This window comes from Ornithorhynchus anatinus, chromosome 3 (genome assembly GCF_004115215.2).
Source record: "Ornithorhynchus anatinus isolate Pmale09 chromosome 3, mOrnAna1.pri.v4, whole genome shotgun sequence".
Taxonomy (NCBI): Eukaryota; Metazoa; Chordata; class Mammalia; order Monotremata; family Ornithorhynchidae; genus Ornithorhynchus; species Ornithorhynchus anatinus.
The window spans coordinates 6,003,247-6,125,774 of record NC_041730.1 but is presented as its reverse complement, the minus strand read 5'-3'; the positions used below and the strand labels follow the sequence as shown (position 1 = coordinate 6,125,774).

At 60.5% G+C, this 122,528-nt stretch overlaps 2 protein-coding genes across 2 annotated transcripts in view; both read right to left on the bottom strand.

Annotated features, from left to right (window-relative positions):
* Positions 1–8,678: 8,678 nt before the first annotated feature.
* On the bottom strand, positions 8,679–116,081 carry PACS1 (phosphofurin acidic cluster sorting protein 1). The gene is made up of 24 exons (XM_029060132.1): positions 115,702–116,081; positions 42,197–42,284; positions 38,154–38,243; positions 35,613–35,738; positions 34,150–34,294; positions 33,912–34,003; positions 33,605–33,685; positions 31,866–31,925; positions 30,588–30,748; positions 29,792–29,885; positions 29,400–29,480; positions 24,068–24,183; positions 23,379–23,514; positions 21,815–21,919; positions 21,261–21,367; positions 19,399–19,553; positions 19,144–19,254; positions 18,819–18,921; positions 18,364–18,406; positions 14,170–14,212; positions 13,798–13,933; positions 12,606–12,832; positions 10,570–10,689; positions 8,679–10,421 (listed from the first exon to the last, which is right to left on the bottom strand). Exons 1-24 carry the CDS (start codon positions 116,073–116,075, stop codon positions 10,306–10,308), a joined length of 2,910 nt encoding a protein of 969 aa, XP_028915965.1. The 5' UTR covers positions 116,076–116,081; the 3' UTR covers positions 8,679–10,305.
* Positions 116,082–120,486: 4,405 nt separating this feature from the next.
* Positions 120,487–122,528, bottom strand: part of SF3B2 (splicing factor 3b subunit 2) — a 20,170-nt gene continuing 18,128 nt past the window's right edge. The window contains exons 21-22 of the mRNA XM_029060160.2: positions 121,029–121,214; positions 120,487–120,744 (exon numbers count right to left, since the gene is read on the bottom strand). Of these exons, the coding sequence (XP_028915993.1) occupies positions 120,673–120,744; positions 121,029–121,214 (258 nt within the window). The 3' untranslated portion in view covers positions 120,487–120,672. The remainder of the gene's footprint in view (positions 120,745–121,028; positions 121,215–122,528) is intronic.

The following is a 122,528-nucleotide window of genomic DNA, read 5'->3' as shown; positions in this document are numbered from 1 at the left end:
TTATTATTATTATTATTATGTGCTAAGCGCTGGAGAGGAGGCAGTGGAAAGAGCGGGGGCTGGGGAGTCAGAGATCGCGGGTTCAAATCCCGACTCTGCTCCTTGTCATCCATTCACTCGATCGTATCTATTGAGCGCTGACTACGTGCGGAGCAGTGGACTAAGCGCTCGGAATGGACAAGCGGGCCAAGGATAGAGACCGGCCCTGCCCGGTGACGGGCTCACGGTCTGATCGGGGGAGACGGGCGGACGGAAACAAGACGACATCATCGCCATGAATACAATCAAGGGGACGGACGCCTGGTTAACAAAATAAATAGGGGAATACAAATCTATCAGCTGGGTGACTTGGGGCAAGTCGCTTCACTTCTCTGTACCTCAGTGACCTCCTCTGTAAAATGGGGATTAAGACTGGGAGCCCCGGGTGGGACAACCTGGTGACCTGGGATTCCCCCCGGCGCTTAGAACGGTGCTTTGCGCATAGTGAGCGCTTAACAAATGCCATCATTATTATTCTTATTTTTATTTATCCTTTTGCTCTTCCCTAGGCCCATGTGAGCCCATCATGATGGTCTCTATCTGTTGCCCAATCGGCCATTCCATTAGTCCAGTTTTCTGCACATAGTAAGCGCTCAATAAATACGATTGAATGAATGAATGAATATCTTTTTATTTATCCTGCTCCCTTCTCCCCTCCCGGCCCCGAAGCACTTCCGTTCACGTCTTTTTATTTATTTTGCTCTTCCCTCCTCCTAGCCCCAAAACACCTGTAAACATGTCTGTCATTTTATTCATTCATTCGATCGTATTTATCGAGCGCTTACTGTGTGCAGAGCACCGCACTGAGTGCTTGGAAAGTACCGTTCAACGGTAAAGAGAGACGGTCCCTGCCCACACCGGGCTCGCAGTCTAGGGGTGGGAAGACAGATTTATCTCTTTGCTCTCCTCCCTCCCAGCTCCAAAACTCATATATATATATATATATATATATATATGTCATTTTATTTATTCATTCGATCGTATTTATTGAGCGCTTACTGTGTGCAGAGCACTGGACTGAGCGCTTGGAAAGTACAATTCGGCAACAGAAACAAGCCCTGCCCACAGCGAGTTCACAGTCTAGAGGGGGAGAGACGGACACATTTATCGCTTTGTTCTCCCCCCTCTTCCTAGCCCCAAAACACTTATAAACACGTCTGTCATTTTATTCATTTATTCATTCGTATTTATTGAGCGCTGACCGTGTGCAGAGCATTGTACTAAGCGCTTGGGGAAGTACAATACAGCAATAAAGCGAGACAACCCCTGCCCACAACGAGTTCACAGTCTAGAGGCGGGGAGACAGATTTATCCCTTTGCTCTCCTCTTTCCCGGCCCCAAAACTCTTATACATATCAGTCGTTTTATTTATTCATTCGATCGTATTTATTGAACGCTTACTGTGTGCAGAGCACCGTACTAAGCGCTTGGAAAGTACAGTTCAGCAACAAAGAGAGAAAATCCCTGCCCACAATGAGTTCACAGTCTAGAGGGGGAGAGACAGATTTATCCCTTTGCTCTTCCCCCCTCCTAGCCCCAAAACACTTATAAACACGTCTATCATTTTATTCATTCATTCAACCGTATTTATTGAGCGCTTACTGTGTGCAGAGCATTGTACTAAGCGCTTGGGGAAGTACAATAGAGCAATAAAGAGAGACAATCCCTGCCCACAACGAGTTCACAGTCTAGATGGGGGGGAGACAGGCAGATTTATCCCTTTGCCCCCCTCCCCCCCCAGCCCCCGAACTCGTATATATCTGTCATTTTATTTATTCATTCTATTCAGTCATTTATTGAGCGCCTACTGTGTGCAGAGCACTGTGTTAAGCTCTTGGGGAAGTACAATACAGCAATGTAGAGAGACAATTCCTGCCCACAAAGAGCTCCCAGTCTAGAGGGGGGAGACAGATTTATCCCTTTGACCTCCCCCGCTGCCCCGTCTCAAATCACTTATGTCCATATCTGTCGTTTTCTTTGTCCCTTTTCCCCACTCCCAGCCCCCAAACACATATAACGATAATAATAATAATGTTGGTATTTGTTAAGTGCTACCTATGTGCAGAGCACTGTTCTAAGCACCGGGGTAGATGCAGGGTCGTTAGGTTGTCCCAAGATGAGGCTCACAGTTAATCTCCATTTTACAGATGAGGTCACTGAGGCACAGAGAAGTGAAGTGACTTGCCCACGGTCACCCAGCTGACAAGGGGCAGAGCTGGAATTCGAACCCATGACCCCTGACTCCGAAGCCCAGGCTCTTTCCACTGAGCCACGCTGCTTCTCTAATGTTGGTATTTGTTAAGCGCTTACTATGTGCAGAGCACTGTTCTAAGCGCTGGGGGAGAGACAGGGTCATCAGGTTGTCCCACATGAGGCTCACAGTCTTAATCCCCATTTTACAGATGAAGTAACTGAGGGATAGAGAAGTTAGGTGACTTGCCCACGGTCACAACAGCTGTCATTTTATTTATTTGTATCGACGTGCATCTCCCCCAGTCTAGCAGCTTGGCTCAATGGAAAGAGCCCAGGCTTGGGAGTCAGAGGTCCTGGGTTCGAGTTCCTGCTCCGGCGCCTGTCAGCTGTGTGACCTTGGGCAAGTCACTTCACTTCTCTGGGCCTCAGTGACCTCTTTTGTAAAATGGGGATGAAGACTGTGAGCCCCACGTGGGACGACTGGATGACCCTGTATCTACCCCAGCGCTTAGAACAGTACTTGGCACATAGTAAGCGCTTAATAAATACCAACATTATTATTATTGTGGGCAGGGAATGTCGCTGTTTATTGTTGTATTGTACTTTCCCAAGCGCTTAGTACAGTGCTCTGCACACAGTAAGTGCTCAATAAATAGGGTTGAGTGAGTGAATGAATGAATGAGAGGAGGCGCGCCCCTCTTCTCTTCATCTTCTTGATTCTCCCGCTGGACTTCCCCGCTCTTTGATCTCCGAAGCAATCATGGGGACTGATCCAGCACCGATTGTTCTAATGTTCTCCCCCAAGCGCTTAGTACAGTGCTTTACACACGGTTATCTTTATCAGATGCCCAGTCGTTTCCGATTCATAGCGACGCTACGGATATATTTTCTCCAAGTAAGCGCTCAATAAATACGATTGAACGAATGAAACCCCAAGGGAGCGGGACTGGGGATTTATCCCAGCATTTAGAACGGTGCTCGATACTTAATGAGTGCTTACTGTGCGCACAGCGTTGTACTAAGCACTTGGGAGAGTACGATAGAGGGTTAGACACATTCCTTGCCCACAAAGAGCTTAAGGTCTCATTTAAAGCACTTCACGAATTCCATAACAACAATAATAGTAATTATAATAATCACGATATCTAATCCCCACCTGTGTATTTTCCCCAGCACTTGGTACAGTACTTACTAAGAAGCAGCGTGGCTCAGTGGAAAGAGCCTGGGCTTCGGAGTCAGAGGTCATGGGTTCGACTCCCGGCTCTGCCACCTGTCAGCTGTGTGACTGTGGGCGACTCACTTCACTTCTCTGTGCCTCAGTGACCTCATCTGTAAAATGGGGATTAACTGTGAGCCTCACGGTGGGACAACCCGATGACCCTGTCTCTACCCCAGCGCTTAGAACGGTGGTCCGCACCTAGTAAGCGCTTAACAAATACCAACATTATTATTACAGTGTTCTAGACTGTAAGCTTGTTGTGGACAGGGAATGAGACTGTTTCTTCTTCAGTTGTACTCTCCTTAGCACTTGGTACAATGTTCTGTTATTACAGTGTTTTAGACTGTAAGCTTGTTGCGGAGAGGGGATGAGACTGTTTCTTCTTCAGTTGTACTCTCCTTAGCACTTGGTACAGCGTTCTGCACACAGTAAGAGCTCAATTAATATAATCGAATGGATGAACGCTCGGCACCCAGTAAGCGCTTAGACGCCATTATTATTAAGCACCTGGGTGACCACGGCCGAAGCGGGACACAAGGGGCGCGATGTCCAACTTGGTTATTTTGTATCTACCCCAGCGCTTAGTACTGTGTCTGGCACATAGTAAGCGCTTAACAAAAACCATTTAAAAAAAAGAAGAAAAGGCAGGCTGTGATTGCTGGATTCTTGAGCTGCAAGGATCCTAAAACTCTGCTCCTCTAGCTTCAGTGTTGCTCAGTGTCGTTCGGTGTTCATCCTTCGTGTCGTCCACATAATAATACGGCCTCCTTCGCTCTTAAGCTCCAGGTGCGAACGCTGCCGGCGGAAATCGAAACACCAGGCCGAGTTTGTCCGCTTTGTCCTTTCTTGCCTTACTCTGCCCTCTCCTCCTCCCGTCGAAGCTATTTCTCTTCCCTGATCGATACCCGCGCCCCGCACCCTCATCAGCTGTTTTTTCGGACATTCAACTCCCTCCCCAGGCCCCCCCGTTCCTCCCCCATCCCTCACCGCCAACGATCCGGTCACCTACCTCATTAGGATAATTAACACCATCAGGTCTGAGCTCCCCCAAATCACCCCTCCCCGGACCCCCCTCCTCTCGAGCCCCTCTTCTTCTTTCCCATCCTTCCCAGCAGTACCTTCAGAGGAGATCTCCTCCCTCCTCTCAAGTGCCACCCCTTCCACCTGTGCTTCGGGCCCCATTCCCTCTCACCTTATAAAAACTCCTCACTCTTGGCTTGGAAGCCCCCCCGTCCCCTGGCCCCCTCCTCCCTCACCCCCCCTTCTCTCCTTCTCCATCGCAGCCCGCACGCTCCGCTCCTCCTTCTCACCGGGCCCCGTTCTCGTCTGTCCGCCGTCTACCCCCGGCCACGTCCGACCTCTGGCCCGGAAGGCCCTCCCGCCTCAAATCCGCCAAACGATCACACGTCCCCCCCCTTCGAAGCCCTAGTGAAGGTTTACCTCTTCCAGGAGGCCTTCCCAGATTCAACCCTCCTTTTCCTCAGCTCCCCGTCTCCCCCACGTCGTCCTGACTCGCTCCCTTTGCTCTACCCCCCGACTACGTACTTATCTCCCATTCTATTTATATTAGTGTCCGCTCGTTTGGATACGTATCTGTAATTCTATTTATATTGATATTATCGAACGCAGTAAGTGTTCGAGAAATATGACCGAATGAATGAAATGCTTAATAAATACCGCGATTATTATTATCGTTAGCACTGTCATTACTATTCGATGCATCATACTAAGTGCTTGGGAGAGTTCAAGAGAGTCGGTAGACACGATCCCTACCCTGGAGGCGCTTACAGAATAGTTAAGGGCTTAAGCGTTGTGTGGGCGGGGTGGGTAACCAAGTGCTTAGGGAAAGGGGCTGACCGCGTAGTAGGTGACGCGGTAGGAAAGGAGAATCGTGTGGGGAGATGAGGGGTTAGTCGGTCAATCCTATTTACTGAGCGCTTACTGTGTCAGAACACTGTACTAAGCGCCTGGGAGAGTACAGTATAAGGACAAAGAGCCACGTTCCCTGCCCACTACGAGCTTACAGTCTACATGTGGGGAGGCAGACATCAATCGAAGGAAATAAATGACGGATACGGATATGAGGGCGGGGAAGAGGGATGAATAAAGAGAGCAAGTCAGGGCGACGCACAAGGGGTTAGTCGGGGAAGGCGGTCTGGAGGAGAGAGCCACACCCGGTCCCATGGCCCCCACGGGCCCTGGGGAGCCTGGCGAGCTCCCAGAGACAGAGTCTTGAGTTTGTGGGTGTGGCCCGTGTGCCCGGCACCTACGTGCTCAGGAGCAGCTCGGACACGCACGAGGCCGGGAGCCCGCCTGGGCTCGCTCTGCGGAGAAACGGAGCGGTCGGGATCCGGAGACCCCAGGCTTCCCGTAGGCAGAAGTCAGTGTCCCGAAGGCACCCGCTGACACACAGATGATTAGCAATAATAGTAACCACGGTACTTGTTAAGCGCTGACTCCGTGCCAAGCACCGTCCTAAGTGCTGGGGTTAGGACAGTTCATCGGGTCGGACACTGTTCCTGTCCCACATGGGGCTCACGGTCTTCATTTCCAGACATTATGCTCTGCACACAGTAAGAGGTTAATAATGATAATGTTGGTATTTGGAACGCTTACTGTGTGCGGAGCACCGTTCTAAGCGCTGGGGTAGATACAGGGTGATCGGGTTGTCCCGCGTGAGGCTCACAGTTAATCCCCATTTGACAGATGAGGGAACTGAGGCACAGAGAAGTGAAGTGACTTGCCCAGGGTTATAAATACGATTAAATGAATGAACATAAATGACGGTTTAGCTTTGGCCGGCAGTGTCCCCGCCCCCCCCACCCCCCCCCCCCCCCCCCCCCCCCTTACAAGGCCGGCCCGGTCCCAGCAGAGAGCGAAGGCCGAGAGGCCCGGTTCCTCCGTGGCGGCCGGAGCGTCCGGGGCCCAGGCCGGAGCGGCCGATCCCCAGGACAGGCCCGGCGCTGGCTTCCGGCCCAGCCTCCCTCCGGCTTTCCGGCTGCTCACGGTCCCAGCAGCTGGTACATTCCTCCGCCGGCAAGCCCGGGCCTCCGCTGGCCTCCCGGTGGCACCTGTCGCTGGGGCGGGGTGGGGCGGGCACACCCGGGGGAGCGGCCTCCATCCCGCTGCCGAAGGATCCGGCACGGGGTTTTGCGGAGCCGAGCCTGCTCCTTCTCGAACCCCCCGGGTCGTGCCCTCCAACCTCTCCCTGCTCCCGTCGGTTTGACTCTACTCTTCCACCAGGACCATCTTTCTGAACAAGTGTGGTATCTGGGAAGCGCTTCCTCTGTGCAGAGCGCCGTTCTAAGCGCTGGGGGAGATACAGGGTCATCAGGTTGTCCCACGGGAGGCTCACGGTCTTCAGCCCCATTGGGCAGATGAGGGAACTGAGGCCCAGAGAATAATAATAATAATGTTGGTATTTGTTAAGCGCTTACTATGCGCAGAGCACCGTTCTAAGCGCTGGGGGATACAGGGTGATCGGGTTGTCCCACGTGAGGCTCACAGTTTTTAATCCCCATTTTACAGATGAGGTCACCGAGCCACAGACGAGTGAAGTGACTTGCCCACAGTCACCCAGCTGACAAGTGGCCGAGCCGGCATTCGAACCCACGACTTCTGACTTCCGAGCCCGGGCTCTTGCCACTGAGCCACACTGCTTCTCTAAGAGGTGGAGCTGGGATTAGAACTCAGGTCCCAGGCCCAGGCTCTATCCACTTGGTCTCTCTGCTCCTCAAGGATTGGTCGGCCCAAGTCTCTTTCCTTTTACTTTCTTTATAATGGTACTTGTTTAGGATTTACTATGTGCCAGGTACTGTACTAGCCCCGGGGTGAGATAATAATGATGGTATTTGTTAAGCGCTTTCTGTTCTAAGCACCGGATACAAGTTAATCGGGTCAGATACGGTGCGCGTCCCACATGGGGTTCACAGCCCAAGTAGGAGGGAGTAAGCTTTCATCCCCCTTTTACAGAAGAAAGGACTGAGGCACAGAGAAGTAAGAATAATGATGTTGGTATTCGTTGAGCGCCTACTATGTGCAGAGCACTGTTCTAAGCGCTGGGGTAGGTATGGGGTCGTCAGGTTGTCCCACGTGGGGCTCCCAGTCTTCATCCCCATTTTCCAGATGAGGTCACTGAGGCCCAGAGAAGCGAAATGACTTGCCCACGGTCACGCAGCTGACAGGCGGCAGAGCCGGGATTCGAATTCATGACCCCTGACTCCCAAGCCCGGGCTCCTTCCACGGCGCCAGGCTGCTTCTCAAGCACTTCTCAAGGCCAACCGGCAATGAAGTGACTAGCCCAAGTTAAGCACTTACTCCGTGCCAGGCACTGTTCTAAGCACTGGGGTGGATACAGGCAATTTGTGTTAGACACAGTCCCCGTCCCCCGTCCCACACGGGGCTCACAATCCCGATCCCCATATACCGGATGAGGTCACCGAGGTGCCGAGAAGTGACTTGTCCGAAGTCACCCAGCCGACTAGCGGCGGAGCCGGGATCAGAACCCAGCTCCTGCCGACTCCCGGGCCCGTGCTCTATCCACCGGGCCACGCTATGGGCCCCAGGGTCTTGGGGGCCTTGGGGAGCAGCAGGCGGGGCAGAAGGGATCCTGTCTGTCCAGACCTCAACTTGGACTTGGTGGAGGTGTGTGTGTGTGTGTGGGGGGGGGGGGGGGTCTGCTTCTGAGAAGCAGCGTGGCTCAGTGGAAAGAGGGCGGGCTCGGGAGTCAGAAGGTCACGGGTTCGAATCCCGGCCCCGCCACTTGTCGGCTGGGTGACTTTCGGCAAGTCACTTCCCTCCTCTGGGCCTCGGTTCCCTCATCTGGAAAACGGGGACTGAGACCGCGAGCCCCCCGTGGGACAACCGGAGGACCTCGTATCCCCCCCAGCGCTTAGAACGGTGCTTGGCACCTTGTAAGTGCTTAACGGATGCCGTCGTTATTCTCCTCCTCCTCCCGAGGAAAGAAAGCGAGGCCCCCCCCCCGCAACCCCCACCCGTAAGGCCGAGGCCGGGGGGGCCTCTCTCCGGACACGCGGGCCCCAGCCCGCCTCCCAGAACCGTCGTGGTTTGACAGAACCCCATCGACCTTTTCCTGGGATAAGCGTAACCCCGGGTGGGAAGGGGACGAGTTCTCCCTCTCCCTCCCGCCGCCCGCCCGGTCCGTCCGGAGTTCGACGGGGCGGAGACGCCGCGCCTCGGCCAGGGGCACGCAGATCCAGGCGGTCGGTAAGAAATCACCACGGTTTATTGAATGAAAAATCCAACAGCGCTCTCCCTTCCCCGCCCCCCACCCCCAACACCTCCCCCGGGGCCCGAGGAGAGCAGCAGAGTCCGGGCCGAGCACTGGGAGGGGGCCGGGGGTGGCGGGGGTCGGGGAGGGGGAGACGGAGGGATAGGAGGGGAGATCCTTCTTTCCCCAGTGGAGTCGGTTCCGTCCACGGCTGCGGGCTAACGGAATACTGAGGCTCGGGCGGCGCCTCCCCCTCCCCAGCCCCCACCCCGGGTGGTCCTCAGACCCGAAGGGATGAAGTCCCCGGGGCGGGGGGCGGAAGGGGGCCGAGTCGCCCGGCCCGCCGGAGGGGCGCGGATGGAGCGGAGCCGGCCAGGACTCCCGCGGCCCGGGGCGAGGGGCGTCGGAGAAGCGGGCGGAAAGACGGACGGCCGAGGACGCCCCGACGCCGGACCGGCGGCGGAGCGCCGGGGCGAGGAAGACGGACGGACGGACACGGACGCACGTAAACGTTCGGGGTGGCGGGCGGGTGGAACGGCAGGGCCCGGACGCCGCCGCTCACCCGCAGCCCGAGGCCGAGGGAGACGGAGAGCGAGCGGGAGGGGAGGAGGAGCCGAGGGAGCGCGGGACCGACGGGACGCTCTGGGGGAAAAGAGCCGGGAGGAGGCCGGGGGGCGGGGGCACACGGAACAGACCAGCTGTGGGAAGAACCAAACAAGCTCGCTCTCGGACGCACACGACGGGGAGACGTCGGCGGTGAACCCGGCGGCGGCTGGGGGAGGGAGGGCCCGCCGCCGCTCCGGGTCCTCCCAGGCCGGGGGGCGGCCCCCACCCCGAAGAACCCACCCCGCGGCCTCCTCCGCGGGGGATTCGGGCTAGGAGCGGGCGGATCTGGTTGCCCGCCGCTGCGGAGCTCCGTCCCTCCCCTGGCTACGCCCCTCTGGGGGAGCCCCGAGGGGAGGGGGGAAACGGGCCAAACTAGCTCCTGGCCCCCAGCTGCCCCGGGTTCCTCGGGAAAGGGGGGCAGGCCAGTGGGCAGCTGACTGAGGAGGAGGAGGAGGAGGATGGGGCGGGGAATGTAGCTTCTGGCAACGATGGCTTTAAAACCCGGAAGGGGCTTGGCAGCTTGGAGCCCGAGGGCAGGTCCCCGCCCCCCCCCACCCCGACAGCACTGACCCTCTGCGGCCGCACCTCCCTCCAGCCTCCGGGACCCTCGCCCACGGACGGGGGGGCCTCCGGGGCGGCACGGGGAAGGGGGGGGGCCTCCGGGGCGGCACGGGGAAGATCAGCGGGGAGCCGGCCTGCCGGGGGTGGGGGTGGGGGGGGGAGCTTAATTCCAGTAACCAATAGAAAGGTGCCAGAGGGCAGAGCCGAGGAGCCCGGGCTTGGACCGCGGCCCCCTGGTAGGGGGGGCGGGGGGAAGGGAGAAGGGCAGCACGTGCAATCGGGGCACAGAGAGCGAGCGGGCCAGGAGGCGGCCGGGAGGGCGGGGGCGGCACCGGCTTCCCCAGTGGCAGTGTCCCTCGAGACTGGGCCAGGGAAGAGGGCGGACCCCCGAGGAGGGAGGGGACGCTGGGGCCCAGAGCCTCGCTGGCCGCCCCCTCCCCCGCCGGGAGCGTGGGCCTCAGGTGGGCTTGTTCCCGCTGAACAGTCCCACGGGGAAATGCTTGACGTGGGTGGGCCACTGGGCGGCCAGCTGGAAAAACTTGATGTCGCTCCACTCCACCCCGTCGATGGACACTGGAAGGCGACAGGGCGGACGGGGGGACGGCGGTGAGGGAGGGGGGCGGGCCGCTCCCCCGCGGGGAGCCTCCCCCCGCCCCCCCCCCCGAGCCGGGGCGCCCCGCCGCCCCCGCCCCCCAAAGGCCTGGCCTCTCCCCGCCCGCACCTCTGAGCATGGTCTGCTGCTGCTTGGCCGAGCAGATCAGGCGGCTGATGCCTTCGATGACCTGGCTCTTGGAGTCCACCTCCTTCTCGCGGGGTTTCTTGCTCAGGAAGATGGTGGGAACTACAGGAGGGAAAAGGGAGTCAGGGCGGGATCACCGGTGGGAGGGGGGGGCGGCGGAGTTAACGGGGTGGGGGGTGCGGGACGTCCTCCCGGCTGCGACGGATGCTTCTGCCTCTCAGGGGGCCGGTCCCCCGGCTAGCCCGGGGAGGCGAGGGGGGGCCGGGCAAGCTTGGGCTGGCCAGGGGTCACTTGGGGAAGGCTGCAGGGGAACGGCGGTGGGAGTGGGGGGCGCAGGCTGAGCCCCGGCCCCTCGGCTGAGACATCCGTGCCCCGAGGGATCTCCCGGGAGCGGGGGCGGCCCAGGGCCCAGGGTCCCACCCGGTTCCAGAGACCCGGCAGGCTGAGCGGGTGCTTTCTTTCTCCCCCCTCTTCTTAAACGAGGGCCTACTCTGTGCCAGGCTCTGTACCGAAGCTAATCGGGTGGGACACGACCTCTATCCCCCACGGGGGTCACGGTCTTAGTCCCCACTTTGCAGATGGGGTAACCGAGGGACTTGCCCGAGGTCGCACGGCAGACGCGTGGCGGAGCCGGGACGAGAACCCGGATCCTCTGACCTCCGGGCCCACGCCCCGTCTGTGAGGCGGCGCCGCTTCTCCCGGGGCCGGGAAGAGACGCCCGATCCTCCCCACGGGCCGGGCCCACCTCCCCGGCTCCGCGGCGGCCGGTCTCCCCATTGGCTTTGGCCCAGGGCCTGCGTGTGCCGCTCCCCCTGACCCCGCCCGTTGTTCCTCCCCTCCCCGTTGTTCCCCGACTCCCAAGGGACTCGGACTGATTTCGCTGACACGAACAAGCCTGGTTCTCTGTCTCCCCCATCCCGGGGGGAGCCGGTGGAGCCGCCCCGGGAGCCGGGAAGGCGAGAAGGACGACGGGGGGGGGGGGGGGGGAGAAGGGAGAGGGGAAGGAGGAGGTTAGGGATGGCTAGAGAGAGGAGCCGCGTTCCCGACAGGGCCCGGAGGCGGGGCGGGGAGCGCGGAGAGACTCCGGGAAGGATCTCAGCTCTGCTCCGCGGAAGGTCCTGCCTGGGACTAGGGGCCCCGTCAGCCGGGCTCCGCTGCCAGGAAAGGCTCGCCCCTACCGTCGGGTCATCTCGGCCATCCGGCCTCCTCCGTGGGGTCTGGGTCCCCCACTCCATGCTGGGAGGGGGATTCCCCGCTCTCCCGGAGTCGGGTGTGTTGGAGGCGTACGGGTGGGAGGGGAAGGGGGAGTACGCGTCTCTCGCCACCGCCAGTGGGGACCCGGACCCGCTGCACGAGGCAGAGAGTGAGGGTCCCAGTCTCGGCCGTAGGGGTCTGAACCTCCAGGGTGGGTGGGCCCGGCCGCCCGGGGACGAGGAAGCCGGTGGGACCCCGCCCCCTGCCCTCCAAACTCCCACACTGAATAACAGTGATCATTCTGGTATAAATCAATAACAACGATGCCGGTACGAACGTGGGTTCTAATCCCAGCTCCGCCGCTCGCCTGCTGTGTGACCCCGGGCAAGCCGCTTACCATCTCTGTGACTCAGTCTCACCTCATCTATAAAATGGGGATTAAGACTGTGAGCCTCAAGCGGGGCACACCGATCACCCTGGATCTACCCCAGCGCTCAGAACGGCGCTCGACGTACCGTAAGCGCTTGACAAATAAATACCATCATTTGTCGAGCGCTTACCGTGTGCCAGGCGCCGTACTAACGGCCGGCGTGGACGCGGGCGGATCGTGTCGGATGCGGTCCCTGTCCCACGTGGGGCTCACAGTCTCAATCCCCGCTCTACAGCTGAAGAGAAACAGACGCATCGAGAAGCCAGGTGAGTGGCCCGAGGTGGCGGAGCGGACAAGCGGCGCCTTCCCAGGCGGCGGGCCGCGGACCCGGCCGACCCGGCCGACCCGGCCCGGGGCTGACCGTTCCCCTCCCCCGGCCTGGGCTCCTACCCACCTTTCTTGTTTTTCTCTTTAGTGACCACGGTCATGGCCATGGTGCCCGAGAGCTGGGTCTCGCTGCCGTGAGGCAGCCGGGACACCTGCACCGAGCGGAAGACACTCTTCAGGGTGTTCTTGGAGCTGGCGTCCCGCTTCTCCCCCTCCTTCCGCCGCTCGCCGGGGTGGCCCAGCCAGTAGTCCACCTGCAGGCCGATCACGTCCCCGTAGGGGCTGTTGGGACTCCTGGAGGGATCGGACGGCCAAGCGGGCACGGTCACCCACCCCCTGCCCCGGCGGTCGGAACGACCCGGGGTCCCCGGGGCTGAGGGGGGTTGCCCAGAACCGCTTCGGCTCCCTCCCTGACCCCCATCCCGCTCGCGCCATCACCGCTGAACCCATTTCTCGGGGCAGAACAGGAGAGGCTGTTCGGGAGCGGAGCCCGAGGTCGCCCCGCTCCAAGACCGCGGCCCAGAGTGGGGAACGCCGACCTTAAACCGTCCGCAAGGGAACCTCCAAGAGGACGGGGAGAAGGCTCGGGGAACGACCCGGAGGCTAAGAGGGGTTAAGCGGGGTAGGGGGGCTTGCCCCGGAGAAGCGCGTCCCAGGGGGTCTCGGGGGTCCGGGCCGGCGGCGCCTCCGTCACGGCGGCCGGCTGGCGCCGCCCTGCCGCTCTCTTGTTTGCGGCACCTCCCGTTCAGGGACATTTGAGCTCCGGAGGGGAGAAAGATGGCTCGGCCTTTCTTCAAAGGCGTCAGACGTAATAGGGAGAAAGGCATCAGAGCCACCTGACATTTCCTTTCCACGGAGGTTTTTAAATCCACTGCCGCCGGTCGCCGGAGGGAGGACCGAAGCCGGGGCGGGATCGGGGAGGGGGGCACCCACAGATCAGACCCGCCTGAGCAGTCCTAGGATTCCCCCTGATCCATCGATGGTATTTACTGAGCGCTCACTCGGCGCGGGGCACCGTACTAAGCATCGGGGAGAGTCCAGATACGACGAGAGCTGGGAGACGGGATCCCTGCCCACGGCAAGCTTACCGCCAAGGGGAGGAGACGGACACTCAGATCAATCCGAGCCAGGGGAGGAGAGGACGCGGGCGTGAGTGCCGCGGGGCGGGGGTGAGGGCCGACGGAAGCGTCGAGGGGTCCTCTGGGGACGGGGAGGTGGGAGAGGAGGCGTCTCGGGAGGGAGGCGGGGGAGGGCCTTACCCCACCACGGCGAGGGCGCTGCTCATGGACGGGGAGGAGGGGGGTGTGGCCGAGGTGTCCCGGCTCAGCCCGGAGCTGGAGGGCGGTGACGTGGAGGGGACGGTCAGGCTGACCACGGGCGCGTCGTCCCCGTCGCCTGCGAGGGGGACGAGGGTCACCGGCCGGAGGGACCCTCCACCCAATGCCCCGACGCCCTGGACCCCGGCCCCGGCCCCTCCTCGTCCGAACCTCGCGCTCCCCCCTGCCCCTTCTAGTGGGGAGAGCCCGCGCCGGGGACTAAGAAGCCGGGGCCCTGCCCTTCGATCCGGGGACCCCCTCCTCTCCCCCACCGCCCAGGACCGCCGCACCGACCGGGCGGAGTCCGGAACCTACCCGCGGTCGCGGGGGAGTCTTCCACCAGCCCCACCTTCACCACCTGCAGAGAGAGAGCGGAGCGAGTGGGGCCTCCTCTCGGAGACCCGCCGCTCCGTCCGGCGCCCCCGGGAGGGCCGAGAGGGGACGCCCGCCTACTTGGGGCATCTTCTCCAGAGCAAGGAGGCTCTCCATCCTCCCCACCCTAAAAGGAGGAAGACATCCAACCCCTCGAGGGACCGGGAAGCACCCCGGGAGGGAGGCTTGGGGACACGGGTCCGGGGACGGGGGAAGACGGTCGCTTCATAATCAATCCATCAATCGGTGGTATCGGCTGAGTCCTTACCGTGCGCAGAACGCTGCACTAAGCGCTCGGGAGAGTGCATTAAATGGAAATGGTAATGAGTGTTAAGCGCTTACTAGATGCCAGGCATCGAGCTGACCGCTGGGGTGGATCCAAGATCATCAGGCGGGACACCGTCCCCGCCCCGCACGGAGGTCCCGGAATAAGTAGGGGGAGTGGAGGAGCGAGTCCTCAGTCGTATCTCTGTTTCGTCATCATCATCAACGGTATTTATCGAGCGCTTACCGTGTGCAGAACACCACGCTAAGCGCTTGGGAGAGTATACGAGTTGGCCGACACGTTCCCGGCCCACGAGGAGCTTACGGTCCGTCCCCCTCTTCAGGGTCTTGGGTGTGGGGGGAGAACTCTTCTTCTCGTGAGAGAAACTGAGGCCCGGAGGGCGAGCTTTAGTGGAAGAGTCACCTGGTCCGTCGGGGCAGGGTGCGAGCTCTTCCCTACCGTGCCCTCTGCGGAAAGTGCCGGTCGGCGACGACGGTATCCAGACTCAGCCTCTCCTACCGACGGTCTCCTTCCCCGCCTCCATCCTCCCCAGACCCACCGATGCCTTTCTGAGGCCAAGGGCTTGGGCGGAAATGAACGGGAGCGCCGCTCCCCAGCCGGCCCCCCCCCGTCTGGGATGCCCGCCCGGCCGCCGGTCCACTTGCCCACGAGCCCGACTGCTTGCCCACCGCTTCGGGAGCGGCTGACTCCGATTTCTCCCCGGCGAGAATAAAAATCCTCAAGATCCCCTTGGGAAGCGGGACGATTTGGAGGGGAGAGGGTGGTCCCCGGAGGCCGGAAGAAGACAGAGCTGGAGACAAGGGAAAGTCCTCCTCCACAACTCAACTCCCCGCCTCGTCTGCTGGCAGAAAGACCCCCCCCCCCCCCCCCCCCCCGAGCCCCACTCGGGGACGATGAGGTGTTGAGGAAACAGCGTGGCCCCGTGGAAAGAGCCCGGGCTTAGGAGTCAGAAGCTCCGGGCTCCAATCCCGGCTCTGCCGCTTACCTCCTGGGTGACCTCGGACAGGTCACTTCCCTTCTCGGGGCCTCGGTTTCCTCACCTGTTAAATGGGGATTCGGCACCCGTTCTCCCTCCTACTTACACCGGGAGCCCCGTGTGGGAACTGTTTATCTTGGATCTACCCTACGCTTAGCAAGTGCTTAACAAATACTACTGCTATTAGGGAGGGAGGGTGTGTCCGCAGAAATGGGGTCTCCTCCTTAGCTCGGCGGGGAGGCCTGGGGGCAGGGTCGAGGGAGCCGGGATGCTGGGAGAGTCGGGCTCGGAGGAGAGTCCAGGTGCCCGAGACCCGGCCGTGCCCGGTCCAAGCAGAGGATGCCCATCTCTGCGCCCTCTGCCGTGACCCGGACAGCCCCGGGTGGGGATGAACTGCCCCCGGATCGGGGGCGGGGGGGAAGGTTCAGCTGATCCGGCCCTGGGTCCTTCCGGGGAAGGGAGTCGGCGGGGGGGGGGGGGGGGGGGGGGAGGTGAAAAGACGAACCGTATCGGGGGGAGGGAGGGAGGAAGGGCGGGCAAGGGAAATTCTTAATGTGAAAGAAACCCTCGGGCAACCCCCACCCCCTCAGGTCCCTCCGGACTTTCTTCCCCCATGTTCCACGGTCCTGCTAATAATAATAATGTCGGTATTTGTTAAGCGCTTACTATGTGCCGAGCACCGGTCTAAGCGCTGGGGTAGACACAGGGGAATCAGGCTGTCCCACGTGGGGCTCACGGTCTCAATCCCCATTTTACAGATGAGGTAACTGAGGCACCGAGAAGTTAAGTGACTTGCCCGAAGTCACACAGCCGACATATGGCCGAGCCGGGACGTGAACCCACGACCTCTGTCTCCAAAGCCCACGCTCTTGCCACTGAGCCACGCTGCTTCTCCCTGCTGCCATATCAGGATGGATCCAAATGTCAGGGGCGATTGGATGGGAGAACAAGAAAAAAAAAAGACGGCGAGCCGTCCCGGGGAAGAGAAACAGTCTGAGTTTTAGCAAGCTGGCTAAACCACGGGGCCCATACAGGCAGTTAATCGATGGTATTTATTGAGCGCTTACTGGGTGCAGAGCGCTGTGCTAAGTGCTTGAGCAGGTCTTCCGACGAGGATTCCGGGAAAGGGGGTGCCTCGTCCTTCCAGTCCCCTGTCAGCAAAGTTCCCTCTCTGGCCCTCATCCGGCCCCCTCTCAGCTAATTCCCCTCCCCGCCGTCCACCTCGGACGGACCGTTTCCTCTTCCTACCCTGCAGGATGCTGGAGAATCAGCCACGGAGCACAGAGCCCGAGGAATCGCCACGGCCCACGCTCTCCCAGCCTCTCAAGGCTGCCCGGGATTCGGCTCCGGGGACCTACCGACAATCTCAACAAGAATCAACAGCTCTCTCCGTTAAGCTCTTACTACGGGTCAAGCACTGTACCGCTAATAATGACGACGGCATCTGTTAAGCGCCTGCCTTGCGCCCAACGCTATGCTGAGCACTGCAGTGGATCCGAGCGAGCCGAGCTGGACACGGTCCCCGTCCCACGTGGGGCTCACTGCCTCAATCCCCGTTTTACAGCTGAGATAACTGAGGCCCAGAGAAGTGAAGCGACTTGCCCAAGGTCTCACAGCAGACAAGCGGTGGAACCCGTGACCTTCTGATTCCCAGACCCGTGCTCTCGCCCCTACATCGCGCTGCTTCTCTACGCGTGGGGTAGATCCAAGATCATCGGGTCCCACACGCGACTCGGAGTGGAAGCAGGAGGGAGACCGGGGAGCTGTTCCCCATTTTCTGCAACGAGGCCCCCAGGGAAGTGAAGCGACTCGCCCGGGTCGTAGGGCAGGTAAGTGGCAGAGCCCAGATTAGATCCCAAGTCCTTCAAACTCTCAGGCCCGGGCTCTTTCCGCTACGCCACGCTGCTTCTGCGGTCACCTCTGAAGTGGGCTGCTCTGCAGTCCAGGAGGCTTCTAGGGAGGGGATGGTTGGTTCCACGGACCCCCGCATCCTCACTGGGTGCCGATTCGCCGCCAGGGCAATCAGAAGCCCCCAGTCCCAGCCCGTCTGCACGTGAGACCTCCGATCTTCCCCCACCGGCCGGGGGGCAGGCTCGTCGGGGCAGGTCCCTCCCCGATGGCCCCGGCCCAAATCCGCACCCCTCTGAGTGGCCTCCGAGGCCCAGGGAGACCGCTCAGGGACTGGGTCGTATGCCTGGGGTGCCCAGAGGCCTGGCCGTGGTGGTCACCAGAGGCCACCGATTAGACGAGCCTACGGCCAGTTGGCTCTGGGCCTGGATATCGCCTGACTCGGTGCGTATATGCGCGCGAAAGAGAAAGACAGAGAGAGAGAAAGGGGGGTGGAGGGGGAAGGAGAGGTGCTAGGCTACAATGGATCCCAGCAGCCTACCTCCCCCTTGCTTCCATCACTCCCGATTCACCTCATTTCCTTTCCCAGACACCCACTCCTCAAGCAGGGTGCGGGGAGGAGACCGTCCATCCCTCTCCCTCCAACCGCCCTGGCCGAGATGACGGCCCACTCCGGTTCTCCGTCTGACGCCCCCAGAGCAAACGTCCCCTCCGGCTCTGAGATGACTGGCAGGATCTAGGCCCTGCGGAGAGTTTCTGTTTTTGGTTTCTCCTTCCGCCTTCCCCGTCTGACCGTAAGCTCCTTGGGGGCGGGGGCCGGGTCTCCTCCTCGTCTAGCGGGCCCCGCGCGAGAGCTCGGCTCGGGACTCCGGAGGCACCCCACGAGCGGCCGCCCAGCCCCGGCACCGCGTGGCCTCCGCGACTCGGAAGGGAAAAGGACCGGCCCGATCCGCGCCCCGACCGGAAGATCGGGCGCTACGATCGGGGGGGGGGGGGGCGGGAAGAGGGTGGGCCGGAGGGTACTCACGCCGATGAAGGGAACGAACTTCTGACAGGAGTCTTCGTCTGGGCTGCGGTGGGGGGGAGAGAGGGAGGGAGGGAGGGAGGGAGGGAGGCCCGGTGGTTAGCACGACTGCCCGAAGCCCACCGGGCAAGAAGGGGAAGGGGAGGGGCTCGGCGCTTTTGCCTCCCGGGGCTCGGCTCACCATGTCGGACGCGGAGAGGTGGGAGCGAGGGGGCAGGGGATCAGGTGAAGGGTTAACGTCCTGCGGTGTCACCTGTCCCGTCCGGGGCCCTCCTCCCCCCACCCCCGAGACCGGAGACGAGACGCCCACGGGTGCCGGGGGGGGGGGGAGGGGGGGAGGGAGGGAAGGGCCGCGGGTGCGCGTGCGCGGTGTGGCGTGGGAGACGGGGGAAGAGGAGAGGGAGCGGAGCCGTGAGAACGAGGCCGGCTCCTCCGGAATCCCCGCCCTCGCAACTCACAATTTGTGTTTGCAGGTCAACATGGCTTCGGCCACCGGGAGCTGGTGGGTCACGCCGGCCCCGCTGACGTACTGCATCACTCGCCCCACCACGTCGAGTTGGTCTGAGGGGAAGCGGGAAGGAGGCCCTCGATCTTCCCCAGCATTCCCCCCCCGGGAGGTCGGAGAGGGGGCCCTCCCCGCTCGGGGCCCGGCGAGGTGGTCCGGCGGAGGCCCGGGCGGGGAGGGCCCCCCACGTCGCCCAGCCCTCGGCCCCCTCCCTCTCCGGCCGGGGCCGGGCCGCGCCTCGCCGAGGACGGCCGGGTCTCCGTCCGGAGGCCCGTTACCTGACACGGGGGGCTCCGGGCGGCCGAACAGATCCCTCCAGGCCGAATCCAGGAAGCTGCTGCTGTACCTGCTGTCCACCGAGCCTATGTATTTGGCGACCGGATGAGACCCTGACGGAGGGGAGACGGGCGGGAGACGCCGTCAACGACCCCGGCCCCGGCCCCGACGCGGAGCGGGACCGCCGCCGGGAACCCGAGCCCCGGAGCCGTCCCCGCGGGGGGCCGGGATGGGAGGACGGGGGCCGGTCCGCTCACCGAGGGGGACGATGAGGAAGCGCATGTAGCCGAGCCAGTCGGAGGTCTTGTTGGCCAGGGACTTGACGAAGAAGCGGAGGATGGAGCTCAGGTAGCTCTGGCCCCCGACGGCCACCACCTTCACGGGCCGCGGCATGGAAGAGTTGCAGTTGCAGCTGGGGGAGGGGAGAGGCGGCCGGGTCGGAGGAGGGCGGAGGAGGAGGAGAGGGGAAACCGGAGGCTCCTTCCGAGGAGCCCGGGCGGGAGGCCGCGGCCTCCCGAGCGGCCGGGGGAGACTGGGACTCGGGCGAAGGGGCGCCGGGGCTCGGCGGCGGACGCGGGGGGACGGGCGGGGCGCCGAGGCGGGGAAACGCCTCCGCCTCCCGACCCCCCCGGCGCACGGAAATTCACAGATTGCGAGCTCCTCGACGGGGAAAGGGCCCGTGGAGTCTTTCCCGGCACCTGACGGCGCCCTGCACCCAGAAAGCGCTTAATCAACGCGCTTATTATTTCGAGCGGTACTGTTTCCACTCCTAACAATAATGATAATGTTGGTATTTGTTAAGCGCTTACTATGTGCGGAGCACTGTTCTAAGCGCTGGGGTAGACACAGGAGAATCGGGTTGTCCCACGGGGGGCTCGCAGTCTCAACCCCCATTTTACAGATGAGGGAACCGAGGCGCCGAGAAGAGAAGCGACTCGCCCACGGTCGCCCAGCTGACAAGTGGCGGAGCCGGGATTCGAACCCGTGACCTCCGACTCCAACGCCCGGGCTCGTTCCACTGAGCCACGCTGCTACCCCTACTAATGATAACTACGGTATTTGTTAAGTGCTTACTCCGCGCCAAGCGCCGGGGTGGATCCAAATCGGGTCGGACACAGACCCCCCCCCCCCGCCCCACAGAGGGCTCGCACTCTCGACCCCCATTTTCCGGATGAGGTCACCGAGGCCCGGAGAAGTGAAGCGGCTGGCCCAAGATCACCCGGCAGGCGAGTGGCGGGGTCAGGATTGGAACCCACGACCTCCCGGGCCCGTGCTCTAGCCGCCACGCCGGGCCGCTTCTAATTACGACTCTACTGGGGGACGGGGGGGGAAGGTGGGTCAGGACGGCGGCGTGGCTCGGCGGAAAGGGCCCGGGCTTGGGAGTCGGGGGTCGTGGGTTCCGATCCCGGCTCCGCCCCTGGTCGGCTGGGTGACCGTGGGCGAGTCGCTTCACTTCTCCGTGCTTCAGTTCCCTCATCTGGAAAATGGGGATGAGGACGGCGGGCCTCCCGTGGGACAACCCGATGACCCCGTATCTCCCCCGGCGCTCAGGTCGGTGCTCCGCACGTAGCAGGCGCTCGGCAGATACCAACGTCGCTACTACCGGTCCACGGAACACAGGCCCTCCGAGGGCAGACGCAGCGTCTACCAACATCCGCCGCGTCGGACTTTCCTAGGCGTCCAGTACAGCACCCCGCGCGCGGTCAGTGCTCAGTAAATACCCCGGACCGGTGACCGCCCGGCAGAGGAAGGAGAGGGCGAGACGCGGATGGCCGCCGCTCGCCGCCGCGAGGGGGCACCGCGGCGCCGCCGACGGACCGCTCGGTTTCCTTCGTTCGATCCTACTTATTGGGCGCTTACCCGCGCGACCCCATCGGACCTCCCGGAAAGCAGACCGACTCCTGGTCCGGGGGATCGCAGAAAGCTCGACGGGTTTTCCGGACCGGTCGTCCCTCCCTCCTTTCCTCCCGGCCGCCCCGGCCCCGACCCCCGCAGCCGCCGGGGAGCCATTTGGGACGGGGACGGTTGCAGAGGCGAGAGAGGGGGGTGCGGGGGAGTGGGTGGGAGAGAGGGAGAGCGGGGGTGGGGAGGAGGGAGGGAGGGAGCGCCGAGCCCTTACTATCGCTGGATGCGGGTGAGCAGGGCCGACAGGACGGCCTGGACCTCCACGGTGGAGCAGGTGCAGACCACGGGCCTCCGCTGGTCCTGGAGGAGCTCCGCCACATACTGGGGACGGGGAGGGGACGGGGAAGGACACCGACGGGGCTCAGGAGGGGCGGCGGCGGCGCCTCCCCCCGCGCCGGGACGGGCGGGCCGACGCCCCCCTCGCTCACCCGCGCCCGGAGTCGGGCGCTCGACGCCCTCCGGTTTCTCCTCCCCGGTAAATGAGGCCCGGGGAGGGTGAGGTTCGGGGGGCCGGGGGAGGGGAGCGGGAAGGGGGGCGGAGGGCAGCGACCCCTTCCAGGCCACCCGCCGCGGATGCGGGAAAACGGAATCCGGGGCTCGCCGCTCCGGGCGGAAGCCGCGCCGGAGGCCGGGAGCTCGAGGGCGACGGGACTCCGGGTGGAGAGCCCAGAGCCTCGCCGGCCGGCGAGTGTCGGGGGGGGGGGGCTCGGCCCGGGGCGGGGCGGGGGGGTGGCCCTCCTTCCCGGCGCCAGTCTGACCTCTCCTCACCTGCCCCTGCCAGTCCACCGTGTTCACCAGGATGACGTTCTCCGGGAGGGCGGCTTCCGACACCAGGATCTGGTTCAGCTGGTCGTAGACCACCTTCCGGGGGATCTGCGGGGGACGGGAGAGGGATGAGAGGAGCGGAATTCCGCCGAATGACCTTAACCTCCCGGTGCCTCGGAGACCCCGTCTGTAAAATGGGGACGAGGACCGTGCGCCTCCCGCGGGACGGCCCGGTGACCCTGTATCCGTCCCAGCGCTTGGCACGTAGTAAGCCGGCACTGGAGAAGCGGCGCGGCTCAGCGGCAAGAGCCCGGGCTCGGGAGTCGGAGGTCACGGGTTCGAATCCCGGCTCCGCCGCCTGCCAGCTGTGTGACTCCGGGCGAGTCACTTAACCTCTCGGTGCCTCGGTCACCTCGTCTGTCGAAGGGGGATTAATAATAATAACAGTGTTGGTATTTCGTTAAGCGCTTACTATGTGCCGAGCACCGTTCTAAGCGCTGGGGTAGACACAGGGGAATCGGGTCGTCCCACGTGGGGCTCACAGTCTTCATCCCCATTTTACAGATGAGGGAACTGAGGCCCAGAGAAGTGAAGTGACTCGCCCACGGTCACACAGCCGACAAGCGGCAGAGCCGGGATTCGAACTCATGAGCCCTGACTCCGAAGCCCGTGCTCTTTCCACTGAGCCACGCTGCTTCTCCGACTGTGAGCCCCACGTGGGACCACCCGATCACCTCGCATCTCCCCAGCGCTTAGTACGGTGCTTCGCACACAGTAAGCACTTAACAAATACCACGGTTATTCCTACGACTAGCAAATACCAACATGGTGATGATGAGTCCCCATTTCACAGACGTGTCGGTCGAGGAACAGAGAGGTACGGAGAAGTCAAGTGACTCGCCCCCGGTCACCCAGAAGAAAAGCGGGGGAGCTGGGATTAGAACCCAGCTTTCTGACGGCAGGGATCGTGTCCATCACCTCCGTTGGGCCGCTCGCTCCCAACCGTTCGGTACAGCACTCAGCACACGGTAAGCGCTCGGTAAATACCATTCGTCGGCCAAGAGCAGGGAGCGAGTCCACCGAGTCTACTGTGCGGTTCCCTCTCGAGCCCTCGGCGCGGGGCTCTGGCTTAGGCGCTCAGGATGGTGCTCTGCACACAGTAAGCTCTGGATCAATACGACTGAATTCATCCATCCATCCAATCGTATTTACCGAGCGCTTACTCTGTGCAGAGCGCTGTGCTGAGCGCTCGGCGACAAACAGAGACGATCCCTGCCCGCAGAGGGTTCACAGTCTGGGGGTGGGGGGGGGGGCAGACATCAAAACAAGGAAACGGGTCTCAGTAGCATCATTGTGAAGAAAATTAGATATATAGGTCTATATCGTTAATGAAGAGAAATAGAATTATAATTGTGTACATATATACACGAGTGCCGCTGGGCGGGGAAGGGGCGGGTGGAGCACGGGGAGCGGGTCGGGGCGATGGGGAGGGGGAGCGGAGGAGAAGGGGGGGGGGCTCAGTCTGGGAACTGAACGAAGGAAGGGGTGACGGGCGGAGCCCAGTTACCTGAGTGCTGTGGCCCAGGTCGGGCGAGCGCTCGCTGTCGGAACTGTTGGTCCTCTCGCTCAGGGGTTTGGAGAGCTGCCGCTCCTTGAGGGGCGTGCTCCTTTTCTGTCGAGGGGTGTGCACCCCATCCATTTTGCTGCCACGGGGGAGAAGGGGAGTCACGACAAGACCACATCACCTCGGCGGTCTCTCGGGCCTCAGGCCGCGCCGCCCGGACGACGCGTCGGGGGGGGGGATAGGGAGGGGAGCAACTCGGGACTGCTCCATCTACGGCTTTAAGTCCGGGTCTGGGAGTCAAAAGGGTCTGGGTTCTAATCCCGGCCCTGCCCCGTGTCTGCTGGGTGACGAGAAAGCGCATCTGAAGGCCGAAGGCCTTCCCTAAGCCCCCCTTTCCTCTTCTCCCCCTCCCTTCTGTGTCGCTCCCTTTATTCAACCCCCCTCGCGGCCCCACATCACTTAGGTCCGCATCTGTCATTTCTGCCTTTCTATTAACGTCTGCCTCCCCGCCTCCAGACTGTAAGCTCGTCGTGGACGGGGAATGTGTCTGTTTACTGTCCTCTTGTCCTCTCCCAAGCGTTGAGTTCAGTGCACTGCACATAGTAAGCGCTCAATAAACGAGATGGATTGGATGGAAGCACCCCCCCCCCCGCCCCCGCCCCCGCCCCCGTTTCTGAGCGGCTTCTGGGTACCTGGGGGAAGCAGAACCCTGGAGATCGCCCTTGCTGGACTTCATGGGCGTTTTGATTTTCTCTGGCACCGCCAACGTGGCGCTGGCGTCTCCGAACGTGTCCTGATCACTGACGTCCTGCCGCGGAGAGGGGAAAGGAAAGGCCGGGGGCGGGTGAGCGGGCCGCTGCGGGCCCCTCGAGGGCCAGCGGGGCACCGTGATCCCCTGGCCCACGAGGGCAGGGACTGTGCCTGTCGTCTCCAGTGTCCTCTGCCAAACGAGTAGTCCAGTGCTCTGCTTACCGTGAGGGCTCAATAAGTACCACTGACAGAGGGGTAATAGTAATAATTGTGATATTTCTTAAGCCCACGCTATGCGCCAGGGACTGTACTAAGCGCTGGGGTAGATGCAAGACCATCACGTCTTGGGCGGGTCACTTCTCTGGGCCTCAGTTACCTCACCGGCCAAATGGGCACGAAGAGCGTGAACCCCATGTGGGACAGCCGGGCCTGCGTCCAACCTGATCAACTTACATCTACCCCAGTACTTGGCCCACGGTAAGTGCTTAACAAGGGCCATTTCTATTATTAGCTCATTATTATTATTTTTAGGTCCAACATAGGGCTCACAACCTAAGTTGGAGGGAGAACAGGGATCGGATGCCCATTCCGCAGACGAGGAAACTGACAGAGACGCAGAGAAACGAAGTGACTCGCCCTCGGCCCCACGGCACGTACGTGGCGGAGCTGGGATTGGGACCCGGGACCTCTGACTCCCAGGCCCGTACTCTTAGGGAAGCAGCGTGGTTCAGTGGAAAAGAGCCCGGGCTTGGGAGTCAGAGGTCATGGGTTCGAATCCCGGCTCGGCCACTCGTCAGCTGGGTGACCGTGGGCGAGTCATTTCACTTCTCCGGGCCTCAGTTCCCGCATCTGTAAAATGGGGATGAAGACTGGGAGCCTCACGTGGCACAACCTGATTACCCTGCGTCTACTCCAGCGCTCAGAACAGTGCTCTGCGCATAGTAAGCGCTTAACAAATACCAACATTATTATCATTTCCACAAGGCCACGCTGCTTCTCTGGATGGGTCGACAGATCCCCGGCATTTATCTAGGGCTCTGACTACCATCTCTACGCGGATGACACGCGGATCTCCATCCATCTCCGCCCCCGGCCTCTCCCCCTCCCTTCGGGCTCGCGTCTCCTCCCGCCTCCGGGACGTCTCCGCCCGGACGTGGGCCCGCCGCCTCAAACTCGACGTGAGCGAGACCGAGCTCCTCATCTTCCCTCCCGAGCCCGGTCCTCTCCCGGACTTCCCTATCGCCGCCGACGGCACGGCCGTCCTTCCCGTCTCTCGGGCCCGCGATCTCGGTGTCGTCCTCGACTCGTCTCTCTCGTTCGCCCCGCGCGTCCTCTCCGTTACCGAGACCCGCCGGTCTCGCCTCTACGATATCGCCGAGATCCGCCCTCTCCTCTCCACCCGGACGGCTACCTTACCGCTACGGGCTCTCGTCATATCCCGGCTGGACTACCGCGTCGGCCTTCTCTCCGACCTCCCTTCCTCCTCTCTCGCCCCGCTCCGGTCTGTCCTTCGCTCCGCCGCCCGGCTCATCTTCCCGCAGGGACGCCCTGGGCCCGTCACTCCCCTTCTCAAACAACTCCGCCGGCGGCCCATCGACCTCCGCTCCAAACAAAAACTCCTCACTCTGGGCTTCGAGGCTCTCCGTCACCTCGCCCCTTCCCACCTCTCCTCCCTTCTCTCTTTCCACCGCCCACCCCGCACGCTCCGCTCCTCCGCCGCCCGCCTCCTCGCCGTCCCCCGGTCCCGCCCGTCCCGCCGTCGACCCCCGGGCCGCGTCCTCCCGCGGTCCCGGGACGCCCTCCCTCCTCGCCTCCGCCGAACCGATTCTCTTCCCCTCTTCGAAACCCTACTTAAAACTCACCTCCTCCGAGAGGCCTTCCCAGACCGAGCGCCTCTTCTCCCTCTACTCCCTCTGCCGCCCCCCCCTTCGCCTCTCCGCAGCTTAACCCTCTTTTTCCCCTCTTCCCTCCGCTCCTCCCCCTCTCCCTTCCCATCCCCACGGCGCCGTACTCGTCCGCTCGACTGTATATATTTCCGTTACCCCTATTTATTCTGTTAATGAATCGTACATCGCCTCGATTCTATTTAGTCGCCATCGGTTTTTACGAGACGTCCTCCCCCTCGACTCTATCTATCGCCATCGTTCTCGTCTGTCCGTCTCCCCCGATCGGACCGTGAGCCCGTCAGACGGCGGGGACCGTCTCTATCTGTCGCCGACCTGTTCGTCCCGAGCGCTCAGTACAGTGCTCTGCACATAGTAAGCGCTCAATAACTACTACTGAATGAATGAATGAATGAATGAATTTTGTGCAGGGCACCGTACTAAGAGCTTGGGAGAGGGACGGCCGGGATGGACTGATGAGGAGAGTTTGCCGTGAACTCTCCCTCTCCCTCCGGGAGAGGGAAAATCTGATCGCCGCCCCGCCCGGTCTGGAAAACTCAGCGCTGGGGGCTGTGAAATGGGCACGGACAGCGGGAGCGATCCAGGGGGAAACGATCCAGCAGCGGACGGGGAACAGTTTGAGTCCGTGAGGGTCCGAGGAGGAGGGATTAAGACTAGGCCCCCCCTTTTCCTCAGCTCCTCCTCCCCCCGACCTCGCCCCGATCGCTCCCTTTGCTCCCTCCCCACAGCGCTTGTGTATATTTGTACATATCTTTCTATTTAGTTCATTTTTATTTCTTCTGATGTGTGTATATATCTATCTCTAATTTTACTTATTTATATTGATGCAGTGATGCCCGTTTACTTGTTCTGATGCCCGTCTCCCCCCTTTCTGACTGTGAGCCCGTCCGTCGGTGGGCGGGGATCGTCTCTCTTGTACTTTCCGAGGGCTCGGTCCAGGGCTCCGCACACAGTAAGCGCTCAGTAAGTACGACGGAATGCATGAACGAACGAGAGGTCCAACGTTCCCGGCCGGCAGGAGCCCGGCCACGTCGGTAGCGTGCCGGAGGCCGGTCTGCCTCCACAGGCCCTCGCCGCCCAAGAAGCAGCAGCCCAGCTCGCTCACTTCACTCCTCCAGTGCCGGTCCACGCACCTCCATCTCACCTATCTCGCCCCGCTCACCCCTTGCCCTCTGGCCTGGAACCCCCGCAGGACACCAGGCGGCCACCCTTCTCCCCTTCGGAGCCTTATCGGGGTCACTTCTCCTCCAAGAGGACCTCCCCAATTAAGCCCTCTTTTCCCCCCACTCCCTCTCCCTTCTGGCTGCCTATCGACCTCGGCACGAAACAAAAACTCCTCGCTCTTGGCTTCAAAGCCGTCCGTCCCCTCGCCCCCTCCCACCCCACCTCCCTTCTCTCTTTCCACCGCCCACCCCGCACGCTCCGCTCCTCCGCCGTTCGCCTCCCCACCGACCCCGTTCTCGCCCGTCCCGCCGTCGACCCCCGGCCCGCGTCCTCCCGCCGTCCCGGGACGCCCTCCCTCCTCGCCTCCGCCGAACCGACTCTCTTCCCCTCTTCGAAGCCCTACAGGGAGCTCGCCCCCTCCGAGAGGCCTCCCCAACGGAGCCCTCCCTTTCCCTCTGCCCCCCGCCCCCCCCCCCACCTCTGCTCCTCCCCTTTCCCCTCCCCTCAGCACTGTGCTCATTTGGATATATTATTTATTACCCTATTTATTTTGTTAATGAGGTGTACATCCCCTTGATTCTATTTATGGTGATGATGTCTTGTTTCTGTTTCCTTCTGTTTTGCTCTGCTGTCTGTCTCCCCCGTTTAGACCGTGAGCCCGTCAGTGGGCAGCGACGGTCTCTTATCTGTTGCCCAACTGTCCATTCCAAGCGCTTACTACGGTGCTCTGCACGCGGTAAGCGCTCGATAAATACTACTGAACTGAACTGAATTCCACGTCCCCGGATCCGCGACCTCCGGGCGCTCGGGATTCACCCGACCCTCGGCCCCCCCGGCACGTACGTCCCCAGCCGTAATTTCTTCATCTACCTTAACGTCTGTCTCCCTCTCTGTGGGCAGCAGGTGTGCCTACCAAGTCCGTTGCGCCGTCCTCTCCCGAGTGCTTAATCCGGTGCTCTGTACACAGTAAATCCCGCTGACCGAATGAGGGTACGGGATGGGAGGACAATCATTTTGGGGCTTGGAAAGTCGAGGAAGACTTCGGGAGAGGGCAGAGGGCTGGAGGCCGCCTACAATTTCCCACCGGTGGAAAAATAACCGGGCGGCGGGTCCGGGAGGCTCGCGACCCCTGAAGACCGTAAGCTTCCCGGGGGCGGGGATCGCACTCAATAACTCTGCCGTATTGTACTTGCCCAGGCACTGAGTCCGGCGCTCTGCCCCCACGGAGCACTCGATAACGACGGGTTATCTGTCGAGCGTTTTCTACGAGCCAAGCGCTCTGTTAAGCACTGGGGGAGATGAAGATCATCGGGTCCCACGTGGGGCCCGCGGTCTAAAGTAGGAGGGAGGGCGGGGGACCGAATCCCCAGTTGGCAGATGAGGTCACCGAGGCCCCGAGAGGAGAGGTGGCTTGCCCAAGGTCACACAACGGGCCAGCGGCTCCCAGGCCCGGGCTCTCTCCACCAGGCCGAGTTCCTTCCGCTGATTCACCGAGCCGGGCTCTGAGGTGTGCGGCATCCCGAAGAGGAAGCAGCGGGGTCTAGCGGCGTGGCTCAGTGGACAGAGCCCGCGCTTGGGAGTCGGAGGTCACGGGTTCGAGTCCCAGCTCCGCCACTTCTCAGCTGGGTGACTCGGGGCAAGTCACTCCACTTCTCTATGCCTCAGTGACCTCATCTGTAGAAGGGGGACGAAGACCGTGAGCCTCACGTGGGACGACCCGGTCACCCCGCATCTACCCCAGCGCTAGACCGTAAGCCCGTCGGAGGGCGGGGACCGTCTCTGTTGCCCATCTGTCCGTTCCAAGCGCTTAGTCCAGTGCTCTGCACACAGTAAGCGCTCAGTAAATACTACTGAATGAAGGAATGCTCTGCACATAGTAAGCGCTTAACAAATCCCAACATTATTATCATCATCATCATTATTATTATTAGTGGCTACGGCCCGGGCCTGGGAGTCACGGGATCTGGGTTCTAATCCCCGCTCTGCCACCGGCCCCGTCTGCGACCTTGGGTAACTCACTTGCCTTCTCTGGGTCTGTTTTCTCAAGGGCAAAATGGGGATTCAATCCCCGTTCTCCCTCCTTCTCGGGCCGTGAGTCCCGCGGGGGACCCGACGGACTCGTTTCTGCCCCAGTGCTCCGAACGGTGTTTATCGTTACCGGCACTCTCAAGTAGAGGTGAATTAGGAGAGGAGCGGCAGCCCGTACCAGAGTCTCCGTTTCCGTCAGGCTGTCCTCCAGGTTTTTACTCCACGAAGATTTGACTTTGTCCAAGACGGCCAACTCCATCTGCCGAGAGTAAGTGAACGTTACGGACGGACGGAAAGAAAAGCCGACGCCTCCCCACGACCCTTTCACCACGGCGTCTCTGCCGAACCCTTCCCGCGCCCTTCGGCGCAAAACAGCCCGGAGGAGTCGAGAGCCGGGGGGGGGGGGGGGGGGGGGGGGGGCGCCGCGGCCCGGGGCCGCCCTTTGGCCTCCGGGGTCACGTGGGCCGGAATCGGGGACCGATCCCGCAGTCCTCCCGCTCTCTCCCATCCGCGGTGGCCCCCCGGGGCCCGGCTCGGCCCCGCCCCGGGCCCGTCGCCTCTGTCACTCACGGGACTGGGTGTGTCTTTGCCCAGGCTTCCCTTGCTGTTGAGGCTGCCGATCTCCGTCTGGGAGCTGGACTGGGACATCCCTTCGAAGAAGGGCCTGCGGGGGAAGCGGGTTGGGGGTCGTCACGGGGCCACGGGACCCTCGACCGCCTTCCCCCTCCCCCACGACGGCGGGGACGGCAGCCCGGACTCGGCCTTCCCCTCACCGACGCCCGCCACCCTGCCCAGACCCTGGGGCCCGACGGGCCGAAGCGGGGGCGGGGGGGACGGGACGACGACGGAGAGCAGGACGGGGGACAACTGTGATATAACTGTAACAACTGTGATATGTGTTAAGCTTTTACTATGTGCCGGGCACTGTACTAAGCGTTGGGTTCAACGCAAGGTAACTGGGCGCAGTCCCCGTCCCACGCCGGGCTCACGGACTTCATCCCCACTTTACAGACGAGGTAACCGAGGCCCAGAGAAGCCAAGCGACTCGCTCAAGGGCTCACAGCAGGCAAGCGGAGGAACTGGGATCGGAACCCAGGTCCTCCCGACTCCCGGGCCCGGGCCGTGGTCACTCGGCTACGCCGCCTTCCGGTGGGGAGGAGAAACCGGGGGTCCTAAAACCTACCCCGAGCGAGCTCGTCGGGGCGAGGCGGGGGTCCCGCCGTGTTACGGAGGGGAGGACGGGAACGACGTGGCCGGGCGGGGGGCCGGGGTCGGGGCGGGCCGGCCCCCCACCCGCGGCCTCCGGCCCCCGCCGGCAGACCGGAGGAGGAGGAGGCGGCGGCGGCCGCGGGAGGCAGGGCCTTACCTGAGCTTGGGCTTGGGGGTGCTGAGGATACTCTCCGTCTCTTCCATCTCGGGGCCGCTGTCGCTGGGGTTGTACATCTCCAGGCTGTCGTACAACTCGTCCAGGTCCTCTTCCACCTCGCGGATCTGCTCCCGGGAAACGTGCTCCAGCCCAAAGCCCACCTGAGGGGAGGGGGCCTCGCAATTAGGGGGTGGGCCTTCCCGGGGGCCCTGGGGCAGCCCCTCCCGGCGCGGCCCCTGCGTAACTTCTCCGGGCCCCAGCTCCCCCGTCTGTAAAACGGGGGTTAAGACCGTGAGCCCCACGTGGGACAACCGGATCACCCTGCGTCCTCCCCAGCGCCGAGAACGGTGCTCCGCACATAGTAAGCGCCTGACGAATACCGACATCATCCCATCTGTTTATTACCGTTCGTTACGTCCGCGGTGCCCGGAGGTCAGCCCTCCCCCCGGGGCCCACGGTGCCACAGCCGAGGGGGCGGAAAGGGCCCGGCTCCGTCCCGCTCTCGGGCCTCTCTCCCGGCAGCGGACCTGTCACCGGGCCGGAGGGAGACTAAAACGCCCCCGGGGGGCCTTTTCCTGGGGAGTTGGCAGAGAAGCCCGCAGCGGGGAGGCCCGATGATCCCTCCCGCCGACCGCGGCATTCGTTAAGCGCTTACTCCGTGCCAGACGCTGTGCTAAGCGCCGCGGTGGACCCGAGCGAATGGGCTCGGACACAGTCCCTGGGCCACGTGGGGCTCACGGTCTCAATCTCCATTTTCCAGGTGAGGGACCCGAGGCCCAGGGAGGTGAGGGGACTCGCCCAAGGTCACGCGGCAGACAGGTGGCGGAGCCGAGATCAGAACCCAGGACCTCCTGCCTCCCAGACCAGCGTGACCTGGCCGCCTCTCACTTCTTCTGACCGCTCCTCACTACTAACGCTCTCCTCGCCGGGAAGCCGATCAGACGTCCGGGGCTTTAGGGAGTCTCCGCCCGCGCCGAGACCGAGGGGCCGGGGGGGGGGGGGGGGGGGAGGGAGCCGGACCACCCTCGCCCATCCAGCCGGGACGGACACTCGGCCCCGGCGGCCACCTGCCTCCCGGCTCCGGGCCCGCGCCTCTCTCTAGAATCCTAGGGGTTGCCGAAGGTCGTACAGGAGACGAGCGGCGGGGCCGGAATCGGTCCGGGTGGATGAACCGAGGCCTCGTCGTCCGGTGCGGGAATTCTGGCCCGGCCCCCCGCCTCCCGCCTCGGAGCGAAAGCGGGGCTCGCCGCCTTCCGGGAGGGGGGGAGGGAGTCGTACCTCGTCGGAGACCTTAAACCTCTTCAGCAGGGCCACGAACTTCTGTTTGATGTTGGGTTGCTGCAAGAACACGGAGAGAGGTAACTCCGACCGAGCCCCGCCACCGGAAAGGCCGCGGACCCGATCTGGTCCGCCGGGGGACTGAAGCCCGACCGGGGGGGGGGGAGAGACCGGGGACTCGGGGTCGGCTCCGAAATCGGGCCGCCGGAGCGACCGGCGGGACCCGAGAGGCACGGTCCCCCGAGCCCCCGTCGCCCGGGCCGGGGGAGGGGCGATGGGGTGGGATTCTACGGAGGGACGCCGGGGGCCCGGCCCGCAAGACCCCGGAGGGCTCCTCCCTGGTAACTCCGAGGGGAAATCACCTAGGCACTTAGGGGCTGTACCCGCTCAGAACTCGGACACCCCACCCCGACCACACTCGTGATAAGAATCGCGGCATCCGTCGAGCGCTCACCGCGTGCCGGCCGCCCTGCCGGGCGCCGGGGTGGATACGGGCCAGTCGGGGCGGACGCCCTCCCCGTCCCGCGTGGGGCTCGCGGTCTTAATCCTCGTTTTTACGGACGAGGACGCCGGGGCCCGGAGAAGCGACTCGCCCAAGGTCCCGCAGCAGACAAGCGGCGGAGGCGGGATCAGAACCCGCGACCTTCCGGCTCCCGAGCCCGGGCCCCGTCCGCTCCGCCGTGCCGCTTTCTGGAGCCTTATATTCAGGTGCCCCCCCCCCCCCCCCGACCTGACCGATTCGAACGTCTGTCTCTGCCGCGAGTCTGGAAGCTCCTTGAGAGCAGAGGTTTAAAATCACAGAGGAGGATCCGCGCAGGTGAATATAGTGCGGTTTCTCCTCCAGGCTTCCGGGTTATTTTTTTCAAATACTGCTTTTTAAGCCCTCGCTGAGCGCCAGGCGCTGTACTGAGCGCCGGGCTCACCGTCCTATCCCCCATTTAAACGGCTGAGAGAACGGAGGCCCAGAGAAGTCAAATGACTCGCCGGAGGTCACACGGGAGACAGGTGGCGGGGCCCGAATTAGAACCCAGATCCTCGGACTCCCAGGCCCGGGCTCTAACCACTGGCCCGCACAGCCCTTCACTCGGTCCTCGCCAGGCCCGGGGGAAGACGTCTGCCATCGTCCCCAGAGTCTGCGGAGGGGAGCCGAGGCACACGGAGGATAACTCAATCCAAGGCGGCCTGAGCTACCCTGGGTTCGAATCCCGGCCCTGCCGCCCGTCAGCCGTGGGACCGTGGGCAAGTCACTCCGCTTCTCCGGGCCTCAGTTCCCTCATCTGGAAAATGGGGACGAAGACTGGGAGCCTCCCGCGGGACGACCCGATGACCCCGTATCTCCCCCAGCGCTTAGTACGGTGCCCTGCGCATAGGCGGCGCTTAACAAATGCCGACATTACTATCATCACCCAGCTCTCCATCCCGCCAAGCGGCCGCTTGGTGGGATGCCGGAGCACTTGGCCGTGCTGAGTGACCAGAGAGCGGGCACAGAGGATTCGTCCCAGGGGACGGGAGACTCCGGGAGGGTCGGGGACCGCGCTTGATCGAAACCGCGTAAGCCGCGTCCTCGGGGACGGCCCGGGAGGACGCCGCTCGCCGGCGGGCCTGGTCCGATTCCCAGGAGGGAGGGATCCGGGAGGGTGGGGGCGGGGAAGGGAGCCGCCGTGCCCGAGGCCCTCGCTGGCGACGGGGCGGCCTCCCTCCCCGGCCCGCCGCGGGCTCGGGAAGGCCCCGGGACGCACCCGGGTGATGGCCGAGGCGGAGGTCAGTTTCCTTCGGGTCTTCTTCACCTTGCGCAGATCCTCGTCTTCGTAGAACAGGTCCTGAGCGGGGAGAAGGGTCAGCACCACCTCCCGCGATTTCAGCTCGGGGACGGGGGGGGGGGGGGGACTCCGGAGGCCCAGGGCGCGCGGGGTCTCCGCGCGGGGTCGGGCCGGCTCTCCCGCCCTCTCCCCAGCTCCCCGCCTGGCACGTCCCCCCCCGGCGGGACGGAGCGGGGCCTGGCTTGGGTAGGGAGGGGACGGGGGGGGGACGGGACACGACACGCACCTGCCCGTGTAAAGGATCGTCGCTCCCTTCCTGCTCCGACGAGAAGCTCTCCTCCTCCTCTTCGGAATAGTTGTCGATGTCGGGAGAGCGGTCTGGGCGGAGGGGGGGGGGGGGGCGACGGTGAGCGAGGAGCGAGAGGGGACGCGGGGAGGCCGGAACGCCGGGCCACCCGCCTCCTCGCTCCGCCCTCGCCCCGGGAAGGGGTCGGGGCCGGCCAGACCCTCGCCGGGCTTCTCACCGGACAGCTTGGTCTTGATTCCTTCGTGGTCGATGGGCTGGCTGGACAGGGAGTAGATCTTGATCTCCGCCACCGGGACGGCCACATCCTTCACGTTGCTGTGCAGGCCGAGGACGAGGGCCCCCTCGCTGGGATGCTGCATCACCTGGGCGGGGACGGGGTTCGGGGTGGGGGAGGGCGGGTCAGGGCAGGCCCCCGTTCTCAGAGACCCACACGGGGGAAAACTCGAAGGGGTCATCGAGGCCGACCGAGCTTCGACCGCGTGCCCGGCACCGGGCCGAGGGTACCGGCGCGGACACGAGGCGATCGGGCCGGATCCGGTTCTCCGGACCACACGGGGCCCCGCTCTGAGAGGGTGGGAGAACGGGTATTTGATCCCCCCCGGGACAGAGGGGGACTCTGAGGCACCGAGAGTGAACGACCTGCCCTAGGGCCCACGGCGGGCAAGAGCGGGTGTGTGCGCGCGCGAGAAGGCTGGGGGGCGCGGGCCGGGGCTAGAACCCCGATCTCCTGACTCCCAGTTCGGGGTTCCCCCCCCCCCCCCCCGGCCACGGCATTCCCGTGAGCCTCGGCTTCAGGAGCCGCTCACTTCGAATCTCTCATTTTTATCATCGTCGTCGTCCTTTTGAACGGTACTTGTTGAGCGCTTACTCCGCTCCAGGCGCCGTTCCAAGCACCGGGGTGGAGGCGGAGTAATCGGGTCGGACCCAGTCCCCGTGGGGCGCACGCTCTTAATCCCCGTTTTGCAGCCGAGGTGACCTGAGGCCCGGAGAAGTGAAGCGACTCGGCCGAGGTCACCCCGCGGACAAGCGGCAGAGCGGGGATCAGAAGCCAGGACCCCCGGGCCCGTTCTCTCTCCGCTGGGCCACGCCGCCTCTCATCTCTGAACCCCGCCGTCGCCACGGCCGGGCCGGATCCGCTCGGGGAGGGAGCCGTCAAGTCGGGTAGGAGGGGCACCGTCTGACCCGTCCATCTCTTCTCCCGCGCACCCACGGTCTCCTCCGTCTCACCCCGGCCGGGATCCCCTCTCCGAGGCGCCCTTCCCCGAGAGGGGTCCCCCGGGGCCGCGTTGAGGGGCGGGCCGCCCGGAGGGCCGGGCCGGGTCGCCTCGGGGGGCGCCGCGCGGCCTCGCCCGACGTCAGGGTCCCGGTCGCCCGTCCCGAAATCCCCCGGGGGGAAGACCGTCCCGCTATCCCGATGACCGCGTCAGGGGTCGAGCACGGTCAGAGCGCCGGGGCGGGCGCCGGCTCGTCAGGGCCGACGGGGTCCCCGTCCCGCGGGGGGCCCGCGGTCCGAGCAGGAGGGAGAAGCCGGGATCGGACCCCCGTCTGACGGCGGCGGGGACCGAGGCCCGGCGACGTGAGGCGATCCCCCGGGTCCGCGGCCGCTCGGGCCCGGGCTCTCTCCGCCGGGGCCCCGCCGCCTCCCCTCCGAGGGCCCCGCGCCGGGCCCGCCCCTCTTACCTCGGCCATGTCGATGAGCCCCACGGCGAGGGTCTTGTAGCCCAGGATGGTCCGGTTCTTGTAACGCTTCCTCCTCTGCAGCATGATCTGCAGCTTGTTGGCGTCCCGCTTGAGGAAGTGAGGGTACTGCCGGGGCCCGGCGGCAAGTCAGAGACCGAGGCGGCGGGCCCGGGGAGGGCCCGCCTCCGCCCGGCCCCGCCGGCACGTCCTTCCCCCGCACCCCCAGCGCCCACGGCGTTCTCGGCGGCGACCGGCGACGGGAATTACGGGACTCATCGGGCGCCCGCTACGCGGCGACCGCCGTTCTGGGCCGGGGGGGGCGGGTGGGCACAGGTTCATCAGGTCGGGCCCAGCCCCCGCCCCGCGGGGGGAGCGCAGTCTAAGCGCGCATCCAATCGTATTTACCGAGCGCTCGCTGTGGGCAGAGCGCCGCCCTGAGCGCTCGGGAGAGTATGAGACATCGGTAAACGGGCACGTTCCCCGCCCACGGCAGGCTGAGGGCAGGGAGACCCGGGATCGGATCCCCATTTTAAAGGCGAAGAAACGGAGGAGCGGAGAAGTCGAGTGACCCGCCCAAGGTAACGTGGAAAACCGGCAGAGCCGGGACTGGAATCCAGGACCTCTGACTGGCGGGCCGCCTGTCTGCCGCGTGACCTCGGGCAAGCCGCTTAACCTCTCCGTGCCTCGGCGACCTCATCTATAAAACGGGGACGGAGACCGCGAGCCGCACGCGGGACAACCCGATCACCTCAATGACGACGATAATGATTACGGCATCCGTTAAGCGCTTACTATGTGCAAAGCACCGCTCCGAGCACCGGGGTTGATGAAAGGTAATCAGGTTGTCCCGCGTGGGGCTCCCGGTCTTCGTCCCCATTTGACGGATGAGGTCACCGAGGCCCAGAGAAGTGAAGCGACGTGCCCAGAGCCACACAGCCGCTAAGTGGCGGAGCCGGGATCAGAACCCGCGACCCCCGGCTCCCAAGCCCGGGCTCTTGCCGCCGAGAGACGCCGCCCACCTCGCATCTGCCCCGGCGCTCAGAACAGCGCTTGGCGCCCGGTAAGCGCTTAACGCTATCCAGGCGCTTAGTACAGTGCTCCGCACGCAGCGAGCGCTCGGCAAACAGGATCAAATGCACGAACTTGATACGACGCTCATCGCTGTCACATTATCCTTTCCGCCACGGAGCCCCGCTGCTTCCCTCCGTGCCGGCAGCCGAGCTGCCCGTCGGCCCCCTCGGCGCCGATCGATTTCTCCGGTTGGCGATCGATCTATCCGCGTCTATCGGTTTCCCTCCTTCCCTTCGCTTCAATCGAGGGCGTTTACCGAGCGCTGACAGGGAGCGGAGCGTCCTACCGGGCGCTAGGTGGGGGACGATATAACCGAGCCGGGGGGGGACGACGACGTTCCCCGCCCACGGCGGGCTTCCAGTCCCGGGGGAAGTCGAGTCTGTCCCGTCAGGACTGGGAGCCCCTCCGAGGTGGGAATCCCATCCCTCCCGGCTTGGGCGGTGGCCAGGGGTCCTGCCTGACAGCGTTCCCTCTCCGTTTCGAAGCGGCGGGGCTCAGCGGAAAGAGGCCGGGCTTGGGAGGCGGAGGTCACGGGTTCGAATCCCGCCCCCCGCCCCCCGTCAGCTGGGTGACCGTGGGCGGGTCGCTTCACGTCTCCGGGCCTCGGCGACCCCATCCGGAAGACGGGGGTGACGACCGGGAGCCTCACGCGGGACGACCCGATCACCCCGTATCTCCCCCAGCGCTCAGAACGGGGCTCCGCACAGAGTAAGCGTTTACCAGCATCATCGTCATCACTGGTATTAAATACTATCGAATGAACGAATCCATTTTGATGGTATCGACGCCCGTCTGCTTGTTTTGCCCGTCTGTCTCCCCCTTTTAGACTCCGAGCCCGTCGCCGGGCAGGGACGGTCTCCATCTGCTGCCGATCTGTAACGTTCCCAGCGCTCGGTCCGGTGCTCTGCACACGGTAAGCGCTCAATCAATACGGCCGACTGAATGAAGCCAGGTCCTTCTGGCTCCCAGACCCGGGCTTAACGAATACCAACGTTATCATTATCATCGCTTCGGGAGCCGGGCCACGGGGGAACCGGCTCCCCCAGCGGAAGCCGCTTCCTTCCGCCTCCCTCGGACGCTCCCCTCAGTGAAGGCCCGTCTCCTCCCGGGGGCCTTCCCTGACTACGCCCCCTTTCCCCCCCCTTCTCCCACTCCCTTCTGCGTCGCCCTGACCTCCTCCCTCTATTCGCCGCCCCAGCCCCGCCCCACTTTGGTCCTTATCTGTCATCTATTTATCTCTATCAATGTCTGTCTCCCCTTCCAGACGGCCGGCTCACCGGGGGGGAAGGAAACGTGCCCGTCTCCCGTCCCGCTGCACTCTCCCAAGGGCTCCGGCGCGCAGTAAGCGCCGAGGGGCCTGGCCCGGGGGTGCTCAGCGGGGGCCGGGCGGGGATGCGGACGGCCCGGGGCCTCTCGCGGGAGAGGAGGCCGGCCTTCGGGGGGGGGGGGGCGGGGGGGGCCGGGACTCACCTGGAGGGAGAAAGTCAGCTGGAGCTCCGTCTCCGCCAACCCGCTGGCCGGAAGGACGATCTCATTGGAGCGCAGGATCCTCTTGGAGCCCTGCGGGGACACGGAGCCCGGTCGGCCGGCCCCCGCCACGGCGAGCGAGCGGTCCCCCCCACGGGTCTGCTCCGCGACCCCGGGCGGGTCGCTTCACTTCTCTGGGCCTCGGGTCCCTCATCTGTCAGACGGGGACGGAGAGCGGGAGCCCCCGTGCGGGACGGGGATCGGGTCCGACCCGACGCGGCTCGGTGGAGAGAGCCCGGGCTCCGGGGTCCGGGGTCGTGGGTTCGACTCCCGGCTCTGCCACTCGTCAGCTGTGCGACGGTGGGCCGGTCGCTGCTCTTCTCTGTGCCTCGGTCACCTCATCCGTAAAACGGGGATCAACCGCGAGCCTCGGCGGGACGACCCGGTGACCCCGTATCTCCCCCAGCGCTTGGAACGGTGCCCTGCACGTAGTGAGCGCTTAGCAGACGCCACCGTTATCATCACCATTATCTACCCCGGCGTTCGGCACGGTGGCCGGCGCAGAGTGAGCGCTCAACGGACACCGCGGTTTCTCATTAAGCGGCAGGGCCTAGCGGAGAGAGCCCGGGCCCGGAGGTCGGGGGAGGGCCCGGGTCCTCATCCCGGCCCCGCCGCTTTCCGGCCGCGGCGACCGCGGGCGAGTCGCTTCGCTTCTCTATTCCGCCGTTCCTCCGCCTGCGAACTGGGGGTTCGATCCCCCTCGCAGGGTGAGCTCCTCGTGGGGCCCGGTGGCCCGGATCCGCCTGCCCCGGAGCTCGGACACGGGGTCAAGTGATAAATTCGGCCTCCGTCAAGCGCTCGCTATTTGCCGAGCACCGTCCTAAGCGCGGGGGCGGACACAGGGTGATCGGGCCGTCCCACGTGAGGCTCGCTGTCTTCATCCCCATTTCACAGAGGAGGGCACTGAGGCCCAGAGAAGCGAAGTGACTCGCCCACGGTCCCACGGCTGACGGGCGGCAGAGGCGGGATTCGAACCCACGACCTCCGACTCCCAAGCCCGGGCCCTCTCCGCCGAGCCACGCGGCTTCTCGGCCACCCTGCTCCCCTGTTCTCTTTTCCAGAGTTCACGCCGCGCTGGCCGAACTGCGTTCCGCACCCCTCGTTTCACTAACTTGGTTCAGAAAGGGCAACGGCGACGATCGCGACGAGGAGAGAGGCTGACGAGAGAGACGGGCCCCAGCGGGGAACCGACGGGGGTGGTGGGGACCGGGAGTCCGTCCCTGGGCAGGGACGGCCTCCGCCCGGTGCCGAACCGTCCATCCCAAGCGCTCGGTCTAGTGCTCCGCACACGGTAGGCGCTCGAGAAAGACGACCGAGTGAGCGAATGCCGTCCGGTTCGTCTTCCTGATCAACGAACCCCCGGGCCGGAAGCCGGGGGACCCGCATCCTCTTCCGATCTCTTCTGGGCCTCGGTTTCTCTCTCCCCCTTTCTCTCTTGCCTCTTATTTCCCACTTGTCTGCGCGACTTTCCTTGACCGGTCTCGACGACGCATCCGGGCGCGGGCAGGCTTAACCTCCCGCCCCCGAAGGAAACGGACTAAACTAAATGTCTTTTTCTGCCGCCCCATTCTTTTCTAAAACGTGTCGGTCCGCGGGCGGCGGCCCGTCCCTCTCGGTCTCACCCGCTCCTCGCGGCGGGCTTTTTAGGCACTCGGCCAACCCGCTCCCTCCTCCGCCCCTTGTCTGCCGTGTGACCTCGGTCACGTCGTTACCGGTTTGTCCGTTCCAAGCGCTCAGTACAGTGCTCTGCACCTAGGAAGCGCTCAGTAAACACTACCGAATGACTCTCACTTCCTCTGTGCCTCGGTCCCCTCATCTGTCAAATGGGGATCGAAACCCGGGAGCCCCACGTGATGTGGAGCCTCGAGCGCTCGGGAGAGGACAACGCAACGGGGTGGCGGCCGGGTTCCCCGCCCACGAGGGGCTTACGGTCTAGACGGGGAGGCGGACGCTCAGAGAAATAATTTAGAATGCATCACTCAAAAATCCAGAGCTGGGGCGCGAACAAAGGGCGCGGAGCCAAGCGCAATTTCCGGGACGAGCTCGGGAGCCCCCCGACGGACGGGAGACCCGTTCAGTTCCCATCTGGCTAAGCCTGTCCTGGCACTCGGTACAGCGTTCTGGGCGCGGCAGGCGTCGCCAGCCCCGTGCCCTACTCTCCCAAGCGCTCAGCCCAGTGCTCCGCCACGGGAGGCGTTGGACAGCTGGCCGATCGAGACGGCAGAGAGTTGGTTTCGGCTACCGGACGGGCCGCTTGGTTCCCGGCCCGTCCCGTCCGTGGAAATCCGTCCCCGGGGTAGATCCCTCCCCGGGGGCTCCAATTCGGTCCCCGGGCCAGACGCGCTCCAAGAGGACCCGCGGAAGGGGACCTAATGCAAGCAGGGTTACGTTTTCGATTATTTTTTATTTTGTTGTTGATGTCACTCTTCAGAGTAATTGGAATTCCATTATATTAATAAGTAATCGTAATAAATAACGGCTGCCCCTAGATTGTAGGTTCACCGTGGGCAGGGAGTGTGTCTGTTCACTGCTCTACTGTCCTCTCCCAAGCGCTCGGTACAGTGCTCCGCGCACGGTGAATGCTCAATAAACGCGACCGAACGGATCCGTCGAGCGCTCGGTAACTGTGCCCGGCACAGAACAGGTGCCTAACGGATAATAATACATAATATGCGTTAAGTGTTGACTCTGCGCCAGGAAGAGGCCCCCTTCGCCTCTGCTCCTCCTCCCCTCCCCTCCGCCCCACAGCACTTGGCGTATGTACGTACGCGTTTATTATTCGATTTCTTTTCTAAACGGCGCGGTACGTAGCTCTGATTCTATTTATCTCGATGGCCCCGATTCCCGTTCACTTGCTTCGTTTGGTTTTGTTGCCCATCTCCCGCCTCCTAGGCTGCGAGCCCACCGTCGGGCAGGGATCCCCCCCCCCCGTCCGTCGCCGGACCGTCCTTTCCGAGCGCTCAGTCCGGGGCTCGGCACACGGTAGGCGCTCCATAAACGCGACCGACCGGATGAACCGACGACTGTTGCTACGAATGATGATGACGACGGATTGCTAGGGGAGGCCAGGGAAGGGTCACGGGGACGAGACGGTCCCTGAAATTAAAACCCCACAAATGCATTCACTCGGCCGTATTTTTTGAGCACTTTCTTTCGTTCATTCATTCAACGGTATTTACTGAGCGCTTACTTTCTGTGTGCAGGGCACCGTCCTAAGCGCTTGGGAGGGTACGACACTAAACGGACAGATTCCCCGCCCGCGACGGGTTTACAGTCTGGAGATGAGCTTGATGTCCGCCCACTGAGCTCGTTCCATTCACTCGCTCGCTCAGCGGTATCGACTGAGCGCTTACTACGCGCGGAGCACTGGACTAAGCGCTCGGGATGGACAATTCGGCAACCGACGGAGACCGTATGCATCCCCGCCCAACGACGGGCTCGCGGTCTCATCGGGGGGAGACGGACGGACAAAAACAAGACAACATCGTCACCGCAGACAGGATCGAGGGGCTGGACGCCCCATTAGCAAAATAAATAGGGTAACACATGACACAGACCGAGGAGCACAGCGCCCAGGAGGGGAGGGGAAGGAGCGGAGGGAAAGGGGGCTTAGTAGGGGAGGCGAAGGGGGAAGGAGGAGGAGCAGAGGGCGGAGGGGGAGCCGAGAGGGCGCAGAGGGAAAAGGGGTAGCTCAGTCCGGGAAGGCCTCTCGGAGGAGGGGACCTCTCGCTTGGGCTATAACAATGACATCCGTTAAGCGCACTAAGGTACGCGCCCGAGCACCGTTCTCGGCTCCGGGGCGGATACGGGGTCGTCTCACGCCCATTTTACAGACGAGGGAGCCGAGGCCCCGAGAAGGGAAGCGACCGGGCCCAGGTCGCCCAGCGGGCAAGCGGCGGAGCCGGGATCAGAACCCGCGCCCCGGGGTCGGAGGGAGAGGGAAGGGGAGGACGCGAGGGAGCCGGAGCCCGCCGGGCCGCACCGACCTGCAGCTTCACGGCGATGACCACCGAGTTCAGATCCTTGTCCATCTCCTTGAGCATAATGAGCTTCTTCAGGGTCAGGCTGAACAGTCTGGAGACAGAAGAGGAGAGAGAGCGGGGCTCATCGACCTCCGGCGCCTCGGGAGAGGGGTCCACGGGGAACCCGGGCGGAGACGGCCCAAACCGCCACTCGCCTGCGGGGCGACCCCGGGCCCGTCGCTTCGCCGGACCTCGGGCGCCTCGTCCGCGAAACGGGGACGGAGACCGGGAGCTCCGCTACCCCGGCGCCTAGTGTCCGGCACGCGGCGGGCGCTTGAGAGGTGCCGTGGGAGAAACCAAAACCCGACCGAGCCCCAAACCCAACCGAGCAGGAAGGTGCCCAGACGCCCGCCGCCCTTCACGCCGACGCGGCCGCCGGGGAGTCGGTCCCGCTCCGAGGAGGGCCCGGGCTCATCCCGGGCCCTTCCCGCCGGGGAGATCTCCCCGGCGCCCCCGGCCCCTTCTCCTTCGGCTGGGCCCGGCCCAGCCCCCCCCCCGACTCCCGGGAACGCGGGGGAGGAGGGAGCGCGGCCCAGCGGAGAGAGCCGGGCTTCCGGACTTCTACCGAGGAGACCCTCCGGACCCACCGCCGGAACGACGGCGGCCGGAGGCGGGGCCTTCCGGGAGAGACGCGTCCGTGGGGTCGCCGGGGGTCGGGAACGACTCACTACGGCGCTTGGCGTGCGGCAGGCGCCTCGCAGATGACCCGGTCACAACCATCACTTATCGTCCGTGAAGACGGCTTCGGGGTGCGACGACGGCGAACGGTGCGTTTTGTGAAAAGGGTTGTGGCAGTTGAACGTGAGATCTCTTTTTTTTTAAATTCGGTCGGCGCCCACTTTGTCCCGGGCACCGTGCCGAGCGCCGGGGTAGAAACGAGCTGATCGGGATGGACGGGGCCCGCGTCCCACGTGGGGCTCCCAGTCCCGACCCCCGTTTGACAGTCGAGGTCGCTGAGGCCCAGAGAATAACAACAATAATTTTGGTATTCATTAAGCGCTTACCGGGCGCACGGCACCGTTCTACCCGCCGGGGTGAATGCGGGGTCATCACGTCGTCCCACGTGGGGCTCACGGCCTCCGTCCCCATTTTACAGACGAGGTGACGGAGGCCCAGAGAAGCCGAGCGACTCGCCCACGGTCACCCGGCTGACGAGCGGCGGAGCCGGGATTCGGACGCATGACCTCCGACTCCCAGGCCCGGGCTCCTTCCGCCGAGCCACGCTGGGAAGCGACACCGCCCGCCCAAGGTCACACAGCGGGCAAGCGGCGGAGGCGGGATCGGAAGCCGGATCCCCTCAGGCCCGAGGGAGACCTCGGGCCCTCGGTCGCCTGTAGCTACCGTCCGGGCGTCAACTACTCATTCGGTCGGATTCGTCGAGCGCCCACCACGTGCGCAGCGCCGTACCAAGCGCTTGGAACGGACGACTCGGCAACGGACAGAGACCGTCCCTGCCCAACGACGGGCTCACGGTCCGATCGGGGGAGACGGACGGACGGAAACGAGGCAACGTAAGCGGCGGGGGGGGGGGGGGGGGGGGAGGTCGGAGACGGAGCTAGGAGGAGACGGACGCGGGCCGGGATTCCAGGAGCGGCCGAGGGTCGGCAGGCGGCTCTCATCCGAAAGAGTAACGAGACGACACTCGGTTTCTCCCTCCGGCGCCCGGCCTCTCCGGGGCCCCGGGGGAGCGCGGCGCGGGTCAGGGCCGCCCGCTGTTCTCTTCATCGCCGCGAACCGCCTGGCCGGGAAAATGGGACACGGGCTCTCTGGATCGCGACTCCCGGGGGCACCTCTCTCCTACGGGCTCCGCCGGGACGCGGCCCCCGGGGCCGCGGAAGGGAACACGGAGGCGGCCCGGGGAACGTCGCCCGGTGAAGCCGTCCCGGAGGCTGGGAGCGATCGGACAACCCGCCGGGAGGGCCGTCAGGCCCCGGGGAGGTGACGCTCCAGGTTGCCGAGTCGGGGGGGGGGGGGGCTGCGACTCCGCCCTTCCGCCCGAGCCCGGATCCCGGCGGTAGGGGCCGAGTCTCAGTCGGCTCTCCTTCCCTGGGCTGCCCGTCCCGGTCCCGTCCAACGGCACGGGCCGCTCCCCCCACCCCCTCTCTTCTGGTATCTGTTACGCGCTCATTAGGTCGGTATCCGTAAAGCGCTTACTACGTGCCCAGCACCGTTCTAAGCGCTGGGGGGGGGGGGGGGATACGGGGTCACCGGGTCGGCCCACGTGAGGCTCCCGGTCTCCATCTCCGTGTCCCGGACGAGGTCACCGAGGCCCAGAGGAACGAAGCGACCCGTCCGCGGTCACCCGGCCGACGAGCGGCGGAGCCGGGATTCGAACCCCCGACCCCCCCCCGACTCCCAGGCCCGGGCCCCGTTCACCGAGCCACGCCGCTCCTCTACGTGCCCGGCACCGTACTGACCGCTCGGGCAGATCCAGGCCAGTCGGAATGGCCGCCGTCCACGTCCCACGTGGGGCTCGCGGTCTCGATCCCGTTCTGCCGCTGAGGTGACCGAGGCCTAGCCGAGTGAAGTGACTTGCCCAAGGCGACACGGCAGACACGCCGCAGGGCCGGGACGAGACCCCGGGTCCTCCTGACTCCCAGGCCCGGGCTCCATCCGCTACGCGCGCTGCTTCTCGGGATATCACGGTTTATCGTAGACGAGAAGCAGCGTGGCTCAGCGGAAAGAGCCCGGGCTTTGGAGTCGGGGGCCGCGGGTTCGAATCCCGGCTCGGCCACTCACTCGTCAGCTGGGTGACCGTGGGCGAGTCACTTCGCTTCCCTGGGCCTCGGTCACCTCATCCGTAAAACGTGGACGAAGACCGTGAGCCCCCCGTGGGACGACCCGATCCCCCCGTGTCCACCCCAGCGCTTAGAACGGCGCTCCGCACGTAGTAAGCGCTTAACAAATACCAACATCATTATTACTGTCATTACGTCCGCCTCCCCCTCTAGACCGCAAGCTGGCGGCGGGCAGGGAGCGCGTCCGTGCCATCTCTTCATTCATTCCGTAGCATTTACCGAGCGCTTACTACGTGCAGGGCACCGGACTAAGCGCTCGGAATGGACGACCCGGCAACAGACAGAGACCGTCCCCGCCCGTAGGCGCCGGGCACCGTACGAGGCACTCGGGTGGGTTCCAGGCCAGCCGGGTTGGACGCGGTCCCCGTCCTTCATGGGGCTCCCGGTCTCGATCCCCGTGTCAAGGATGAGTTAACCGAGGCACAGGGAAGTCGGGTGAGCCGCCCAAGATCGCACGGCAGACGAGTGGCGGAGGGGGGAGCAGAACCAGAGAGTTCTATCTATGATTCCGGGGAGCTCGCCTCCTCCGAGAGGCCTTCCCAGACTGAGCTCCCCCTCTCCCTCTCCCCCCCCACCCCGGCCCCCCGCGCCCCCGGCACCCTGCTCGTTCGTATACATTATTTATTTCCCTGTTTATTTCGTCGACGAGGCGTCCGTCCCCTTCATTCTATTGAGCTTGTTTTCGTTTCGCTCCGTTTCGCTTTGCCGTCCGCCTCCCCCGTTTGGACTGTCGGCCCGTCGTCGGGCAGCGATCGTCTCCGTTGCCCGACCGTCCGTTCCCGGCGCTCGATAAACGAGGGAAGCGGCGTGGCTCAGTGGAAAGAGCCCGGGCTTGGGAGTCGGTGGTCATGGGTTCGAATCCCGACTCCGCCCCCGGTCAGCTGCCTGACCGCGGGCGAGTCATTTCACTTCTCTGGGCCTCAGTGACCTCCTCTGGAGAACGGGGACCAACGCCGTGAGCCTCGCGCGGGACGACCCGATGACCCCGTATCTCCCCCGGCGCTGGGAACGGTGCTCGGCCCCACAGTGAGCGCTTAGCAAATACCGACATCATTATTATTATTCTCTGTCCCCTTCATTCACCCCAGCCTCGTCTCCACGGCACTCCTGTTCCTATCCGTCCTTCATTTTAACGTCTCTCTACCCCCCTCCCCCCCGGACCGTAAGCTCCGTGCGGGCAGGGGGCGGGCCTCCCGATTCTGCTGCGCTGCGCTCTCCCGAGCGCTTAGCGCGGTGTCCCGCCCGCCACAGATGCCCAATCGTTTATTGATTGAGGGGAACAGAGTGGGCCTCTCCGCTGCACGGACCGCGTCCGAGAGGGACCGAAGCCCGCGGGTGTGCTCGGGGCACCGACCTTCTCTTTTTAACGGCACCCGGAGGGCGCCTCGTACGCGCCAGGCACCGTACTGGGCGCCGGTAGGACGCGGTCCCCGTCCCACGTGGGGCTCACGGTCTTCATATCCCTTTTCCAGATGAGGGAACTGAGGCCCGGAAAAGCGCGGCGACCCACCCGCGCCTTCCCCAGACGGGTAAGCCACGGGCCCGGGGGGGGGGGGGGGTCGGGGTCTGGGCGTCCCCCTTTCTGGGGTCGACACCCGGAGGAGGAGGAGGAGGAGGAGGAGGCGCGCGCTCCCCGGGCGTCTCGCCGAGGTCGCCGGGTCTCCTCCTCCCCGCGGGCCGGGAACGGCCGCCGCGCGGCTCCGCGCGGAAACATCAGGGTCGGGGAGAGGGAAGCGTACGATGAAATGACCTCCGGGCCGGAAGAAGAAAACCGGGCGGTGGGCGGCGCTTAAAAATGTGACATTCAAAGGGAACGTGGCAAGCCGTCCCAGCCCCACCCTTGACCTGCTTCGGGGAAAGAGACCAAAAGACCCCCCCCCAGGTGTTATCTGGTGGAGCGGCGGGCCGCCGCGGGCCGAAAGGCCCGTTTTCTCAGTTGGATCCTCGTGGGAGCTGGAAGGGGCCCGTCGCTTCTGCCTCACCCCCCCCGGGGGCCCCGGCAGAGCGCCCGACCCTGTCGGAGGCGCCGGGGCGGGGGACGTTCGGCCGGGGGGCGGGGGGCTCTCCACGGGGCCGGGGCCTGCGAGGAAGAGGACGGGAGGGCGACCGATCAGACCCGGCTGGGCACCGCGGCTCCTGTGACTCGGGGGCTGCGGCCCGCGACGGCAGTGACGACGACATTCGTTCGTTCGATGGTACCTATCGAGCGCTTGCTACGTGCGGAGCACTGGACTAAGCGCTCGGAAGGGACAGATGGGTAACGGACGGAGACGGTCCCCGCCCTCTGCCGGGCTCACCGTCTCACCGGGGGAGACGGACGGACGAGAACGACGGCCGTGGATAGGATCGAGGGGACCAACGGCCCACTGAGACGACGGCAGACGAACATTCCGTTCGAAGCACCCTCCGAAGCACCGCGGCGGATACGAGCCGATCAGGTTGGACGGGGGCTCCCGGTCCGAATTGCCACTAATGATATCCCGCCTCTGCCCCGTGCCAGCCGGGTGGCTTCGGGCGAGTCGCTTCACTTCCCTGGGCCTCGGCGACCTCATCTGTGCCACCTGGCCGCGCTGCTTCTATCCCACCCCAGTACGGCGCCCCGCACGTGGCGGGCACGTAACGGATAGCCATTTTTAATGGACGGATAGGTGCCGCTGTTGACGGAGGAGGATCTGCACCTCCATAATTCGGTTCATTTCCGTCGATGCCCGTCTGCTCCTTTTGTCGTCCGTCTCCCCTCTTCTGAACCGAGAGCCCGTCGGCGGGTAGGGGTTGTCTCCATTTGGTGCCGAGCCGTCCTTTCCAAGCGCTTAGGACGGTGCTCCGCACGCAGTAAGCGCTCAGTAAATACGACCGAATGGCTGAACACCCTCTGACGAGGATAACGTCGGTATCCGTCCAGCGCTTCACTCTGTGCGGAGCACTGTTCCGAGCGCCGGGGCAGATACGGGGTCATCGGGTTGTCCCCCGTGAGGCTCCCCGTCGTCATCCCCATTTTCCAGATGAGGTCACCGAGGCCCAGAGAAGTGACGCGACTGGCCCACAGTCGCCCAGCTGACAGGTGGCGGAGCCGGGATCCGAACCCGTGACCTCCGGCTCCCGTGACCGGGCTCCTTCCGCCGAGGTCCTCTCTGGGCCTCAGTCCCCTCACCTGCAGAACGGGGGGGACGGAGACCGTGACCCCAGCGTGGGACACGGAACCGTGTCCAACCCCATCAGCTCGCATCTCTCTCGGCAGTCAGTCCGTGCAGCGCGCGGCCCAGAGCGGGCGCTGGAGGAATACCGTGAAAACCGTTTCAAGACCAAGAGCCTCACGGGGTCCCGCGGGGCCCGGCCTCCCCGCGGAGGGCAGCGGCCGGAGGGGACGGGAGGGGATCGGGGGCCCCGCCGGCTCCCAGACGCCACGGCACCCCCGTTCCCCTCGCCGAGAGAGAGGTTTCAGGTCCGCGCGGGCAGCCGCTTAGACCGCGAGCCCGTCGCCGGGCGGGGACGGTCTCCGTCCGTTCCAAGCGCTCAGTCCAGTGCCCCGCACAGAGTAAGCGCTCGATGAATACGACCGGACGGGCGGCCTCCCGCTCTCCCCGTCCCCATCCCGAACGTGCCCGTTACCCGCCCCCGCCCGGATCACCCTTCCGGCCTCCTGCCCCTCCCCGCTCGAGTCCCCACTCGGCTCTCGAGACCCTCCGGGGTTGCCCACCGGCCCCGGCGTCTAGTACGGGGCCCGGCACGCGCTAACAGAGACCCCCCGCATCAAACGGAAACGCCTTCCCACCGCCGGCTCTCAGGCGCTCGGTCGCCTCGTCGGCCCGCGAGCGAGCCCGCGCGCTCCGCTCCGCCGCCGCTGACCTTCTCGCCGAGCCGCCGCCTCGCCTGTCTCGCCCGCCTCCTGCCTCTGGCGCGGGACACCCTCCCTCCCCACACCGGCCGGACGACGACTCTCCGCCCCGCCAGAGCCTCACGGGAGGCCCGCCCTGATTGAGCCCCCCCCTTCCTCGTCTCCCGCTCCCTCCCGCGTCGCCCTGACTCGCTCCCCTCCAGGTCGTCTCTGCCATACAGTAACAGTGACGGTGACGGGATCTGGTAAGCGCCCACTATGCGCCAAGTACCGTTCGGAGCGCTGGGGAGGACACGAGGCGATCAGGTTGCCCCACGCGGGGCCGTCTTCGTCCCCGTTTTACAGATGAGGCAACCGAGGCCCGGAGAAGTGACCGGCCTGACGAGCGGCGGAGCCGGGATTTGAACCCACGACCTCCGACTCCCCGGCCCGGGCTCTTTCCACTGAACCCGGCCGCTTCTCTGAAGCGGGGGGGGGGGGGGGGGGGGTCGCCGTCTGTCGGATTTGAAAAGGGAGGGGGCTCCAGGGCGGAGGCAGGACGTGGGCGAGCGCCGTCCCGAGCGCTGTACTAAGCCCTGGGAGAGATACAGGATCGTCGAGTCCCACAATCGATCAGTCCTATTTATCGAGCACTTACCAGGTGCAGTACCCTGCGCTGAACCCTCGGGAGGGGACCGTACGCAACGGTGAAGTTGAGAGAGAAGATGGACTGATTCCCGCTTACGGAGGGGACCGAGGCACAGAGAACCGAAGTCTCCGGCCCGGGGTCACACAGCAGGTAAGCGACGGAGCCGGGATCAGGACCCGGGGCCTCCGACTCCCGGGCCCGGGCTCTCTCCGCCAGGCCAGGCCACTTGTCCGTCCCTGCTCCTTGCCCGCCGCGTGACCCCGGGCGAGTCGCGTCGTCTCCCGTTGCCGGTAACCGTATATATTTTCCATCATCCTACTTATTTCGTCGACGGGATGTTCGTCCCCTCCATTCTATTCATCGCCATCGTTCCCGTCCGTCCGTCCGTCTCCCCCGATCGGACCGTGAGCCCGTCAAAGGGCGGGGACCGCCTCCATCTGTTACCCATCTGTCCGTTCCAAGCGCTCAGTCCGGTGCTCTGCACAAGGTAAGCGCTCGATAAATACTACTGAACGAATGAATAACAACGTCGGCACTGGTTAAGCGCTCCCTACGTGCCGAGCCCCGTTCCAAGCGCTGGGGGAGATACGGGGTCATCGGGTTGGACCACGTGAGGCTCCCGGTCTTCATCCCCATTTTCCAGACGAGGAAACTGGGGCACAGAGAGGGTAAGTGGCTTGCCCACAGTCACCCAGCCGACGAGCGGCGGAGTTGGGATCCTCCCTCCGGCGCGGGGCTCCCGCTCTGAGTAAGAGGGAGTGGGATTTAATCCCCATTTTACGGATGAGGAGGCGGAGGGTGGGAGAAGTCAGGTGACCTGCCCGAGGTCGTCACACGGGAAGCAGGCGGCGGAGCAGGGATCGGAACCCAGCGGCTCTGACTCCCAGGCCCGGGCCCCTTAGGCTCGCCCGCTGCGTGACCTTGGGCAAGTCTCTTGACCTCCCCCCCCCCCCGGGTTTCTTCGTCTAGACTGTGGGCTCCTCCTCTAGACGCCTTCCGGGCGGGAAACGCAGCGTGGCTCGGCGGAAAGAGCCCGGGCTTGGGAGTCATTCATTCGTTCAGTCGCTAGTATTTGTCGAGCGCTTACTATGTGCAGAGCACTGGCCTAAGCGCCTGGAACGGACAGATCGGCAAGAGAGGAGAGACAGTCCGGGCGGAGGCCGTGGGTTCTAATCCCGGCTCCGCCGCTTGTCTGCTGTGTGACCGGGAGCAAGTCACTTGGCTTCTCTGGGCCTCAGTTCCCTCCTCTGCAGAAACGGGGATTGAGAAATGGGACGACTGATCATCCTGCACCTCCCCCAGAGCTCAGAACGGTGCTCTGCACACAGGAAGCGCTTTACAGCGCTTGCCGTTCTATTATTATCCGCCACGACTCCGCCGCGCCGGCGTCTCTCAGGCACCGGCACGGTGCTCTGCACGCCGCGGACACTCGGCGGAAAAAGCACGGGCTTGAGAGTCAGAGGTCATGGGTTCCAATCCCGGCTCCGCCGCCCGTCAGCTGGGTGACTCTGGGCGAGTCACCTCGCCGGGCCCCGGTTCCCTCCATCCGTCAGATGGGGATTAAGACCGGGGGGCCCCCCGGGGGACGGGGACGGCGTCCCCTCGGAGAAGCAGCGGGGCTCAGCGGAAAGAGCCCGGGCTCGGGAGTCGGAGGCCGCGGGTTCTCATCCCGGCTCCGCCGCCGGTCGGCTGGGTGACCTCGGGCCAGTCACTTCGCTTCCCTGGGCCTCAGTGCCCTCATCTGGAAAACGGGGATGAAGACCGGGAGCCTCACGTGGGACAACCCGATCCCCTGCCATCGACCCCACGCTCGGCACGCAGTAAGCGCTTAAGTACCAACTGTATTATCATCTCGCATCGCCCCTAGCGCTTAGTGCGGTGCCCGGCACGTAGTAAGCGCTTAACACATACCACGAAAAGAGAAAGACCGAACTCGGAGGCGGGGCTCACGCCTCCGCCTCCGCGTACGGCCGTCGTAATCTCCCGGGAAACGGTAACGGCGCTCCGCCGACGGTAAGCGCTCGAGGAAGGCGAATGATTTCAGCCACTTGCCTGCTGCGTGACCGTGGCCAAGTCACTTCCCTTCCTCTGTGCTTCGGTTCCCTCTTCCGTCAAGTGGGCATTAAGACGGCGAGCCCCGCGTGGGACAGGGACCGCGTCCCACCTGATCTGCTCGTGGCCTCTCCGCCGCTCGGTACAGTGCCCGGCGCAGGGTTAGTGCCTAACGGATGCCGGAATCGTTGTGACGATCTTTCTGAGAGAGAGAGAGGATAATGTAGGGATCCGTGAAGCGCTCGCTACGTGCAGGGCCCCGTTCTAAGCGCCGGGGGAGATACGGGGGTCATCGGGTCGCCCCACGTGAGGCTCCCCGTCTTCACCCCCATTTTACAGATGAGGTCACTGAGGCCCAGGGAAGTGAAGTGACTTGCCCGCAGTCACACAGATGGTTGGGCAGTGTTGTGGGCAGGGAGCGTGGCTACCAGTTCTGTTTTACTCAACTCCCTCCAACGCCTAGCGCGGTGCTCGGCACACAGTAAGCACTGCCCGGAACACATTAAAGCACTTCACAAATACCCATTAAAAAAAAAAAAAAGTCACTTCACTTCCCTGGGCCTCGGTTTCCCTATCTGCAAAATGGGGATTCGATCCCTGTTCTCTCTCCTGTTCAGACCGCCAGCCTCATGTGGGACCTTAATTTTGTACACATTTTTAGTCCCGGATTTATTTTGTTAATGAGGTGTCTGTCCCCTTGATTCTATCTATTGTTACTGTTTTTGTCCGCCTGTCCCCTCCGATCAGACCCCGGGCCCGTCGACGGGCAGGGATCGTCTCTTATCTGTTGCCGAACTGTCCATTTCAATCGCCTAGTCCAGCGCCCTGCGCGTAGTAAGCGCTCGATAAATACCACTGAATGAAAGAATTAATGGATTTGGTATTTGTTAGGCGGTTACTAGGTCCCAGGCACTGCTCTAAGCTTCGGGGTGGACACAAGCAAATCGGGTTGCGCCCAGTCCCCGTCGTGCATAGGGTTCACGGTCTTAATCCCCATTTTCCAGATGAGGACACCGAGGCCCAGAGAAGTGAAGCGACTCGCCCAAGGCCACACAAGCAGCCAAGCGGCAGGGCCGGGATTAGACCCCGTGACCTCCCGCCTCCCGGGCCTCTGCTCTCTCCGCTAAGCCATACTGCTTCTCACCTGATGATCCTGTAATAATAATATCGGTATTTGTTAAGCGCTTACCGTGTGCGGAGCACCGTTCTAAGCGCCGGGGCAGACGCCTACCCACACCGACGTTCAGAACAGCGCGTGACGCGTAGAAAGCGCCCGACGACCACCGCAGATTCTTCCCGGTCGTAACGGAACCGGGCCCCGGAACCGCACGCTCTCTCGGCTCGGCGGCGTCGCCTTCTGGAACGGCTTTCCCGACAAGGGGAAGGAGGAACGCGGCATCCGCGGGAAGGAGGAGACGCCACGGAAACGATGCTTCTTCCTGTCTTTGAGGGGATTCGAACTCAGCCGGACCCGGCCCGTCACAAGGCCCGTTCACAGATAAAGGGGGATCGATTACGCGACGGCTGATTACGCCACGGTAATTCGATCGCGGGGCTCCGACGACGGCAGGGACGGATAACGGCGGGCCGGGAAATTCTCCTCTCCGCTCTGGACCTTCCCCGAGTACGACGCCCAGCCGCAAATCGGCAAAGGGCGCGGGGAGAAACGGCGCCCTTTCCCGCTGCTCGGATCCGCCCGCTCCTCCCCCTCGGTGACAGATCTCTATTCCTTGTCCCCGGGGCGGCCGGTGACGGGCCGGGCGGGGCTCCGCCCGCCTCCAACACCGCGTCGCCTCCGGGACGCGCGACGATCCCGAGAGCGACGGCCGGGCCCGGCGGAAGGGGCCCGGGCCCGGGAGCCGCGGGCCCCGGGTTCCGATCCCGGCTCCGCCACCCGCCCGCGGAGCGGCCGCGGGGCAAGCCACTTCGCCTCTCTGGGCCTCGGCCGCCCGGCCTGTAAAACGGGGGCTACGCGCCCGTCCTCCCTCCTACTTCGCCTGCGGGCTCCGTGCGGGGCCGGGGCCGCGCCCGACGCGATGGGACTTTTATCCACCCCGGGCCACGGACGTAATAATAACAGTAACGATGCTATTTGTTAAGCGCTTACCGCGTGCGGAGAACCGTTCATCGGGCCCTTCCCACGTGAGGCTCCCGGTCCCCGTCCCCGTTTTACAGATGAGGGAACTGAGGCCCAGAGAAACGAAGCGACTTGCCCACGGTCCCCCAGCTGACGAGCGGCGGAGCCGGGATTCGAACCCATGACCGCGGACGCCCGAGCCCGGCCGCTTTCCGCCGCGCCGCTGCCCACGTAGTAGTAAGCGCTTCACCGACACGAGAGTGACCTGTTCTCATGCTAGAGAGGGGAAGGGCTTAGCGGGGGGGGGAGGAAGGAAGGAGGAAGGGAAGGAAACCTGAAATTCCTTCGGACGCACTGGAATGTCTGATCGGTCCGGTGCTATTTATCGAGCGCCTACCACGGGCAGAGGGCTAGATTGAGCGCTTGGCCCGATGTACATCTGGCCCACGTCCCCCCGCCGCCCCGGAACGTCCCCCCCCCCTCACCTCCGCCAAACTGACCCTCTTCCCCTCTTCGAAGCCCTACCGAGAGCTCACCTCCTCCGGGAGGCCTTCCCGGACTCAGCTTGCCCTTTTCCCTCCGCCCCCCCCCCCCCCCCCCAGCTAAACCCCCTCTTCCCCCCCTTTCCCTCTGCTCCTCCCCCTCTCCCTCCCCTCAGCACTGTGCTCATTTGGATAGATATTTATTCCCCTATTTATTTTGTTAACGAGGTTGTCCCATCCCCTTCCTTCTACTTATCGTGACGTCGTCGCTGTCTTGTTTCCCGTGAGCCCGTCGCCGGGCAGGGCCGGTCTCTACCCGTCGCCCAGTTGTCCGTTCCGAGCGCTTAGTCCAGCGCTGCGCACATAGGAAGCGCTCAATAAATACTATTGAACGAATAGCCTAAGTAGCAGGCATTCCCCGCCCGAAACGAGCTCACGGAGGTGGAGGAGGAGGAGGAGGAGGAGGAGGAGGGGAAGGGGAAGGGGGAGGGGGAGGGTGGGCTTCGTCTCAACCGACCCGCCTCATCCATCCATTCGTTCAACAGTATTTATTGAGCGCCTACCACGTGCAGGGCACCGGACTGAGCGCTTGGAACGGCCAAGTCGGCAACGGGCAGAGACGGTCCCCGCCGTCTGACGGGCTCACGGTCTGATCGGGGGAGACGGGCGGCCCGGGAACGGTGGCGATGAACAGAGTGGAGGGGAAGGACGGCTCGTAGAGACCATGGCGACTAAATAGAATGGAGGCGACGCGCATCTCGTTAACAAAATAGATAGGGTGATGAAACCCCGTTCTCCATTACAGGCTCCTCTCCCACGGGGAAACGAACAGCGGTCCAAGGGCCCCCCAAGCGCCGTCGATAACCAAGTCACGACGATAACGCTGGCATCCGTTAGGCGCTTACCACGTGCAGACGAGGCGGTGGTCCGACCGCCGACCGCGGCTCAGTGGAAAGAGCCCGGGCTCGGGGGTCCGAGGTCACGGGTTCCGATCCCGGCTCGGCCGCCTGTCGGCTGCGGGACCGTGGGCGAGTCGCTCGGCTTCTCCGGGCCTCAGTCCCCTCAGTTGCAAAATGGGGATCAGCCTCACGAGGGACAACCCGATGACCCCGTCTCTCCCCCGGCGCTTAGAACAGTGCTCCGCGCAGAGTAAGCGCTTACCAAATACCGACATCATTATTATTAAAATGGGGATGACGAGCGTGAGCCCCACGTGGGCCAGGGCCGTGTCCAACCTGATTAAGCCGCATCTCCCCCGGCCCGCAGACCAGTGCTTGGGACGGAGCAAGCGCTTAACGAGCACCGTAATTATGATTATTATTACCAGAGGCCGGGCGGTCGGAGAACCCGGCTGCCAATCCCGGTCCTGCCACCTGCCCGCCGAGTGGCCGTGGGCGAGTCGCTTCCCTTCTCTGGCCCTTAGTTTCGACTGTAAGACGCCAAGTCAACGCTGTTCGCCCTCCCGCAGAGACTGCGAGCCCCCCGCGGGCCGGGGGCTGCCCCTGACGTGGCTCAGGGGAAAGAGCCCGGGGCTGGGGAGTCCGAGGTCACGGGTTCGAATCCCGGCTCCGGCACCCGTCAGCCGTGGGACCGTGGGCGAGTCACGTCGCTTCTCTGGGCCTCAGCGACCTCATCTGGAAAATGGGGACGGAGACCGGGGGCCTCACGCGGGACGACCCGATGGCCCTGTATCTACCCCAGCGCTCGGAACGGTGCTCCGCGCCTAGTAAGCGCTTAACGAATGCCGACGCCATCATCATCGTTACCTACGGTGCTTGCTACGGTAATCATGGTACCACCGCTATTGAAGCTCTGAATCTCTACGGGCACTTCTACTTCTCCGAAATATCTTCCACTCAGTTATCTCCTTCTCTTCTTACGCCCTGCCTGGGCGGGAGGGACGGGGAGATTTCATGAACCCTCCTTCACGGAGAATAACAACGATAACGTTGGTATCTGTTAAGCGCTCACTACGTGCAGAGCACTGTTCTAAGCGCCGGGGGGGGGGATACGAGGCGATCAGGCCGTCCCACGTGCGGCTCACGGTCTTCACCCCCATTTTACAGATGAGGTCGCCGAGGCCCGGGGAGGTGAAGTGACTAGGAAACCGAGGTTTCCCGATTTTGGGCCAGGTGTGACTCACGCGGAGCGGACCCGGGGCTAACGCCCAGGGCTCCCGGCGCCCCAACGTGGGCTCTTCCCGTGAGGCTCCGGTGCCTCCCGGACCGTCTGCCGCCTCCTTCTCATTTATTCATTCGTTGGTATTTATTGAGCGCTTACTATTTGCGGAGCACCGTCCTGAGCGCTGAACGGTCACATTCCCCGCCCACGCTGGGCTACGGTCTTACAGTTTCTATTAAGGGATTACGCATTTCAGACGTTAAATTATTTTAGCCCGTAGACTAAAACACTGTAGACCGCAAGCCTGTCGTGGGCAGGGAACACATCTACCCGATCTATCATATTATTCTCTCCCAAGCCCTCGGTACGGGGCCCCGCGCACGGCGAGCGCTCGGTAAATGCCACGGAGGGATCAGTGGATACGATCGACGATGATTACTAACTATCATCATCATGGCATTTCTTAAGCGCTTACTATGCGCCAAGCGCCGTTCTGAGCTCTGGGGGGGATACGAGGCGATCAGGCCGTCCCACGTGGGGCTCACGGTCTTCACCCCCATTCTACAGATGAGGTCGCTGAGGCCCGGAGAAGCGAAGTGACTCGCCCCAAGTCACCCAGCTGACAGGCGGCGGAGGCGGCATCAGAACCCACGACCTCTGACTCTTCAACCTCCCACTGAGCCACGCCGCTTCTCCCCCGGTAGACCGACCGTCAGCTTGCCGCGGGCGGGGAACCCGCCTACCGACCCTGTTGTACTGGACTCACCCAAGCGCTTAGTACGGTCCCCTGCGCGCGCGCGCGCGCACGCGCACAGTAAGGACTCGTAAACACCTCTTGTGCTGAGGATCGACGGCATTCGCCGGATCCCTGCTTTGCGCAGAGCGCCGCGCTCCGCATCTGGGGAGGACGGAGAAGCGGCGCTGAAGGGTTTTCACCGCCCCGGGGAAGAGAAACAGGCGGGACGGACAAATACAAAAGAGCAAAGAGCCAGAGGGAAGAGGGAGAAGATGGGAAAGGCAAGGGGAGAGATAAGACGGGTGAACAGATCGCGGGCCTTAAGAGGGTTTCGGCGGGCTGCCGGGACGGGGAGGTGGGAAGCGTGGCTCAGCGGCAGCGGCCCGGGCTCGGGACTCAGGGGCCGTGGGTTCTGATCCCGGCCCCGCCGCTGGGGGACTTCGGGCGACTCACTTCACTGGGCCTCGGTTCCCTCGACCTGTCAAATGGGGACGAAGACTGGGGGCGCCCCGTGGGACAACCTGACGACCCTGCGTCTATCCCTGCGCTCAGAAGAGTGCGCGGCACCCGGTAAGTGCTTAAATACCGGCGGTATCATTGTCACTAAGAGACGTCTCCCAGCGCTTTAGTACGGCGCTCGTCTAAACGCCGCCGCCGCGGCGAAGGGGAGGCTCTCGGAAGGGCTCGGCGGGGGCGGGGGCGGAGCCTCCCGCCGTCACCCCCTCCCCCTCCCCTGCCGCCAGACTCCGTCTCGACCGGCACGGCGTCCACGCGGCGGGCCGGCCCCATTCCGGGACCTCCGGGTTCGGGGGCCCCTCCCGCCCTGCCGCGGCTTCCTTTCCTCTCTTAAAACGGCATTTGGAAGCTTACTCCGCGCCGGGCACCGTTCTAAGCACCCGGCGGGCCGGACGCCGTCCACGTCCCGCGATCCGCGGACGAGGGAACCGAGGCCCGGAGACGGGAGGCGACACGTTCTCTTCTTCTCACGGCATCCGTTAAGCGCCGACTCTGTGCCAGGCACTCGTCCTGAGCGCCGGACCAGACGCGAGGTCATCAGGTCGGACACGGGCGACGTCCCGCACGGGGCTCACGGTCTCCGTCCCCATTTGACGGGCGAGGGAACCGAGGCCCGGAGATGTGAAGATGTTCAGAGAGCGAAATAAAAGGATATCTGCTAAGCGCCTACTAAGTGCCGGGGACCGTCCGGACCGCCGGAACGGACAGAAGACGATCGGGTCGGACGCGGTCCCTGTCCCGCGCGGGGCTCCCAGTCTTCATCCCCGTTTTGACAGACGGGGGAACCGAGGCCCAGAGAAGTGAAGTGACTTGAGTTGAAGCGACTCGATTCTATCTATTGCTATTGTTCTCGTCCGTCCGTCCGTCCGTCCGTCCCCCCCCCCCCGCCCCCGGCCCGGCGAAGGGCGGGGACCGCCTCTGTTACCGATTTGTCCATTCCAAGCGCTCGGTACGGTGCTCTGCCCGTAGTAAGAGCTCGATGGATACAATCGAATGAATCGGCGAACCAACTCGCCCACGGTCACGCAGCTAAGCGGCAGAGCCGGCATCCGAACCCAGGACGTCCGACTCCCGGGCCGGTGCTCTTTCCACCGAGCCACGCCGGCGCTCCCTCAAGCTCTGGGCAGAGTGCCCCGCGCCAGGTCGGCGCCCCGCAAACGTCACCGGCCGACGGACTGGCGTGAAGCCGTGGGGGTCGGGCCGGCCCCCGGGCCCGTATCGCCGGGCGAGAGTCACCGACGCCGGGCGGGAAAGGGCCGGGCTCAGCCGACGGCAGGTGCTCCGGCCTCCGGGTCGGGCCCCGCCGCGGGCGGGCGCTTTCGGGCCGAGGCCTCCCATTTCCCGGGTGAATCATAAAAGCGAGGGGGGGGGGGGGGGGAGAGGCCCGAGGGAGGTCTCGGACGCCGGACGAGTCCGCTTCGCCGCCGCCGTCGTCCCTACTGAGCGCTCACCTCCTCCGAGAGGCCCTCCCAGACCGAGCTTCCCCTTTTCCCTCTGCTCCCCCTTCACCTCCCCTCAGCTAAGCCCCCTTTCCCTCTGCTCCTCCCCCTCGGCACCGCGCTCCTCTGTCGATATTTTCATCACCCTATTTATTTCGTTAGCGAGCTGTCCATCCCCTCGATTCTATCTCCCGCGATCACGTCGTCTTGTCTCCGTCCGCCCGTCTCCCCCGATCGGACCGCGAGCCCGTCCCTGGGCGGGGACGGTCTCCGTCCGTTGCCGGATGGTCCGTTCCAGGCGCTCGGTCCGGCGCCCTGCGCAGAGTAAGCGCCCGACAAATACTATCGGATGAACGAACGGAAGCGGGAGGGCGATTCCGCCAACCCTTCACGGGAGGCTTACCCGGGAATCTAACCCTTCCCCGCGCACTTCTGGACTCCCAGTCGACAAGGGACGGGGCTCGTGCCCAGACCGGAGGAGCGTGACCTGGCGGAGAGAGCCCAGGCTTGGGAGTCGCGGGGTCGCGGGTTCTAACGCCGCCCGCGCCGCTCGTCTGCCGTGCGGCCTCGGGCAAGTCACTTGGCTTCTCTGGGCCTCGGGTACCTCTTCGGCAAGTGGGGACCGAGACCGTGAGCCCTCCGCGGGCCGGGGACCGCGTCCGACCCCACCGGCTTGGACCCCCCCCCCCCCCCCCCCGCGCTCAGCTCAGCGCCCGGAACGTAGTAAGCGCTAAACGCGTCCGCCGTGATCCATCATAACTGTTACGCCCGGCACGGCCATTTCGTACCGGTCTCCGTCAGACGGGTAGGAGGGAGGAGAGAGAAAATACTTCTCCGTCCGCCCCTCCCCGGCGCCCGTGGCCTCTGACCGCTCCGTCCGGAACCGGGGCGGGGGGGTGGGAACCATCTGGGATCCAGGGATACGGAAGAGCCGGGCACGCGGGGGGTGGGGTGGGGGGGTGGGGTGGGGACTGCACCTCTGCCCCTCTGTTCCACCGAGAAGGGAAGGGAAAGGGCCGGGCCGGGGGTGTGACACAAGGAAGGAGCTCCCGCCCTCGCCCCGGGCCACTCGCGGCTGGAACGAATAGGGTTCCCCTGAGCCGGGAGGAGGGGATTTAAAAGAAGGGCAGACGCGGGCAGGCGGCTGAAGCCGTCCGTAAACCTCCCGGCGGGCGGACGGACGGACGGACGGACGGACGGACGGGTTTCTGGCCGCCGTGAATGAACGCAAGCCCCCTCGCATCCCCTGGGGCTCGACCGGGAGCGGTCCAAAATGCAGACCGCCGCCCCGCAAGAAAGACCCGTCGGAGGGGCCGGCCGGCCAGGTGACGATAATGACAACGATGATGCCGGTATCTGTTAAGCGCTTACTATGTGCAGAGCGCCGTTCTGAGCGCTGGGGGAGACACAGGGGAATCGGGTCGTCCCACGTGGGGCTCCCGGTCTTCATCCCCATTTTACAGACGAGGTCGCCGAGGCACAGAGAAGTGAAGTGACCCGCCCGCGGTCGCCCAGCTGACGAGGGGCAGAGGCGGCATTCGAACCCACGCCCTCTGACTCCAAAGCCCGCGCTCCTTCCGCCGAGCCACGCCGCTTCTCTAGCGACCGCCGCAACTGCGCCACGGGTTCGCTGGCCCCTCTGGGCCCAGGTTCCACAGGGTGACGCTTGGGGTGCCCGGCGGGGTCCTCCGGGGTGGCTAGACCCGAAGGGCGGCAGCACGGCCGAGTGCGGAGGACCCGGGTCCTCACCCCCGCTCCGCCCCGCGCCGGCCGCGGGACCTCGGGCCCGGCCCGGCGGGTAGAGCGTGGGCCCGGGAGTCGGGAGGTCACGGGTTCTGATCCCTCTCCGCCACCCTGCCGAGCGGCACAGCTCGCGGTAGATTCCCGGCACCCGATAAACGCCACTCAAAAAAGGAGGCCTTGGCTGTAAACTAAAGCCCGCTGACCTTGAACAGGTCACTTCGCTTCTCCGGGCCTCAGTCACCTCATCTGCGCAACGGGAACGACGCCGCGAGCCCCGCGTGAGACGGGGACCGTGCGCGACCCTATTCCCTCGTATCCACCTCGGCGCTCAGTACAGCGCCTGGCGCCCAGTAAGCGCTTAACAAATACCGCAATCTGTCATCACTATTCTCAGTTTTCTCAGCCGCAGCGCTTACCCTGCTAAGAGCGCACGAGAGAGTACAACAGAACAATAAACAGACACGTCCCCCGCCCGCAGTGAGCTTTCGGGCAGCGGGCCCCGGTCTACGGCCCGAGCCGCCTTCTTCAACGGCGCGCGTCGGGCATCTATCACGCGCCGGGAACCGACCGCGAGCCGGGGCGGGTACAAGATCATCGGGCCGGGCGCCGAATCGCGAGCCCCGTGCGGGACAGGGACCGCTTCCGGCCCGATCGCCCCGCCTCCGCCTCGGCGCCCGGTCGGGCGCTCGACGCCCGGAGGGCTCGGCCTCCTCTCGGTTCGGCTCGGCCGCAGCCCGCCCCCTCTCGGACCCTCCCCGGCCCGAAGAGGATCCCGCCCGCTTGCACGGTCCAGTCTCCCCTTCCCTCGCGGGGAACGTCGCCCGGCTCCAGCACCCCGAGATCGCGCGGGGGAACCCCCGCGATCGTCTCACGATCCGACTCCCGGTTCCCCGCCATCGCCCGGCCCGGCCCGTGGCCGGGAAGAGGGGTCGCCCTCACCCGGGTCTCCGTCCCCTCTCTCGGGAGACGGCTCCCGGTCGACCGCTCGTATCCGCTGGGCGCTCGCCGTGTGCGGAGCACTGGACTGAGTGCTCGGGAGAGGGTACGGTACGAAGAGTCGGGAGAGACGCCCCCCGGCGAGCCGACGGTCCGGGGCGGGGATGGACACGGACGGAGATGAAGGGCTCGGGTTCCCGGAACACGACACGCTTCGTCCTTCCGTCTTCTACGAGGAAAGCGACAAAAATCATCGTCCCGAAGCTGGGATTCGGCTTGAGCCGTCAAACCGGTGACCGGGGCGATCGGTATTTTCTCGGGTCACATCTGGTACTGCCGCTGCGACGGTATGGGGCGGCGGCGGGGGGGAGAGAAAGAGTGAAAGAGGGGAGAGAGGGAGGGGGGGAAAAGTGGAGAGGGAGAGGGGGGGACGAGGGGAGAGAGGGACGGGAGAGAGGGGGACGGGGGGCGGGGGAAGAGGGGGACGGGGAAGAGGGGGACGGGGGAGAAATGAAGAGGAGGAGAAGTAGACAGGGAGAGAGGGGAAGAGGGGGAGGGGGGGGGAAGTGGAGAGGGGCAGAGGGAGACGGGGAAGAGGGGAATGGGGGACGGGGGAAGGGGGAGAAATGGAGGGGGGAGAAGGAGACGGGGGAGAGGGGGAGACGGGAGGAGGGGGAAAAGCGGAGGGGGGAAAAGCGGAGGGGGGGGGCGGGGGAGAGGGAGTCGGGGGGAGAGGGGGACGGGGAGAGACGGAGAGGGAGAGCGGGGGAGAAGCGGAGGGGGGAGGAGGAGACGGCGGGAAAGGGGGGAAGAAAGAAACCCAAGAGGAGGATTCGGCGAGCAAGCCGGAGGCGGGCCCAGCCTTCCTCCCACGGGGGCGGTTCCGGGCGGCGTCGGGGAACGCCTACACTCGTCACCGAGCCGGGCGGCGGCGGGGCCTCCCTCGGTCCGCGGTCGCCTCCCGGCCCGGCCTTCGCCCGGCCGCTCCGACGGGGCCCTCGCCTTCCCGTTCTTCCCGCCTTCGCCCTCCCGCTCTCCCTTCTTTAACGCCGCTCCGGGCGGCGGGCTCCCCGCCGCCGGCCCCCCACGCCCTCGCCTCTTGGCCCCGCCGCGGACTCGGCCCCCGGTGAGGTCGCCGGACGGCGGGGATCCCCGCCTCGCGCCCCGGGCGTCTCGCCCAATCCCCCGGCGAGAAGACCTCGCCTCGACCGGGCGCCGGCCCGGAGCCGGGGAAAGGCCGCGTGGTTTCCGGGTGCCCGCTCGGAGTCGGCGGGGGCGTCGCCGGGATACGCCGGGTCTCGCGGCGCGCATCCCCGCCTCCTGGGTGTGAAGATCCCACCCCCGCCGATGACGACGCTAATAGCGACGGCGTTCATTAGGCGAGCGCCGGGCGTCGGGCCCTGTCCCGAGCCCCGGGGCGGCTCCGGGGAGACCGGGGCGGACCCCGTCCCCGTCCCCCCACGGGCCCCCCAAGTCTAAGCGGGAGGGAGAACGGGCGCCGAAGGGGCGAAACCCCCACACGGGCCTGAACGCCGAAGGGCATCGGGCTTTTCCAGCGCGGCTCGGTGGAAAGGGCCCGGGAGTCGGAGGTCACGGGTTCGGCTCCCGGCCCTGCCGCTCGTCAGCTGCGGGACCGTGGGCGCGTCGTTTCACTTCTCTGGGCCTCGGCGACCTCCTCCGTGAAACGGGGATGAGGACCGTGAGCCCCGCCGGGGACAACCCGAATCTCCCCCGGCGCCGGGGACAGTGCTCCGCACACAGTAAGCGCTTAACAAATACCAACGCCACTATTATTTTTCGAGACGGGTCCTCGGCCGCCCCCCCCCCCCCCCCCCCCCCGCCCCCGACCCCGTCCCTACCGTCCTCGTCGGTTCTTCTCGCACGTCCCGTTGCGGGCGGGATACGAGGCCGCCAACTCTTTTTGGACGGTACCTGTTCGACGCTTACTGCGTGCCAGGTACTAAGCGCCGGGGCAGGGTGGCGAGCCGATCCACGCGGGGAGTAGCTCTCCCTGTCCCGCGTGGGGCTCGCAGTCTTGATCCTCATTTTACAGAGGAGAGCACCGAGGCCCAGAAAAGCGAAGCGACTCCCTCGAGGTGGCCCAGCAGACGAGTGGCGATACTGGAGCCAGAACCCAAGTCCTCCTAACTCCCAGCCCCACGCTCTCCCCATTAGGCCGCTGAGAACGACGATAACAAGGTCGGTATTTGTTAAGCGCTTACTACTACGTGCGGAGCGCCGTACTGAGCGCTGGGGGAGGTACGGGGGTCAGCGGACTGTCCCCCGCGAGGCTCACGGTCTTCATCCCAGCTCCGCCCCTCGTCAGCTGCGTGACCGTGGGCAAGTCGCTCCACCTCTCTGTGCCTCGGTGACCTCGACCGTAAAACGGGGATCGAAACCGTGAGCCCCACCTGGGACAACCCGATGACCCTGTATCCCCCCCCCCGGCGCTCACAACGGTGCACGTGGTAAGCGCTTAACAAATACCGACATCGTCATCGTCGTCCCCATTCTACAGACGAGGGAACTGAAGCACAGAGAAGTGAAGTGACTCGCCCACGGTCACGCAGCTGACGAGTGGCGGAGCCGGGATTCGAACCCGGGACCCCCGACCCCCAAGCCCGGGCTCTTCCCACTGAGCCGCGCCGCCTCTCCGCGTGCGCGCACGACCCTCGATGGATCGGCGAACCTCGTCGAGGGGCGACGCGGGTTTAGACGCTCGTCCCTCCCCCGCCCCTCCCCCCCCCCCCCCCCCGGGTCGCCTGCCGCCGACCGTGACCCCGCCGCTCAGGGTCCGCCTGGCTGAGGTGGCGTCGCTTCTGAGCCCAACCCAGGCCTCGACACCCGGCTCCCGATGGCACCGGGGGGGGGGTGTGGGGGGTGGGGGGTCGAGGGCCCGGCCCGGACTAGGCCGGAAGCAGCGTCGCCTGGTGGGTGGAGCCCGGACCCGGGTTCGGATCCCGCTCCCGCCACCTGTCTGCCGCGGGACCTCGGGCAGGGCTCGTCGCTCCTCTGAGCCTCAGTTCCCTCATCTGGGAAACGGGGGTGGAGACGGGGACGGGACGGGACGGGACGGGGACCGGGTCGGTCCGTCGATCGTATTTACCGAGCGCTCGCCGTGCGCAGAGCGCCCCGACCTGATCGGCTCGTATCTACCCCGGCGCTTAGCGCGTGCTCCTGACCGAACGAAACGCCGGAGGAGAACCCAACCGTCACCGACCGGACAAATGAAAAAAATCCCCCGACCGCTCATCTGGCCCTCCGCCCGGCCAGACCGCACCGCGGCTCGGGAATCTCTCGGGGGGACGGTCGCCACCGGGACGCCGTCACCCGCGACACGCGGAGGACGGATCCCCTTCTAACCGCAGCGGAAGGGGGGCTTCGACCTCCCGTCCGGATGCGCCGGCGCTCGGCCCCTACGAGGCGACCCCCCGCGGCCTCCCCGCCCGGTCGCCCCCCCCCGGAACGGTCGCTGGGGAGCGGGTTCGGGATCGGGGACCCCCCGGGAAAGCCCCGGAGGCGAGGCGGAACCTCGCCGCGTCTCCCCCCGCGGCGGCCGGAGCGCTCATTCGGTTTTCGACCTCGCCTACTCCGCCGCCGCTCGTCTCCGTCTCCCGTTTTCCGTCTCCGCTTCGGAGAATACATTCCCGCCCACGGACGCGGTGGTCCGGAACCCAAAACCGAATAGCCCGTCCGGCCTCGGTCCCACGGCCCGCCCGGGAAGACACATCCGAGCAGGAAATCCGATCCCCTCGGTTGGCGTCCGTCCGGGGCGGCCGGTCCTCCCGCCCAACGACACCGCAGGGCGGCGTTTCGGGCCGAGCCCCGGCGTCCACCGGCTTCCCCCGCCTCCGCCGGACGAACGGGAAGCGGCGAGGCCTGGATGACGATGACGATGGCACTCGCGAAGCGCTTCCTACGTGCGAAGCGCCGTTCTAAGCGCTGCGGGGGGAGAGACAAGGTGATCGGGATGTCTCACGTGGCGCCTCGCAGTCTTCATCCCCGTTTTCCGGATGAGGTCACCGAGGCCCAGAGCAGGGCGGCGACTCGCCCACAGTCACACGGCCGACAAGCAGCGGAGCGGGGATTCGAACCCACGCCCCGTGACTGCCAAGCCCGGGCTCCCGCCCCTGAGCCCCGCAGCTTCCCCGACAGGGCTCGGGCCCGGAACCCGAAAGGTCGTGACTTCTAATCCCGGCTCCGCCTCTCGTCTGCCGGGCGGCCCTGGGCAACCGCCCTCGCTCCCCCGGGCCTCGGCTCCCTCGCCTGCAAAACGGGGATCGCGACCGCGACCGGGGACCGGGTCCCGCCTGATCCGCGGGCATCCGTCTCGGCGATCAGTACGGTGCCCGGCACGCGGTAAGCGCTTAATAAATGCCACGGTTACGACCGTGATGCCGGTGAAGGCGTTCGATCGCACGGCGTTCCGATCTCTCTTCCTTCCCCCTCCTCCCTCAGAGCGCCGACTGAACCGGCATTCCTTCAATAGCGTTTACTGAGCGCCTTCTGTGCGCAGAGCGCCGCGCTAAGCGCTTGGAACGGACAATTCGGCAACAGACGGAGACAGGCAGGCCATCGGCCTCCCCGGCCCCGCGCCGGCCTGACCACGACGAGCTGGACCGCCCGGTCTCGGGACGGGTGACGCCTTCTCGCCGCGACTACCCGAGACCGAGGCGAGACTGGGAAAAGGGGACTCCGCAAGTGGGTCTGCGGAGCATTCGTTGTTTCGTAAGTCTTTATCGAGTGCCTACTTCGTGCAAAGCGCTGGTCCTGAGGGCTTGGGAGAGGACAATACGTTCCCTACTCGCAACGCGTCGCAGTCTAGAGAGGGAGACGGACGTTAATCTGCAGAAAAAAACAGCACACACGTAGACGTACGGGCCGTGGGGACGGGAGGGAGGGTGAACCCGTGCTATTTATTGAGCGCTTTTCCGCCCAGTTGTGACTCTCGGGGCAGGCTGCGGAATCTAGGCCGGACGGGCTATTCGTTTCTGGGTTTTTAACGACCGCGTCCGCGGACGGGACGTAGTCTCCGAAGCAGAGACGGAAAACGGGAGACGGAGACGAACGGCGACGAACGGAGTAGGCGAGGCCGATAAACGAACGAGCGGACCAGCCGCCGCGGGGGGGGGGGGAAACGCGGCGAGGTCCCGCTTTGCCCCCAGGGCTTTCCGGCGGTCCCCGCTACCGAACTCGCTCCCCGGAGACGGTTCTGGATATTTAATGATATCCTGATAGTTAAGGAACCCTTCCCTAAGCCCTCCTCTCCTCTTCTCCCATTTCCTTCTGCATCGCCCTGACTCGGTCCCATCGTTCATCCTCCCTCCCGTCCCCACGGCCCCTCTACGGAAACGTACGCCATTTATTGCTGCGGATTAATGTCCGTCTCCCTCTCTAAACCGCGACACGTCGCGAGTAGGGAACGTGTCTGTTCTCGCGCTCCCCCGAGCACTCAGTACAGCGCTCGTCGGCTGCGTGACCGTGGGCGAGTCGCTTCGCCCCCCTGGGCCTCGGCGACCTCATCCGGAAAATGGGGATCGACCGTGAGCCTCACGTGGGACGACCCGACGGCCCCGCATCCACCCCGGCGCTTAGAACGGTGCTCGGCACCCGGTAAGCGCTTAACGAATGCCAACGCTGTTGTTGTTATATCATCATTATCAGGGCTCCGCCCACAACGAGCGCTTAACGAATACCAACGTTATTATGACTCTGCACACGGTAAGTACTCAGTCAGTACGATTAATAATCGATGGCGATGACGACGGTATTTGTTAAGCGCCGTTCTAAGCGCCGGGGTAGATACGAGGCGATCAGGTCGTCCCCTGTGGGGCTCGCGGTCTTCATCCCATTTCACAGACGAGGTGACCGAGGCACGGAGAGGTCGAGCGGCTTGCCCAAGATCGCACGGCAGACGGGTGGCGGAGCTGGGATTGGAACCCGGGGCCTCGTGACACCAAGGCCCGCGCTCTATCCACCAGGCCACGCTGCTTCTCCTACTGACAAAGGTCGCCCCGCCACAATGATGATAACGTCGGCATCCGTTAAGCGCTCACTAGGCGCAGAGCACCGTTCTAAGCGCTGGGGGAGATCCAGGGTCGTCGGGCTGGTCCCACGTGAGGCTCGCCGTCCTCATCCCCATTTGACAGGTGAGGGAACTGAGGCACAGGGAAGCGAAGCGACTCGCCCGCGGTCACACAGCCGCCAGGTGGCGGGGCCGGGACTCGAACCCCCGACCTCCGACTCCCGAGGCCGGGCTCCCCACTTCGGGGAACGGGCCGCGAGTACTGAAAGATCGGGAAACCGAGGCAGCGTGAGGCGAGAGCCTTAACCTCCTCCGGCCGGGACGGGGCCGACCCGGAAAGGGCCCCCCGCGCGGCCAGCTCTCCGCGGGCCCGGGGCGGGAGACCGAAGGGCTCCCTCCGTCGGCACGTTTACCGAGCGCTCGCCGCTGAACTGAAAGCGGCCGGGGCGGGGGGACGCACACGACACGGCGGAGTTCGGTCGGCACGCTCCCTGCCCACCGAGGGGGCTCCTGGACCAGAGGAGCGGCGTGGCGGCTCGGTGGGAAGGAGCCGGGCTTGGGGGCCGCAGGTCATGGGTTCGAATCCCGGCCCCGCCCCCGTCGGCCGCGGGACCGTGGGCCAGTCCGCTTCGCTTCTCTGCGCCTCAGTTCCCCCGCCTGGAAAACGGGGACGGAGACCGGGGGCCTCGCGCGGGGCGGCCCGACGCCCCCGCGTGTCCCCCCCCCCCGGCGCTCAGAACACGGTAAGCGGCCGAGGAACACCGTCGTCGTCATCGGAGGGGGAGACGGACATCGAAACGGGTCACGGAGGGGGCCGCGACCGTCGCGGGGCCGAGGGCGGAACGAATATCGAGCGCCACGAGGGCGGGCGGTTAATCCCCCGCTGCCCGTCCGCGGCTCCCCTTCCCGGAAAGCTAAGACCCCGGCCGGCGGTTAGAAGGGTCCGGTTGCAGGTGAATAACGGAGAAGAGCTCGCCCGCCACCGAGAGGAGCCGCCCCCTCCGCCCGGTAAGGGGTCTGGCTTTCCCACGCCTCGCCGAGACGTCCCTTCGGCCGAGGGAACGCTCGGGAAGGACCCGGGCTCGGGGGTCGGAGGTTGCGGGTTCGGATCCCGGCCCTGCCCCTCGTCAGCTGGGTGACCGTGGGCGAGTCACTTCACTTCTCTGGGCCTCGGCGGCCTCCTCCGGAAAACGGGCGTGAACCGTGAGCCTCCCGTGGGCCGACCCGATCGATGACCCTGCATCTCCCCCGGCGCTTCGAACGGCGCTCTGCGCGCGGCGGTCGGCGCTTAACGGACACCAACGTCATCACCCTCTTAAGGAATCCACCCCCGACGGGGGCCGGTCTTTAAGAGAGGAACGGGCCCCGAGGCGTCGGGGACGGCCCGGCCGCCTTACGCCGGGCGACGACCGGAGGCCTCGCGTGGCGCTGAGGGGCAGAGAGCACCAAGCCCCGAGACATCAATCCCCGAGGAGGCGGCGCGGCTCAGCGGAAAGAGCCCGGGCGTGGGAGTCGGAGGTCACGGGTTGGGATCCCGGCTCCGCCACCCGTCCGCCGGGTGACGTGGGCCGGTCGCTCCCCTTCCGTGGGCCTCGGGGACCTCATCCGTCAGATGGGGTTGAAGACCGTGGGCCTCCCGTGGGCCGACCCGACGACCCTGTCTCCCCCCCGGCGCTCAGAACGGCGCTCTGCACGTAGGAAGCGCTTAACGGATACCAACGCGATCGTCATTACGTGCCGGGGACCGCGCTAGGCGCCGGGGTGGGCAGATGCGACCTCGCGGGATCCCACAGAGGGGCCCACAGTCAAACGGGAGGGAGGACAGGGGCCGAACCCCCATCTCGCCGCCGAGGGAACCGAGGCGGCGCGGGGCGGCCGAGGGACTCCCCTCCGGGAATCCCCTCCGGCGTCACCGCCGGCCGAGATGGAACCGCGTGGCGGAACGGAGAGGCCGGCCGAAAAAACCCAAAACGAACAAACCGGGGGGGGGGGGAAAAAAAAAAAAAAAAAAGGGAAGAGGCCGACGGCCGGGTCGGGAAACGTGCACACCCAGGAGATTTCACCACCGAGTGAGGGAGCGGTCGCAGACCCCGACAGGAAGGCCAAATCCGGCTCCTCTCGGGTGGCACTGGAGCAAACCCGCTCTGCATCACCCTCCGCTTCCGGGACGGGCGTAGGGAGGGAACCGCCACCCCGGCAGACGAGGCGGTGGCCGGGCGCGTTGCGACCCGTCCCTCCGAGGAGAGGGCCTGCCGGCATTCCCGCCGAGATCCCGCCCTCGGACGGAATGTAAGGACGGGCTCGGGAGTCAGAGGTCGGGGGTTCGAATCCCGGCTCCGCCACTCGGCGGCTGTGTGACCGTGGGCGAGTCACTTCACTTCTCTGAGCCTCAGTGACCTCATCCGGGAAAGGGGGATGAAGACCGGGAGCCTCACGAGGGACGACCCGATGACCCTGCATCTCCCCCAGCGCTCAGAACGGTGCTCCGCACATAGTAAGCGCTTAACGAATACCAACGTTGTCATCATCATGTATCTACCCCAGCGCTCAGAACGGCGCTGGGCACATAGTAAGTGCTTAACGAGCACCGTAATTATCGTTTAACCTGCTCTTTCAGGTTTCAGAGAGGCAGCAGGACCTAGTGGAAAGAGCCCGGGCCCGGGAGTCAGAGGACCTAGGTTCTAATCCTGGCTCTTCCGCTTGCCCGCCGCGTGACCCGGGGCAAGTCGCTTCGCTTCCCCGGGCCTCGGTTTCCTCCTCTGGGAAATGGGGATTCAATCCCCCGTTCTCCCTCCTACCTGGACCGTGAGCTCCGTGGGGGGTCGGGGACGGTGTCCGACCTGACGACTTGAATCTACCCCAGAGCTTAGTACGGCACTTGGCATGTAATAAGTGCTCAATCGACGCAAGAAAGCGCTTAGTAATAATAATGATAACGTCGGTATCCGTTAAGCGCTCACTATGCGCAGAGCACCGTTCTAAGCGCTGGGGGAGATACGGGGTCGTCGGGTCGTCCCACGTGAGGCGCACGGCTAATCCCCGTTTTCCGGACGAGGCAACTGAGGCGCAGAGCAGTGAAGTGACCTGCCCACGGTCACCCAGCTGACTAGTGGCAGAGCCGGCATTGGAACCCACGACCTCTGACTCCCAAGCCCGGGCTCTTCCCACTGAGCCACGCTGCTTCTCCACAGAGCCACGCCGCTTCTTTAAAGGCGACGGACCCCGTCCGGCAGCACGTCAGGAACCTCCCGCCTGGTGACGGCGACCGGGGGGATCGGGGAAAACTCCTCTAGGTTTTTCCAAATAGGAGATATTTCTCATGTCCGATTTCAGCTTAAGGGCCGAGGGGTGGGTCAGGTGCCCGAGGACAGCACTTACCGGTCCCGTGATTCTCGTCTCCCTCCGGGCCCGGGGACCGCGGACGGGGCCAAGAGAAACAGTCACCGTTCATCCGGGAGGCCGTTCTCACCCGCTAAGCGCGCGGAGTTGACGACAGGCTCCCGCGGGATCCGAGCCAGGGCCGCCGGGCCGGCTGGCAACGGGCACGTTTGGGGCTGCGGAGACCGGCCGTCCCCGATCGCGTCTCAGAGTTCGGGCGAGTTGGCCCAGTTAGCCAAGCGGCACCGCCGGGGACCCGGGGGAACTGGGTTTCCGACTTGGAGAGGGGGAGACCGGCACTGCCTCGTTCCACCCTCCCTCTATTCTGCGTCTGTGGGGGGAGGACGGGGCATATAGGCTCAAAAGTGACGGGGGTTCATCAAAACCCAGAGCAGAAACAAAACGCGATCGTTCTAGGACGGTAATCACAACGGGAACACACCAGTAAGGCCATCCCTGATGACAGGAGAGAGGAAAGTCCCGGAATCTTTAGCTAGAAAGCGGGGCGTTTCGTCCCGCCGGCGACATCGCTCCGGTACGGAGGTGGGCGAACCGTGGCCCGAGGGCCGCTCCGGGCCCACCGGTAGATTCCACCGGGGGCCTCCGCTACGCCAGCAGAAATCGACGTCTAGAAAACGGGCACCGCCCAGGTGGATGAAAAAACCGCTCTCGTGTGAAGAGGGGGTGGGAATCGAAAGGTTCTTCAGACACGAGGCCAAAACAAATAGCGGCGCCACCTTCACCGGCTTACTTCGACTTGTCAAGTGGCCCTCCGGCCCAAATAATCAGCCCGAATCGGGTCGAGGGTTTGGGCCTCTTGTCTGAACTGCAGTTGCCACCGACTGACTGCCTGACTTCGGACAAATTCCATCAGAAAATCAGATAATCCACCAGTGGCATTTACGGAGCGCTCCCCGTGCGCAGAACACTGGACTAAGAGCTTGGGAGAGGACAATACAGTAGAGTCGGAAGACACGTCCCCCGCCCGCAGGGACTTTACAGTCCAGCAGGGAAGACAGACCATTAATATAATAATAATAATAATATTGGTATCTGTTAAGCGCTTACTCCGTGCACGGCACCGTTCTAAGCGCTGGGGGAGATACAGGGTCATCGGGTCGTCCCCCGTGAGGCTCACAGTCTTCGTCCCCATTTGACAGATGAGGGAAGTGAGGCCCGGAGAAGCGAAGCGACTCGCCCACAGTCACACACAGCCGACAAGCGGCGGGGGCCGGGATTCGAACCCACGACCCCCGACTCCCAAGGCCGGGCTCTTTCCACTGAGCCGCGCCGCTTCTCTATATAAGAAGAAATGAATTACGGATCGGGACGTGAGGGCGGGGCGGACACCAAGTGCCTGGACGACCCAGACGGCAGAGGGAGTTGGGGAAAACCCAATCTGCTCACATAGTAAGCGCCCGATACCATCATCATTATTTAAACGGGGCTTAGTCGGCGGAGGCCCCCAGTCAACGCCTAATCAGCGTGGCTCGGCGGAAAGAGCCCGGGCTGGGGAGTCAGAGGTCATGGGTTCTAATCCCGGCTCCGCCGCTTGTCGGCCGTGTGACCTTGGGCGAGCCACTTGACGTCTCTGTGCCTCGGTTACCTCACCTGGAAAACGGGGAGCAAGACGTGGGACAACCCGATCACCCTGTGCTTCGAACGGTGCTCCGCACGCGGTAAGCGCTCAACAGATACCACCGTTATTATTATTTTTATTAATCGACCCCCTAGGGAACGTGGATCGATGCCTCCCCGGGAGCCTAGAACCTAGAAGATCTAGCGTTCTCCGCAAAGGGTCGGAAGACGGGCGTCTTCGGTAGCCGATCACACACGTCCAGGGCAGCGGCTACCCCTTGAAGTCAGAGCGGCCCGAGCTGGGGCTCAGCTGCCGCGTAAAGGAAGGGAAGCTTAAACGCTGGGGCTGGGGGTTCCTTCCATTCACACCACCGGTGCGGCGGGTCCGACTTCGGAGAGGGGCCGGGCCAGCATTCCCCCTCCGTCCCCCGGGTGAGGACTAATTAGGACCCTCGCCGGGGCCCAAGTAAGGAGAGGGACCCGGGAGGTGAATAATTTCGTCGGGGAGAGAGCGGCGAGGGTCGGGGAAAGCAGCCCGCCCGAGGTGGTCTTTTCCAGGGCCAGGGCTTTAAATCCATTAACTCCGATGAGAAAACGGGAAAGCAGAGTGGCTCAGCGGAAGGGGTCCGGGCCTGGGAGCCGGAGGTCACGGGCTCGAATCCCCGATCTGCCACTCAGCTGTGTGACCGTGGGCGAGTCGCTTCACTTCTCTGGGCCTCAGTGACCTCATCTGGAAAATGCGGACGAAGACCGTGAGCCTCACGTGGGACCACCCGATGACCCCGTATCTCCCCCAGCGCTTAGAACGGCGCTCTGCACATAGTAAGCGCTTAACAGATACCAACATTATCATTATTATTACGACACAGTCGCCTGAGGCGGTGACTTCTTTTTAGAGAAGCGACGTGGCCCCGAGGAAGGAGCCCGGGCCAGGAGGTCGGGGGGGCCGGGGGATGCGCGCAGGGTCAAGGGACCTGTCTTCTAATTCCACTTCTGCCACGGGTCTGCTGCGTGACCTCGGACGAATCACTTCACTGGGCCTCAGTTCCTCGTCTGCAAAATGGGGATTCAATCACTGTTCTCCCTCCTAAATAACCTGGGAGCCCCAGGAGGGACCTGATTGTGCCGTATCTACTCCGGCGCTTACTACAGAGCTCGGCGCGTAGGAAAGAGCTTAGCAAACATCCCAATTACTGCTACGCTTATTCTTTTCCTGCCCTCGGCCTCGCAGCGCCTGGATGGGCCCGGAGGCCTTCCGCCCGTGGACAACACCCGCGGTGAAACGCGGAGGGCCGGAAGAGACATCAGAGAAGCAGCTTGGCCTAGTGAGTCGGGCCCGGGAGTCAGAAGGATCCGGGTTCTGATCCCGGCTCTGCCACGTGTCTGCTGCGTGACCCTGGGCAAGTCCCTTCACTTCTCTGGGCCTCGGTCACCTCAGCTGTAAAACGGGGATTAAGAGAGCGAGCTCTATGCGGGACAGCGCCGTGCCCGACCCGACTGCCTCGTGTCGGCCCCAGCCTTTAGTAGAGGGTCTGGCATGTGGTAAGCGCTTGACAGGTATTGTCATTATTCTTATTACCATCCCCAACCCCTCTCCCAGCTCTGACTTCCCCCGGCTCGACCAGGGGCATTCCTCAGTTCCCCGAGAGTGACCTCGAGGGAATGAGAGTTGCTCCTCCCACCCAGCGTATACGCACGCTGAGCGGCCGGGATGTAATCGACTTGAACGTCTTTCCCGTAAACTCTAAGGGCTTTAGTAATTATTTATAATCGGAGCACCCGTTAAGCGCTTACCACGGGCCAAGCACTGTACGAGGCGCTGCGGTAGATATCGGGTATTTGGGTCGGACACGATCCCCGCGTTCACATTCGAGATGTAAGACGGAGCAGAGAACTGAATCCCCGTTTTACAGATGAGGAAAGCGGGGCACCGAGAAGCCAATCGGCCTGTCCAGGGTCACACGGCAGACGACCGGGAGAGTCGGAACCAGATCCCGGGCGCTCTGGCTCCCGGGCCCGGGCTCTTTCAATCAATCGGATTTATCGAGTGCTTACCGCGCGCGGAGCCACTCTACTAAGTGCTTGGGAGAGCGGGCCCCGCTCCCCCTTACGGAGAGGGATCACGCCAGACCACTCGTCTCGTACGGTCCTCTCCCCGATTCCCAGTCCGGCGTCCCGCCCGCGGAAAGCGCTCAACCCAAACCGCCGCGTTTCACCGACGGGCTGACGGATCCGCGTGCCGTTCCCCCGGAGAAGATGCGGCCTACGGATCTCGGCCACCCGGTCTGGACCTCCCGGCCGGGAGAAGTGCCGTCCTCCCCGGGCTACTCTGGCAGAAACGTGGGTTCGTGAACATCCGCCACTGTTAAGTATCTGGGAAGGCTCTGATGCCACGCCGAAGGATCGAGATACACCGAGGAGTCTCTGTGTGGGTGTCCATCGGGGGGAAGGGGAAGAAATTCCCAGGGGCAGAGGGCTTTCCCAGAGCCGGGGCCCGAATACGAGAAAAAGCAGCCCCAAAACGATCCTTCGCGGACTCCCCCGCTCGTCTCCGTCCCTCCGGAGATCAATTACCGTCCCGCCGTCTCGCCGGAGGGGAAACCGAAAACAGGTCAGTTCGGTCAAAGAGACGGTCGGACGTGTTTAATTTCATGCTTTTGCGCATCGACGCTGAAGTGTGATGCCCGGGATAAAAAAAAAAAGGCAAAAGAAACGTTAGCTTACTCTTTGTTAATAATTCTCATGAGGCATAACCCATCAAATCATTTGGGCCATTTAAGTAATTAGAATTTCACAAAATGTTGCCTTAGTAATTGCAGTTTCATAAACTGAGCATTAACGCCGGCTGACGACCTCCCCTATCATTTATTAATGGCGAGCGGCACGCCCCGGCAGGGATGGCTTTCACTTAACGCGGAGAGCCGTCTGGGTAGAGGAACGGTGGGGGGGGGGGGGGCAAGTAGAGGGACCGAGGAAACGAGGTCAGAGAGAGCAGTCGCTGTCTTCAAAAAAAAAAAAAAAAAAATGTCGTAGGGGAGCGGGGGAAGGGGACGGCGGGGAGGAGGGTGGATTACGGAATCCTACCTCACCTCGCTTCTCTCCTCCTACAACCCAGCCCACGCACTTGGCTCCCCCGGGGTTGACCTTCTCACTGGGCCCCCACCTCGCCTGTCGCGCCGTCGACCGCCGGCCCGAGTCCTACCCCTGGCCGGCAACGCCCTCCCCCCTCTAATCCGACAGACCGTGACTCTCCCCCCCGCCTTCAGAGCCTTACCGAAGGCCCGTCTCCTCCACGAGGCCTTCCCAGACTAAGCCCCACATTTCCTCATCTCCCGCTCCCTTCTGCGTCGACCTGACTCGCTCCCTTGGCTCTTTCCCCCTCTCCCGCCCCACAGCACTTCCGTATATATCTGTCATCCGATTTATTTGCATTGACGTGCGCGTATCCGTATCGCCGTTCGTCTCCCCCTCCAAGACCGTGAGCTCGTTGAGGGGCAGGGACGGTCTCTCTCTATTGCCGTACTGTACTTCCTCAAGCACTCGGTACAGTGCTCTGCGCACAGTAAGCGCTCAATAAATACGACCAGAATGAATGAATGGCCTTCACCGTGCGTCTACCAGGGTGCGGTGCTCTGTATTAAGTGCCCCAGAGAACCACAGTAACAGTAAAGGACATAGTCCCTGCCCTTGAGGTGCTGACAAGCCTTAATGAAGCCTTAATGAAGGCCCGCCTCCTCCAAGGAGCCTTCCCAGACTAAGCGCCGCTTTTCCTCATCTCCCGCTCCCTCCTGCATCACCCTGACTTGCTCCCTTTACTCTCCCCCCGTCCCAGCCCCACACCCCTTATGTACAAATCTGTAACTTGATTTATCTGTATTGATGTCCGCCTCCCCCGCCCTGGACAGTGAGCGCACCGGGGGGCAGGGAATGTCACCGCTTACTGCTGTGCCAGCGCCCTGCACAGAGGAAGCACTCCAATACGACCGAACCGAAGAATGCCAGTGTACTGGGGAGTCGAAAACTGCCCGCGTAAGAGTGGAAAAATGGCTACGGCTGGCTTTGGCAAGAGTCTGGATAAATGACAGAGCAGTGCACTGCATCCCTAAGTGTGAAGCGTGGCTGCGTTTCTAATAATAATAATAATAATTAGGGTATTCGAGCGTTTACTGTGCGCCTGGCGCTGCACTGAGTTCCGGGGTGGACACAGGCGAATCGGGGTGGATACAATCCCCGGCCCACAGAGGGCCCACAGATTGAATCCCCATTTTACGTAGGAGGTGACTGAGGCCTTAAAGAAGTGAAGTGACCTGTCCAAGGTCACACAGCAGTCACGTGGCGGAGCCGGGATCAGGACCCAAGACCTTCTGATCCCCAGGCCTGTGCTCTACCCACCACGCCACGCCGCTTCCCGGCACGTCCGTGTTAGGTCCGTGTTAAGGGCGACATCGGGGAAGGCCCCCGCTCCCCAACTCCCTTTCACGTCGTCTGAGCATTTGGATCTTTTCCCTTTAAGTCCTCGCTCCTGGCCCCGTCCTCATCTCCCCGGCACTTATAATAATGCTGGCATCTGTTAAGCGCTTACTACGTGCAGAGCACCGTTCTAAGCTCTGGGGTAGATACAGGGTCATCAGGATGTCCCAGGTGAGGCTCATAGTTAATCCCCATTTTACAGATGAGGGAACTGAGGCACAGAGAAGCGAAGTGACTCGCCCACAGTCACACAGCCGACGAGTGGCGGGGCCGGGATTCGAACCCGTGAACTCTGACTCCCGAGCCCGGGCTCGCTCCACTGAGCCACGGCACGGATGGTTCCGTCATTTCTTGGAATGACCGTCTCCCCCTCTAGACCGTAAGCTCGGTGTGGGCAGGGAAGGTGTCTACCATTTCCGTCGCACTGGCCTCCGGAGTTTACTACAGGGCTCTGCCCCCATCAGGCGCTCGGTAAATACCTTTGATGGACTGGCTGGAAGCGTCCTGGAGGCGGCGGAGCGTTCGGAAGGGGGGGGGGGGGGGTGTCCGCGGGATTTGACGGGGGAGGGGGTTCCCGGCAGGGGTTGGAGACGGGAGCGTCGACAGAGAGGAATATTGTCCTCGTGGGACCAAACCCAGTCACTGCTCCAGAGAGATCGTACAGTGTCATCGGGAACCGCTCCCTTCCGGGACCGTTCCAATTCCTACTCAGACAGGAGGAGTTCTGTTCCTACGCAAACCTCCTCCAGGACTAAGGAGAGTCGGGCTCAAGGGGCGTGCATCGACGAGAGGACGGCATCGTGGGGGACCGCGGCCCAGCAGGATTTAAAAGCGAGCGGACAAAAAACGCAGGACGCGGTGTCAGGAGATCCACATTCAAATTCGGACTTGGCCACCGGCCGGCTGTGGGCCTCCGGCAAGTCGCGTAGCCTTTCGGGGCCTCCGTCTCCTCGCCTGTAACATAGGGATGAGCCCCGGGTGGGACAGGGGCCGTGTCCACTCTGCCGTGTGACCTCAGGCAAGTCATTTCTCTGTGACCCCGTGACCTCGTCTGTAAAAACGGGACTGAGGTCTTGAGCCCCAGGTGGGACAGGAGCTGTGTCCAACCCGATCAGCCCGGATCCACACCGGCACTTGGTGCGGGGTCTGGCACAGAGTGAGCGCTTAACAAATACCGCATTTATTATTATATGGATGTCCGTCTCGGCCTCTAGGCGGTAAGCTCCCTGTAGCCGGGGACTGTGTCTCCCATTCCTGCCGTACTGGACTCTCCCAAGTGCTCAGTACTTAGTGCAGTGCTCCGGACACAGTAAGCGCTCGATAAATACCACCGACGGTGACGATGACCTTGCAGCCCACTCGGCACTCAGCGCAGTGCTCGGCTCGGAGCGAGCGCTTGATACTCGCCACCGTCATCCTCGACGGCAGGGATGAAGGGAAACTTTTCCTGGACAGCGAGCTCTTCCCAATCCCGGGATTCCGTAAGGCCGTGGGCTTCCAATAAATACCTAATCCCGGGTCCAGAGTCGAGCTTAATACCGAGCTCCCACTTGGATCCTCTCCACCACCTACCTTCCCCACCACGGTCGGCATCCTCGTCCTGCCCCGAGCCTGGAACCTTGCTATCGTCCTCGACTCCTCCATCTCTTTCGGGGCCCACGGTCAGTCCGTCGCCCATTCCCGGCGGTTCTTCCTCCGGAACACTGCCACGACCTTCCCCGCCCCTCCCGTCCGACGGCCCCCCACGCTGGTCCGGGTGCCCGTCCCGTCCCGTCCCGACAACCTCCGATCGGCGGCCTCTCCTTCACTCTGTCACCCGGATCGTTTCCCTGGAATGTCCCGCACACCTCTCCCAGGCCCCTCAAAAATCTCCAAGGCTCGTCGTCGTCGTCGTCAGTGCTATCTACCGAGCGCTTGCTACGCGGAGAACACCGTACTGAGCGTTTGGCAGAGTAGAACGTAACAGAACCGGCAGTCACGTCCCCTTAGAAACGGTCTTCGGTTGCCCAAGCCCCTTGGATTTAGTTTTTCATCTGTCTGTAGACAGACATTTCCGACCACCGGCTTTCGGTCGCTCGGTGCGCTCTCACCTTCCTACTTTCCACGCTCTTCTCCCACCACAGCCCGGCTCTCCCTTTCTATTTCCTCTCAAGCCAACCCACTCCCTGGGCCTCATTCTCATCTCTTCTGTCACCGACCTCTTTCTCCCTCGCCCTGCACGTCCAGCAGGTCACTGCTCACCCCATCTTCAGAGCCCTTCTGAAATCACATCTCCGGGAGGCCTTCCCGGATCGCTCTCTGACCTCTCCACTTATTTCCATCCGACCACCACTGCGACGCTTCCGGGCCACCCAGGCACTCGAGTACCCACCGGCCCCGGGAGCTCTTACGTTCACCTCTCCACGCTCCGTTTCGCCCTTTTACATGAATTTACTTCGTCGCCCTGGGAGGCCCTTGAGGGCGGGGATCCTGCCCGCAAGCCAACTCCCCTAAGCGCTCGGTACAGGGCTCCGTACGCAATATTTCCGACTGATCGACCAAACCTCCGGGCCCGGCTGCAGAGTTCAATTTTTACGAAGCAGCGGCCCATCTCGGGGGGGGGCTCTGGATCCTAAGTGCCTGTTCCCTCCCACGGAGAATCCAAAGCCCTTGGCCTTACGGCCTTCCAGCGGAGTGAAGAGGAGAACGGATCGAGGTCCACGGAGAGGACCCTCCTTCTCCCAACTGGAGCGTAAGTTCAGCGGGGAGAGCGGAAACAGACTTCGAGTTCCCTTTCGCCCAGATCCCCGGGGTGGGTCGGATCACTTGGGCCACGCTTCCTCCCTACGGTTTCCAATCGGTGCCTGCACAGAAAGTCACTCCGACAGATTACCGGACCGGCGGGGGACGCTCAGGGCCCTGCCGGCGAGGCTTGGCCGAGATCCCGGCCTTGGCCTCCCTCGGCTAGAAGAAGGGGGTCAAGGAGAAAAATCTAAGCCCGAGAAGCTCACCTCGCTCCCAATTCAAGCCGGGTGATTGACGGGCAGTCCCATTTAGGCGAAGATGGGAGTTGAATCGTCTGGAATCAGTCCTTTTATCCGACCCGGGGTCGGTCATTTTCCTGCTGCCTCAGTTCCCACCTTTGTAAAATGGAGACGGCCCTATCTCTCTTTTTTATGGTACTTGAGTGCTCAATCTGTGTCAGGCACATACTGCTGGCGAAGATACAATAATAATAATGTCGGTATTTGTTAAGCGCTTACCATGTGCAGAGCACTGTTCTAAGCGCCGGGGTGGATACAGGGTCATCAGGTTGTCCCACGTGAGGTTCACGGTTAAAACCCGTTTTACAGATGAGGTCACTGAGGCCCAGAGAAGTGAAGTGACTCGCCCACAAGCCACAGAGCTGACAAGTGGCAGAACCGGGATTCGAACCCATGACCTCGGACTCCCAAGCCCGAGCTCTTTCCGTACAAGGTAATGGAGTGGGAGGGAGGGTTCACAGTTCTACTTTCCATTTTCCTCATTCGTTCGATCGCATTCACTGAGCACCTACTGTGTGCAGAGCACCGTATTAAGCACTTGGGAAAGTACAATACAACGGTAAACGGTGACATTCCCCGCCCGCAACGAGCTCACAGTCTGGAACGGGGGAGACAGACATAGATAGAAGTAAATAAAACGACAGACGCGTAGGTAAGTCCTCTGGGGCCGGGAGGGGGGAAGAGCAAAGGGACAAATAAAACTACAGATACGCACAAAAGGGCTCTGTTTTACAGAGGAGGCAACCGAGGCAAACAGAAGTGAAGCGACTCGCCCAGGGTCGCACATCAGACAGGCGACAGAGCCGGGATTAGAACCCAGGCCCTCCGACTCCCGGGACCATGTCCTTCTAGGCCACTCTGCTGCTTCTTATTCCCTAGATTATTTCCCTCACCTGTAATTTATTTTCGTTTCTCCCTCTCCTCGTACACCGTAATCTCCTTACGGGCAGGGATGACATCTCCCGACTCCACTGCAGTGGACTCTCCCAAGGGCTTAGTACGCGGTCCCGCGCACAGTCGACGCTCAATATTCATTCCGTCAATTACTAAATCGTATTTGAGCGCTTAGGACGTTAAATACCCCCGGCCGATCGATGGCGGAGACGCAACCAACACGGAATGGCGAAGGAACAGAGGAGCTAAACTACGACCGCGGCGGGAGTCTGCCCGAGTGGCGAGGGCCCAGGCTTGGGAGTCGGAAGTCGCCGGTTCTAATCCCGGCTCGGCCGCTTACCGGCTGCGTGACTTCGGGCCGAGTCGCTTACCTCCTCCGTAAGAGGGGGGATGAAGACTGTGAGCCCCCCCGTGGGACACCCCGATTGCCTTGTATCTCCCCCAGCGCTTACAACAGTGCTTGGCCCCTAGTAAGCGCTTAGCAAATACTATAATTATTAGTAACAGTAACAATTTCTCGAGGACCCACTTGGTGCCGAACGCTGTACTAAATCAGCGCTTGGGCGGTCCAAATAAAATGATACGTTCCCTGCCCGCGGAGAGCTAGAGAAGCAGCGTGACTCAGTGGAAAGAGCCCGGGCTTGGGAGTCCGGGGTCATGGGTTCGAATCCCGGCTCTCCCACTCGTCGGCTGTGCGACGGTGGGCAGGTCACTTCATTTCTCTGTGCCTCAGTGACCTCACCTGGAAAATGGGGATTGAGACTGTGAGCCCCACGTGGGACAACCCGATTCCCCTGTGTCTACCCCGGCGCTTAGAACAGTGCTCGGCACATAGTAAGCGCTTAACAAACAGCAACGTTATTATCTCCTGAGCTCTGACCATGCGCAGAGCCCCCGGATTAAACGTTTGGGGGAATATGATATAGGAGCATCAACGGACACGTTCCCCGCCAAAGGGAGCTCGCGGTCTAGAGGGGTAGCCGGGCATTGATACGGATTTATTCCGGACACTGACGGAAGTGCAGAGGGGCCGAGGGAGGGGTGGATGAAGGGAGCGAATCCGAGTTCCAGGGCGACGCAGAGGGGAGCGGGAGGAGAGGAGACCCGGGCTTCGTCGGGGACGGCCTCTTGGAGGAGAGGTGCCTTCAAAAAGGGCTTCGATGATCCAGGTGGCTCAGTGGAAAAAGCCCCGGCTTGGGAGTCAGAGGTCAGGGGTTCGAATCCCGGCCCCGCCACTTGTCAGCTGTGGGCAAGTCACTTCACTTCTCCGCGACCTCACCTGTAAAATGGGGATGAAGACTGGGAGCCTCACGTGGGACAACCTCATTACCCTGTATCTCCCCCGGCGCTCGGAACAGTGCTCGGCACGCAGTAAGCGCTTCACGGATACCAACATCATCGTCATCATCCTCTCTCGCGCGTCAAAAGGGCCGGCTGCGGGAGGGTGTGGGGACGGAGGGGGCAGGGAGAAGAGCCGCTTCCTCCTTTTAACTGAACCCCCGCCGAGATGGTGCAGGGGGAGGCCAGGGGAGGGGAGGGGAAGGGAGGGCTCTCCGTGACGACAACCTGCACCTCCGGAACCGAGTTCCTCCGCGGCTTCGAAGATAAGATCGGGGTTACTCGAGAGCCGACGACCGTTCAGGCAGCGCTCTGCACGACGAGGTCGGCGGCCACCTTCCAAAAAATAAAAGTGAGGGTTGGGCAGTGGGGACGGGGCGCCGCTCACCTCTGACTTCCCACAGAAGCTCCTGTATCGATCGCGCTTAGAAGCGGCACGGCCTAGCCGAGAGACCCCGGGCCTGGGAGTCGAAAGGATCCGGGTTCTGATCCTGGCCCTGCCAACTGCTCGCTGTGTGACCTCGGCAAAGTCACTTCACTTCTCGGGAATCTCTGTTTCCTCAACTGTAAAATGGGGATTCCCGTTCTCCCTCCTACTCAGACCGTGAGCCCATGTGGGACGGGGAACGTGTCCGACCCAACGAAACCGTTCCTTCTCCGCACTTAGAACGGTGTTTGACACACAGTACGCGCCTGGCCTAGGGGACAGAGCACCAGCCCGGGAGCCAGAAGGACTTGTAAGTCACTTGCCTTCTCGGTGCCTCAGTTACCTCATCTGTAAAGCGGGATTAAGACTGTGAGCCCCACGTGGGACAACCCGATTCCCGTGTCTACCCCAGCGCTTAGAACAGTGCTCTGCACACAGTAAGCGCTTAACAAATACCAACATTATTATTATCCTCCTCCTCTAGACTGTAAGCTCATTGTGGGCAGGGAATGGGTCCATTTACTGTTACAGTGTACTCTCCTAAGTGCTCGGTACAGCGCTCTGCCCACAGTAAGCACTCAAATACGACCGAATGAATGAATGACTTGAGTTCTAATCCCATCTCTGTCACTTGTCTGCTGTGGGACCTCGGGCAAGTCACTTCACCTCTCTGGGCTTCAATCACCTTAGCTGTAAAATGTGGATTGATACCGCGAGCCCTATGCGGGACAGGGACCTTCTCCGGTCTGATTAGCTTGTATCAAACCCAGCATTTAGGGCAGCGCCTGGCACATCGTAAGTGCTTAACGAATGCTACAATAAATACCATAAAAAGTATCTTTTCTTGGGAGGAGGGCGGGTTTGCAAAATGTCATTCTGCTCCCTCCAAGAGAGAGAAGACCCTTCTTTGCTCCTTTAAATCTCTACCTTTCTTTAAATTTCTTTAAATTTGTAGAGAAGCAGCGTGGCTCAGTGGAAAGAGCCCAGGCTGGAGAGTCAGAGGTCATGGGTTCTTATCCCGGCTGCGCCACTTGTCAGCTGTGTGACTCTGGGCGAGTCGCTTAGCTTCTCTGGGCCTCAGTTACCTCATCTGTAAAATGGGGATGAAGACTGCGAGCCCCACGAGGGACAACGCGATCCCCTTGTATCCCCCCAGCGCTTAGAACAGCGCTTTGCACATAGTAGGCGCTTAACGAATACCAACATTATTATCCTTACATTACTACCCGCCATTCAGTCAATTTCCACCTGAGACGGTTCGGGCTTTGGGAAGAGATTACGGAGCCCAAAGCAGCTCTAGCTGAGAACCGTCAATGCTTTCAGAGCCTCGGAATAAGGGTCTATAAAAAGACACTACAGCATTACAGTCAGACCGAGGATTTCTGAGCCACCCTTATTCAAAATGAGACTGTGACTTCTACAGCTTTATTAAGAAACCGAGGACCCAAATCGAGACAGGCCTGGCAGACGGAACACGCGTCTTTCTGCCGCAGCGCTCGGTAGCGTACCGAGAACTCAGCGGGGGCTAGTGGACGGAGCGCGGGCCTGACCTGGGTTCTAATCCCGGCTCCGCCTCTTGTCTGCAGGGTGACCTTGGGCGAGTAACTTCACTTCTCTGGGCCTCGGTGACCTCATCTGTAAAATGGGGATTAAGAGGGCAAGCTCCGCCTGGGACCCGGACTCTGACCGGCCTGACGAGCTTCCACCTATTCTGGTGCTTAGTGCAGTGCCTGGCACATAGTAAGCGCTTAACAAATACCACTATGGGGAAAAAAAAGAGGGGAATACCACCGATTGGTGCGGCGCACGGTCCCGATCACGTCGGCAGCTCGGTTCCCCCTCTGTAAACCGAAAAGAACGGTCCCGGCCCTCAGCCCCTCGGCGGGGCCAAAATAAGCCGGAATCTTACGTGCTCCCGGTTCGCAGGACCAGAACACCCTAACGCGAGGGGTCATTACTTTGCCTTTCGTGGGGTTTTCCACCTTCGGCCCCCTCCCCGCTCCCACACCACGGGCAAGGATTTGTTCAGCCCTGACTCAGAGAGGCAGAGCCCGAAGTGTCGCCCCAAATCCCTCTCTGCCTGCTGGGTGCGTCCTGGAGGGCCGCCATCATCAAACCCATCGAACGGGTTGTCGGGCTGACCGGGAAGCAACCCGGTGTGTGCAGAGAGGCATTCCGATCCCGAACCCAGATCCCGTTATCGGGTCTGTCCGAGCGGCAGATCCCCGCCCCATACCCCGGCGGGACGAGCCGACAGGAGGAAGGGGGAGCCGCGCATAAAAATCATCGACGGAACAGGAGCTCCTCTAACGGCTTGCTGGAAAAACGGCCGTTAAATAACATGACCAAACGAGGACGACCTTAAATCGAAAATCAGGGAAGCAAGGTGGCCTGCTGGAGGGAGCCTGGGTTCTACTTCGGGCTCCGCTACTTGTCTGCTCTGTGACCCTGGGCTAGACGCTTCACTTCTCCGGGCCTCGGTTACCTCATCTGGAAAATGGGGATTAAGATTGTGAGCCCCCTTATAGGACCGGGACTGTGTCCGACCTGATCTTCTTGCTCAGCGCTTAGGAGAGTGCCTGGCCCACAGTCCGGCCTTAACAGACCCCATTTGAAAAAGAAATACAAGACCTTCAGATGAAACTCTGAGCCGAGAAGATAGATATGGCATCCACAGGTGAACACGTTGAGTTGGAGACACGAACCACTGACAGGAAGAAAGGAGAAAGGAACTCTACGTTGACGGCATCATTATTCATTCATTCATTCATTCAATAGTATTTATTGAGCGCTTACTATGTGCAGAGCACTGTACTAAGCGCTTGGGATGAACAAGTCGGCAACAGATAGAGACGGTCCCCGCCGTTTGACGGGCTTACGGTCTGATCGGGGGAGACGGACGGACGAGAACGATGGCACTAAACAGCGTCGAGGGGAAGAACATCTCGTAAAAACCGATGGCGACTAAATAGAATCGAGGCGATGTACGATTCATTAACAGAATAAATAGGGTAACGAAAATATATACAGTCGAGCGGACGGGTACGGCGCCGTGGGGATGGGAAGGGAGAGGTGGAGGAGCGGAGGGAAAAGGGGAAAATGAGGCTTTAGCTGCGGAGAGGTAAAGGGGGGATGGCGGAGGGAGTAGAGGGGGACGAGGAGCTCAGTCTGGGAACGCCTCTTGGAGGAGGTGATTTTTAAGTAGGGTTTTGAAGAGGGAAAGAGAATCGGTTTGGCGGAGGCGAGGAGGGAGGGCGTCCCGGGACCGCGGGAGGACGCGACCCGGGGGTCGACGGCGGGACGGGAGAGACCGGGGGACGGCGAGGAGGCGGGCGGCGGAGGAGCGGAGCGTGCGGGGTGGGCGGTGGAAAGAGAGAAGGGAGGAGAGGTGGGAAGGGGCGAGGTGACGGAGAGCCTCGAAGCCTAGAGTGAGGAGTTTTTGTTTGGAGCGGAGGTCGACGGGCAACCACTGGAGTTGTTTAAGAAGGGGAGTGACGTGCCCGGATCGTTTCTGCGGGAAGATGAGCCGGGCGGCGGAGTGAAGAGTAGACCGGAGCGGGGCGAGAGAGGAGGAAGGGAGGTCGGAGAGAAGGCCGACACGGTAGTCTAGCCGGGATATAACGAGAGCCCGTAATAGTAAGGTAGCCGTTTGGGTGGAGAGGAAAGGGCGGATCTTGGCGATACTGTATTATCAGCCTGACATTCCTACTACTACTACTACTACTACTAATTATCATATTTGTTAAAGTGCTTATTATAAGCCAGGCAGTGTACTAAACATTGGGGGAGATAGAAGATAATCAGGTTGGACTCAAGTCCCTGTCCCACATGGGCTCACAGTCTAAGTAGGTGGGAGAGCAGGTACTGAATCCCCATTTCACAGATGAGGAAACTCAGGCATTCATTCATTCATTCATTCAATAGTATTTACTGAGCGCTTACTATGTGCAGAGCACACTGGACTAAGCGCTTGGAATGTACAATTCGGCAACAGATAGAGACAATCCCTGCCCACTGACGGGCTCACAGTCTAATCGGGGGAGACGGACGGACAAAAACGAGACAACGTTATCACCATGAATAGAATCAAGGGGATGGACGCCTTATTAACAAAATAAATAGGGTAATAAATAATATAGACAAATGAGCACAGTGGTGAGGGGAGGGGAAGGGAGAGGGGGAGGAGCAGAGGGAAAGGGGGCTCAGCTGAGGGGAGGGGAAGGGGGGAAGGCACAGAGAAGTGAAAAGACTCGCCAACGTCGTGCAGCAGATGGGTTGTCAGTCACTGATATTTAGGGAGAACCCAGTAACCAGAGCACCATGAGATTCATTCATTCATTCATTCGTAATTATTGAGCGCTCACTATGCGCAGAGCACTGGACTAAGCGCTTGGGACGTACAATTCGGCAACAGATAGAGACCATCCCTGACCACTGACGGCTCACAGTCTAATCGGAGGGACAGACGGGCAAAAAGACAAGGCAACATAATCACGATAAATAGAATCAAGGGGATGGACACCTCGTTAGCAAAATAAATAGGGTAATAAAAATCTATCCAAATGAGCACAGTGTTGAGGGGAGGGGAAGGGAGAGGGGGAGGAGCAGAGGGAAAGGGGGGAAAGGAGATACCTCTCAATCAATCCCTGCCTTCCAACAGACCCTTTCTGGGGTAGCTTCCGTTCCAAAGCCCGGGCACCCCGTCTTTTCTCCACCCGGACAGGACTGGAGAATTTTCACCCTCCCGCCAATGCGGTGGTAAGGGTTGCCCGAGTTGTCCTCTGAAGTAGCGGGGATGTGGGAGTGATAGCGAAGCTCTCCCACTGAGGCTCAGAGGGTTGCTAGGGGCCCAGAGGACTCCAGGTTTCAAGGACGGGAAACCCTCCTGTCCTTACACGAGGGCAGGAGGCTTGGGGTCCTCGGGGGGGCTCCAGCCACGTGCATAAAAGTACAGGGCTTTACGAAAGGGAAGGGAAGGAAAGCAGTGGGGCCCAGAGGAAAGAGCCCGAACCTGGGAGTCGGAGGACCCGGGTCCTAATCTTCTGCTGGACGGCCTTGGCAGAGTCACTTCACTTCTCTGGGCCTCAGTTCCTCATCTGCAGAATGGGGATTCAGTCCCTGTTCTCCCTCCTACTTATCCTGTGAGCCTCACAGTCATTCGATAGCATTTACTGAGCGCTTACTACGTGCAGAGCACTGGACTAAGCGCTTGGAATGTACAATACGGCAACAGATGAGACCTGACAATCTCGTATCTGCCCCGCGCTTGCGCAGTGCCGGACGCATAAGCGCTTAACGGACACCATTATCATCATTATTGCCGTACTTCGCCTCGGCATATAGCACAGTACGTAGCGCTTGGCAAGCGCCGAACAGATCCCGTTCCTATTACCGAACTTCACCTCAGCGTACAGCACAGTGTTTGGCCCATAGCAAGTGCTGAAGAGACAACCGTTGGGCAGGGATCGTCTCTACCTGTCGCCGGACCGCAGGCGCTTAGTACGGTGTTCGGCACCCAGTAAGCGCTCGATAAATACGACCGAATGAATACTATCGTTACGACGACAGCGACCGTTCTTCACCTCAGCAGTTGGCACAAAGAGAGCACTTCCACACCCCACTGCCGTCATTTCCAAACCTGGAGTGGGAACGCAGTGTCCCGAAATCCAGCGGCACCTCCTTGCCACCGGATTTAGCGGGACTAAATCCCGGAAGAGACGCTTGGCCCGGCCAGCGCCGCTCCTAATCCGAGGCAGAGCAATCCCCGCCCCGTCCCGCCGCGACTCCGACGAACGAGAAAAATCCGGCGTGGCATTCGGAGGCCAACAGCGCCGTCGTTCTCCTGTTCCCTTTCCAAAATAGCTCCACCTTCGAGATCACAACATACCATAAATTAGATGCCTCTTTGCCGCAGAACCCGATCCCGGGGAGCGGAGACCGTCTGCTGCAACAAAATGGCCGGTGATAATTATATGTCTATATGTGCAGCAAAAAAGCCGGGTGTTTTTAATCTGCCACTGTTCACCGGACAAGTGATTTAAGGGAGAGACACTGCAGCTCTCCAAAGCTTCTGCAATACGATTCTCTCATCGAAAACGGAACACGTTATTGGTCCCAGGGAGAAGCCGCAGAGAAAAACAGCAGAGAAATCTGGAATGTCATTATCGTGGGGTTTTTTTTTTTTTTTGCTTTTTAACGGTATGAGTTAAGCGCTTACTCTGTGTCAGGCACTCTACTGAACAACGGGCTAGATACGAGCAAATCGGGTTGGACACAGTCCAACAGTGCCAAGCACCGTTGTAAGCGCCGGGAGAGATACAAGGCGATCAGGGTGTCCCACGGGGGGCTCACAGTCTTCGTCCCCCTTTTACAGAGGAGGTAAGTGACTCGCCCAAAGTCACACAGCTGATAAGCGGCAGAGCCAGGATTAGAACCCACGACTTCTGACTCCCAAGCCTGTGCTCTCGCCACTAGGCCAGACTCCCGCCGCGGTATGGGGCTCAGATTCTTAATCTCCATTTTACAGATGAGGGAACAGAGGTACAGAAGTGAAGTGATTTGCCCGAGGTCACGCAGCGGACAAGCAGCGGAGCCGGGATCAGAACCCAGATCCTTCCGACTCCCAGGCCCGTGGCCTATCCACGGGGCCACGCTGCTTCTCGGGCTTCGCTGTTTCGGTTCTTCTGTAACACCGGGGATCCTCAACCCTACGTCTGGGAGAACGCTCGGCGGCCGATTTATTCTTCGACTGACATCACGTGCCGGGAGGCAACCTCTCCTCCATCGCGGCATCCGAGTTCCATCGGATAGCTGGGCGCCAGCAGGAGAAAGTTCCCCGGTTCTGCAGCAGCGTCCCGTCCAAAACGTGCGGCAGAGACTCGTGCTGGGAAAGTAGCCGTCGTAGAGAAGCGGTGCGGCTCAGTGGAAAGAGCCCGGGCTTGGGAGTCGGAGGTCGTGGGTTCTGATCCCGGCTCCGCCGCTTGCCGGCTGTGGGGCTCTGGGCAAGTCACTTCACTTCTCTGTGCCTCAGTTCCCTCGTCTGTAAAACGGGGATGAGGCTGCGAGCCCCACGTGGGACAACCTGATCACCTTGTACCTATTCCAGCGCTCACAAAAGTGCTTAGCGCATAATAATGACGTTGGCATTTGTTAAGCGCTTACTATGTGCAGAGCACTGCTCTAAACGCCGGGGTAGATACAGGGTCATCAGGTTGTCCCACGTGAAGCTCACAGTTAACCCCCATTTTCCAGATGAGGGAACTGAGGCCCAGTGACTTGCCCACAGTCACACAGCTGGCAAGAGGCGGAGCCGGAATTCGAACCCACGACCTCTGACTCCCCAAGCCCGGGCTCTTTCCACTGAGCCACGCTGCTTCTCTACCCCAGCTAGTAGAATGGTGCTTGACACACAGGGTCGAACGCATATCTTGATTATTATCATCGTTATTAGGAAGTAGACACCATCCCCGCTTCCAAGGAGCTTCCGGGTGCCTAAGTAAAAACCAGCCCCACCGGAGTGGGGAGGATAAAAGTCAGTCTTCCCGGCAGTCAAGAGTCCCGGGAAGGCTCGGACAGTCTGGTCCCGCCCAGGGTGGTCAGAGAGCCCGGAAACTGCTTTTCAGCCGCTTGCGTCGTCACTGCTCCTTTTGTCTGCGTGAACCCCCTTATTTCTTTATTTTTAGATAGCGAGCCTCCCGTGGGTGGGGGCAGCAGGGTTGAAAATATCCTGGGACTTCTCTCCGCACTCGGTACGGGGCTTCACACGAAACGGCTTAACGCGCGTCATCAACGATAATAATGCTCTATTTCCTGTCTGAAGCTTAAATAGAACCAACCTAGAATTTTAACGCTCCTTTCTCCAGCTGGGGCACAGTTCATCTCTCCCTGTAAAGTGTAGTTCGAGATCCCTCTGGGAAATAGCAGGGCTGGGGGGCGTTTAAGCCTTACCTCTGAATTGCTCAGGATTTTGCAGCTATGATCTCAATTATTCTCACAAGATCCTGAGGTAGACGGGAACAGGGATGAGAACATCCTTAGCTTCGCGGGCGAGAAGAAAGGGAAATGACTCGGTGACTAAGAAAGGGAGATGATTTTGCCAAAGATTATCGCCCGTCAAGGACCGGAAGCTTCCTGAGGGCAGGTCTCGTTTCTACCATTTGTAAATGGTTAATGCAGTGCACTGTGTCCGGTCAGCGCTCAATAAATAATAATAACGTTGGTATCTGGTAAGCGCTTACTATGTGCAGAGCACTGTTCTAAGCGCGGGGGTAGATACAGGGTAATGAGGTTGTCCCACGTGAGGCTCACGGTCTTCATCCCCATTTTACAGATGAGGGAACTGAGGCCCAGAGAAGTGAAGTGACCTGCCCACAGTCGCAGGGTTTGTCTGACTGCGCTGGGATCAGAACCCGTGCTCTCCTGGAGGTCTGGGCCGCCGGCTTTTATTAACTGTGTTTGGGCAGATGAGCAGCAGCTGTTGGGGGATTTTTTTTTTCTTCTGCACTGAGAGTATTGTAGGAAATTTCTGGACAAGCACTATGCAGGGACCTGAGGTCAAACTGAGGTTTCTTGCCGATATCCACCCTCTCCGATGCTCCCTCCGCTGTTGATCAGTTAATGGTATCTGGGAAGCAGCGTGGCTTAGCGGAAAGAGTCCGGGCCTGGGAGTCAGAGAACCTGGGTTCTAATCTTGCCTCCTGTGTGACCTTGGGCAATCCACTTCACTTCCCTGGGCCTCAGTTCCCTCATCTGCAAAAATGAGATTTCGCTAACTCCCTCCTCCTCAGTCTGCGAGCCCCAGGTGGGATCTGATTACCTTGTATCTATTCCGGTGCTTAGTACAGTGCTTTGCAGATAGCACTTAATACCACCATTGTTATTTATTGCCTACGGAGCAGGGTGCTAAATTCCTGGGAGAGTACCACAGAGTTATTATTGTTATTACCAATAACAACAATAGTAATAATGATATTTGTTAAGCACTTACCACGTGTTAAACACTGTTCTAAGCGCTAGGGTAGATACAAGCTAATGACGTTGGACACAGTCCCTGTCCCACATGGGGCTCACAAGCTGAACTGTACGTTCCAAGCACTTAGTACAGTGCTCTGCACATGGCGCTCAATAAATACGACTGAATGAATCATCATCCCCATTTTGCAGATGAGGTAAATTGAGGCACAGAGAAGGGAAGTGACCGCCAAAGGTCGCACAGCAGACAGGTGACGGAGCCGGGATTAGAACCCAGCTCCTTCTGACCCCCAAGTCCAAGTTAAAAGACGCCATCCCCGCCTTCAAGCGGCTTACCCCGGAGCAGGGAAGACAGATCCCAGCGTTACGGAGAGAAGAGGAGAAAGGGAAAATGGCTCTGTACATGAGTAAGTGCTTAAATAGTAAGGTAAGTCCAAATGGACCAAAGTGCTAAGGATGGATGAGGGTGCCTAAGTGTCTAATTGGTATAGAATAATAATAGAATAACAACAATAATAATAATCATTGTATTCGTTAAGTGCTTAGACTGTGAGCCCGTCATTGATCAGGGATTGTCTCCATCTGTGGCCGAATTGTACATTCCGAGCGCTTAGTACAGTGCTCTGCTCATAGTAAGCGTTCAATAAATACTACTGAATGAATGAATGCTTACTCTGTGCTAGGCGCTGGGGTAGATACAAAATATTTGGGTTTGAACCCAGTCCCTGTCCCACACGGGCTCACAGTCTGAATCCCCATTCCTCAGATGAGGGAATTGAGGCATCTTGTCCAACCCAACCCAACCATCTTGTATCTACCTCAACACACAGTACCGTGCCTGGCACAAAGAAAGCGCTTAACAAATCACATTGAAAAAAAATCACTTACAAATGCATTTAGCAATTCTTCGATTCACTCTTCAGAGAAGCAGTGTGGCCTCACTCGGCTGCCCGGATTATCCTTCTACGGAAAGCCTCTGGGCTTGTCATGCCCCTCCTCAAAAATCTCCAGCGGTTGCCTATCAACCTTCGCATCAAGCGAAAACTCCTCACTCTCGGCTTCGTAGCCGTCCATCCCTCTGCCCCCATCTCACCTCCCTTCTCTCCTCCATCCAGCCCGCACCGCTCCTCTCCTTTGATGCCGCTCACCTTCTCGCTGGGCCTGGTCCACGCCTGTCTCGCTGTCGACCTCCGGCCCACGTCCTACCTCTGGCCCGGAAGGCCCTCCCGCCTCAAATCCGCCAATGACTCTTCCCCCCTTCAAAGCCCTACTGAAGGCTCACCTCCTCCAAGAGGCCTTCCCAGACTAACCCCCCCTTCTCCTCAGATCCCCCTTCCCTCCCCATCACCCCGACTCACTCCCTTTGCTCTGCCCCCTCTCCTCCCCACAGCACTTGGGCATATATGTACAAATCTATAATTCTACTTATTTATATTAATGCCGGTTTACTTTATGTGTATATATAGATGATTCCATTTACTTATATTGATGTTATTGATGCCTGCTTACTTATTTTGATGTCTGTCTCTCCCTTTCTAGACTTTAAGCCCGATGTGGGCAGGGACTGTCTCTATTGCTGAATTGTACTTTCCAAGCGCTTAGTACGGTGCTCTGCACCCAGTCAGGACTCAATAAATACAACTGAGTAAATAACGGAATGAGCTCAGACCTGGGAGTCAGAGAACCCAGGTTCTAATCCCCCTCTGCCGCCTGCCTGTTGTGTGACCTTGGGCAAGTCGCTTTGCTTCTGGGTGCCTCAGTTCCTTCAACTATAAAATGGGGGTTCATTACTGTTCTCCCTCCTACTTATCGGGTGAGCCCCACATGGGACCTGATGGTCTTGATCTACCCCAGCACTTAGAACAGCGCTTGACCCACAGTAAGCACTTAAGCACCAAAATATTATTAGTAGTAGTAATAATAACAATAATAATAATTCCTTCATCCAAACGATCACTAAAAGCCCAAACAGATCAGTCCACAGGCCAATCCCTGCAGGGAACCACTCGAGACTCCGGTTACTAAGTAGGAGCCTCCCTTCGAGCCGAGGTACATGGCCTTGGGCCCTGGCATGGTCAAGGCCGTACTTTCTTTGCTTGGGCCAATTCAGAAACCTTCCTGGAATCAATCGATCAGTGGTATTTGGAAGAGACTGAAAACTATTGCTTTCCCCGCCTTGTGGCATGTCCTGCCCTATTTTGGGGGAGGAAATCGAACCGGTAGGACAATTGGCTCTTAGCAAGACCTCATATCCTGATATCGTCGTCTTTTAGGTGGCTGCAAATTCACAGATTGATTCTTTTGGTCCCGGTACTTTCCCCGCAGGAATCGCCGTTGGGCTGACCGGTAATTATCAGGGTCGTCCCTCTTCACTTTTGAAGAATCCCTCTGCCGAATCCCTGAGGTTTCACTCTTCCAGGAGTTCTCAAAAATGATAGCCAGGGGATCCGATCCCTTAAGTACTAAGAGTGCTGATCCAAAGACATCCTCGTGGCTTTAAACGCATTCCTTCGTTCCGTGGCGTTTACTGAGTGCCTGCGTACTGTGGGCAGAGGTGTCGTACTTAGGGCTGAGAGCAATCAGTCGTATTTACTGGGGGCTTTCTATGTGCAGAGCACTGGCCCAAGCGCTCGGGACAGCCCAATGCAACAGTTGGAAGACACGTTCCCTGCTCACAAGGAGCCCTGAGCACCTGTCTACCAACTCGGTTATATTGTAGAGTAGAAGAGTGGAGGGAAGACGATTCAGGCGCAGTCCCGGCTCCACAGGGGCTCGCGGTCTTAAAAATGGGGGCTGAGGGGGTATGGGAAGCTCAGCAAAGGACACCCCGAGGCAGACTGAAATAATAATAATTTTTAGAAAAATAGAAAAGGAGGCTCACAATGAAACAGTGAGAGCAGAGCAGACTATGGCTGAAGGGGCCGGGCCCGGAGCCCCACAGGCACAATAGCCATGACTTCCCGGTTGTCTGGTTGCACCCCAGATGGGATGCAGTGGGGGCTTGGGGAGAGGGGGTTTCTCCCACATCTCCTGGCAAGGAAGCAACCGAGGCCGTGTGGCTTTGCGGCTGCAATCTGAACCGTTCTGAGATGGTATTCCCCGTTCTAGTTTAACATTCCAACCTTCTGACACACGTTGGACTTGGCTTTCTCGACTGTTCAGGGATTTAGATCCACAATACAGTCGGAAGTGAACACACACATTAAAAGACCCTCTCCTTTTCATCATCTCATTAGATTAGCCGGTCAACTTCCCCTTCCGGGCTAGCGGATGGGGGCAGTGTTTTTTCTAGACCTCTTGTGCCTAATATACATGTGTTACCATTTGTCTCTCCTGCTCCAGGGGATTGCCTTTTGAGCTTTTCCAGTCCCCTCTCCTGTCAAATCAGGCCACTTCTTCATAATCTCACTTAAGCGGGCGTGGACGTTCTAAAGTGACCTTCAGAGCCTGTGAGCTTAATTTTCCGCTCTCTGTGGCTTCCCCATTTGCCTTTCAGGCCTCTGTGTCGTTCTGGCTTTAATCAATTTTAAAATCTCGCTGTCTTTCTTGCCCTTCTAAAAGCTGGCATGTTTTGCTCCTGGGCCTCGGTGACGGTCTTCCTGGGCAACAGCCAATAATAATAATAACGTTGGTATTTGTTAAGCGCTTACTATGTGCAGAGCACTGTTCTAAGCACTGGGGGAGATACAGGGGAATCAGGTTGTCCCACGGGAGGCTCACAGTTAATCCCCATTTTACAGACGAGGGAACGGAGGCACAGAGAAGTTAAGTGACTTGCCCACAGTCACACAGCTGACAAGTGGCAGAGCCGGGATTCGAACCCATGACCTCTGACTTCCAGGCCCCGGCTCTTTCCGCCGAGCCACGCTGCTTCTCTGGCTCTGTTACATTCCTCTGTTTCTGCAGCTTTCTTCCCGTCAGCGCTCTCCTGCTCATGAAGACCGACGAAGACCCCTCCAGTCAGTCAATCCTATTTACTGAGCGCTTACTACGTGCGGAACGGTGTACTAAGCACTTGGGAAAGTACACTATAACAGACACATTCCCTAGACTGGAAGCTCGTTAGGGGCAGGGAACGTGTTCACTAATTCTGTAGAACTGCACTCTCCCGGGTGTTTAGGACTTTGCACAAAGTCAGCACTCCATACATACCACCGATCGGCGGATGATGTAAGCCGGCCCATATCTGCTTTCCAAAAATTCATTTTCTCAATAATCGCTGACTCTTCTCCTCCCTTCCCTCAGGTTCTTGGATCCCTTCCACTTAGGTTTTCCGTCCACCTCCATGTCCGTGACTAATTCCTCCTCGCTAGCAAGAAGCCTAACAAAAAGGCTCTCTGCCCTAGTCGATTCTTCTACTTTTAGGACTCCATAAATCGTTCTCGAGGCAATCCAAAAACCTGTCTGACGACAGGTCGGCCCTGAAGGAAATCGATTGCCAGAATTAATGGACTGTGATAAGGGACGTGGCTTAATAAGGCTACTGCCGTTCCTCTTACAGTTAAAAGGGGAAAGGAAAACAAAATGGCAGTGACATCACACACAAAATGAAAGGTTCCAACTGTCCGGAGGTAAGGATATGAACAATTTTCCTTAACCGGGTGAAGTTTATAAGCAGAAGCACAAACAAAATTAAAATCCAGAAACACTCACTTGGGCTTTCAGAATCACCAAGGAGCCCTTAAACTGAACTTTTTAGTTAAACCACATCTTTATCTCTATTGTGTTTACTTTGAGCTACCTAAGGAACTTTATAGACACTTTTATCTTCCCTCACAACAACCCCCTGAGTCACCAATCAATAGTATTTATGAGGGTTTATTGTGTGCAGAGCCCTGGGAGATTAGAAGACATAATCCCTGCCCTCCAGGATTTTACTATCTAGCCCGTAGAGATCCTGACATAGGCCTACCAGCTCCAACGCAGTAGTTTTGTTCTTGAAAACTCCCCCGAAATGGCACTGGGTCAACCACTGTTTCAATGTGAATAACGGGTTGGAAAGAAGATGGCTGAAAAACAACTGAAATACTATGTGGGCTCTGTAACACCAGATGAAATACAAGAAGGGAATGAATACAAGATGGAAAAGCCTTCAGAAATTTGTTTCATCCAGTCTGCCTCGTTTGACCCTAACCAGGGGTCGTTAGCACCTCACTGTGAACCAATCTGCCGAGCTACCGAGTCAGTTTCCAAGATCCAGGGGATGGTTGCGACTGGTTCCCATGGCAATGCTCACAAACTACAGACAACCGGGTTGCCTTGAGATTCTGCCATTCTGCTGGAAACCCGTCTTAGATTCCGCCCGGCAAAACCACCTCTCATTATACGCAACTCATTCATTTCCTCCAGATTCCACCCTAATTCATTCATTCGGTTGTATTATTACGCACTAACTGCGTGCAGAGCACTGTACTAATGGCTTGGGAAGGTACAATACAACAATAAACAGGCACGATCCCTGCCCAAACGAGCTCAAGTCTAGTGGGGGGAGACAGACAACAATAGAGATAAACAGACAACGATACAAATAAACAGATCTCAGAGTACCAGACTCGGAGACGCTGGTGAAAGGGCTAAGGGAAAGGAATGTCTGCCCCCACTGCAGACATCTCAGAAATATTCTATTCTCGGTCCCCGCACTGCTCCAGTTCACCCTACCAGCCGTCTCCCAGTGCGCACCACTGGGGCCGGGGGATCGGGCAACGGTGTGTGGCCCTTTGACCGACTGGGTGGACAGCTCAGCGCAAATCACAGTCACTACTGCCTAAACAACACCGGCCCACACTTTGTCGGGGGTAGGATAGGCCCTCCCCTCTTAGCCATTGGAGTCTGAATAACGGCCCCCCTCACAAGTCAAGCAAAGGGTCAGAGAAGAGGCCACAGTGTGCAAAGGATTCTCAGCGTGACACTAACCCCCATGGAAACCACCTCATCTGATGCAGTAGCTTCACCTTCGAACCCGGGAACGACAGTCCTACCACCCAAATCGCATTCAAAAATCACCCGTTCTGACTGTTACATGTCCAAATGAGACCGAAAAGGGGAGGACTCTTTGGCCTGGAAAGACGAGTCCCGAGACGGGGTAATGATGATAAGAATAATAATTACTGTATTCGTTAAGCGTTTACTATGCGCTGGGGTAGGTACAAGGTCATCAGGTTGTCCCACGTGGGGCTCACGGTCTTCACCCCCATTTTACAGATGAGATAACCGAGGCACAGAGAAGTGGAGTGGCTTGCCCAAGGTCACCCAGCAGGCCAGTGGCGGAGCCGGGATTAGACCGAAGCCCCCCCAAAATCACGCGAGGTAGGGAGTCACGGCCAACAGGGAATCGTTGCGCACCGAACCCCAACGCCACTGGGACTAGAATGTCCCCGTTGAAGCTTGGAGACGGAAGCTCCAAGGCAGACAAAAAGCAACGTGCTGCTTCCCGCAGCAGGAAATAAGGACGTCATTCTTTACCACCAGGAAGTTGTCGAGGCAGAAAATATCTATCAATCAACGATACGCACTGAGTACTTACTGTGTGTACGGCACTCTATCATGCATTTGGGAGAGTCCAATACAACGGAGTTGGCAGATATTTTCCCCTTTCCTGCCCACAAGGGGCTTTCGGTCTACAGGGGAGGGGCTCAAGAAGGGTTTAAATAAAAGCATAGAAGAGGGGTCCAAAATGGGTTAATAGGGAACAAGGCACTATTAGAGAGGGACGTATGAAATGGAAGGTGGCTCTAAAAAGGGTTTAAATACATGGCTGTAAAGGTCCAGGAGATATCTGAGGGCACAGAACACTCCTAACCTCACTCACGGACCTCAAGGAAGGCAACCATCACGCTCTTCCCCCAAGTACCCTTCACCTCACTGTCGAAAAAGGAATTTGGGGCTGGCCCAGAAAGGCGTTACTTGAAAAACACTCTCCAGGGTCAGTTTTCTATTTACTTTACGGAGAGGGAAGCATGCAGTGAGAGGGGAAGTGACTGTCCCAAGATCACGCACGATATCCGCCCGGACAGAAAGTGAATCCAGGTCTCGGGGCTCTCCGTCTACACTCGAGACCCGAGGCTCTGGTTCGAACCTATGGTTTTAATCGTTAAAGAAAAAAAAATTTCAAAAACGTTCCTCCAAGGCTTTTATTCTGTAGCTCAAAGACACGGTTTCAGTTCCAGATCTTTCCCGTGATAGTGGAGAAAACCAAACTTCGCCGCAGCAGCTTACGATTTTAAAGGCCACCGCCCGTTATCGAAAGAAAACCTCCGGAGAGAGCCGGCTGGAGGCTCAGTGACTGTTTTAAATTCCCGGGTCCTCCTCTCAAGAGTCTGTCCAGGTCGGGCGGGGGCGAGGCTCGGTTGCCCTTCTGGCCATCGGGTCGGAGGCGGGGGGGGGGGGGGGGGGAAGTCGAATCACGGATGCTGTCGAGCCAACTGGTGCAAAGCACGGCTGGGGTTTACCGGCGGGGGACTCTGCTGGTCTCTTCCGCTCACGCAAGCTGGCGGGACGTGGAAACGGGATCTTGGCCCGGCCAGAACCCCGGTGCTGAGCTTGGGCTTCCCATTCCGTCAGGTGGAAGGGCACAGAGAGAGGGAGAGAGAGAGAGGGCACAGAGCCCGTGTGCCAGCTGAGAAAACTCGGGCCTCGGGGGATTCTGATTAAAGAAAGATAACGTTTCATCAGCCTTGCTCTGCCGAGCTCCGGAGAGTCAGGGCTTGGGGAGGGTAGTCTATCCCTCAATCCTACGCCCATTTGGGGGCCAAGTATGGACGCCACCGGGAGACCTTGGGCAAGTCACTTCACTCATCTGTGCCTGAGTTAGCTCATCTGTAAAATAGGAATTGAGACTGTGAGTCCCATGCGGGACAGGGACTGTGTCCAACCTGATTTGCTAGTATCCACCCCAGCAATTACTACGGTGCCTGACACACTGTACGCGCTTAACAAAAAGCACAATAAATAATAATCATCATTATTATTATTATTAAGAAGTCTCTTCAGCTGCTAGGCTCTCCTCTCTCCCTCCTCCCTTCTAGACTGTAACTCATTGTGGGTAGGGAATGTCTATCTTATATTATGTTGTACTCTCCCAACCCCTTACTACAGTGCACTGCACAGTGTATGCGCTCAATAAATATAATGATAATGGTATTTGTTAAATGCTTACTATGTGCCACATAGTCTAGTCTAAGCGCTGGGTGGGCACAGTCCCTGTCCCGCACGGGACTCACAGTCTTAATCCCCCTTTTACAGATGAGGTAACTGAGGCACAGGGAAGTGACTTGCCCAAGGCCATACAGCAGACAGGTGGCGGCGCTGGGATTAGAACCCACGACCTGCTGACTCCGGGGGCCGTGCCCTATCCACTACGCCACGCTCCTCTCCTCCGAGGGTCTCACCAAGACTGAATTAAGGAGTCAGATCCTCTCCGACAAGGGGTCCGATCTCCAAAATTCCCTCAGGGCACTGCAATAAAGGCCAGAAGAAATGCAAAACCCGGCTGCTGATCCCAGGTCCACCACTTTTCTGCTGCGTGACCTTGGGCGAGTCACTTCTCTTCCTCTGGGCCTCAGTTCCCTCATCTGTAAAATGGGGATTGAGACTGTGAAGCCCACGTAGGACATGGACTGTGTCCAACCTGACTATCTTGTAACTACCCCAGCATTCAGTAAGCACTTAAATGCTCTAAGAGGGGGAAAAAAACCACAAAAAAGCCACAGCGATAACTTAGATCTCCTGGGCTTTGTCATGCTCTAGTTAGCAAGTCACGGAATAAATGGATTATGAGGAATAAGAGTTTTTTCACCACATAGCACTTACCTCTCTGTACTTCAAAGCAGCACGGCCTAGTGGAAGGAGCTTGGGTTCTATTCCCAGCTCCGCCACTTGCCAGCTGTGTGACCTTGGGCAAGTCACTTCACTTCTCTGGCCCTCGGGTTCGTCGTCTGTAAAATGTAGATCCAATCCCCGCTCTCCTGCCTTCTTAGACTTTGAACCCCGTGTGAGACGAGGGACAGTGAGCGACCCAATTATCTTCTATCTACCCCAGAGCCATCTACAGGGCCGGACACGTACCTGCTTAACAAGTACCACAGTGATTACAAATCATCCCTGTCTGTGCTGTGCACTGGAGGAGAAAAGCAGTCCCATTATAATTTCAGAGAAGCTTAACTAAAGCAGAGCAAAATAAAATAGCCCAAAATGCCCCAGAAGTCAGAGGGGCTGCGTTCTAATTCCAGCTCTGCCACTTGCCTGCTGAGTGACCTGGGGCAAGTCACTTTCCTGTGCCTCAGTTCCCTCATCTGCAAAATGGGGATTCGATACCTGACTTCCCTCCTACTTAGACTGAGCCCCATGTGGGACCTGACGACCTTGTATCTTTCCCAGCGCTTAGGAGAGTGCTTGGCACTTGGTAAGCGCTTAACAAATACAACAATTATTATTATTAATATCGTCACTATTACAGATGGGCCTGGAAACGTCTCTTGACTGTCGGTCCACCGTTCTACCCCTAGGCCTCAGGAGTACCTCATGCTCTCTCATTATTAATCCTCAGAGGGGCAGGAGTCAGACAATCATATTTCTTGAGTACTTACTGTGGGCGGAACACTGTACTAAGCGCTTGGGAGAGGTCAATATAACAATAAGTAGACACTCCCTGCCCACAACAAGTTTACAGTCTAAATAAAGGGGGAGAGACAGACATTAATAAAAATAAATAAATGACAGAGATGCACATTAGTGGTATGGGGCTGGGAGGGGGGATGGATAAAGGGGGCAAATCAGGGCGACGCGGAAAGGGGTGGGAGAAGAGGAACGAAGGGCTTAGTCAGGGAAGGCCTCTCGGAGGAGATGGGCCTTCAGTAAGGAGCCAAGAAGCAGGTCCCGAGCCCTTCCCTTTCGGCCTTTAGCCTTTTCCAACTCAACCGCCATGGCCAAAGAGTACCAAGTCCCAGTTTCCTCCGAAAGAGCGGGTCTGGACTGGTGCCCGAGGAACGGGAGAGGCGGGTTCCACTCCTGAATCTGATACACCGCTTGGCCTTTTGCCCAGCTCTGCATCTTCCTTCCCCTTTCTGAAAATGCTGGTGTAAATATAGGAGAGCGAGAGAGAGAGAGAGACAGTGGCCTGGGAAACGGAAGTGTCCCCACCGGCAGCCCGAAGAGCTGCGCTCTGGCCACAGCCCTTTGGGCCTTGGGTTTTCCACCTTCATTAAAAGAACCAACTTGCCCCCCTACCCATTTTCCAAGGCCGCTGTGAGGACGGATGAAATGGCACCGGGAAGGACCCTCTGAACTCCTCAGGGGACTGAGCTTAATGAAAACAAGACGAGACTAAAACCAAGATGGTCTAAGAGCATTTCCATTTGCTGGGCCCCTTTTGTCCACCCTCAAAGAAATGCAAGAGATGACACTAGCTGCCCTAGGAGAGGGAGGGTGCTCCAACAGGACCGAGAACAAAGGTGGAGTCATTTGGGTTTCGAGATGCAAGAAATGGAGGGAATCCGCCAGTTCAAAGCAGCAGAGAGATGGCAGATGATCTCCTGAAGCCTTCGATGCATTCTGAAATATAAATGAACAGCTACAGAAGGCTGATGTGTCACACCGACTGGAAGAACAAAGAAAAAGAGAGAAGGAACAAAACATGGGGAAGAGCACCCGAGGAAGGAAAAATGCCCTTCCAGATCTGAGCACAATAATCGGCCTACGTTCCTACGGGGACAATAAACATGTCAAGTTGCATCTCCTGACCAGGGAAGGAAAGGCTGGGGCGGGCGACATGGCGGGTGAAAAGAGGCCCCTCACTTTGAAGGAAGGGCAAAGTCTGCTAAATGGGTCCCTGGGGTGGGTAGAGCTGCGTTTTGAAAGGGTCTCGGTGAGACATCATCCCGACCAAAGTTGAGCTACCCCACAGGGGATGCAGTGGCCCTTAGTTAACAAATAAAGCCTCCTTTTTTAACGGCATTTGTTAAGTGCTTAATATGTGGCCAGGCTCTGTACTAAGGATTGGGGTAGATACGAGATAGCAGGTTGGACAGCATCCCTGTCCAACACAGGGTTCACAGTCTTACTCTCCATTTTACAGATGAGGTAACTGAGGCACAGAGAACAACAACAATAATAATAATAGTATTTAAGTGCTTACTACTATGTGCCAAGCACTGTACTAACAAGATAATCGAATCCTATATGGGGCTCACAGTCTAAGCAGAATGACAATTCCGATGGCATTTGTTAAGCGCTTACTAGGTGTGAAGCACTGTTCTGAGGGCTGGGGGAGATACAAGGTCATCAGGTTGTCCCACGTGGGTGGGGCTCACAGTCTTCATCCCCATTTTACAAATGAGGGGACTGAGGCTCAGAGAAGTGAAGGGACTTGCCCGACGTCACCCAGCTGACAAGTGGCCGAACCGGCATTAGAACCCACGACCGCTGACTCCCAAGCCCGGGCTCTTTCCGCTGAGCCACGCTGCTTCTCGCTGCTCCCTTCCCTCTCTAGAAGGGAGAATAAGTATTGAATATCCATTCTGCACATGAGGAAACCGAGGCCCAGTGAAGTGACTAGCCCAAGATCACACAGCAGACAAGTGGCAGAGGTGGGATTAAAAAACCAGGTCCTCTTGACACCCAGACCTGTGCTCGTGCCACTAGGCCATGCTGCTTCGCTACTTTCCACCCAGATAATCTCTCCTTTTCACCTAACGCCTATGTCTAACGAGGTCCGAGTACTTGACCAACATTTCCAAGCAAGAATCGGAGACTATCTCCTCTATTATACCAATGGGGACACTGAATCAGAGCTACTTTTGAGCCAGAAGCAGGACCAGCATCCTCAAATGTTCTGACTAAGCCCCAGATGCGAGGGTTCTGGCCGCCAGGACGTACCCAAGGAGGATCCGCGATCGATTCGTAACGGTTTATTAGAGGGAAAAGCTAGGGACGATGGAAGGGGTTGTTTCCAAGCTTACGGTTAGCGGGCAATTTTTATAATTTTCCTCCAACCATCCTCTGATGCCACTGAGGGAGCCAGAGCTCTGGACTAGATGGACCAGGGGGTCTGACTCAGTGCGACACTGCCTAGAGTCTTTTAATCATCAATGCCAAACCCTCCAAAATGTCCTCTTGATCACTAATGACCACAGAAAATTTCACCCACTCCTTTTTGACGCTACTCACTCACCCGGCCTTCTGGCACCTGCCCAGAGGGAAGGGGGTAAAGTGGACGGAGAGCATCGGGGAATTCTGGATTTTGGGGGCATGGATGGGGAAGATGAGGGGACCGGAAGAGATGGAGGGGGGGTTTGGGGTGACCCTACCGGCAACTTCATCCCTCTCATTTCCCGAGAGAGCAGGATGTCTGCGATCCTTCCTCAAGGCAAAAGTGGAAGTCTCAAGATCACGGGGGAGCGGTAGCGTGACCCAGGCGATAAAGCCCGGTCTGGGAGTCAGAAGGATCTGTGTTCTAATCCCACCTCCGCCGCTTATCTGCTCTGTGACTTTGGACAAGTCACTTTACCTCTCTGGGCCTCGGTTACCTCATCTGTAACAGGGGGATTTAAGACTGTGAGCCCCACGAACCTTGTAGCTATCCCAGCGCTTAGAACGGTGCTTGGCACATAGTAGGCGCTTAACAAATACCATCATTATTATCAAAAGCACTTAGTACGGTGCTCTGCGCACAGTAAATACAATGGAACGAAATACAGTTGAAAATACAATTGACTTTTACAGATGAGGTAACTGCGGCCCAGAGAAAGTGAAGTGACGTGCTCAAGGTCACACAGCAGACAAGTGGCGGAGCAGGGATTAGGCTTCCTCTTGCTTCAGCCCAAGATGCCTGGCTCGTTACAAGTGAATCTCGTCCAGATTGGGGGCCGACAGCTGCCAGGGACCACCCTGAATACAGTCTAGGTGCCAGGCTGAGACTCCTGGAGTCACTTCCAGGCTGCTCTGGGCAAACCCTAGCTGTTGGATCAGCCCCAGCCACCCAGATTGACTGGCCAAATCAGGCTGTCCTGGGCTTGCTCCAGACCTCCCGGGTTTACCTTGTTCAGGCCCATACCCCCGGGGTTAAAAGGATAACACAAGCTGCCATCAGGAACTCACCCATGCCCGTCCTCTTCCCTCCTTCTCTTTCTCCTCCTCCTCTTCTTGGAGACTGTCAGTTCCTTGCGGACAGGAATCTATTATACTGCACTTCCCCCAGGTACTTAGTCCAGGCCTCTGCACACGGTAAGCGCTCAATAAAGACCGCTGATGGATCGACTGATGTCTGACTCCTACCCCTCTGTGGCTACTGATCCCAGGAAGCCAAGAGGTAACTGAAGCCCATTCAACAATACGCAGCAGGAGAGGTTTCCTGAATTGCTGAAGCAACTGAAGGAAACTTTTGAAAAATTGAAGCTCCGATACGGAAAGGACCTCAAGATCCACAGATCAATAACATGGTGTAGAGGAAAGGACGTGAACCTGGGAGTCAAGGAACCTGGGGTTTAGATCCGGCCCCGCCACTAACTCGCCGCATGACCTGGGCAGGCCACTTACCATCTCTGTGCCTGGTTTCGCCAATGTAAAATGTAGGCGATAAGACTTACCTCTCCCTCCCGGACAGAGGTGTTGTGAGGATCAGATGAAATAAGAGGATCAAACCATCGGTTCTCCTGGAACACGAGTTTTCACTGTGTGCTGTGGCTAGAACCCACAAGCATGCATCTGTCTCGAAAGAATGCAGTGCGCTACCAGAATGCCATGTGTGCGGCATCAGTCGAGAAGCATACGCTATAATGTAAATTTTCCTTAACGCAAGGCTCTTCGGGCACATGTGCCCATATTACAGGAGAGATAACTGTATTACAGATATTAAAAAAAACAACAACTACGAGTCATCAATCACTGAATGGTATTTACTGAATGCTTACCGTGTGCAGAGCCCTGTACTACGCCCTTGGAAAAGTTCCATATTGTCAGTAGATGCAATCCTTGCCCGCAAGCATCTTACAATCTACAGATGTCTGTTCTCTAACTCCAGAATCTGAGCTTCCTCAGCACCGATGGACTATTTCATGAGGGGTAAAGACAAAATACCGATTTTCTAAGGCAAAGTAGGCTCTCGAGACCCTTTATTTTTTCCAGTGGTCTGAGAGCACTGGTTGTGCAAACAAGAGTCACACTGGGTTGATCATTCAGGAAACTCTTTTTAAGAATTCTTTATTGTTCATTGAAATGTATTTCCTGAGCGCTTCCTGCCTGCTGAGCACTGTACTAAGCGCTAGAGAGAGTACAATTTAACAGTAAAAAGACACGCTCGGGGTCCACAACGGGCTCAAAACATCCGTGAGGTGAGTAAATAGGATCAGTCAGCCCCATTATACAGATGAGGATGTTGAGGCCCAGCTCAGTTAAGAGATAAACATGAAGCAAAGGAACCAGGAAGACTACCAGTTTCTCTCGCTGCTAGTCAAGTTCTTTACTCTCAACACAGCCAGGTGCCCCATGAGCAATTCAGCCTACTGACAGCCTTAACGATTCAACTTTGGCCACGGGGTTTGCCAAGCCCACTTTCCCCTGGGCTTAATCTCCGGGGCCCACCTCCAAAGACCGGCTGAAGGAGAAATACGTGCCCAATGGACTCCTGATAGAAAGCCTGTGGAGGAAGGTATGCAAATAACCTATTTGCTTGCTGAAAGATAAAAACGATAAAGTTTGCAAGCTGTGCAACCGAGCTCATTTTGTCTCAACGATCTGACTCGCTCCAGAGAAGGAACTTCAAAAAAAACAACCTTCTGACCCTTCCCACTCTGGTGGATTAAAATAGAGAGAAGAAAAAGGGACGAGGGGCATAAAAATCTCACAACTGACAGCCGAGATAAAATGGAGGGTCTGATGGGGAAAAGGACTGAAGGTGACAATTTAAAACCACTTAGAGTTTATGCTTCCTGATGACAGGGAATGGGTTGTTTTGTCGCTGTTTTACTGTACTCTCCCAAGCGCCTGGTACAGTGCTCTGCTCACGGTAAGCACTCAAAAAATACGACCGAATGGATGCATCGTGCCAACCTCCGCAGCGAAATGCAAACTGGTTACGGAAACAACGAAACGTTTTCGGCCAATACCCACAGCAGAGAGTCTCCGGCAGCAATAGGCAATGTCCTGCCCTGGACAGAGTTCCGTCCTGCTGGTAAAAGAGAGCCTAAGGATGTCAGATTCTGGCAGCATTCAACTGTCCCCTTCCAAGGGTATAAAATTCATAAAGAAAAACAGACGAGCACCTTGGACCTGGAATAACAATAATAATTCTGGTACTTGTAAAGTGCTCACTCTAGGCCGAGCACTGTACTAAGCACTGGGGTAGACGCAAGTTAATCAGCCCGGACACAGTCCGTGTCCCACATGGGGCTTAGTCTTAATCTCCACTTTCCAGATGAGGTGACTGAGGCCCAGAGAAGTGAAGTGACTTACCCAAAAAGTCACACCGCAGACACCCAGCAGACCCCGGAATTAGAATCCAGGTCCCTCGGAAAAGCCCCTTTAATAATGTTGGTATTTGTTAAGCGCTTACTATGTGCCAGGCACTGTTCTAAGCACTGGGGCGGATACAAGGTAATCAGGTTGTCCCACGTAGGGCTCACAGTCTTCCTCACCATTTTACAGATGAGGTAACTGAGGCACAGAGAAGTTAAGTGACTTGCCCAGGGTCACACGGCTGACAAGCGGCGGAACGGGAATTAGAACCCATGACCTCTGACTCCCAAGCCCAGGCTCTTTCCACCGAGCCACGCCGCTTCCCTTTCTGATGGAAAGAAAAGAGCAGAGTTAAAAAGCCACCTGGGCTTCTTTAGGGAGTCTGTGCGGCTTCCAACTCTGTGCCCCACCCTGCTCTCTCCAAGACCCGGAGGCAGCTGGCAAGCGGACAAGTTGCCCGCACCCACCCCCCTCGCCCGCTGCCCTGGTCTCGTCCTTTCCCTAACGCACTCGCTGCCTAGCGGCTGCGGCCAATTTTCACTAAGAGATGAATTAGAAAGAGTGCCCCGTACTAAGCATTAGACACGACAGAGAATCAGGAAGTGGGGGCTAAAGAGCCCCAGAGCCAGAGGGCTCCGGATTACCTGCATTATATTTAACTTCTGGGAAGTCCAGAGGCGGGACTCTCCACAGTCCACAACTGATGGTAAAGATCCAACCCCACCCGGCACCGAATGTGAAATCGTCACTAGTTCAGATACTTAATGCGCTCGCAACCACCTCTACCGTCTGGTACGGATCGATTTATAGCCTCTCCTACTTGAGCACTTACTTGGATCTGCACCCTTTATTCACCCCTCCCCCTCAGCCCCACAGCACTTACGTCCATATCTGCTATTTATTTTTTTTTAAGGTCTCCCTTAAGCGCTTAGTACGTGCCAGGCACCGTACTAAGAGCTGCGGTCGATAGGAGGTGATCGGGTTGGACACCGTCCATTAGCCCACCTGGGGCTCACAGTCTTCGTCCCGCTTTTACCGACGAGGTAACGGGCACAGAGAAGTAAAGTGGGTCGCCCAAGGTCACAGGACAAACAAGTGGCAGCGCTGGGATGAGATCTCGGGTCCTTCCGACTCCCAGACCCGTGCTCTACCCTTCGTTCACTCAATCGTTATTTACTGAGCGCTTACCGCGTGCAGAACAATGGACTGAGCCCTCGGAAAATGCAGTTGGGCAACAGATAGAGACGATCCCTACCCAACAACGGGCTCACGGTCTAGAAGCGGGGAGACAGACAAGAACACTGCTTATTTATAATCACGTCTGTCTCCCCCTCTAGACTTTAAACTCATCATGGGCAGGGAATGTGTCTACCGACTCTGTCATAGTGTATTTTACCAAGCGTTTAGTACGGTGCTCCACACACTGTAAGCACTCAATAAATGTGACTGATTGGCAGGGGGCTCACGGTCTTAATCCTCAGTTTACAGACGAGGTTCATTCATTCCTTCATTCAACTGTATTTATTAAGCACTTACTCTGTGCGGAGCACTGTCCTGAGCGCTTGGAAAAGCATAATACCACAATAAAAGGTGACATTCCCTGCCCACAACGAGCTCCCAGTCTACAGGCGGGGAGACAGACATCGATACAAATAAATAAAATGAAAGATATAGACATAAGTGCTGTGGGGCTGGGGGGGCCGGAGGGGAGAGAGGAAAAAGAAGGCAAGTCAGGGTGACGCAGAAGGGAGTGGGAGATGAGGAAAAGTAAGAGGCCCAGAGAATAATTGTAGTATTTATGTATGTGCCAAGCACTGTACTAAGCGCTGGGGTAGGTACAAGATTGATTCCACAGATCTTTCCAGTCTCTTCTTCCCCCTCTCAGTAAATCCTTCTGTGACTGTCTTCTCTATGGAACTGTAAACTCCCTGAAGGCAGGCTTCAGGACTTCTACCTCTTTTTACCCCTTAGTGCTTAGTGAGAAGCAGCCTGACAGTGGAAAGAGCACGGCTTTAGGAGTCAGAGGTCAGGGGTTCAAATCCCAGCTCTGCCGCTTTTCAGCTGTGTGACTTTGGGCAAGCCACTTCACTTCTCTGGGCCTCAGTTCCCTCATCTGGAAAATGGGGATGAGGACTGGGAGCCCCACGTGGGACAACCTTGTGGGACAACACGTGGAGAAGCAGCTTGGCTCAGTGGAAAGAGCACGGGCTTTGGAGTCAGGGTTCATGAGTTCGAATCCCAGCTCTGCCACTTGTCGGCTGTGTGACTGTGGGCGAGTCACTTAACTTCTCTGTGCCTCAGTTCCCTCATCTGTAAAATGGGGATGAAGACTGTGAGCCCCACGTGGGACGACCTGATTCCCCTATGTCTACCCCAGCGCTTAGAACAGTGCTCGGCACATAGTAAGCGCTTAACAAATACCAACATTATTATTATTATTATTATTAACCTGATCACCTTGTATCCTCCCTAGTGCTTAGAATGGTGCTGTGCACATAAACGCTGAACAAATGCCATCATCATTACTATTAGTGCAGTGCTCTGCACATCAAAGGTGCTCAATAAATGCCACCGGTTGTTTGACACTCCAAGAGTCGACCAATTCTGGAAGGGAAGTCCTTGATTTAGTGTGGGGTTTTTTGGGTCACTGTCAAAAATGAGAGTTCAAAGGTCCACCAAGTTACCTTCAATGCCGGGAGCAGAACGAATATTTTACTCCTCATTGGGTGAAACCCAAGGACTAAAGACCCTGTGGAGGCCTCAGTCAGAGGAGAGGGCATGCGCATGTAGCCCTTTTTTTACGTAGGCAAGGAATGTGTCTACCGAGTCTGTTGTATGGGACTCTCTCAAGCGCTTAGGGCAGGGCTCTACACACAGAAAGCGCTCAATAAATACCACTGATTGACTGAAGGGCTTCCTCTGGGTCAAGCACTGCGCTAAGAGGTGCGGTAGATAGAAGAAAGTCCATCCTGTCCCACATGGAGCTCCCATGGAGTCCAAGTAGGGGGAAGACCCCCCTCTCCCCCCGTCCTCATTGTGGTATCGGTAATGATCACTGTGGTATTTGTAAAATGCTTACTACGTGCCAGGCACTGTGCTAAACGCTAGGGTGAATACAATCAAATCAGGTTGGAAACAGGGTGGGGCTCCCAGTCTCAATCCCCCTTTCGCTGATAAGAGAACTGAGGTCCGAAGAAGTGAAGTGACTTGTCAAAGGTCACGGAGCAGACGAGGGGCAGAGCCGGGATTAGAAACCAGGCCCTTCCGACTCCCAGGAGTGCGCTCTATCCACTACGCCACGCCGCTTCTCTCCCGAGGGACTCTTCATTAAGTCCATCAGGTGGAACCCGGCGGATGAAGCCAGGGAGGAGGTGGCCGAGCACGTTTTCCCCCTTTGACTAAGCACCCCAGAGACCCGGCACCCGGCCTCAAGTTCCCACCACCGGTTCTGTAAGTACCTCAGGAGAAGTATTCGCAGATGGCTCCACCAGTCGTCGGGGTTTCGGGGTTATTTTTTTAAACAACCGCCAACCCTGACAGTGAACCCTATTTTCTCGATCTGTTCCGAAGAACACAACTTACCCCCTAGAACCCGCAAGGCGAAGCTCTGGGACACAAAATTAAGGGGCAGGACAGCGGGCAAATGCTGGTTTCCGTGGCTAGTCAGTAACAGCCACGTTCTGCCGTACGCTCCCAAGCGCTTGGCACAGCGCTCTGCACACAGTAAGCGCTCAATCAACACGACTGACTACCGGGAGGCGACTGTTCCTTACCTCTCCCAGCCTGGGGCATGTGAAAAACACCCCAGAGATGCAAGCCTCTCAAACCAAGGTATGGCCTTAATCAGGAGTTCTCCGCGCAATTCCCTGGGCTAATAATTCACTAAATGGACTACTCAAAAGCCAGCATGCCTAAGCCAACCAAAAATAAAGAGCAGTCAATAGTTTTATTTATATCTCCTGCCTTGTGTGGCTGCCTCTTGCCCACTGCTTCCCAAACATTCGCCTGGAGGAAGGCAGCGGCCCGAACGCTAGCACCGAAACCGGGGAGGGATGTGAGTCAAGGTAAGCAGCGGGATGTGTTGTTTCAGCCAGGGCGCATTTGGGAAGGGGTGGTCAAGAAAGATCCGCTCGGCTGCCAGGATAAACCCGGAGAAGGGTCTGAAGAACAAAGAAAGGGCAGGCAGGCAGGATGGATGCATCACCGCGAGGTTCGGCATCTCTGAGTCACCCATCCTCTCCCCAACGACACACGCGAAGGGCCGCACAACCCTACGACGACTGCCCACCCGCTGGGAGCTTACACTCCGAGCGGCCCCCGAGGATCCGGCGGGAACGACGAGGGGAGGAAAAAACGGCAACCCAACCGAACCGTGAGACGCGACGGGCATCCCGAGCACCCGGTGGAGTCGGGGACTCCCCTAGACACGCAGCTGACTTGCTCCCAACCGCCCGAGGTGGCAGGGGGAACCTTCCCAGGCAGCGCTCGGCAAGACTCCCATTCGATGGAGGCGGGAGGGAATTCCAGCTCCCGAGAAGTCGGCCGCAGACTCCCTTTATTTAGGATAATAGTGACGATAAAAACCGTGGTCGCCGTCAAGTGCTTACTCCTCGCCGGGCACTGTACTAAGCACCCGGGTGACACCACAGATGAGATTAGACACCGTCCCTGTTCCACACGGGACACAGAACAAGGGAGGGAGAGAATAGATATTTAATCCCCATTTGACCAATGAGAAAACTGAGGGATGGGGAAGTTGAGTGTCATGCTCAAGGTTACGCAGCGGGCAAGTGGCAGGGCCAGGATCAGAACCCGAGTCTCCCGACTCCCAGGCCTGGGCATTTTCCACTACGGCCCGCTGCCTCAGGCTTCTCTGGCCAATAGCCACGTTTCCTTGCCAATGTACAAGAGAGCACACACCCTGCTTCCAGTGGAATTTGGCTCTGCTTCAGGCTACATGCGAGGGATGGAAGACGGCCCCATTACTTTTTTTTTTTATGGCATTAGTTAAGTGCTTACTACGGACCCGGCACTCTACTAAGCGCTGGGGTAGATACAAGCAAAAAGGGTTGGTCCCGGTCCCCGTCCTCCCATGGGGCTCAGAGTCTTCATCCCCATTTTAGAGATGAGGGAACTGAGGCCCAGAGAAGTGAGGTGACGCGCCCAAGGTCCCGCAGCAGTCAAGTGACAGAGCTGGGATTAGAACCCAGGTCCTTCTGGCTCCCACGCCCATGCTCTATCCACTAGGCCACGCTGCTCCTCACCCCGTGAAAACGTAGGGCTGGTGATCCTTGATAGTCGGGGGCCTAACCTAGCTCCCGGGGGCCCTTGCAGGGGATTGGGAGGGAACAGCTCAAATGAAAGCAGACAGATATTTGGCCGAGTGGAAAGAACTCCGCCTCGGGAGTCCCTGAACGTGGGTTCTAATCCCAGTTCTTGTCTGCTGTGGGGTCAAGGGCAACTCACTTCACTTCTCCGTGCCCCGGTTTCCTCTTCTGTAAAACGGGGATTCAATACCTGTTCTCTCGCCTGCTTGGACTGGGAGCCCCAAGCGGGCCATATCAAGCACTTATCCAATACCACAGTTATTTTTCCACTAGTCTGCAGAGGGGCCCCGCTTGGAAGGTTGTGACATTTGGCACCAGCAATATTGCCCTGAATGTAGTACTTTTAATAACAATAATATTAATGTTGGTATTTGTTAAGCGTTTACTACGCGCAGAGCCACTGTTCTAAATTCTGGGGTAGATGCAGGGTAATCAGGTTGTCCCACGTGAGGCTCCCAGTCTTCATCCCCATTTTACAGATGAGGTCACTGAGGCCCAGAGAAGCGAAGTGACTTGCCCACAGCCACACAGCCACTAAGTGGCAGAGCCGGGATTCAAACCCATGACCTCTGAATTCCCAAGCCCGGACTCTTGTCACTGAGCCACGCTGCTTCTTTTTATTTTCCAAATTATTTTTCTTTCCTTCGTCCTCACTTCACTGTGAGATGGGAACGGGTATTACGATCCCCATTTTAAAGATGAGAAAACTGAGGTTGGTGAGAAAACTGAGGTTGCTGTAAGTCCGGTCACTGGGCCAATCGCTGGCAGCACCGGGACAAGATTGCCGACCGCCCACCTCCCCTCCCTGCACTCTAAATTATAATATTTTCTCCTCCCCCACCCCCCTTGGTACTTGTTAAGCACTTTCTATCGGTCAAGCACTGGGGTAGATACGAGTTAATCAGTTTGGACACAGTCCCTGTCCCATATGGGGTTCCCAGTTTGCTGTTCTATTGTCCTCTCCCAAGCGCTCCGTCCAGTGCTTTGCACACAGTGAGCGCTCAATAAGTACAACTGAATGAGTGAAAGGCACGAATGCGAGACACCGGAGGTATGATTTTCAGCCAACAGACGTTACACTCTGGACGCAAGCAGGGGAAGATAATGACGTCGGTATTTGTTAAGCGCTTACTATGTGCAGGGCACTGTTCTACACGCTGGGGTAGATACAGGGTAATCAAAAGGGGGCAGACGAGGAGTTCTACGGGGGAAATACGGGCAAGTGACATAGGAATATCAGGAGGGCACTTTGGCAGTGGGAAAGGATTTTGTTGGATTGTTTTTTGCTTTCTTGTTTCGTCTTGGTTTTTTTTTTACCACCCCTCGGCCCTAAGGAAAACAGCCCATGGGGAAAGAGCATTTCTGGGAGAGGGTGCAAGAGTGGCAGGGCGGGCCTGCCCCCTCCAAGCGAAAGAGACACCCCCAATTTTGGAAGGGCCAAGGAGGCTGCAGGAGGGGCGTGGGTGCCGGGGGGCAGAGGGACCATCCCTCTGGGGGTGGTGGGGGCTTCCAGGCGGAGGGGCGATGAAGTAGGAGAAGCCCATGGCCTAGTGGCCAGAGCACCGGCTTGGGAGTCAGATCATGGGTTCTAATCCCGCCTCTGCCACCTGTCTGCCGTGTGACCTTGGGCAAGCTACTTCACTTCTCTGGGCCTCATTGTCCTCATCTGGAAAATGGGGATTGAGACTGTGAGCTCCACATGGGACAGGGAGTGGGTCCAACCCGGTTTGCTTGTATCCACCCCAGCGCCTAGTACGGTGCCCGGAGCATAGTAAGCGTTTACCAAATCCCGTAATTATTATGAATGCCGGCTCTGCCGCTTGTCAGCTGTGTGATCTTGGGCAAGTCCCTTCACTTCCCTGTGCCTCAGGGCCCTCATCTGAAAAATGGGAAGTGCCACTTCTCTGTGCCTCAGTGCCTTCATCTGGAAAATGGAGAGTCCCACTTCTCTGCGCCTAAATTCCCTCATCTGGAAAATGGGGAGTGCCACTTCTCTGCACCTCCAGTGCCCTCATATAGAAAATGGGGAGCCCCACTTCTCTGCGCCTAAGTTCCCTCATCCGGAAAATGGGGAGTGCCACTTCTCTGCGCCTCAGTGCCCTCATCTGGAAAATGGGGAGTCCCACTTCTCTGCGCCTCAGTGCCCTCATCTGTAAAATGGGGAGTGCCACTTGTCTGTGCCTCAGTGCCCTCATCTGTAAAATGGGAAATGCCAATTCTCTGTGCCTCAGTGCCCTCATCTGGAAAATGGGGAGTCCCACTTTTCTGCGCCTCAGTTCCCTCATCTGTAAAATAAGGAGTGCCACTTGTCTGTGCCTCAGTGCCCTCATCTGTAAAATAGGAAATGCCACTTGTCTGTGCCTCAGTGCCCTCATCTGTAAAATGGGAAATGCCAATTCTCTGTGCCTCAGTGCCCTCATCTGGAAAGTGGGGAGTCCCACTTTTCTGCGCCTCAGTTCCCTCATCTGTAAAATGGGGAGTGCCACTTGTCTGTGCCTCAGTGCCCTCATCTGTAAAATGGGAAATGCCACTTCTCTGTGCCTCAGTGCCCTCATCTGGAAACTGGGGAGTCCCACTTCTCCGTGCCTCAGTTCCTTCATCTATAAAATGGGGCGTCCCACTTGTCTGTGCCTCAGTTCCCTCATCTGTAAAATGGGGAGTCCCACTGCTTTGTGCCTCAGTTCCCTCACCTGTCAAATGGGGATCGAAACTGTGAGCCCCACGGGGGACAACCTGATTCCCCGGTCCCTCCCCCAACGCTCACAACAGTGCTTGGCACACAGTAAGCGCTTCACAAATACTACGATTAGTATTATTATTATAAATCCTATTGAATGATTGATTATCCACTTGTCAGCCCCGTGACTTTGGGCAAGTCCCCTCTCTGGGCCTCAGTTCCCTCCTCCGTCACATGGGGATGCAGACGGTGAGCCTCACGTGGGCCAACCTGATGAGCCTGGCTCTCCCCCGGCGCTTAGCACAGTGCTCTGCACCTAGGAAGCGCTTAGCCAATAGCGCTTAGCAGGATGATGATGATGATGATGATGGCTCAGGAAGCGCTGAGCACACGCGGCGATGATTACGATCCCGTTGCCCCTCCGTCCCTTCCGAGCGCTCCGTCCAGCGCTGTGCACATAGTCAGCGCTCAATAAATACTACCGAATGAACGAATGATGGTGGGGGCGGCGCCTCCCCCCGAAGAGCGATCGGCGCAGGGTGCGGGGGTCACCTGGGCACGCAGCTGGCCGAGCTCCGGTCCACCTCCCAGGTGGCGTAGAGGTTCATCTGCACCGGGGGCCGGGCCGGGCCGCCCCCGGGGGCCGCCGCCGCCAAGCCGGACGCCCCCCCGGCGGAGGAGGACGAGGCGGCGGCGGCGGCGGCGGCGGCGGCGGGGGCGGAGGCCGGGGCCGCCTTCGGGACCGGCTGAGGCGGCGGCTGAGGCGGCGGCTGAGGCGGCGTCGTGTGAGGCGGCGTCGTGTGAGGCGGCGACGGCTGAGGCGGCGACGGCTGAGGCGGCGAGGGCTGAGGCGGCTGCTGAGGGGACTGTCCGGAGCCCCGCGGGTGTCCGCCGCCCCCGCCGCCGGCTCCTCCGCGCTCCGCCATGGCCCGGGCCCGGGCTCGGCACGCCTCAGGCGGCGGTGGCGGCGGTGGCGGTGGCGGCGGTGGCGGTGGCGGCGGCGGCGTCGCTCCCGCCGCGTCCGCCCCTCAGCCCGTCGTCGGCCCGTCGCTCCTGCTGGGGCGGGCGGGCCGCCAGCGCGCACGCGCGGGGCCTCGCGCCCGGCCCTCCCGCCCGCCCGCCCGCTGCGGGGCGCGTGGGCGCGAGCGCGAGGACGACCGTGCGCGTGCGTGTCTCGGGGTGGGGGGAGGGGGGGAGGGGGCGCCGCCGCGTGGCTCCGCCCTCCAGCTGCAGGGCGCGCGCCGAGCCGCTGCGCACGCGCGCTGTACTTTACCGCCCCCCCCCCCCCCCCCCACCCGCCACGCCGCCGGGGGCGCGCGCGCGCGCGGCCTGTGAGTGACCGCTGGGATTTCCTCGGCGCCCCCTCTGTGCCCAGCGCTGGGGGTCACGTGGGGCCCACGGGCTCCATCCCCATTTTACGGATGGGGGAGTTGAGGCACAGAGGATAGTAATGCCGGTATTCGTTAAGCGCTGACTGTGTGCCCAGCACTAGGGGGATGCGAGGCCAGCGGGTGGTCCCACGTGGGGCCCACAGGCTCCATCCCCATTTCACGGATGGGGCCATCGAGGCACAGAGGATAGAGAAGCAGCGGGGCTCAGTGGAAAGAGCCCGGGCTTGGGAGTCAGAGGTCATGAGTTCGAATCCCAGCTCTGCCACTTGGCAGCTGGGCGACTGTGGGCAAGTCACTTCACTTCTCTGGGCCTCGGTTACCTCATCTGTCAAATGGGGATTAACTGTGAGCCTCACGTGGGACAACTCGATTCCCCTGTATCGCCCCCAGCGCTTAGAAGAGCGCTGGGCACACAGTAAGCGCTTAACGAATACCCGCATTAATGCGGGGGATACGAGGCCATGGGGTGGTCCCACCTGGGGCCCACAGGCTCCATCCCCATTTTACGGATGGGGGAATTGAGGCACAGAGGATAGTAACGCCGGTATTCGTTAAGCGCTTACTGTGTACCCAGCGCTGTCCTAAGCACCGGGGGAGGGGGATACGAGGCCATCGGGTGGTCCCACGGGCTCCGTCCCCATTCTACGGATGAGGGAGTTGAGGCACAGAGGATAATAATGCCGGCATTTGTTAAGCGCTTACCGTGTGTGCCCAGCACTGTCCTAAGCGCTGCGGGAGGGGGAGACGAGGCCATGGGTTGGTCCCACGTGGGGCCCGCAGGCTCCATCCCCATTTTACAGATGAGGGAATTGAGGCAGAGAGGACAATAATGCCGGTATTGGTTAAGCGCTTACCGCGTGCCCAGCGCCGTTCTAAGCGCTGGGAGGGATACGAGGCCATCGGGTGGCCCCAAGTGGGGCTCACAGACTCCATCCCCATTTTACAGATGAGGGAATAATAATGCTGGTATTTGTTAAGCGCTTACTATGTGCCGAGCACTGTTCTAAGCGCCGGGGTAGATACAAGGTAGTTAGGTCGTCCCACCCGGGGCTCTCGGTCTCCATCCCCCTTTGACGGACGAGGTCACGGAGGCCCGGAGAAGCGAAGTGACTTGCCTCAGGTCACACGGGGGACAGGCGGCGGAGGCGGCATTAGAACCCATGACCTCTGACACCCCAGGCCCGGGCTCTTTCCATTGAGCTCTTGCCCCCTCGCCTCCCGCAGGGCAGGCGCCGATGCGGGCTGGGCGCGTCCCCGGGGGGGAAGGCGCGTGCACGGAAGAGGCCCAGGGAACGTGGCTCCGCCCCCCACCCCCCTTGTCCCCCCCACATCCTCCCCCACATCCTGTTACAGCAGGAACCCGGGCGTCCGGGCCCCCGGCCTCCTGCTCTGAAGCGGCCGGGGGAGGAGCCGGTAGCGGGAGGGAAGAATCATAGTACCGATAACGATGGCATCTGTTGAGCCCCTACTACGTGCCAAGCGCCGTTCTAAGCGCTGGTGGGGGATACGAGGTGATCGGGCTGTCCGGCGGGGGGCTCCTCCCGGTCTCCATCCCCATTTTTACGGCTGGGGTCACCGAGGCCCAGAGAGGTGACTTGCCCGAAGTCACCCAGCTGACAGCGGAGCGGGATTAGAACCCATGACCTCTGACTCCCAAAGTGCAGGTGGGGAGGGGTCATCCTTCCCCCCCCCCCCCCCGGGGCACTTCGGGGACCATCCCTTGACAGGTGACCAGCCTAGGCCTCGGGCCTCCAGGAAACCTCAGGCCGTGGTCTCCGGGAAGCCCTCCCCTCCCCGACCACTCACTTTCCATTCAATCCTATTGACCGAGCGCTTACTACGTCAGATCACTGTACTAAGCGCTTGGAACGGACAACTCGACGTACACCTGTCAGAGAATCGGGGGCGTCGAGCTAAGGCCCGGGCCCACCGCCGCGAGGCCACACCGGGGTGCCCCGGCCAGGGCGGACGGACCCCCGCTGAGGTTCTCCTCCCGGGAGCAGGGAGGGAAAGGGTACGGAGGACGTTTCATCTTTCCAACCGCCGGTCTGCCCACGGGAGAGAGGGGAGCCGGCAGCCGGCCGCGCCGGGGTTCCGGCCCGTCGGCCCGCTTCCTCCTCTGCCGGGGCCCCGCCGGCACGAGTCGCTTTTCCTTTCTGGGCCCATTTCCCTTCTCGAAAAGTAGCCGCTCGGGCACTAGGCCGCTCGAAGGCTATAAGCCTGTGGTAGGTAGGGTCTTCCAAGTGCTTACTACAGTGTTACGCACACAGTACGCGCTCAATAAATACGATCGTGGCACGGAAATACCACAAGCCACCACGGGGCTAGAAGCCCGATGAGGGTGACGACGATGATTGGGCTATTTGTTAAGCGCTACGGGCCAGGCACTGTACTAAGCGCCGGGGCGGATACAGGCAAATCGGGTGGGACGGTCCCCGTCCCGCACAGGGCTCACAGTCGTAATCCTCCTTTTACAGATAACCGAGGCCCGGAGAAGTGCGGCGACCCGGCCGAGGCCACACAGCAGACGAGTGGCCGAGCCGGAATTAGGACCCGTGACTTTCTGACTCCCGGGCCCTTGCCCTAACCACTGTGCCACGCCGCTTCTATCCCAAGCTTGCAGCGCTTCATCAGTCTCTCGCCTTTCCCATCCGCCGGACTATAAATTTCTCAAGGCCAGCAGTGGTCGTGTCTTCCTACTCTACTGTAACCGATCGTTTACTGAGTGCTTACCGTGTGCAGGACACTGTACTGAGCGCTCGGGAGAGTGCACTATAACAGCGAAGCAGCGTGACTCAGCGGAAAGAGCCCGGGCTTGGGAGTCAGAGGTCATGGGTTCTAATCCCGGCTCCGCCGCTTGTCAGCTGGGTGACTTGGGGCAAGTCACTTCGCTTCTCCGTGCCTCAGTTCCCTCATCTGTAAAATGGGGATGAAGCCTGGGAGCCTCAAGTGGGACAACCTGATCACCTCGTATCTCCCCCAGCGCTTAGAACAGAGCTTTGCACATAGTAAGCGCATAACGAATACCAGCATTACTGTTATTAGCGTTGGTGGACGCAGGCCCTGCCCACCAGGAGCTTAGGGGTCCAGAGTTTACGGTTCATGCTCTCCGATGTGTTCAGTGCAGTGCTCTGCCCACTCTTAAGCAGCGTGGCTCAGTGGAAAGAGCCCGGGCTCGGGAGTCAGAGATCATGGGCTTGAATCCCGACTCTGCCACTTGTCAGCTGGGTGACCGTGGGCAAGTCACTTCACTTCTCTGGGCCTCAGTTCCCTCATCGGGAAAATGGGGATGAAGACCGGGAGCCTCACGTGGGACAACCTGATGACCCTGTATCTACCCCAGCGCTTTGAACAGTGCTCTGCACATAGTAAGCGCTTAACAGATACCAACGTCATCATTGTTGTTAAGTGCTCGATAAATACCACTGATTGACTCCTGCTCATCCTCGGGGTTCGCTCTGTTCCAGACTCCCCAGGTAGGTGGGTGTGAGCGGCCGTTTCTTCACGGCCTAGGCCACGTGGCAGGCTGTGGTGAGGTGACTTCTCCCCACCCCAGCTCCTCTCTCAAGCCCCCAGGGTTGTTTTTAGCTCACCGTCCAACTGCCAGCTAATCCAGTTAGGTGGAGCTGAGCCGGGAGGCTAGGCCCAACAGCCAGCTCCCTCTCAACGTAGGATCCTAAACTGTCCCATTCACTCAACGGTATTTATCGAGCGCTTACTACGTGCAGGGCGCTGTACCAAGCGCTCGCAATGCACAACTCAGCAACGTTCAAGCCCCGAATTTCGGTGACCCCCCCCCCCCCCCACCCGCCCGGGTCCAGGCTCCAGCCAGCTCCTTTGGCCTCCGCCCCACTTCTAAGTGTCACGAAAAAGGGCCATCCCTCCTCGTTTTAAGCGGGAGCAATTCCGTCATCACCCCCGCACGGGGAACGTATCCGCTCCCTTCTGTCACTGGCACGGCTTTATTTACAAAACAAATCCATTATAAGAACAGGAAACTGAAGGCGAGTCTCCCGAAACGGCAGGGGACCAGGCCCTGGGGAACCGGGAACGGAGAATGAGAGGCAGGTGTCCAGGCTATTGGCCTCCCGGGGAGGGGAGGGGGGAGCGAATGTTCGAGGCAGAAGGAAAGCTAAAACTTGAACTCCTTGTACTTCTTGCTGCCGCCCCGGCTGTCCTGAGGCTGGGCCTTCCGCTTCTTCTGCTGCAGAACGGGAAGGAAAAAGGGGTCGGGAAGAAATCGGGGTCACGCAGAGTCTCGCCCGGCCGATCGGGCCCCGGGGCCCGCTGGTGGTCGGCACGGGGCCCCGGCCGCGCTGCCCGCCTCGGGGAGGGGGTCTGGCTCCAAGAAGCTCCCCGCCCCCTCCTCCGGGAGTAGAGAGAGGACATTTGGGACGCGGCCCACCCTCCCCGCCCCCGACCCGAGGGCGTCGTCGCCTCCGGGACCCGCCCGACCAGAGCCCGCCTGCCTCCGGGGCGGCCCGTCACCTTCTGCTTGGCGGCGTGCTCGGCTACCATGTCGCTGAAGTCCTCCTTCTCCACCTGGGCCTGCTGCTCCCGCACGTGCTCCTCGTACTTCTGCGTCATAGCCATGGGGTCCAGCTCCAACTCCTCGGGGGCCAGGGCCACCTCCACTCCTTGCGGCTCGGGGGCCGGGCCCTTGCGGCTCATCACCTGGAAGGAAGCGGGCGTCGGGGCGCCGCTGGGAAAGCGGCGGGGCCTGGCGGGGAGAGCCTGGGCGTCGGGGGACTTGGCTTCCGAACGTGCCTGTGGGACCTCGGGCGGGTAAACCTCACTTCTCCGGCACCGGGTTCCCTCACCTGTAAAAGGGGGTGAACCTACGGTCCCTCTCCCCGGGAGCGCCACGAGGGACAGGGACGGCGTCCAACCTGATCTCCTATCAACCCCGGCTCTTAAACGCCACGATGATCATCATCATCATCACTGTCGGCTGTCCAGGTTTCGACAGTCGAGAACCCCCCCCCGGCTCCATCACACGACCGCTCGCCCCGGGCCGAGTTAGGATCCAAGCTCTGCCTTTCCCGGATCCCTTCCCCGGCTCCCAAACGATCAAGAACATCTACCGGGCAACTTCCGAGTAAACAACTCCGAGCACCTGGAAGAGTACAACCGGGAAAGCGCACAGCACAGCGGAAAGAGCTCCGGCCCGGGAAGTCGGAGGACTGGGGTTCTAATGCCGGCTCTGCCGCTTGCCTGTTACGTGACCTCTGGGGAGTCACTTTACTTCTCTGGGCCTCAGTTTCCTCACCTGCAAATTGGGGATTCCATATCCGTTCTCCCTCCCGCTCAGACCGGGAGCCCCACGTGAGGCAGGGACTGTGTCCGACCTGGATGGGTACCCTTCATTCACCCGACCCTCGGCCCCACGGCACCTCCCCCTCTAATTATAATAACGATGTTGGTATCTGTTACGCGCTTACTATGTGCAGAGCGCTGTTCGAAGCGCTGGGGGAGATACAGGGTAATCACATTGTCCCACGTGAGGCTCACAGTCTTCGTCCCCATTTTACAGATGAGGGAACCGAGGCATAGAGGAGTTAAGTGACTTGCCCACGGTCCCACAGCTGACAAGCGGCAGACCCGGAATTCGAACCCATGACCTCCGACTCCCAAGCCCGGGCTCTTCCCACCGAGCCACGCAGCTCGCGGTGGGCAGGAAACGTGGCTGTTTAATGTTATACCGTACCTCCCGGGCACTTGGTACAGCGCTCTGCACACCGTACGTGCGCCATAAAGGCGACCGATTGCTTGGTTATCTTATCTAGCGCTTAGAACAGTGCCCCAGCGCCGGGCACATAGTAAGCGCTTGACAAATGCCAACATCGTTATTATTACACATCCCCTAGCGCTCAAGGTGGCCCGGGTTTTTCAGCATTTACCAAACGCCACAATGATCGGAATCGTCGCCCTCGAAAGACCCGTTTCCTACCCTCGAGGAGGTTGGGAGCACCTCCTTCCCCGGCCCTT

Bases quoted from the DNA above. Each gene is read 5' to 3' on its own strand.
- PACS1 (XM_029060132.1), bottom strand. From the start codon at position 116,075: ATGGCGGAGCGCGGAGGAGCCGGCGGCGGGGGCGGCGGACACCCGCGG. The intron at 35,739-38,153 runs GTGAGTCCCGGC...GGGCCCCGGCAG, and splicing joins AGCTGACTTTCTCCCTCCAG to TACCCTCACTTCCTCAAGCG. The intron at 10,690-12,605 runs GTGGGTAGGAGC...TCCCTCCTGTAG, and splicing joins TAAAGAGAAAAACAAGAAAG to TTCCCACCATCTTCCTGAGC.